At 43.3% G+C, this 111731-nt stretch overlaps 3 protein-coding genes across 3 annotated transcripts in view; all 3 read left to right on the top strand.

Moving 5' to 3' along the window:
* Positions 1–3924, top strand: part of LOC121850153 (Golgi apparatus protein 1-like) — a 41780-nt gene extending 37856 nt beyond the window's left edge. Inside the window, exons 6-8 of the mRNA XM_042340415.1 lie at positions 247–460; positions 1166–1383; positions 3527–3924. Of these exons, the coding sequence (XP_042196349.1) occupies positions 247–460; positions 1166–1383; positions 3527–3670 (576 nt within the window). The 3' untranslated portion in view covers positions 3671–3924. The remainder of the gene's footprint in view (positions 1–246; positions 461–1165; positions 1384–3526) is intronic.
* Positions 3925–11629: 7705 nt separating this feature from the next.
* Positions 11630–82962, top strand: glg1a (golgi glycoprotein 1a). Its single transcript, XM_042340205.1, has 27 exons — positions 11630–11869; positions 42145–42177; positions 44609–44695; positions 46845–47060; positions 51389–51574; positions 52760–52831; positions 55461–55644; positions 56467–56681; positions 57546–57667; positions 58357–58458; positions 59886–60039; positions 61788–61832; positions 62878–63015; positions 63877–63963; positions 64804–64866; positions 65067–65180; positions 66853–66941; positions 67122–67239; positions 67856–67948; positions 71438–71575; positions 73149–73272; positions 74164–74306; positions 76986–77087; positions 77467–77574; positions 78824–78944; positions 79677–79783; positions 80725–82962. Exons 4-27 carry the CDS (start codon positions 46845–46847, stop codon positions 80890–80892), a joined length of 3009 nt encoding a protein of 1002 aa, XP_042196139.1. The 5' UTR covers positions 11630–11869; positions 42145–42177; positions 44609–44695; the 3' UTR covers positions 80893–82962.
* A 3280-nt stretch (positions 82963–86242) lies between these two features.
* pdpr (pyruvate dehydrogenase phosphatase regulatory subunit) lies at positions 86243–106117 on the top strand. The gene is given in 19 exon segments (XM_007904678.2): positions 86243–86307; positions 88823–89131; positions 90300–90433; positions 90697–90778; positions 91841–92004; positions 92428–92549; positions 93166–93283; positions 94724–94873; positions 95615–95807; positions 96584–96708; positions 97771–97926; positions 98316–98449; positions 99264–99412; positions 100001–100113; positions 101446–101540; positions 102714–102803; positions 103083–103265; positions 104107–104125; positions 104128–106117. Coding segments are annotated over 18 exon segments (2676 nt in total). The 5' UTR covers positions 86243–86307; positions 88823–88865; the 3' UTR covers positions 104511–106117.
* Positions 106118–111731: the final 5614 nt, after the last annotated feature.

Genomic DNA, 111731 nt, shown 5'->3' with positions numbered 1-111731 from the left:
TCACAGAGTTCAATCGTCTCAAAGCGCTGTGTATTCCTTCCCCTCACCCTGACCATCTCCCCCCTGCTCGGGTCCTGACCCAACTGTACAGCGCCTTGGGACGTCCTCCCGACGTGAAAGGCGCTCAATAAATGGAATCTTGTTGTTGTTGTTGTATGTTTGAGTGAAAAGCGGCAGCCAATTGGGACTCAGCAGTGTCCCACAAACAGTCGTGATTGAATGTCTGTTCCTACCTCTGTTCTTCAGGTGTCCTGTGACGTCGCTGTCCTACCTCCCGCGCATGGCCTCTGCAGCGTTTCCGTGTGGCGGGCTGTTGGCTGGGACCCTGGAGGGCGGCTGCTTCTGGGAGCAGAAATCCTCAGACACGTACAGGCCCACCTGTTGCCCCTGGAGGCCGGGAGCTGCACAGATATCCAGGTCGAACCCACATTACGGCATTGTCTCGTCACATACAGGCCAGGTACACAGAGCAGGGACACGGTGGGCAGGCTGGGAGGGATCTGGATATGCCACTATAATGATACGAACTGTAAAATTGGAGGACAATCTAAAATTTGAGTTCGTTGACAAATAAGACAACGAAATGACTCCTCTCTGCCTCTGCTTTCTCCCTCCCGTCGCCACAAAAATACTCTTTAGCTCCTCCCCCCGTCTCGTCCTTCTAACTTGGAAACCGCTATATAAACCTGGGTCCTTGCAAGCCAGAGGACCCAGGTTCAATTCATGGGGGCAAGGCAAATTCTACTCCACATGCCTCTGCAGTAAGTAGGAATCCGATTGTTAGTCATTTAACGGATGACTTTCTGTGGGTACTAATTCCTATAAAAAAAACTGGTCACTCAATCCACGACTGTTTGTGGCATACTGCCGTACACAATTGGTTGCTGCATTTCATCCACAAATACAGAATCCATCCATTTTACAATATGTTCTGTAAAGCGTTTTGAGATGTCCCAACAACGTGATGAGGAGCTATATCACATGCAAGGATTATTATTACCTGATCATCCTTTGAAATTATTATTCTTAATAAATGTAATTTGTGTTGTCGCAGAACACTGTTTACAAAAACCAAATGATAAAATTCTGGAAGGGATAAAAGATGCCTCAGCAGCTGTGTGTGTGTGTGTGCGTGTGCGCGCAGTAATCACACTGTTTTTATCAGGAAAGACCCACACCTCTTTACGGTGTGTGTTGATGGAGTTATCGAGCAGTCCCTTACCGAACTCCCTCGAGGATCTGATCTGCACGTGTTACCCCATCCAGACATTCAGCGCTGGCTCCACCTGCAAACTGCTGACCAAAAATGCCATCTTCAACAACCCCGAGCAGGACGGCAGCATCCTGGTGTGTGCTGGGGATGAGGCCACAAACAGGGCCATGGTGAGTCACTGCTTCTTCAAAGTCTGTGCTTTGCTAATATGGTTGTGACAGACTTAACTGTTTTGCTCACCAAAATGTATAGTCCATTCACTTTACAGTATATTCTGTGAAGCGCTTTGAAATGTCTCGAAGACGTGATATGGCGCTATATCAAATGCAAGGATTATTATTATTATTGATACATACTGAGATTTTTACAAATTCCGCATTAAAGGCATTGACTCTGGTACTCGGTGACTGTCTGTTATGTGAATGGGTATAAATGAAGAGGAGCGTTGCTATGTTCTTCACAAAACCTTGTCACACTGGTACTCAGTTAATATGCAAAGAAAAGCGAGATTATACGAGAATGTCAGAAGATTGTGGGGTTTGAGCTCCATGCGGGACAGTGCTGGGGTGTGCTGCATTGTTAGAGGTGCCAATATCAGACTGGGTCCTGACTGCCTGTTCAAGTGAATGTTAAAGATAATAATAATCCTTCACTTTGATATAGTACCTTTCGTGCCAGGAGGACGTCTCAAAATGCAGTGAGTGTGTTTCATGATTCCGTGGCACTATTTGATAAAACAAGAGCGTTTCTCCTGGTGTCCTGGCCAACGATCCCCCAAATAAAATTGGTCATTCATTTCCAGGTCTTTTTTTTTAGGAAATTGCTGTGTGCAAATTGGCTGCCATGTTTGCCTACAAATTCCAGTCACTATATTTTACAGTAAATTCTGTGAAGCACTTTGTGAACCATAACGTGAATCCTTCAAAAGGCTGTACTTGTGTAAAATGACATCTTGGAAACTTAAATTCCTTCACTATGCCCATATTTTGCATAGTTACTGTGGGGTGAGGCACGAGTTGGGTCAGAACCATCCGCTTTCACTGAAGTTGCTTTGTGTTTGTCAGGCGTAATGTCAAACCTGTATCAATTCCACTCTTCAGTCTTCATAAGTTTTCTTTTGGTGCAGATGATTGCAATAGCGCAGTCAGTCACTGGGTGGCAGCAGCCTCCATAAAATAATAATAATATTTGCATTTAATATAGTGCCTTAGCATGTCGTTGAGACGTCTCAAAGCGCTTCGCAGAACATATGGTAAAGTGATTTGACAGTATCGTTTGACTGTGTATTTTGTGGGTGAAACACGGCAGCCAATTGAGCGCAGCAGTATCCCACAAACAGTCATGGATTGAAGTGACCAAATTTTCTTTCCCTCCTGAGGAAATGGGCATTTCTCAGAGTTGGGCATTCATCTTGTGACTGGCTGGATTAATCTGGAAACTATTGATCATTATGAGAACTGGAATCTAGTAGACGGTGTATCCTTATTCCATATTCCCTTCCTTGGCACCTCAGCGAGTCTTTGGGCCAATGGCTCAGATTTACTGTGTGAATTTGTTATAATTAGACTTCTGATCTCTTGTGATTCTTCCAAGACAGGAAAATTAGGTCCCTTGTTGTGGAGTGAAGGTTTCATTGAGAGTAAATCCTCCTCTAATAATACAGTTGCATTGTCATACTCGTCCACAAACCCCTTCATGCCCTGGCACCTCCCTACCTCTCCGACCTGTCTACTCCCCACTCTACCATGCGCTCCCTCTGCTCGGCTGGCTCCAGCCTCCTGCTTGTCCCTCATCCTCTCCATCATTGGTGGCCATCCTTTCAGCCTCCACACCTCGAAACTTTGGAACTCTCCTCAATACCTCTGCCTTCCCCGTTTTTTAGAACACGCATAAAGTTTTTCCTCTTCAACCGTGCTTACAATCACGTCCTTCCCCCGGCTTGGCGTTGGGCTGTGCCACAGTTAAGCGCTCCAAGACGCTACCCCATGTGAAGGGCGCTGTATAAATGCAAGATGTTGTTGTTCTTGTCATTCAGCCACAAAATCCACCCTGCTTACAGTATATCTTGAGAAGCACTTTGAGGCATGAAAGGTGCTGAACCAAATATAAGGATTATAAATAGGCAAATCTTTGTTCCCCCTCATTGCAGCATCCAGTAAAGATTTGGAGCTTGTGTGCAAGTCAGTGGGTGAAACTGCTGAGCATAAAGTGTTTGGTCAGTGAGTGTCTGGCAGCATCGACCCCGGGAACAGTACGCTCTGGTGTCTCGGGTTCAGTCCGCTTGTTAACCTGGTTGTTGTCTTGCTGTGGCAGGTATGGGATGCTGGAAGTGGCTGCCTGCTTCAGAAGCTGCAGGCTGACCAGCCTGTTTTGGACATCTGTCCCTTTGAAGCCAATCAGACCAGTTTCCTCGGAACCCTGACAGAAAAAATGGTCAAGATCTACAAATGGGCCTAGATGGGCTGCCTCCATCCGCCTGTGCTGGCATTGTTCAACATGACAGGCCTGGCAACCAAGGGCCAAGCTGTACGAGTATTCCTGAGCTGCACTCGAGGGGATTGAAATCAAATCTGCGGACCTCTTAAACAGGATCATCTGCTTATCGCGTGCACTCTGTTTGCTGCTGATTTTCCCGACTGTAACCTCGGAATCATCCTTCATTCTTTTTATTTTAAAAATATCATTTCTTGTTTCAAAGCAGCTGCTGCTCACTGGACACTGCTCTGCGAGTCCTGCTCGTTGCTTTCTTGAGGTTTTGCGTTTCCTTCGAAACAGAGGAATTTCACTGTGTTCCCGTCTTACTTCTTTTTCTTTTTTTTCTGTTTTTTCCTCCCTCTTTACAGTCAGCAGGTAATCTGCATCCAAACCACTGCTGGTTCTAGTCAGACGTGAGTGGCCTGTGCCTCACTGCACTTCACTCTTCCTCATCCCCCATCATCTTATGTTTGGGGATGCCCCAAACCCTCACACATACTGTGACAGGAAACAGTGCTGAAAATTGCAGTATTAGGAATAACTCTTATCACTTTGTGTTACTGTGCAATGGGCGAGCACCACTCCAATATGGCAGTGTGTTGACTGCTTTGGACTGGCCTAGCTCCATGTCGGTGTCTCTATAATGCTGAGGGCTGGCTTCACAGCGCATTCATTTTCCAATGGGTTGACATTGTTCCGTAGCAATGTTACCAGCGCCTTGGGATGTCTTCCCGACGTGAAAGGCGCTTTACAAATTTAATTTTGTTGTTAATTCTGCAATCACCTGGCATTGCTCCATTATCACTGTGGGTTAATAATGCAATGGTTGACCGTTGTGTCAATGTGTTCATTCTGCAATAGGCTGGCCCACTGCACTACAACTGAAGAGCCTATTTCAAAACGCTTCCTATAGACTGCGGTCTAATTGTGGGCGCGCAATCTGTCTAGAGAACTATAGCAAGGCTGCAGAGGCAATGTTGAAGTGATTCATCTTAACCTCCTCTTACTTGGTGAGTTTTATAAGGAACAATCAGACAACCTGCTCTTTCTCTCCATTTATATGAAGAACTTTTTTTACACGGCTGAGGTACTTTGCCTTGTACAGGGCAAGGACATCATGTTCACTAACTCTGGGGGAGCGAGCCGCTGCCTACCAGAAGGATTGAAAGAATAAGAGGTTGCAACCTCCTGGTCTCATTGAATGAGAGTGCGTTTCCTGTGTGTGCGTGAAACCGAAGGGTTGATGTGTGCCTGAACGAGCGGTTGTGTGTCTAAATCTACATAGTTTCCTTTTATTACTGTTGTATTGAAATAAAGATTAACTGAATGGTGCAAACTCTCAGGAGTTTTCTTCCTTCTGCTGTAACTCCCCAAGCCTGGTTTTCTTCAATAAGCATTGCCGACACATTGCGGGCAAGTCATTTGATTTACCTTTTATGTGAAAGAAGCATCCGGGGGGGAGGGGCAGCTGGGTGTCTGGTAGGTATGAAAACCCAACACCGTGCTTAAGAGTACCTAAACCAAGCTGAGATTTCCATGCATCCCACCTTCACATGGAAATCCCAGAGATAGATTGTTGGAATGGAATGCGCACTCTCTCCCTGGAGGGAGACATCCTGCTTACCTAATTCCGGAAAGTATCAGGCGCAGGTTGGCAAGATCCAAGGCTTGGAGACCCCAGAGTGAGCGTTGGGGTAACTGCTGGAGTGTAACCAGCTAAAAACATCTAACTTGCTATTGATATCGCTGTCTGGCTAGCTTTCCTGCTGCTTGTCCAGATAGGACCACCCTACCTGTTAGGGCTTTGGATTACAGGGTTAACAGGAGCTGAGTGAGATGACTATGAAATCTGGATAGCAATAAGGAGCGCCCAATTCATTGCAGTCCTCTCAACCCAGACATTAAGTCTTAATCGCTTCATCGATTACATCAGCTGAGATCAGAGGCACAGACTGGGAATCAAAGCTGCATTTTTCTCTGTACAGCTTATTACTGCATCGTCCATTGGGTCATTGGACGCACACCTGAATAACAGGCACTTGGGCGAGATAATGGAGACATGCACACATCTGGGAATCTAATACTCCAAGAGAGCAGGAGGGAGGAATATTGAAAGGGAATAAAGAAAAATTGAAAGTGAGATGTTTTTTATAACTGGAGAGATCCAAAGATTTGTATTGCAAGCTGTGCATGAAATAGTCAAGAGAATTAAAGACCAGATAAGTCCTGTAATGGACAAGTTGCATAGAAATAACACACGCAATCACGAAATTCCATGTGCCAAAATAAGTATTGGGCCAATTCCAGATGTATTCAATCGGGCTGTTTTGGCAATCGCTAAAAATATATAGAGGTCAGCAACGCATGTGTTATGCAGAAACCTAAATGCCAGATGTATCCAACTCTAAACCTCCTCCGAAAAACGAGTGAGGAGCTTAAGTGTTTCTGAGAGCATCATAAATCCAGAGTGTTTGAAGGCTCAATGTGATCTCAGAGAAGTTTCACTATTAATTCCTGCTGGAAGTTTCACGTTTGATGTTTTAACATGCAGTATTTCTTAACGAAATTCCTTAATAAGGAAACTGAGACGGGCCAATGGGACTCCTCCCGGTCACCTGAAATGGAACGTGCTGACCTATGGGAGAGTCCAACTGGCACATCCCCTTCTGCAGTGGCGTTCCTATGTGGTGACGGGAATTCTTAACAGGATTCCTTATTAAGTCCTGGAGTCCTGTAGCTGAGTGGTTAAGAGCACTTAACCTCGCAAGTGAGAGGAACTGGGTTCGATCCCTGGGCAGGGCAAAATCTTAGGCAAGTTTCCTTACCCCACACACCTCTGTTTACCTAGCAGTAAATAGAACCCGGTCGTTATTCAATTGTGGATCGCTTTTCAGCCATATTTATTGATCTGACTAATGAACAGCTTTTTAGAACAATGGAATTGGCTCTTGAGAGTTAGTTGTTGTTATATTGTTGCTCCTTCTCTTCCTCTGACCCCACCAAATCTATTGCAAATATAATTCCCACAGTTGTAGGATGAGGTCACCAATGTCTAATCCTGTCTGCTCAGCATCTGCCTTTGCATACGTTAATATGGAGAACTTCCATTAAATGCTACCCTGTGTGTATTGCCTGACAATCTGAAGTCAACATGTGTGCTTCACCGCTGCAGATGTACATACATATATAAATAATAATCCTCACATTTAGTTTGGTGCCTTTCACATCAGGAGAATGTCCCAAAGCGCTTCACAGAATATACAATAAAGTTGAATGACTGTGTATTTTGTGAACAAATGCGGCAGCCAACTCGCCACAGCATCATCCCACAGACAGCTGTGACCAATTTTTGGTGACAATTTTTTTATTTGGGAAGATGTCAGCCAGAACCAGGAGAAACTTCCTTCCCTATTCAAATAGGGCCGTGTGATCTTTCATAATAATCCTCACATTTGATATAGTGCCTTATGTCTTCGAGCCGTCTCAAAGCGCTCACAGAATATACTGTAAAGTGAACTGACTGTACATTTTGTGGGCGAGACGACAAGATGAGATCAGAAGGGCTTTCTTCATCCAGACCAGTCTTGTGATCTCGTGACTGTGAGTGCTTTGGGATCTGTAGCCAGCTTCAATTCTCTGAGCTCTGGAGGGGATACGTTAGAACAAGAGACATGGTAATAATCTACACTATAGCACCACAGTGGTTGTCATGGACAAAGTACTTCAAGATTTAGCCGAGCACCAACAAAAACATCTGTGCACAATAATCTCTCTCGCTGACCTTTCCTAAGTATGCATTCTGTAATTGCTTTTGGAGTCTGCACAACAACTTGCATTTACATAGCACCCTCCATGCAGGGGAGCATCTCAGAGCGCTTAACAGTGGCAGAGCCTGATGCCGAGCCGAAATGGCCGTAAGCACGGGGAGAGAGAGGGCATTGCGGAGGGATTGAGGGAGTGTGTTCTAGAGTTTCGGGGTGTGGTCGCTGAAAGCACAAAAGAGAACTCTTCCCCTAACAGAGCATAGCAAACCAGACGGGAGCCATGATGACCAAGGAATGAAGAATAGCACAGCGGCTGGTAACTGACACATTCGAGTAAGGTCTGGGGTGCTCAGACACCAATGGCCAGGAGTTCTCCATTATACTGTGTTGTGCCAGACCACGATCTTGCACCTTCCACTGTTGTCAGGTTAGAGCCCCAGAGACATGATCTGAAACAACCTTTAGGCATCGAGACAAACTGAGTTCGGCTGAATGGCCTCCATGCAGAAAAATGAGATCTCAGCAGCCAGAGAAGCCTCTTCAGCAAAGAGGGAGCAGACTTGCACTCATTTCCACAGGAGTTTTACCCTGTAGCTTGACTCAGTTGTTAGGGCGCTCAGCTGTGGGTCAGAAGATTGTGTGTTCAAGCCCCAAGGTGGGGTTTGAGCTCACGGTCCAGGCTGACATTCCTATGCAGTCCTGCGATAATTGCTGAATTGCCGGAGGTGCTATCCTTCAGATGAGGTATTAAATAAATAATCCTTTGCATTTGACATAGCACCTTATCATATTTGAAGGACGTCTCAAAGCGCTTCACAGGATTTACTGAAATGGAGTGACTGAGTATTTGTAGGCAAATACAGCAGCACATTTGCACACAGCAATGTCCATCAAGCAGCCATGAAACGAGTATGGGGGATTGTTGGTCAGGATACCCGGAAAAAAAAGTCTTCTGTTTTTTGAATAGTGCCCTGGGATCTTTAACATCCACCTGAGTAAGGAAACTTGCCTAAGGTTTTGCCCCACCCAGGAATCGAACCCAGGTCCTCTTGTTTGTGAGGCGAGTGACCATGCTACAGGACTCCACAATACTCTCTGGAATTAGCTAAATGTGGTGCGTTCCTCCTGGATGAGAGAGTGCATTCCATTCCAGAAAGGGAAAATTCCATGTGCAGGTGACATAAATATATACTCTCAAGCTGGTTTTGTTACTCTTAACCTTGGGTTTCCGCATGCGTCAGATACTCGGCTGATCAAAAAAAAATCCAGCTCAGGCACAGGAGATATTGTGACAGTGTAGACTGAGGGAACTTTATACCTTGATTCTAATTGTGCTGCATGGGTCTGAAATGGTAAAGGACTCAACTTCCCAGCTCCAGCTCCTTGATGAAATAATAATAATAATCCTTGTATTTGATATAGCGCCTTATCACGTCTTTTGAGACATCTCGAAGCGCTTTGCAGAGTATACTGTAAAGTAAATTGACTGTGGATTGTGTGGCCGAACGTGCACAAGAAACGAGGATTTAAGAATTGTTTTGTTGCACGTGAAAATAAGTAGGTGACGTCATCCGTCTGTTAGATATGTGAAGGGAAGAGGTGGTGTTGCTTTGTGGTGAGGTAAAAATGGAACCAACCACAGGAGACTGAATCGAGCATGTGAGCAACACAACTAGACATTAATCTGGGGACAAAGGAGCCTGTCACACAGGGTCTCCAGCCTGTTTACAGCCATAAGCATACTCTGCAGTCTGAGTCACACTGCTCCCAGCTCTCGAAGTTTTTAACCCAGAGGCTGGAGAAAATGTGAAACTCACTGCTGGAAACTGGCTGAAGCAAAACGACAGCTTGCATTAATATAGCACCCTTCACACCGGGCAGGGTCTCAGAGCACTCAAACAGCATTAACGTATTTGACAGGAAACACAATGTGTACATGAGGCAGAATAGAATTGAATAGAAGGTATTAGGATGAGTAGGGGTTAATTTGAAGTATAAATTTTTAAATTTACATTTGGAGTATAAATGTTGTTTCCTTACTACACATGCCTCAGTTTACCTAGCAGTAAGTAGGAACCCGGTTGTTAGTTGATTGGTGGATTGCTTTAAATAATAATAATAATTTGGTCACTGAATTCACGACTGTTTGTGGGACCCTCTTGTGCACAATTGGCTGACACATTTTGCCCACAAAATATACAGTCAATTCACTTTACAATATATTCTGTGAAGTGCTTTGAGACGTCTCGAAGACATGATAAGGCGCTATATCAAATGCAAAGATTATTATTATTACTATCTCAGAATACCCACTCTACAGTTCCCGCCTCCATCACTGCATCAAGCTGCTTTTCAAATGAGTCCAGCTGTGTTGAGTGGCCTGTTTCCGTGCCATAACGTGATTCTTACCCACAGAAACCCTGTGAGGTTTTCCAGTCGAGTGGGACTGAATGCAGGACACCATTAATCTTGGGTGTTATTCAGAATTCTGTGATGTAAAGAGATGTCAGGGCCAACAAGAAGATCTCAAGAATGCAATGGTAGAGTGCTCAGACCACAGGAAGAACAGAAGCAGAGAAAACATCACAGTAGAAACTCATGACAGATAATACTCCAGCTTCCTGTTGAAAGGCTTCGAAACATCGTATTCCTTTCACTGACCACAAACTGTTGCTCCAGTTATTTCTCTTTTTCGCCTCAGTACTGAACTCATGGTAAACCTTCGAAAACTGAGGCCATTGCAAAGTAAGTGATTTAAAGTCGGCAAATAAATTACAGCTAGTGCAAAGTTCACCTTGGCATCAAATTTAGTAAAAAAACACAAAACCTGTGGAACAAAAATTATTAATTTAAATGTCAATCTCAAATAGCAGAAATGAACCCAGGCTCCAGTCACAAATTCTATAGTCGCTGATAACTCATAGTAGTAATAATTTCAGGCAGGAATAACAATCAATTCATCTAGCCTACCCGTCCATTTCCTGTACAAATCTTTTGATATTTCTAAATTGTATAAGCCCGAATTATTTTGGTTGATAAGAATTTGAACAGTTCCTTAATGAAATCTTTTATAGCAATTTGTGACACATATCTACCTATCTTCCTTTTACCACTAGAACAATTTGCACATCCTTTTGTTCTGATTGTGAAGATAAGATGCTTTTTTGTCTACGTAAATAGTCGAGACTTTGAGCTCATAGTGCAGTCAATCCAGTGCACTGCTTTGTCCGAGGTGCTATTCCTTCTGACGAGACATTAAACCGAGGTCCTGTCTGTCTGTTCAGGTGGACTTTAAAGATTCGGTGACACGGGATCTTTAAAAAGAGAAGGGAGCCTCTCCTGGCTTCCTGGCCAGCAGTCTCCGAGATAAAATCCGTCATTCGCTCCGTGGCTGTCTGTGGGACGATACTGTGTGCAAATTGGCTTCTACCTTTTACAAAATACAGAGCCACTACACGTTGCAATAAATCCCACGAAGCGCTTCGAGATCTCCTCCTGACCTGAAAGCCGGGGTACGTTTGTCGAATACAACAATACTAATCCTTGCGTTTGATACAGCGCTTTTCACGTCTTCTCGACGTCTCAAAGCGCTTCGCAGAATAGACCGTAAAGTGGACCGACTGCATCTTTGCGGGACACCAGCGCTCACGGAGGAGTGACCGCGTGGCGTTGGCTAAGAGAATGAGTAAAAAAAAAATGATGCGGCCGCGAAGGGTCCGCGCAGTGGGCAAATGGACAGGTGGTGGACGGTGGGTGGGACCTCAGGCTCAGGCCGCCCAGGACCTGGTGTGAGTGAGTGAGGGTGTGAGTGAGTGAGTGGCCACATGGGCAGAGGGTGGCAGCAGGGCCAGGGACGTAATGACGTCACGAGGGTTGGGGGCGTGCGGTGCGTGCGCGCTGACGTGTCAGTCACGCCGGGTATAAAAAGAGGCCGAGCGGCTGCAGTGGCCGCTACAAGATGGCGGCGTGTGGACGTGGGTGTCTGGCGTCGTCTTCGGCGGCGGCAGCGGCCTGCACTTGGCATCGATTTCAGGCCTCGGCTTCGCATTGTCTGCTGCTGGCGGCCGCCCTGACTCTGCTCTCCTCGCTCGACAACACGGTGGCGTCCCAGGCCAACGGCTTAGCCGTCGGCGGCGGCGTCGGCGGCGGCATCAACAACAACAACAACGAGCCGCCGCCGCCGCCGCAGCAGCAGCAGCTGTTGGCTCAACAGCCCAACGTCCAGGTTGCGCCGTTCCAGGTCCAGGAGCAGGCCGGGCCCCACGCCCAGGCCCCGATCCACGCGCAGCCCCCGCGCAAGAACGTCTGGAGGATCTCGGAGGACGCTCTGTGCCGCGAGGACGTGGCCCGCCTGTGCCCCAAGCACACCTGGCAGAACAACTTCGTGGTGCTCGAGTGTCTGCAGGACGTGCGGGAGGTGAGCGGCGTGGATGGATGGTCCCGCGGCCTTGTGCGTGTGCGTGTGTGTGTGGTTGAGGGGGTTAAGGGGTGTGTGGGTGTGTGGTTGAGGGGGTAAGGGATGTGTATGTGTGGTTGAGGGGTAAGGGGTGTGGTGTGTGGTTGAGGGGTAAGGGATGTGTGTGTGGTTGAGGGGGTAAGGGATGTGTGTGTGTGGTTGAGGGGGTAAGGGATGTGTGTGTGTGGTTGAGGGGTAAGGGTGTGTGTGTGTGGTTGAGGGGGTAAGGGGTGTGGGTGTGTGTGTGGTTGAAGGGGTAAGGGGTGTGGGTGTGTGTGGTTGAGGGGGTAAGGGGTGTGGGTTTGTGTGGTTGAGGAGGTAAGGGGTGTGTGTGTGTGGTTGAGGGGGTAAGGGGAGTGTGTGTGTGTGGTTGAGGGGGTAAGGGGTGTGTATGTGTGGTTGAGGGGGTAAGGGGTGTGGGTTTGTGTGTGTGGTTGAGGGGGTAAGGGGTGTGTGTGTGGTTGAGGGGGTAAGGGATGTGTGTGTGTGGTTGAGGGGGTAAGGGATGTGTGTGTGGTTGAGGGGGTAAGGGATGTGTGTGTGGTTGAGGGGGTAAGGGATGTGTGTGTGTAGTTGAGGGGGTAAGGGGTGTGGGTTTGTGTGTGTGGTTGAGGGGGTAAGGGTGGTGTGTGGTTGAGGGGGTAAGGGGTGTGGGTGTGTGTGGTTGAGGGGGTAAGGGGTGTGGGTGTGTGTGGTTGAGGGGTAAGGGTGTGGGTGTGTGTGGTTGAGGGGGTAAGGGGTGTGGGTGTGTGGTTGAGGGGGTAAGGGGTGTGGGTGTGTGTGGTTGAGGGGGTAAGGGGTGTGTGTGTGTGTGTGGTTGAGGGGGTAAGGGATGTGTGTGTGTGGTTGAGGGGGTAAGGGATGTGTGTGTGTGGTTGAGGGGGTAAGGGATGTGTGTGTGTGGTTGAGGGGGTAAGGGGTGTGTGTGTGTGTGGTTGAGGGGGTAAGGGGTGTGTGTGTGTGGTTGAGGGGGTAAGGGGTGTGTGTGTGTGGTTGAGGGGGTAAGGGGTGTGTGTGTGTGGTTGAGGGGGTAAGGGTGTGTGTGTGTGGTTGAGGGGGTAAGGGGTGTGGGTTTGTGTGTGTGGTTGAGGGGGTAAGAGGTGTGGGTTTGTGTGTGGTTGAGGGGGTAAGGGGTGTGGGTGTGTGTGTTGAGGGGGGGGTGTAAAGATGTGTGTGTAAAAGCTGCGCCTGCAGGAAACCGTCACCACACTTTTTGGCAGTTTTTTCTTGTTGCCCAACTCGCTTGCGGATGTTTGAACAGCACAAGGCGTTGTGAAAAATGCAAGTGCTTTACTTTACCCAGGATTAACGGCACTGAGGAGGGAGGTCAGTGTCTGTGTGAGACTCCTCAGTCTGGAGTCGAGTAATAATAATAATCCTTGCATTTGATATAGCGCTTTTCATGTCCGGGAGGACGTCCCAAAGCGCTTCACAGAACACACTGTAAAGTGAAGTGATTGTATATTTGTGGGCGAACGCGGCAGCCAATTGCGCACAGCAATGTCCCACAAACAGTCGTGGATTGAAAATGACCAATTTTTTTTTTGGGGGGGGGTTTTGGTGGAGCGATGCGAGGCTGAGCTGCAGCTCTCCTTGGTCGGAGTGGTGTTGCTCTGCTGAAGCTGAGCCGGGTTCGGGTTCACTGGCTGCTGAGCAGGGTCACTGCTTGCTTGAATGGTGGTGCTGTGCACTGGATACCGGTTGAGCGTTGACCAGTCTGTGCCAACGCGGCATATTATATCCTGGTTTCGTGGTGCTGTTCCCTGAAGCGCTTCGAGTCGTTTCCACACAATATAAAAAGGGGGTTATACAAGTGTCAACTGCTGCTGCGGTTGGTCTGACTGTAAGGGCTTCGTTACTGGGTGGGTGCTGCTGCTTTGCGTGTTGGGTGCAAGGGTTGAGTGAGTTTGTCAGCCGGAATTTGCTTTGAGCGCATAGAATTTGTGTACATGGGATTAACACGAAATGTATTGGTTGTTAAAAGAAATAAGCCACGTAATAGCTGGAGCTTGTCGTATTTTCTGATCAGATAACTACTGAAATATTCAATCTGCTCAATTACAGTATTTTCTATTGAACACTTCTAGTATTTGTTGACTTGGGCTTCCGGTGTGTTTTTGGCAAACTCAGAAATCCTGTTTTCTAAAAATTGTTTCATATAAAAGTATTGTTTTACTTTCAAAGTAATTCAGGCATTTCAATTTGAACTGACCAATATGGCATCCAGTGTTAGTTATTTTCATATCTGTAGGACCACTGTGTTCAGGGATAAGCCTGTCCTGATTGTGAATTAAGTATCCCAATGTCTGGCTGACTGCCTAAAGCTTGGCTGCTGAATAAGAAAAAAAATACATATTTTCCAGAAATACTGGAATTCAAACGTCAGGCGGCTGAATTATTTTGGGAAACTTTTTAAATAAGTGGCACTAATGGGCAGTACTGTTGCAAGATTATTGTACCTTGTTAACATGTTGTTTTCAAGGCATAAAATTCTGTTTTGTCAAGCCAGTGCTGTTATTGAACATGCAGCGGTTCTCATTAGTGTCTTCTATTCTACTCTGCAGGACTTTTTTGGGGCCTTTAAGAATAATTAGATTATCTCTAGGTTAATTTTGATATTGTGTTTGCAGATGTAAAGGGTAAATAATGGTACTAGTTTGTGAGTAAGTAAATGTACTTTTAGCTACTGATTACTGAGAACTCCCCAGTACTAAGTTCTGTTCTTGGAATATTAAAGCAGATGTATCCTCTGAGAATTGTTATCAGGTCATTCAACAGCTTGCCTTTATATAGTGCTCTTCCCATAGAGTAAGATTTTGGAATGCTTCACAGGGACGAGGGTGAACACTGAATTGGGAGGTGGAGGGGAGATGGCCAGAGATGCATTCAGAGAGGTAGGATTTGAGATGGGGCAGAAAGAAATGGGGTGAAACAGAGTGGTAGAGGGAGGAAGTTCCAGAGATTATGAGCATAGGAATTGAGACCTCGGCCACCGATGGTGTGGGGACATGCAGCAAGCCTGAGGAGGGGTGAATGTTGGCTTGAGGATGATGGGCATGTGGAGTTCGGTGCAGGTGAGGATGAGGGCGATGGAGTTCTGGATCAGTTGCAACTGGATCAGGCAGGGCGAAACCTTGGGCAAGTTTCCTTACTCCACACAGAGCCTAATAATAATCCCTCCAAAAAAAAACAGTAATAAATTGGTCATTTTCAATCCATGACTGTTTGTGGGACACTGCTGTGCGCAATTGGTTGCCGCATTTGCCCACAAATATACAGTCAATTCACTTTACAGTATATTCTGTGAAGCGCTTTGGGACGTCTAGAAGACGTGAAAAGCGCTATATTAAATGCAAGGATTATTATTATAACTTGTGAATGGTGGAGATAGGGAGGGGCGAGGAGTGCGAACTAAATCAAAGGTAATTGGGCGAGTTTACCTGCGCCAAAAGTAAGACAGGATTTTTCATCAAGATTGATAAGTTGTAATATTTGTCATTATTGAAAGAATAGTCCGCCATGTTCCTTGGAGAAGCTTGCCCATATGATTAAAGCGTGTTATTAGCTGGCCTTGCGTAATGAGGGTGAAGATGTGGGCGTGTCATTTTTCTGTTATCTGCAAACAAATATTCCATACCTCTGTGGGGATGAGGATTTGGAGCCATAAAACACTACTGAATTGCCCCCAAATAATTCTAATGTATGATAAAAAGCTTAGTCTGCTGTAGTGTTTGGCAGTTCTCATAGGGCTGGATCATCGTGCAAAATCATGGTTTGTCTTTGACAAGCAGTCCCCTCCCTCTGAGGCTTTCATTCCCCACACTTCCCCCCACACTCACAGAAAGGTGCCTTTGCTCATGTTTGTGAAAGCCGTGAAGGACATTCTGTGTTGAAAGGGTTGTATGTATATGTAACTCCCAAGAGTTTGTCTGTGAACGAAATGCTACAAGGCATGGAATGTTTCAGCCTTAGTTTTTATTTCACATTCTCTGGTTGCATTTTGAGGATTAAGATTTGCCTTAATGTTTGAATTTTTAGGTAAAGTGTTAGAGCTATGATTCTCCTACCAGCAAACAATGAAAAGTCAGCAAAGATAATTACAATGAGATGGGCTGAGTCGGGAGGAACTGACTCTTGGACCTGGAAGGAGCCTGTTAACCAAAGTCTGGGTTGACCTGAACAATGGACTTGGTGATTCTTAAATCAAACTGATTCTGGAGCTGGACACTGCAATTGAATTTAAACAAAGCTATAATCTTTCAGATCTCGATTTAGATAATTGCCACAGCAAACAGTGAGAAGTCAGCATTTTCTCTCGGTGCTCTTTGTAGTCTCTTTATTTTATTAATGCTGAGCTTCAACGAGACACGCTTTTTTTTTTACAGAGTAGAATTGTAGCCAAGGAGATTTAGACTGTCGAAAGGCGTTGTCGAACTGGGGCCTTGTAAATATTGTCTTGGTGAATTATGGGGAGAATTTGACGGTTTTAATTCTTGTCCATTGGTCAGTAGACTTTCTGTGGAGTTGTGGAGAGGAATTGAGCATTTGCAGTGAACGTTCAGTAAAGCTTGAATTGGCAGATCCCCAGGAACTGCATTTGTGCAGGTGCAAGATCACAATGCAAAGGAATGTAAATGTTAAATAGAAAAATATGTCCCTGTTCAACAGATTTTCTTTTCAGATTAATTAAAACTTTAAGGTAGATGTCCACACAGAATCTTGGTGAATGGTTTGCAGAAATAACTGAGCAAAAGAGTTATTATAGGAACAGAGGACAACAAGTTGCACCCTTCTCGCAGGATAGTGTCTGAGCGCTGCACACTGGTGCCGAACACGCTGGACGTCACTGATGGATAAATTACTGTAATAATGTTTGAATTTAGTATAGGCCTCTCACATCGGGAGGACAGTTCAAAATGCTTCATACGGTTTACTATGAAGTGCAGTGACTGAATTTGTAGATGAACATTTGCATACAGGAGTGTCCGAAACAGCCATGAAACAAAAAACATTTTATTTGGGGGGTTGTTGGCCAGGAGACACTGGGAGAAATTCCCTTCAACACTGCTTTGGAGTGTCAGCCCAGACTGAGTTCATGTCCTGAGGTGGGACTTCAACTGGTAACTTTCTGACTCCGAGGCAAGTGTGCTACCACCTGAGCCAGACTCCTAATGTGGAAAGGCAAGCAGATACAGGAAGTGATTGAACTCCGAAGAGAACTTTTGATTACTAACCTAATTTGCCTTTTGTGTGTGTGTGTGTGTGTATCACTGGTTATTAGTGGCGATGAGGTTTCTTGCTATTTTCAACAACTTGTGAAACTTGTTGCAGTTTTGATTCGTTTTAATACATTCCCTTTTGCTTATTCCCTTTTCAGAACTGTATGAAAAATTTCATCATAGCCCTTTCTGCTATTACCTTGGTTGACTTTTGTTTTGCTGTTTTCTATTCCTTTCTTAGTTTTATTTTTCTGTCTTTTGTGTGTGTGGGGTTGGTGAAACCCTCCTTTTTCTGAGCCTCTTAATGAAATTCTGAGTGCTAGTCTCCTCACACTATCCTTTCCTTTGGCTGTTGTCTGGCTTTTTTTGTTGACTGACCCAAAATTGGCTGCTTTTCTTCTCTGCCCCTCCTCTCCCCATAACATATTCTGACTCCTTTGTCAAAGCTCTTGGAAATGCTGATGCTTTAGCAATTGCCTGTTCTGCTAGGATCTTTAATACCTTCAGTTCAGTTGTATTTGCAGGAGGAGTGAGAGAAAGGGAGAAACAAGGTTGCTTTTTGAACACTTCTCTTACCTGGATTTTAACACTTTCCTTGTCTTATCTTGATTAGTTAGGTTTGTGATGCAAAGACAGTAGCACTGCTAAAAAAAAAAAAATTAAAGCATCTCTTCCTCTCTTGAAAGTGCTGAGATAAGATTCCGCACTTGGTGGTGCAGCTGAACATTCTCCATTTGGGAGCAAAGATGGTGGTTGTGGGCTATTGAGCAGAAACATTACAATATAGTTCGTTCCTGGCTTCCAGACGTCTCCACACATCCACCATCGGGGTAACACTCAGGAGATGGTTACTTTGGCTGTTTCCCACTCCCTCTCTGGATGAGATTAGTTAACAGTCCAGGCAGAAGCCCTTGAATAATATAACAGTAAGGCTCAGTACTATCCAGTGCATTTACCCAATGCTGTACAATTCACTGAACCATTGCTTCTTCACTGTTCTATTTGAGTGGCATGACTTTTTTTCTCTTAGCTGTATTGTAAGTAATCACTGCAGTGAAAGTGAAAAGTGCTGAATTATAACTACACGAAGGGTGCTATATAAATACAAGTTGTTCATGTAAACCACTACTTCTAGTCTGCTACGCTGAAGGTACAAAATAATTTGATTTTTTAAAAAAAAAAAACCTTTATGTGGGGTAGCAGCTGTCTGTGGCTGATGTGCTATAACTAGCAATTGTGGACCATTCCATTTCTCACAGAGATGGGAAGGATGCTCCAGGGAATCAATTTAATGCAACCTCCAAACTATCTGGGGTGGTTCTGGATGTTAAGTGGTAATTTGCGGCATGGTAATGTTGAATTTGTGAAGCTCCTCATTAAACAAGTGTAGAATTTAAACAGCTGGAGTGTTAATAGGAGGGTAAATTTTAGAAATGGAGATTTAGTTAGTTTGCAATGGAGAAAAATAATTATTTATAAGATAATCCTCGACCCTTTGTGAAAGTCGCTGGAGCTTTCTCTCTGTGGTTTGGGGATAGAACTTCATTTTCCTGATCTGTCCTTACAAACGAGCAAAATCATACCTGCTAAAGGATCACTCTTTGCTGTGATTCCTTCTCTCCTCTCCCCACCCAGATTCTTACTACACCTACAGTTAAACAAGTCCCAGTAGCATGGTTGTTGGGTAGGTACCAAATGACTAGAACTACGCCCTGTATGAGTTACTGAGCATGTCAGCAAAAATAATCATCACTGACATCATTAGATCTCAAACTGAGTATTCCTCTGTGTACAGTGTGTGTTACACATTGACAGCAGCATAGCAATGTTAATCCTGCTCGTCTCCAGCTGCACAGTTACATGCACTGAACATTTATTTGAAGGATGAGGCTAAATGAAGCACCTTCTGAGGCTGCCGATCAGAAATAAAATTCTGGGATATGGTGTAAATGTTGGAGAAGCAGCTGCCTGTCTTGGCTGTTTGGACTTATGCAGCATGGATGAATGTTGTTCGCATGGCTGTTCATACAGTTGATGTAAAATAATGTCGAGGGTTTGGATGGTGAGCACAAGGAAGGAGGAGATGTGGAGAAAGCAGTTTTTTATTAAAATGAGGACGCTATCAGAACAAGGAACCGTGGCTGACTTTTTTGCTTTCACTTACTGAGACCATAGTGCCTCTAATGCAACCAGACTCACATCAGTTAACTCAACACTGTCACCCACTGATACGTCTTGTTTTATATGGCTCGGCTTCTTGTTGAAAATCTCGCTGAGGCATTGGAGGAGCCTTTGCAGCTGAATCCTTTTCAATGTGCTTTCTGCCTGACTTAAGGTTTCATTAAACGTCTGAAGTAAAAACATAAAATGGTGAATCTTTGTTCCTCAGCCCATTTTCAACATTGGACAATTTCAGTCTAAACATATGCCTCGCAAGGACATTCCCATGAATATCTCCCGCAGTTACTAAGTGCTGGGGTGAGAGTGCACATCTGATTCCTATAGGGGATGGGATTGTGCCTTTGTGGGACACTTGGGCTGTTGCTTTCCCCCTTCCCTCCCTCTCTCCTCACAGCACAGATGAAATTTGCTTGCTCCACATACAATTGCCGCTCTTGTGACAGTGAATTTGTGAATAGCCTGTAATGTAGCTTAAATGTTTGTACAGGGCTTTGTTCTGGGTTTGAATACTCCGGGTGATGCGATTCTTTGTAGTCGCTGGATACAAATTCAGTTTTTAGCCCAGTCGACCTTTGTTGTATTGATTAAGACTCAGACCGTTGGTGAAATGAGTAAATTTTCAACCTCCGCTTTCTCCCCAGTTTTTATATGACCTTGGGTTACTGGTTGGTAGCATGAATCTTGACTGATATTTTCTTGCCTTTGTCCAGGGCACTGAATCCAATTATAAAGACCCTCCTGCTTCCGTGTTTGAAATCACAAATTTGGCACGGCCAAGTTCTGAAGATGGGAACTTTGCTGTTTTTGACCCAGGTTCACACCGAGTCATTGGGGGTAACTGATAGTAAGTGGGGAACAATTTCACAGATTCATGGCCTCCAGCAATTTTCAATGTGGACTATGCCAGCAATGTACATGTATGTATGAGAGGGGCATTGCAGCCTGGACTCGCAACACGTCGCCCATAAAATATACAGTCAATTCACTTTACAGTATATTCTGTGAAGCGCTTTGAGACATCTCAAAGACATGATTGTGTGCTATGTCAAACACAAGGATAATGTCCAACTGCAGCACTACCCCCTAATTCCCTGGCTGGAATCACACTCAGCCCAGGCTGGTGATTGAATTTAGGGCCATTTTGTAGTGTACACCTCAACTAGTTACCAAATCATGCCTTAGACAGTGGGGAGCCCCTAAATCATTTAAAATGTATAATTAGCTTTTCAGACAACATTCTGCTTGAGTCAGGGTTTCTTGAACTTTACGTCAAGCACAATTGGTGAACCTTGTACCACAGCCTTTTTTAATCATTGCAGCATTTTAGCCTAAACACACACTACGCAAGGGGTTCTCTTGTGATTTTGATATTTGATAATTGTGCTGTATTCTCCTGATGCTATCAAGGCTGTAAAGAACCCAATTTAGATGGATTTACTGTCTTATAACTATTTTGTGGAGTTTCGAGTAGGGGGGGGACACGCTTGCGGAGTTGGCATTTTACAGCTGACCCTGTTCGGGCCAGTCAGAAAATATAATAATAATCTTTGCATTTAACCTGGTGCCTCATTACATCATTATCAGCATTTCATGGAGTTTTGCAGGATTTACTGCAAAGTGTAGTGACTGTATTTGTAGTATTTCAGATATTCCTCTGCTGATATTAGACCCTTCGTGTCCCACAGTTTCGTCTGTGATATTTGCTTCTGTGGAATGTATTTAATGAGGTTCACTGGACAGACTAGCTGACAATAATAAATAATAATCCTTGCGTTTGATGCAGCGCTTTTCACATTCTAGACATCTCAAAGCCCCTCACAGAATATACTGTAAAGTGAATTGATTGTTTGTGGGCGAAACCTACCCACAACCTAGTTTTGAATCCAAGAGTTAGCTGGGCTCGGCTTTGGGCACTGTAAGTGGCTTCAGCCTCCCTAGTTAGGTTGCCAACTAACCAGAGACATGCTGGTTCAGGCATCTCTGGTGGCATTTGTTTATACGTAATCATTTTAATGAGGACATTGTGTGCTTGGTTGTGATTTTTCTCGCAGTGCAGAAGCTTGCCACAGTTTACATGTAAATGACCTCTTCAGTCAGGTACTGAAGGGCTCCCAGAGCCTGGGAACTATTCTAGTGAAAGAAAAAGGGTGCAGAGGAGATTTACGAGGATGGTACCAGGAATGATGGATCTTGATTATGAGGAAAGGCGAGAGAGGCCGGGATTATTCTCATTGGAGCAGAGAAGGTTATGAGGAGACCTAATAGAGGTCTTCAAAATCATGAGGGGATTTGATAGGTTAGAAAGGGAAAAACTGTTTCCACTGGTGGGTGTGTCGGTGACTCGAGATCACAGGTTCAAAAAAAAGTGTCTAAAAGAAGCCGAGGCGAGTTGTTCAAATCTGGAACGCATTGCCTGAAAGGGCGGTGGAGGCCGATTCGATAACAAATTTTAAAAACGCGGTGGACGGGTATTTGGGGAAGACGGGTTTGCAGGGTTATGAGGAAAGGGCTGGGGAGTGGGATTGACATTAATTGCTCTATTCAAAGAGTCGGCACAAACTTGATGGGCCGAATGGCCTCTTTTTGTGCTGTACGATTCTATGAAAAAAGCTGCATATTTTCAATGGGGAGAAAACTGGCAGCAGCAAAAGGCATTGTAAAAATGTATTTCAAGTACGTATTATCTTCACTACAGATCATTGTTGGAATATAACAATAATCCTTGCATTTGATACAGCTCCTTTCATATTGGGTGGACATTTAGTGTAGGTGAGTAGAGCAAAGGTTTGCTTCTATCAGAGGACTGGCTGCTGGACAGACCTGAACAAAGTTACTTGAGTCAATATTTTGTGGCTAGGAAAATGCCGTCATAATCAATTTACTGTAAATCCTCTGATGGCTCAGTGGATAAAAACACTCACTGTCACATACTGAGCATACTAGTCTTGGCTGAGTTGGGTAACTAGTTCACCTTACTACTCCTGAGTTAGGAAGGGGTGAGATCAGCCAACTTTTCCATGTTTTTGTAGTTCAGAGATCCTTGCTGGAAAGTATGTGAGTGAGAAGGGAATCTGATTGAGCTGTGATGTCCAACATTGTTGATTAAGGTGTTAATCACCTTAATGGTCACTTTTTGAGGTATCGAGGCCACCACTGATGTTTAACGTGGAGAAATTGGCAGGAAACATGGTCAGAGATATATCTTGAGACTGACCTTGAACAAATTGAGGAAGCAAGTGAGTCTGGGGGTCTCCAGGATGGAGTTCCAGAAAGTGGAGCAGAGTGGCTGAAAGCTTGCCTGCTGATGGTGGGCCAAATAGCTTGTGGGGTGGGAGGTCATGAAGCAAGCTGGTGTTCGTGGAGCAAAGTCATGGGTTAGTTGAATTGAAATAGGTTGCAGGTCGGCTGGGCCAACAACAGAGGGATTTAACGGTGAGAATGATTATCTTTAATTTGATCAGCTGGGGGAGGGGAGGAAACGTTGCTGAGCAAAGATGGGAGGACCCAGGATGGAGAGTATGCAGCCTGTGTAGGGAAGACCCGGACAGTCTGGCGAGCAGGCCATTAGCAGTAAAACATGGGTGAGGCTCTCAGCCGGCTGGGTGGAGGCGGAGGTGGACAATAAGGGAAAGCTGAACAGGTCCGAGCGCAGGTATGGTGTTTAAAGGACAAGGAATTCAACAAGACACTAAAGTTCTACACCGGCTCTACAAGCTGGAGTTTGCAGCCATTCAGGTTCAAACATTCAGCACCTATTTGACAAGAGTCCAATAGGAAAGCCTCAGTCTTGTCTACATTTAACTGAAGAACGTTAGAGCTCACCCAAGACTTGGTGTCTGATAGGCATCAGAACAGCAATGGTCTTAGTTTATGAAAATTGCATTGCTTCATTACAGAAGCTAACTGCATAACTAACCCAGGAAGTCTACGTCAGGACTCAGAGGAAAGGATGTCATAGCTGACCCCTGTAGCGGCAGATGTAGAGATCAGACTCCAGCACTGCTCATGCTGGGACCCATTCCGTCTGACCAGTGAACGTGAACCAGAGAAATTGATCACAGCTATTGTGCCACGCTGAGACACGGCAAGTCTGCGCAGAATAATTCAAATCAGACTTGAGGTGATACAGCAGCACTTTGCAGGTCAGGAGTTTTGAGAAGAGGTTAGACGTAATTTGCATGCGGAATTTTTTTGATGATCGTTTCTTTAGTCTCCTTTACAAGTTTTTAATTATGTTTTGCAAACCATGTCCGTGTTGATGTGTTGCCTGGGTGAGCTTGGCATTGTGACTTTGCGAAGTTGCTGAAGGTTATACCAGCTCAAGTTTCACAGTTATAATATAAAGAATTTCTGATCTAATGTGATGAAACAATCCATTTGTGGAAGCCAGTATGATAATCTGTTGGTTTTAGTGACTGTAAACTACTTGAGTAAGCCAGTGTTTTTGGTGTTAATCGGTGAAGCTGGATGTTCTGCTGTGAGGAATCAAGATAATGAAAATATGTACATGAGAAATTCATTAGTTATTCATCAAACAAATGGGATGTTATGCCGTGTAATTAAACATATGTGGATATGTTTAGCCATGGTCTGCTACTGTTAGTAGTAGTAATAATAATAATCTTTGCATTTGATGTAAAGCCTTATCGCATCTTCAAGACATCTCAAGGGCTTCACAGATTGTATTGTAAAGTGAATTGACTGTATATTTTGTGGGTGAAGCGCGGCAGCCAATTTTGCACAGCAGTGTCCCACAAACAGTCATGGATTGAATGACTAATTTATCATTATTATATTTTTTTAAGAAATTATTACCCCCAGAAAAGCGATTCACCAATCGACTAACAACTGGGTTCCTATTCAAAAGATATCTACCAAAAGATATCTACCAAAAGAAGCAGAGGGGAGATTAGAAGAAATTTTTTCACTCAGCGAGCTGTTCGAATTTAGAATGATCTGCCTGAAAGGGCAGTGAAGTCCGATTCGACAACTACGTTTAAGAGAGAACTCTTAATAGGTAGGTATCTGGGGAAGACGGGTTTGCAGGGTTATGGGGAGAAAGCTGGTGATTGGGGTTAGTGAAAGTGACTTGCTCTGTCAAAGAGCCACACACTCGATGGGCCGAATGGCCTCCTTCTGTGCCGTAACATTCTATGAATCTATCCACTGCCAGGTGAACGGAGGTGTGTGGAGTAAGGAAGCTTGCCCAACATTTTGCCCTGCTGGGAATAGAACCCAGGTCTCTCGCTTGCGAGGCGAGTCCTCTAACCACTGAACTACAGGACTCCAGTAGGTGACTAACTGTGGCTATTTTACTCTGCAGCTGGAATCCAGCCATGGAATCTTGTTTGGTACATGCCGGAGTGACTGACAGTGTTGGTCTTGCTTGTTGGATGCTTGCTTAGTCATTTCTTTAAGGTTCCCTTGGTTCCTTCTGTTACCTTAAATCATGTTGTCTTACCTGTAATTACCTGTTGGGTAGGGACCAGTGAAGGAATGCAGAACAATTGGAAAGTATTGTCCAGCTGAATATATCTGTGTGCCATTTGGGCATGTTGTCAGCTTATACAGGTTCAAAATGCAAACTGGTTGGCTTCACCTGGTTAATTTGGATTTGGAACAGTTTTGATTGATGCGGTAGATTTTGTTTCCAGCTAATGGCGCTTGGTCAAGGGCTTGGTGATACCAGTGTAAATGAAGCAGTGTTCATATTGTCAGGGTTGGTAATATAGTAATGAATTAAATCCTCTTATCTGATCCAGTGCCTTTATCACAATGTTGAAACGTTTCAAAGCACTTCAGGGGAATTAGTGTAAAGTGGAGTGACTGCGTTTGTAGGTGATGTGGCATCTAATCTGCACACAGCAATGTCCCACAAACAGCGATGAAATGAATGAGCATTTATTTGTGGGGTTGTTGGACAGGGCACTGGGAGAAACTCCCTTCTCTTTTCGAAAGATGCCACAGGATCTTTTATGTCCACCTGAACAGGCTCAGACAGGTTTTTGTTTAAAGATCCAGTCTGAAGGACAGCACCTCTGACAATCATTGCATTGGAGTATCAGCCTCGACTACTGAGCTCAAAGTCCTGACGTGCAGCTTGAACCCACAAGCTTCTGACAGAGTAAGAGTGCTGCTGACTGAGTAAGGCTGAATATAAGCGATTGAACAGCAATGTAAATAGAAAATGGCTTGCTTGCGATATGGCAGCAACAGCATTTTTGTTCAGCAGTGTAAAGTGGTTTGTTTATACAGTTCTCTAACACAGTGGGAAAGAATTTGTAAAGATCAGGCTGAAGCGATGAATACTTTTCAAGCCAGTCTGTCTGCTTCGTTGCAGGCTTAGGATCTAAAGCCTAGTTAATAAATAAATGGTTACCCTTCATTTCCTGTTGCAGAAGAACAAATACAAAATTGATATGGACTGGAAATGTCTTAGAATAAGTTTTAAATCTTTGACCTGAAGTTTCGCATCAATATCCAAAAATATATTCATATAAAAATATTTATTAAAAAAATCAATATATAAAAAGCCTTCCTGGTGTGCCTGAGAAGAACATTTTGTTGGATGACATCCAAATAGAATTTTTGTAAATATTGGTTTAGAAAGCTAGTATCCTCTTAGTATTGAAAACAAAGTCAGTGATGTATCTTTAATATAATAATCCTTGCATTATTGATAGTATACATCTTTTCTCTTCCCTCACCACACACACACACACACACACACACCACTTCTTATTGGGTGCCAGCTGCGGAATAGGCCAACTGAAAGCTCACACTTTTTTTTGTTAATCACTCGAATGAATAGCTGAATCTTCTTACAAATTTATATTCTCTAAAGGGTGATTTTCTTTAGAAGTCTGAGCCTGAGGATCATTGATTTATTTATTTGCATGTGGTATATTGCAACAACCATGACTGTGTGGGGAATTCCTGTACGCAAACTGGCTACTGCATTCACGTACAGAATACACAGTTGCTATACGTTACAGTAAATCCAGTGAAGCCCTTTGAGATGTCCTCCTGATGTGAAAAATGCTATATCAAATACAAGGATTATTTTTTAAGGCAGCAATGCTATGGGGATGACAGGTTAACCAGCATGTTGCGCCCACAAAATGCAGTCAATCCACTTTACAGTGTATCCGGTGAAGCATTTTGGCACGTCTCAATGACATGACAAGGCACTATATCAAATGCAAGGATTATTATTATTACTGCTTGCTGTATGCCTACAGCTTTCTTTAATAATAATAATAATCCTTGCATTTGGTATAGCGCTTTTCACGTCGGGAGGACGTCCCAAAGCGCTTCACAGAACACATTATATTTGTGGGCGAACGCGGCAGCCAATTGCGCACAGCAATGTCCCACAAACAGTCATAGATTGAAAATGACCAATTTTTATTATTATTTTTGGTTTTGGAGGGATTATTATTAGGCGTATGGATTAAGGAAACTTGCCCAAGGTTTCGTCCTGTCTGGAATTGAACTCAGGTCTCTCACTTGCAAAGCGAGTGCTCTAACCACTGAGCTACAGGACTCCACAAATGACAGATAGTGGTGGAGGCAGGGAATGCTTTGGAGGTGGGGGAAAGCGGAATGGGTCACAGCACAAACGTGGGGATTAAAGGACAGTTAGGAATTCCGCACTGGCTCCACGCCATTGAACATTGAACTCTGTTATTGTATATAGTTGAGTGAACCAAGTGGCTCTCTGCGTTTGACTAGTCTTATTTCTGTTCTGCCTGGCTCCGCTGGCTCCCCATCCCTCAGAGGATAGGGTTCAAAATCCTTGTCCTCGCCTTCAAAGCCCTCCACAGCCTTGCCCCTTCCTACCTCAGTGATCTGCTAACCCCTTGTCAACCAGTCCACGTTCTCCGCACAGCAGGTTCCGGACTGCTCCACATAACCCGCCTAGCCCGCCCTGCCCCACCATCGACAGTCGGGCCTTCAGCCTCTCCGTCCACATCCTTTGGAACTCCATCCCACATTCCCTTCGCCTCGCTCCCTTCCTTGGCTCCTTCAAGGCATGTCTCAAGACTCTGCTCTTCGGCTACCCTCTTTCGACGTGAAAAGCGCTACACACATGTAATTTTGCATTGTGTTGTTCATTACATTAATGGCATTCTGAGTCTGGTCAGCTCTCCTCACTTCTTACCTCTGGTACACACTTGAGAGCCCTGGATTCTACCTTTGTGGAATCACTCAAGGCTTTTGCTTTTCTTTCTTCTCCCAACAGCATATGATTAAAAGGAAAGGTAGAATCTGTTTGCTCCATATAGTTAGACATTGACATTCTGATTGTGATTTGTTCACAAATGCAATACTTCTTACCAAAGCGTTTTTCCTTCTCCTTGAATAGCCAATTAGTACAGATTCAGGCATAGTCCCATTCACCATTTAACTAACGCTACATTGGGAGTTTGGAGACATTCCCTTCCCCGATATTCTGCTCTCATTCTGGGGATGCCTGCAGCATCCCTCTATTGCCCAGCATTAGATTAGCAAACTCAGCAGACACCAAGTATTTAATCTGAATGTTATCAGGTCTGTATGACCTTGTTTCACATTATAACAGGGGATCATCGGGAAAGTGATTTGCTGCTTCTTGGGTTATAATTGCATGTTGCTAATCTAAACCACCACAACTTCATCTAATTGATTCACAAGCTCCAGGTATTGTAATTATCTCAAAAGAACTATTTAAGTTAGATCCTGTCTCAACACATTGTAGGCCAACATTGTGATTGAACAGTGTTCAACTTTACAGACAATTAATTGGAGAGATCTTGTTCTGAAAGATCATGCATCCCAAACAGTGTCTGGTGTGAAAGATGGAATGTAAATTGTAATTGTTTGATTTTTAAATACAAACATAATCCCCTTGTTTGGACGGGGAACTTGCTGTAAGTGTGCTGCCTCCGTGGTTATCTTTGTTTGATCTCCCCAAAATTTTGAGTGAAGCTGGTTTTAAGGCTGACGTGTTGCATATCTAAGACATTGTGGTTTCTTTCCTGTGTCGACTTGAACACAAAGCAAATGCTATTGCTCACAATAAAAATGCGTCATTTGTTGGTTCACAATATGAAGCTTTTTTCCTGAAAGCTTTTTTTGTGGTCGTAGGGGAGGAGAGACTTCTATTGCTAATTTTAGTGCTGAGTTTTCTGAAGTTGTTTTTTTTACTGGAGAAAGAAGTACAAACAAATGAGGTTGCTCTTTTAATAATAATATCCTGCATTTAAAAACATCTCAAAGCATTTCACAGAATATACTGTAAAGTGAATTGACCGTACATTTTGTGGGCAAAACACGGCAGCCAGTTGTGGATAGCAGTGGCCCACAGACAGTCGGGATTAACGTGACAAATTTATTATTTTTTTAAAGGAGGTATTATCCCTGGAATAGCAATCCTCCAATCGACAAACAACCGAGTTCCTATTTACTACTAGGTAAACAGAGGCATGTGGAATAAGGAAACTTGCCTAACCTTTTGCTCTGCCTGAGAATCAAACCCAGGTCTTCTGTACCAATACGCTACAGGACTCCACGTTTTTAGTCACGATTAAATGGAATTTTACTTTCTGCCGAATACATGTTGAGTTGCAGAGATGAATGCACTTTGTGAATGTTAACAGAACTTTTGTAACAGCCCAGTGCTGCACAATCTGCATTGTGAGAGTATAGCCGTTGATGAAGTCTCTCGAATTATCAGTTTATCTGAATCTTGAGCTCTTACTTTGCACCAAATGAGGTCCTTCAATGTGTTCCTGTATGTTAAAGGAAAAGCTGTTTGGGGTCTCATAATAATAATAATCCTGGCATTTGATATAGTGCTTTTCATGTCCGGAGGTCTCAAAAGGCTTCATAGAAATTACTGTAATGTACTGTAAATGCAGTGTATTTTGTAGGCAAACAATTTTGATCACCGGAGGTAACATCTTAAACTAGTCTGAGAATGGAAACATTACTTTTTCTTGAGGCATTGAGTAGTGAACCATTAAACACGAGCCATTCTGTATTGCTGACTGCCAGCTGAGCGATCTTTTTCCCAGTATATACCTTTGTAACTTACAAATCATTCATGGTGGAGTAAGTGCTCTGGGCCTGACCACGGTAAGGCACTAGTTTTCTGAAGACTCTCGGAATGGATCTTAATAACAACAACTTGCATTTGTATTGCGCCCTTCACGTGGGGTAGTGTCTCAGAGCACTTGTCTATTATTAGGATTCCACTTTTTCAATGTATTTGAAATAATTGTAATTAATACAGTAATTGTAATAATTGTAAGTAATGCCATGTTTTGCCACAAATATGCAGTCAATTCACTTTACAGTATTTTTTGTGAAGCGCTTTGAGACTTCTCAAAGACATGATAAGGTGCTATATCAAATGCAAGAATTATTAGTATTATTAAGATCCTTTTCTGCTTCACGTTGTTTTAGAGAAACTGAAAAATGTAGACTAAAAGCTTAGATGGAAGCAGATATGACTGACCCAGTGGTAGTAGCTATGATTGGCAGTTCTTGCAGCATTGGGTCGAGATGGTGTACAGTTGAATTTGTAATGGCATCCAAGATATCCAGACTTCAGTGTCCAGTTGTTGAACTGTCAACTTTGAAAATGTGATCTTAAGCAGAGTGACTGATGGCATAAACTCATTTATCACATAGAGCCGTGTTTTAAATGTGATGGGGCACAAATTTAATAAATGTATTCATTGCAATTCCTGAGTGGTGCTTTGGCTACGAAACGTAGTGCACACACTGTCTGAACAAACCAACCAATCAAGACTACTGTATCTGTAGAGCTTTGTGAAATTCTTTCTATCTTTCATAATTTTTATTTTTGGGGAGTTTAGTGCTGTTTCATTTCATCCATTAAAGATGTTTTGTTTCATTACATTGGTATTAATAAAATTCCTCAAATGACTTAAGATACCTGTGTGTCTTGTGTGTAAGTTTGGCTCAGTGGTATCACTCTTGTCAGAAGATTGTGGGTTCAAATCTCACATCGCGACTTGAACTTGCATAGCCTCAGCTGACTGGGGGAGTTTTGCCTTGTCGGAGGTGGCGTCCTTTAGATGAGACTTTAAAGCAAGGTCGTGTCTGCCTGTAAAGGTGGACGTTAAAGATCCCAGGGCGCTAATCGAAAAGAGAAGTGGTTTCTTCCGGGGTTCTGGCCAACAATCCCCTAAATAAAATTGGTCACTTGTTTCATGGCTGTTTGTGGGACAGTTCATGGCCACCACCACTTCCTCTCGGTGTCAATAATTCTCATTTCACAACTCCCAGTACCAACCATTGCCGCAACTCATGCTGTCCACGTGCGCCCTCCGGAAAGGCGAATTGGACCTTGGCCTGAACAAACAATGCTAATACCATTAGCTCACTCAACACCAGTCCGCATGCCAAGGACGGCCTCTTGTTGGTCACAGCACCAGGTCCCCGTTTCCTCCCACAGGCCGGTGACCCCCTCCGCTGCGTCGATTCATCCAAGCCCCCACCCCCATCCCGTGTCCTCGCTCCCTCTCATTCCTCTTCTGTCTATTGTGTTTAACTTTCTTCCTGTGTTTAGTTTATCATTTTTTTCATTTTATTTGGTTTCATATGCTTTTCATTTTATTTGGTTTCATATGCTTTTCATTTTATTTGGTTTCATATGTTTTTCATTTTATTTCATATTATTTTATATTTGTGAAAAATATGGGCTCTAACTACTTATTTTGGTGATGGCTTCCACAGACTTCTGGAATATTAATTCTTGGTTGAGCTAGTGTGACTTAAGAACATTAAAAATGTTAGGCAAAAAAAAGACCAAGGTCCATCTAGTTTGCCTTCCTGGACGTCGCATGCACAATTCCCGAACTACCTATGTAATATATCCTATAGACTAGTCATGACAAAAGACGAGGCCACTGCTAGTTGGCTCCTAGATAGTCAACGCCTTCTAGATGAAAAGGGTCAAAACCAGAAAAGTTCTCGTCTTGACATAGAAATGGGTTCCATCACGACCTGAGGCTACAGCAATTAGCAACTTAAACCAGACAGCATGACCTTTAGTGCCATGTACGTTAATAACCTGAAATTGACAAGTTTTTAAATTATATAGAGCAAGGGGCGTGCTGGTGTAAAGTGTGAAATCCGTTCAATAGGATAAAGGGAGATCTGCATTTTGATTCATTTTTGGTGGAGAGATGTCCAGTTTTTCAGCAATTAGAATTGTTCTGCGTGTTAAATGTCACCCGTTTAAAAGGAACCAAATCTCTGGGAAAAGAAGAGTTAGCTTTCCCTGAAGCAGTCTCTCTACGCAGACAACAAAACTAGTTGCCTGTCATAGTATTCTTGTTCTTCTGCTGGACGTGGATAATAGAAGTGAGTCCAAAGCACAACCACATTAATTTTGGTTTTGCGGGTGCCTAGATCTGCCTAGTTATCCAGCCCAGCTTTATTAATACATGATTTTGTCTTTCATTCAGAGAAACTTTACTGTCAAAACGGAGTGCACAGATGTTAGTGACCTGTCACCCATAGATTTTTCACAATAAATTTTCGATGCTGCCCAATGTGACTTTAAGCCCTTTGGAAGCCTGTTTCTTCAAAGCTGCTTTTCTAATGCCTAGTGTTTAAATGCTAATTGCATAGAGCTCCACTGATTCCACAAGTATTTTCTTCTGACTAGCGCACAGATGGGAGGTTTCATTAAGTTAATGATGGCAAGTCGACATTGCAAAGTGATTCCAGTCTGTCGGTCTCTAATCCCCACCTGCAGAGCCACACAGTGCCATCTCTGGAGCTTGGGTTCACACACGTGGCTGTAACCATTAGTGATCTGCACTATTGAGCATTGCTTAGTAAAACCACTAAAAAAATGGTGCTCTGACTCATGAGTCTCATTGAAAGACATTGCTTATGAAGAGCTGTGAAAATGTTTTCTCGTTGTGGGTGAGGAATGAAAATAAAAAAATATTTCCTGATGTAGTTTATTCAGTGCCTCCTGCTTCAAATGTCATGGGTGAAGGATCAGCTCAGGTAAATCTGAGAGATCCCCTTATACTTTGGTGCCTGGACTAGTGCATAAAGAATAGTTGTTTTGAGGAAGACAGTGTGTGGAACAATTGTGTACAGCTCACGTGAATTTGTTGAAATGAGAGATGGGGAAATTGAAGAAAATGAAAATTCCCAGTGTGTGCTTGAGGAGATGAGTCAAGCAAGTGCCACAGAACGATGCTGATTCGTAGATGTGGTTGTTATGTTGAGGCTATTGCACCTTGAAGATACTATTTTATTCAAGAAAGTTTCATCCATCAGCAGAGCTTTACTGAGAATTATAATGAACTGGATTTTCTGCCTTTGTTTTTTCTTTCTTTAAACCTACCTTGGATGGATTATTAAATCTGTCACTGAAAGAACTGAATTAACAGTTGATGTACAAAACTTCCTCGATTTGGCTGCCTCTACTGAATCAGCTCATTCCTCGTCAGCCTCAGAAACTCCTAAAAAGCCATTCACACCCATGTTAGCAACACCTTTCTTCCAGTTTTGAACCAAAAGTTTTCTTTTAAAAATACTTCAAATCCAGAAGAAATATTAATCTTACCTTGAAGTCTGCAGGGAGCCCTGTAGCTCAGTGGTTAGAGCGCTCGCTTTGCAAGTGTGAGAGCTGAGTTCAATTCCAGGCAGAGGGCGAAACCTTGGGCAAGTTTCCTTACTCCACACAGAGCCTAATAATAATCCCTCCAAAACCAAAAACAATAATAAATTGGTCATTTTCAATCTACGACTGTTTGTGGGACATTGCTGTGCGCAATTGGCTGCCGCGTTCGCCCACAAATATACAGTCAATTCACTTTACAGTGTGCTCTGTGAAGCGCTTTGGGACGTCCTCCCGACGTGAAAAGCGCTATATCAAATGCAAGGATTATTATTATTATTATTAAACTCTAGCATCAATCACACATGACCAGTGCATAAGTAGTCCTGAGATGTCCCACCAATCTAACTGGAGCCTCCATCTTTCCAAGTGTATCAAAAACTACCATCAAAACATTGCTTAGGAAGTGAAACATTTCTTTGGAAATGCTGCTGTTAAACTTCTATGTATTTGTATCTCCGTCAAGGATGCTCCACTGTTGTCATTGGCCTAAGTTGTGAGTGAGAGGTTTTGCGACTCCAAAGTGGTTGGTGTTTTGCCTGCGATCGGCACTTTGACCCTATCCAGTGTGCAAGCCCAATACCTGATATCTGAATGTACTGTAATCCTATGTAACCTATACCTTGTACTGCTCTAATGTACCTTGGGTTGCTGTTATTAATCAGTCAGGGGGGTTAGGTCTGCTGATGCATAATTGCTGCAGAATGAGGATTGATAAATTGGTGTGTTTAATTCCCAGTTGTGTTGATTATTATCTCCCTTTCTAGCCACTCCAAATTCTGCCACTATCCACAATTGACAGCAAGAGCCCAGGAGTTTAGGTCTGTGGTATATTCCAACCCTTCGTCAACAATGACGGATTTTGAACTGTATCCCCTTGCTGTATTTGATCATAATAATAATCCTTACATTATCAGCGAATAATGCTGTTAAGCTTATTCAACATCTAATGCAAAGTCAGGCTCTGCCTAGCTCAATAGGTAACACTCACAGTGGGTTCAAAACCCATATTGGGATGTTATTGGGTTCACAACACACATTGGGATATTATTGGAGTCAAACCCCACATTGGGATGTTATTATTATAACAATAATAATAAATCCTTGCATTTGATAGAGTGCTTTTCACGTCTTCTAGTTCTCTCAAAGCGCTTCACAGAATATACTGTAAAGTGAATTGACTGTATATTTGTGGCAAAATGCAGCAGCCAAGCAGTGTCCCACAAAGAGTCGTGGATTTCTTGAAGGATTATTATCAGGCTTGTGGAGTAAGGAAACTTGCCCAAGGCTTTTGCCCTGTTGGGAATCAAACCTAGATCTCTTGCTTGCTAGGCGAGTGCTCTAACCACTGAGCTAAAAATCAACAACAAAATTACATTTGTAGAGTGCCTTTCATGTTGGGAGCATGTCCCAAGACGCTGGAAGATCAGTGTTTCAGACCTGAGCTGGTGGATCGGGAATGGGGAGTGAACGAAGGCACAGTCGAAGAGGAGGGTCTTGAAGGAGACAAGGGAGGGGTGAGGTGGAGGGACTGCAGTATGGAGTTCCAGAGGGTGGGGCAGAGTGGCAGAAGGCCAATAGTGGGGTGGACGAGGCGGGGGACATGAAGCAGGCAAGAGCCGCTGAGCGGAGGGAACGGGCAGGTTGTTGGGAGGTTAGAAGGTCACAGAGGTAGGGGGAGCAAGGCCATGGAGCATTTGAAGGTGAGGACCAGGATTTTGAACTGTATCCTCTGTGATGGGAAACCAGTGGAGTCGGGCAAGGATGGGGTTGATAAGTTTGTGGAGTCTGGTGCGGGAGAGGACGTGGGCTGTAGAGTTCTGGATGATCTGCAGCCTGCGGAGGGAGGAGTTGGGGAGGCCGACAAGCACGGAGTTTGCGTAGTTGAGCCTGGATGTTATGAATGCATGTGCGAGGATTTTGGCCTGAGGTGTGAGATAGTGGCGGAGCCAGGTGATGTTGCAGAGGTGGGGGAAGGTAGAGCGGGACATGGCACGGATGTGGGGTAGAAAGGATAGTTGAGGCCAAGGTTCCAGACTGGCTCAGTGAGGTGGAGAGCGCATCCATGGATGGTGATGCTGTCAGTGCCCGAGGTGTGGAGGGGCTGACGGGAGCCAATCAGGAGGGCCTCGGTCTTGTTGACATTCAACTGTAGAAGTTAGCTCTCATCCAGGACTTGATGTCTGGCAGATATTCTGTCAGGAGAGTAGTGGTTCTGGAGTCGAGGGTGGAGGCAGAGAGATAGAGGTGGGTGTCATCTGCATACATGTGGAAGTTGACCCCATGTCTGCGGATCATGTCACCAAGAGGGAGCATAATAGAAATTGAAAAGAAAGGACCTGAGGAACTCTGCACAAGATGGTGCGGGGCTAGAGGAGAAGCCGTTTGCGGAGACTGTGTTAGAGGTAGGAATCTGGTGGGAAGACTGAAAAAAGTTCTTCTGAATTGTAGAAGGAGACAGCGTTATTCTACAAAAAGAAGCCAGTAAGTAGATTGCGGTCATTTTCTACATTTTAAATAGAAAGTAAATGTTTTATCTTTGTCCTTCACGAAGGAAATGGCTATTTTGAGTAAGTTGCAAGTGATTTCGTGTTCCCTCCCCGATACACTGAGAATGGCTGGTCAGCTCATTTCCATTCTGTACAGTATGTTGTTGGGAAAGTAATGTATATCCCCATAGATGTCATTATGTAGAGTCCTGTAGCTCAGTGGTTAGAGCACTCGCTTTGCGAGCGAGAGACCTGAGTTCAATCCCAGGCAGAGGGCGAAACCTCGGGCAAGTTTCCTTACTCCACACAGAGCCTAATAATAATCCTTTCAAACCCAAAAACAATAATAAATTGGTCATTTTCAATCTACGACTGTTTGTGGGACATTGCTGTGCGCAATTGGCTGCCGCGTTCGCCCACAAATATACAGTCAATTCACTTTACAGTGTGTTCTGTGAAGCGCTTTGGGACGTCCTCCTGACGTGAAAAGCGCTATATCAAGTGCAATGATTATTATTATTATTATTATATTGTCCATCTACAATTATTTCTTGTTCTAACTGCACATTTCTAATGTCCAGTTGAAACAATAATTGAAAGCATGGGTGGAACTTGACCATGAGTCAGTAAAATTAGATATCCAATTCAAGTAGAAAATTATATTTCTAATTGAGCAGGCGCTGCCCCTGGCTAGCTCTGTATAGCCAGGGGCAGCACCTAATAATAATACTCTGATAAGACACCGAATCACATTGTTGAGACGTCAAAGCACTTCGCAGGATATACTATAAAGTGCATTGACTGTATTTTATGGGAAAAATTTGATATAGTGATGATATGTGATATACACCTGGTATATCTGTGTCTTGTTTACCTACAAAATAGAGTCACTACACTTCACAGTAAAATATTGTGAAGTGCTTTGAGACGTCTCAACATGACATGGTGCTATATCAAAAATAAGTTCTATTATTCCAGGAGTGCTGCTGCAGTCACATTACTCTTGGCAGCTGTACTATAAGCTTAAAGAGAGCGTGAAAGCCTACAGACTGGAGAATGGCAGCTGGGGCTGTATCCTTGATATAGAGATATTAGCTGGACTCTGCATACCTCAGTTTGCTAATTAGATAGACCATTCAGTTAAATTCATTATTGTTTGGCGATAACCAACATGAGCTTAATGTTGACTGCAACCGCTGGCTAGGTTTGTATTGATTAAGCTCTTTATTGGAGTTTGAAAATATATTGCTGCCTCCTTGTCAAATGCAATATGGCTAATTATACAGAGAAGTGCATGAAACCCTCCAGTGTACAATGCAGCATCAGTTGTTTCTGGTCTCAGATGTATTGAAAGCCAAGAATTGGCAGTACATTTTTGCTTTCTGTGTAAATTGGAGCTGATTGCAACTGGCTTGCAGCCCTCGTGTGGAAGTGTCCCATTTGGAAGGACACTCAGCGAGCAGTAATGAAGATAAATACTGAGGTCTCCTGCTGGGATTGGAAAGTGGTGTAAACAAACTGGATGTGTGACCCAGTTTAGGTTCAGTGTGACTTGGTTGGAATAAGCAGGCCAGTTTTTGGAGGGATATCAGAACACTTTACAACTGATTTTGATGTTTGAGGGGGTGGGAGTGCTGTTACTCGTGGCAAAAAATAAGCTGTTGTCTTACCAAATATTTGACTCGAGTTGCTCGATGTATTGTTTCCATTGACTCCTATAAAATGTTATGACATTTTTAGCTCAAAATGATTTCCCTCCTGAACTGAATTTACCTTTTTACTGGGCTCAGTGTGTCCCGGCGAAATTGAGTTTTATGTTGAAATGTCTTTTTATTGTGAAAGTTGTAAATGGCAGCAATATTTCTCGTGTGCTAAATTGAGGCTTTGTATGAGGAATATTGTTACAGGAATGTGCATCCTAGAGGTTTCAGCACTGAATGAGCTCAGTGAAGCAGATCGTGTTGTATGCAAGTGTGTGGCATAAGGATAATGTCCTACTTTCCAATACAGACTGCTGAGAACTTCCCTGGAGTTTTGGTTGTCTGGCCCTTGCAGAAATACTGCACTGCAACAGGACGTGCATTTATTGGCATTCAAAAGATCTGATTTGAACTGATTCAGATGATGGTTCAATAATATAAAATCAGATTCCTAGGAAAGATCAGTAAACTGCTTTATTCTGTCACTGCCAGATTAATCATCACATTGTGTCAGTAATAGTCAGTGGACTTGGCAGCAGTGTCTTGGCTTGTATCTTATGGAGGCTGAAGACACTTCTTTTCTGATGGTAACCCTCTCTGGATGCAATTGTGCTGCCTCAATTTATCTTGAAGCATTTCCACCTAATGGAAGGCTGCTGTTAGCACCCACCACCTAAGCTAAAACGGGTTGGCTTGAAGCAATGGTGTGGTAGTTTCTGCCGCTTGTCTAGGTAGGTTTTTGGGCATTGAGCGCAGCAAAGGCAGTGTTTTACTGGCTGCGATTGGCTGTGACTTGGGAACAAATTGGCATTGCTGGCCAAGCGAGACATTCCCTGGAGATTGGAGGAAACTTTGGGGAGAAAGAAGTTGCAGATTGTGTGATATATGAAGTGTACGTACGCAAATTTGCTGCCTTGGGGTCTGCATTGCATGGTACAACCTGGGATGATGCCAGGCGCCAGCAGCATCTGGCTGCTTGAGAACAAATTCAGTTTGATGTGGTTGTCAGGTAGTTTGCAAGCTAAATGCGGCATGAAATGTTCTTTCACAGTGAATTTGAACACTTCATTCTATTTTACAAACTAGTAATGAAAGTTGAGCCCATAACGTTTCAAAATTGGCACCTTCCATTCTCTTGTGTTGCTCGTAGTTAAATCCATTAATATATTCAAACAATTGCCCTTTACAGCCAAACCAAGATTCATCTCTTCTATACAATTGATATAATTTATTTGAGCATTTAAAAGTTGTGTTTTTTTTTAAAAAGTGTCCTGTTTCCTTTAGGAGGATGTTGGATGTGTAATAATAAATTGTTAGCTCAATCCACGACTGCTTGTGGGACATTGCTGTGATAAAGTAACCAAAGTAAGAGAGCTATTCCTAATTAACTGGAGTGACTCGTTGCCACATTGTACTTGCGCAGTCCAGTGTGAGAAGCTACGAAAAGTGGAGTCCTGTTGCGTAATGGCGTTGTTGCTGGCTGCTTGACTGGAGGGTCTGTAGTTCTGTGGCAGTTGGATGCCAACAAGTTCAGCTGTCTCTGTGCTCTTCATTCGCTTCTTTGTGCTCCAATGCACAGTTGGCTTTGCTCCAGTCTAAGTGCGAGGTAACGGCTATACAACTGGTGTGGTAAAGTCAAACTTTGCAGGACGAGCTGTGACTGAACTAAGCTGATATCTCAAGTCAGTTGACACCTCGCGGTTGCTAACGCTCCACCCTCTCGGGCCAACTGATGTTCTGTCAGATTGCTGGTTAGACAGCACTGCTTGAAAGGGTCTTAATGTCTTGACATCTTACATGAACAAGATGGAAGGCATTCACCTTCCTTGATTCCCTCAACCTCCCTGGCCTCTCTCAATCTCAGCGAATCCTGTACACACCTTAGCATATAGTTTGATCTTCAAGTCCCTTTGCTTCCTCACATTTGGTCTCTGATCAAAACTGTTTCTTCACCTTTGTCATGCCTCCGCCTGTATCTTGCATGAAACCAAAGAAGTGACGTCCTGACACTGAGCAGCTAGTACCACCCACAGATAATCAAGATGGGCCATCTTCTTAACCACATTATTCAGGCATTAACAAAGCTTTGGCAACATTTTGTGAGTAGTTTAGCAGAATCTAAGGGAGTTGATATTTGGTCTCTCCTTTGGATTGAGGAGACTGCATCCTCTGAGATAATCTTCACCTTGTCCATGTGGTAAATGAACTTAAGGAACCAATGTACTAATATTGGCACCTTGGCCCAGTTTTATACACAAAAGTCATGAGGCTAGTAGAATCTTCAAGCATGACGTGTGTTTACTTGATTTAAACATTTTAGTGTGCTTGTTTTGTTAGTATCCTGAACTGCTCAAGGCTATGTTCTTCAAGTGTTACATTAGCAAGCGTTGTTAAGGATTAACTAGCACTTCATTGCATTCATATTTCAATTGATGACAGTATTTCTAAAGGACTTTTTTTCTATTAACGACATTTTGTCGATTGTATTAATTTCAATTCAGCAACAGCTTGTCAGTTGGTGGTTAACACTGTTGGCCAAAATGTCTAATCTTTTTCCTTCCTTAACTGGTGAAAATAGTTACAGTCTACAAAAAACAGGCACTACAGTACTGTGTAACCCTTGCATAAGATGTATTGAATGGTGTTTGTAGTGGGGAAAAGTAATTGAAGTGATAGAATTGAGTATTGTCACAGAAAGCATTTAGTGACTTAATTATATTTTTCCTTAAAATTCATGAATATAAACATGCTAAATAACCTCATGACAATAGGTTTCACTGTCCACATCTTATCTTAAACATTGACCTATATATTTGGATGTTTTGGACATCGTACCTTGAGGAATTGTTGAGCCATTGCTTAGGCAACTGAAAGGGACTGATTTTGGAACCTAAAATCTTTGAACTGGAGATCTGAACTGGAGAAAATATTGAGAGCAGAGCTAAGCAGGTTTTTAGAAAGTTGAGATCAGTGGATGGTGTAGATGCAGATAATTTAATTTGACCTAGAAGTGAAGCATGGAGGTATAAAATTAATGAGCCTTGAGCTAGATTTGAGATTACAGTGAACATTGGGTACGTGGCATATTCTTCTAGCAAAAGCAGTTGTGGATAGTTACCTCAAAATGGTTGATAAATATCTAACTCCAAATGGGATTGAGGGTTATAAAGGATAAATACAAATTGATTGAATGATGTGGATAAGGTAATGGATTCTGAGCTGCTGAAATCATGGACATGTTGTGGAAGGTAACCATTCAAGGGTAAATAATGAATGATCTAAGGCGAGCTATTCTGGAGATGTTGCTTCACGTACAGATATGGGGGAGAAGAGAACTTTGAAACATTTCCTCCAATTTTAAATGAGCTGGTCAAGCCTATGGTTAAGTAGATCGTAGTCTGAAAGGAACTGGCTTGATCAAGCTAATAAGTATTTCTTCCAGGTTTCTGTTCAGTGTTTGTCATGGCAGCTGAAAGATGGACTCATAATTTGTAATGTCTGTGGTTCTAAGAAGCAGTAAAACGAGTGCCAATCTGTCAGTGGTCCCTTTGTGGAGCTTGGGTTCATCGTTTGGATGGTACCTGGATAATTATAAAGGCTTCTCTCGACATACGCATATCAACATTGTTAAAATGAACTGATGTCTAACCAATCTTACGACCTCAACTGGGAACTGCAAACAGCTGGTGGCAAATCTTTAATATTAACCCATCAGGAGATCTGATCCTACAGGACAAGCAGATGCTCAATTAGAGTGTAGTTAGTGCTTGACCTTTTTGTACACGTTACTGAAATGCTACACCGTACCTCCTAAGACCTTTTTGCTCTCCAGTGGTTCAAATCAAGCATGTTTGTTCGTCTGTGTTCAGTCTGAATCAAATGCTGTGCTCTGCATTTTAGCATGCATAACCAGGGAGAGTAGTTAGAGATCCATTTATGTTGGACAGTAGGTTTCTTTCTCTCTTTTCCCCCCACCCCCCACTGATGTCCATGTTGTTGGTTCATGTGAGACGATTTTTTAAAAAATTAAATAGATTTAAGGGAAGCTCAATAAGACTTGTCACTTTCCATTTGCTTTGATTGAAGATATGTGGGATTGTCACAGCAGGAATATATCCATATGCATTTTTACTAGTGGCTGAACATCTGAATTATGAGTTCAAATGGGTTCAGCCTTTGTGAAATCACTCACAGCTGATCATTTATTTTTTTCTATGAGACAAACAGCTGCTTCCTGTAGCTGGCCTTCAGATCAGCTTCTTCAGAGCATTCTTTGTGGTGTGGTATATTTAACACTATAATACTTAGTTCATGAATCTCTTAATGAAGGTCTCCACAACGTAATAAAGTGCTGCATCAAATGCAAGGATTATTATTTACAAAGGGGATACATTTAATAAACTTTGATTTCGGATGAGGTTTTAAGCATTGGATCAAAATATATTATTTTTCCATATTATGAATCAGAAGGTTGTAGGTTCAAGTACCACAATGGGACTTTGAACTTGGCTGGCACTGTGGTGGAGTGCGAAGGGAGCACCACATTGTGGGAGATGCTGTTCTTTGAATGAGATGTTAAACTGAGGTCTTATCTGCCTGTTCAAGTTCATATTAAAGATCCACAGCATTAGTCAAAAAGAAGGGAGTTTCTCCTCTTCTGATCAATGATCCCTGTGTTGGCTGCTGATTTTGACTACAAATGCAGTCACTACATTTCATAAAGTATTGTGAAGCTCTTTGAGACATGTTGACAAATTGTTCATTCAGTTCGTGGCTGTTTTTGTGACAAATTGACTGTTGCTCTCACTTACAAAATACATGGTCACTACACTTCAAGTAAATCCTTTGATGCGCTTTGAGAAATCCTCCTGACGTGAAAGGCGCTATATTAAATGTACTGATTGTTATTATAACAGCCTGACTGTTTAAAATCTGACTGGTTCAGGCACTTGACAACTTAAGTAAAATTTTATTTCCACTCTTTTTACAGGTGGATGATGAAATCTCTTCTGGCTGCAACCATGTAAGTAATTAAGTCTTTTCACTATGACACTGCTGGTACTTGTGCATATGTGTGAACTAAGTGCTTGTTGTTATTGTTGTGTTTGTGCTTCGTTGGAAAGTTCTTAGATGTTGGTGTCCAAACCTGATGCTGCTCTGACTGAGTGGAATTGCAAGCTGTAGAAATATTAAGTTTTTTTAGAGAGGAATATAATGCAGAATACCTACAGAGCACATGTATTCCAAAATAAATCCCATTAAATCAACATGCTAACTGCCCTGATTACACAGCACATGTTGGTAAGACAGCCTAGTCGGTTGGCAGGAAGGCAATCCTCAGGAAAAATTTCATGCAAAAATTGTCGTGAATTTTTGGTCGGAAGCAAAAGGAGAGCAAGTCTGTGCTAACCAGTAACATTTTAAAAGCGTAAGAGTAGAGAGACTTGGGGATTAAAGTACATTCATCTTTAAAGATGAGATGTTCTTGGAGAGCAGTTAAGAGTATTGTATTCAGTTTTCCTCACCCCACTTTAGGAAGCTTGGAGATTTACTCGGTTGAATCCAGGGATGAATGATTTGACCTATGAACTGGGACTATTTACACTGGAGTGCGAAAGGTTGAGTGCAGGCCCAATAGAGGTCTTTTAAATTGAGGGATTTGAGTCAATGGGGGAAAATTATTTCCACTGGTTGGCGAGTCAGTAACTAAAAGGCATCACTTTAAGATAGTTAACCACTCAAAAGGGGAGATTCAGTAGAATTGTTTTTAATGTGAGTTGGTAGCATGTGGAATGCCCTGCCACTTGCGGTGGTCAGACCAGAGTCCATATTATTTTTTAGTAGGGAACTAGATCAATATCTAGAAAGGAGCAATTTGCAGGAGTACATGGAAAGAGTCGGGAAAAATGGAACAGCATGGCTTGCTTTTTCAAAGAGCTAACATTTGCCCCCCCCCATTCTCTGCCATAAATATCTGGTGCTGAGAGGAGAAAGGTATTATCATGATTTTTCTTTTAAGAAACTGTAGGCTAAAGGCAGTGTTGGGTACAGCACTAAACCACCATGGTTTTATGGAGTTGGGGAAAGGAACAATTGAGTTAGACATAGCCGTGCTTGCTTGAGTTTAAAATTCTGTTGATTCTTGAAGGAAGGGAACACAAAGGTGGTAAGGAGTACATGTTTGAGGTCCTGGGTAAGATCAAGTTTGAATACAGATAGGCCACTCAGTCTTGATTTTAACTGTCAGCATACAGTGTGTAAAGGGGCAACTTGGTAGTTCAGAGAAATGTTGAGTGTAGTTGTATTAAGATGAAGAAAAACTAGAGAGGTTGGAGGTGACGAAGGGTTTTTTAATCAAACGATGTACGTTATATATTTTGCTCAGAAAACAATTACACAGTGGGGCCAAAAATGCATAGGAATGAGGGTTCCCTTGTTGTGAAACTGATCCATATATTCCTTTACTGTGGGAAACGAATAGTATGTCCCAGGGCCTTTGGACGTCCTCCTGACATAAAAAGCGCTATACAAATGTAATTTGTTGTTGAAACAAGATCCATAATCTCTCAAATACCATTTTGCTCTTTCTGAGAACAATGTACTATTCTTTGTCTCTCTGTCTATTCTCCACTCAACTAGCCCAACATATTGCTTGTGCTGTGATATGAGGTACACCTTGCTCTGATCCCTACCATATTTCTCTTGCCCAAGCTTTGATACACTAACTGGTATTAGTTTGCGCTTCCTAGGATTACATGTTCCTTCCCTCGTTTGAGAGCTGAGGTGAGTTACTCCAAGTAGCACCAGTTGGTTTCAGCACCACGGATTAGAGAAGAAAAATTGTCAGCCAGGTTTTCCACTCTAACTTTCTGATGAATATACTTGTGGTCGTCATTGGGAGAAGACAGGATTGGGCTTGGCTGTGATTTTTTTTTTTTTTTCGCTTGTGCTCCCCATTCCTGGTCGCTGTCGAGGTCAAATCACTTGACAAAACTATACGCCTTCTATATGAATAATTGCCAATTCAGCAAGGCATCATGGAGTGTCTGTTCTGGATTACACGAGGAGCGAAAGTGAGCCAAATGCCTTCAGGGGAAAGAGAAGATAATTGATACAAAAAATGGAATGACTCGATGTATATTTTGGGGTTAGCGGTGAGATGTCTGAGTGAATTACGTTCTGCTTACTGAGATGTCGATCTTTCTGCTGACGGTCAATGATTTTGGTGTGGGGGGAGAATGGTCGTAATCACAGTAAAAGAGGAGGGTCTGGAGACAAATCTTAAAGGAGGGAAGAGGGAAGTTGATGGGATTCCAGGATGGAGTTCCAGAGAATGGGGCAGGTGTGCTGAAATCCCGACTGCCGATGGTGGGGCAGGGAAGGTGAATACAATATTTATTCTATTTTAATAAATTACTTAACACAGACTCTGCATGTATTCAATCTCTTTCCAGCTCCTGTGGAACTACAAGCTGAACCTGACTACAGACCCTAAATTTGAGGCTGCCGCTGGAGAGGTTTGCAAAAGCACGCTTAGCGAGGTGAGTGAATTCTCCGTGAATTTACAGAATGCAAACATCTACTTCACCAAGTACAATAGAGCCGGAGCTGTAATGTTATTCCTGTGGATGAGATGCATTTTCTATACTACCAGGTTTCTCTGAAAAAACTAACCTGACAATAAACCTGTGCTATTGATTCACTGACACTCCCAACCCCTAACCTTTTGTCCATTCATTTCTGATATGTGTTATAGGTTTTTCAGGATTTCATAAGGCAAAAGGAGTACTCTCGGAGTGCTATAAATGTCAGAACAGCGATATTCTGGCTGCATTTTCATCCTTCCAGAATTTACTCCTGACCTCATTTTGCTACATAAGGTTAATGGGGCAATGTTATCAGTTTAATTTTTAGAAATGTCCACACTCACATTCTGTTCAGCAAAGTAAGATGGTCAGGACTTCAGTAAGAGTTCATATTACTGCTATCAGGATAGACAGGATAGGTTAGGCCTTTTTTCACTAGAAGAGAGACATTTAAAAGAGGGCCTAATAGAGGTGTTCAATAATAATGAAAGGATTTGATAAGGTTATCATAAATAGGCTGTTCCCACTTGTTCAAGGATTAGTAGGGGACACAAGACAATGACTTCTAAAAGATAATTCAGCAGAAATTTCTTTACGTAGAGGGTCATGAATGAAGCATGGTTGAAACAGATAGTTTAGATGCACTTAAGAGCAAGCCAAATGTACACATGAGGGATTAGAAGGGTTTAGGAGGGAGTATGTGTACTTATGTAAAATATAAACACTTGCATAAAAAGATTGGCCTGATTACCCTATTCCTGTGAGATTTACATGGATAGAGTTTCCTCAACACTATAGATGGAGGGATTTTAGAAGAGGGATACGGGTGCATGTTTAGTGCAAAATGCCTTAGGTCCCGGAAGGGTTAAATAGACTCTACCTGTTTGAAGTAAAGTAGTCACCAAGATTTGTTGCTGCACTTACATCAGTTTAATGGTAATGATCTGTGCAAATACCTACCACACCACAGTTATCGATGAGGCTCATTTTTTGGTGTTTATGCACAGATATAGTTTCAAGAAAAGCATGAAAGCTGGTCAAAAGATGTTACTTAGAAACTTTTTTAGAAATAACCTTGAAATTGGGTGTGTTTTACTTTTGAAAATGATCCCTTTCAAGGAAAGATCATATTCAGTCTCCGACTTTTTATTTAAGCGCTGTCCTGCTATGACTCTTTCATCATTTAAACAGAGCCTGCCATATTTCACAGATTCTTAATGTCTGTAAAAACACAGCTCTAGTTATAAATATCCATACTCTTAATCTTCAAAAAGTGAGTGGCCATCCATTGTACAGCAGTGCACTCAGCTTCTTGACCTTGCTTAATCTGGTTTAAAATCAAATTCTGTTGTGTGTACTTTCCACAAAGCCCTTGATGTAATTTAGTGGTTCCTTGGCCTGATGCAATGAGAGTGCCAATGTGTTTCCCCACCCATCTGGGTCTCTGAAATTCTGGTATTGGTTATACCTAGCGCAGTACTTCTTGCACATCAGCGTTCACACAGGACACAGTCAGTCTCAGGGACAGGTTCTTGCCTGTTGGCAGGGTAAAAATATTCTCTGATTGGCAGAGGGTGCTGTTGATTGGTGTGGGAGGGTGGGTTCTTGTTTCTGGTGCGCGGCAGGGGTTGGGTTCTTTTTCATCTCTCTGTTGACGGGTACATTATGCAGCAGTTCCTTCTTCTTCAGCACATTGCCCATTTGTGGAACCTCCGTGTGACTGATTCTAATGAATTTGGCAAAGAGATGAAGTTTATACAGTGAGTCCTCACGGTTTCTCCATCTTGCTTTATATGTTGCGCGCGAACACCACATTAGATGGAGAAATTTTAGAACAGGGATGCAGGTCCATGTTTAGTGCAAAATGTCTTTGGTGTCAAAGGGGTTAAAACAGAATTGATCTATTTCAATTAAAGTTGTTGTCAAACCTCTGGATGATATTATATGGCTCGAAGGAAATGGAATTGCAAAAGTTATGAATAGTGTCACATTTTAAGTGCTTTAGAACATCCTCTTGATGTGTAAAGCGCTGTATAAATGTTAATTTGTATTCTAACATTTGCGCATGCATAAAACCTATTAATTCCTCCTTTCCCTTGTCCAGATGAAAGAGTGTGCCGAGCAGGAGCGAGGGAAAGGCTACATAATTTCTTGTTTGGTCGATCACCGCGCAAACATTTCCGAATACCAGTGCCGGCAGTTTGTTACCAAAATGACGGCCATCATATTCAGCGACTACAAACTTATCTGTGGCTTCATGGACGCCTGCCGGAACGACATCAACACCTTCAAGTGCGGCAGCATTCGGCCTGGTGACAAGGTACAGCTCTACCTGCTTGGTTAGAAATGCCCCTCATTTGTATTTTCCCTGGATTGGTGCTGATTTCCTGCAGGTAGTTAACACTGCAGGCTTCTGACAATCATAAATTGGAACAGGAATTTGAAAAGGAAACATTTGCAGTGGCATGGGACAAGAATAGGGGAGTGGGACTGATTGGGTAGCTCTTCCAAAGAGACAGCACAGGTACAATGGGCCGAATGACCTCCTTCTGTGCTGTAATATTCTATGATATATTGTGGTTAAAACATTAGATAATTTTAAAACATTAGATAATAAGTGCGGGTTGTCAGACAGCTGTTGACTAGGTTGCTTCCTTTCCAAAGTATATGGGAAGTGAAGGTGGTGACCCACAAATTGGACATTAGCGTCAGGAAGTGGCTGGTACCTGCATTGAGTCACCTTATCACGGGTTTTATCCCTGTAATAGTATGAGAATAGCTAAAACTGCAATTGGTTTTAATTGCTTGGTGTAATGTCTAATCTAATTCCTACTGTACTCCAGCAAGGAAAGAGTGGCAGACTTTCCAATAATACTTTGCCCTTTGACTTTAATTATCAGGTTGGCACAAAGTAAATTATCCCTTATAGGCATAACTCCGATTTAAATGGTTTGACAGCTCAGTGAAGTCTGAAAACAAATGGATCACTATCAGCTTCTCGGTTCATTTCAAAATCTTGTTCTGAGCTATATTTTAATATGCTCCACTTTTTGTCTTCTCTCGCTTTTCTTCCCCTCCCCCTTTCCCAACACAAAAGTAAACTTCCGTGACCCAATCCGAGTCTGAGCACCCAGCAGCTCGCGTCTCTGTAAACAATAGTGATTGGTATGGTAGAAATCGCTGACTGGGGTGCCTTGTCTTTCCGCAACCCTCCTCCCAGGCACTATATCAAATGCAAGGATTCTTATTATAATAATATAAATGATAATAATAATCCTTGCATTTGATATAGCGCTCTTCATGTTTTCCAGATATCTCAAAGCGCTTCACAGAATATACTGTAAAAAGTGAATTGACTGTATACTTGTGGGCTAAATGCGGCAGCCAATTGCACACAGTAGTGTCCCACAAACAGTCGTGGATTCAAGTGATCAATTTATTATTGATTTTCTTGAGTGATTATTATCAGGTGTGTGGAGTAAGGAAACTTGCCCAAGGTTGCGCCCAGCCAGGATTCTCTCGAAATGGAAGTGTTTTGGGCATTTATTACTTGTGTGTTAATCGTGAGCATGATTGCTGTGCGGCAGTAACCCTGAAAAGACTTGAACTTGTTTATGTAAAAATTTAGTGGAGCAGAGCCACCTTTTTGCTGCCTTTCATAATATTTGTTTCTCATTTGTTTGGCCAGATTGAAGTTACTGGAACTGTTCTTGGATGCACTGGTAGTTGAGATCCTCATTGCTTGTGTGCCGTTGAAAAACAAAATGGAAATAATAGAATATTCCAGCACAGAAGGAGTGTCTGCTGGATGATGCTAGCATGCATACTTTTAAAACGAGGTGACCTTCAAATGTGCATCTTTGAGTGGTAGGAATTAGTTGTCCACACTGATCAATTGAGAAGCTTGTGCCATTCTTCCCATAGGTGACCTTTCACTTGTTAGATATGTTAGAATTTTGTTCCGGCTACAGGTTCAGCTCCTTTTTTTCCATAGGGTTTTGGGTTGTTTCATCTTACGGGAAACCCAATCTTTTTACCATTTCCCAATCTTTCTTTCACATTTCTCAGTAATTTAGCGGTAGGCTATTATCTGGGTTGAATGATTTGAGATGTTTTGATGCTATTTGCTTTGGCAAGTTCAGTTTTATCCATTGGTGCTTCAATTAATTTTCTGGTTAATTAATCTCTGCATCAGAAATGATGTGGCTTCAAGAATTTGCAATAAGTGTCCTCCAGCTTTCCCAGTGACAGATGAACAGTGCACATTTGTTTCTTGCTACTCAGTATTTTCAAGAGGTGAAAATTCTCAGAAGCATGACTAACCTTCCAAACAAATAAGATTTTTTTATTCAGTTAGTCAATACTGCATTCCTGTCACATAAGGACCTGACCTTGATGCTGACACGTGTGAAAGCTATTGGAAGATGTGAGTTTATTGGACTGGCTGGTTTTCACAGAACCGTTCATTTTGAATTTCCAAGTGTTTAGCCCATTTTTACCAAAGAAAGCTATTCGCTTGCCAGGAGCCTCAGCAACTGGCTTGTAATATCCATATCTTTGACTGTTTCTTTTCCACTCAAAACTTGCGTCACTGCCAAGCTGAGTGTTCAAGTTCCAGAGTCCAAGGACTGTTTTGACAAAAACAGAAAGTGACTTGACCTGGTTTTCCTGACTTTCAGTTGCTACTTCCTGGTCACCCATTAGGATTATTTGAGAGAATAGAATCTGGTTCTGTTGTTGAATCATAGAAATCTGCTACACATTTCAAAGCCATTCCCGACAGGATGAAACGTTGGCAAGTTTCCTTACTCCACTCACCTCTGTTTACCTTGCAGTAAGTAGGAACCTGGTTGTTAGTCGATTGTCGGATCGCTTTTCCGGGGGTAATAATTCCTAAAAAAAAATGATAAATTGGTCACTCAATCCACGACTGTTTCTATGACACTGCTGTGCGCAATTGGCTGTGGCGTTTCACCCACACAATGCGCAGTCAATTCACTTCACAGTATATTCTATGAAGCACTTTGGGATGTCTCGAAGATATGTTAAAGTGCTATATCAAAAGCAAGTATTATTATTCAGCCCACCGAGTTTGCCCCAGCTCTCAGAGCAAGCTCTACTTTCAATCTTCCTGCCCATCCCCATCAAGCCTCTTAATTTTCATATAATACCTGGCTGCTTACCTTATGTAGTCATTCTGTGATAACTGGGGAAACCTATTGCCATTCCAAAATTTTCAGCTGCAGTGTTCCAGCCATCAATGTAAGCTTAGCCTTTTGCCCCTTTTATTAAATTGATTGCTATTTTTGGGACAAGATTTGCCCACAGAATATACAGTGTATAGTGTAAATTCAGTTTACAATATATTCTGTGAAGTGTTTTGAGACACCTCAACAACATGATAAGGTGCTATGTCAAATGCAAAGATTATTATTAAGATACTATGCCAACTATTCCCTTCAAGAAATCCCTTTGGAATTGTGTACATTCCATTCGAGGATTTACTGAGTGACCTAAGGGGTCTAGATAGGATGGACAGTAGATTATGCAAAAATAACCTCTATCTGCCTTACAGCAATGATACTACTGGAATCTGTGATAGTTATCCAGTCAGTGGCATGGGGTCTATTTGTGGTATTCGCAAGCAAGAGTTTTTAGCCAGTCAAGTGAAAGAGGGAAGAGAAATTGCAGAAGGCCAAACCCCACACACAGAATCTCGTCTCTTCCTCTCCCCACCAAAAACAATCTGAGGATAATTAGCTTTGGGATTTGAAGCTTATCCTGAGCAATGATTTATATTCAAGTTAGTTTTATATGGTTCATGGGTTGAAAATTGGCACTTGCTGTTTTTATTTCAACTGGATCCTGTTGGAAGAAACATCACTTATCAATGCAGATTAGATGTTTGTCGGTGTTTTGTTGCCAAGAAGAACTGAGCTTTGCCACTTGAACTGTGGCATCTTGCAGTTCATTTGTGGAGGATTTTTGAAGTAATCCTGTTTCTGCACTTCCATTGACAGTTTGAGGATTAAGGCTTCCTAAACCAGGGCAGTTACTGCCCTACTTTGATGTGTTCTATTACTGTATTTGGAAGTTGACAATTGAAAGATCATCTCATCTCTAAATAGGTTGTTGTTCACTAAATTCGGTACCAAATTACAGATGTGTGTTCAGTTGACCATTTATTCTCTTCAGTCCTGGCGGTATTGAGCTTCAATACACATGTTGTTTGTTGCTTGTTCAATCAGTTTTTCTGACTTCAATTCACTTCTGAGGGTCTGATCCACAACTCATTACAAAATTACATTTGTATAGCGCCTTTCATGTTGGGAGGACCTCTGAGTGAGAAGTGACAGTATGAGCCCAAATGAGATGGGTCAATTCTCAGGGAGCTTTATTGTTCCCTCCCTATCTCTCGCCAGGTGATTCATTTAATCTAAAATCCCTGTATGTAGGTGAAGTTCAACTGCAACAATGGAATGAGACCATAGTTTAGTAGGTGGTTTTAATGCAACCGGTTGTGTTTGTTTGTGGGGATATGAACTGCAACAGTGTGCAGAGAGGCAGAGGACATTTGCCATTGTCAGTTACATGAGGGTGCAGGGGGAGATACTGACAATTCTGACTGGTCTGTTTCCATCCCCACAGGATCCCCATTCACAAGGGGAAGTGGTGTCTTGTTTGGAAAGGGCTTTGGTGAATGACGAAGAAACGGTTGCTGAACCCTGCAAAAAGGCAATCCTGCGCGTGGCTGAACTCTCCTCAGATGATTTCCACCTGGACCGACATCTATACTTTGCCTGCAGAGATGATCGGGAACGCTTCTGTGAAGATGTAAGACATTGTTTCAAACATTTATTGCTGAATACGTTCAGGGCGAGAATAGAATCGTCTGGTATGGGGATGATATTTTAACGCATTCCTTCCTATTATGATTTAACTTTGACCTGATGAAATGGTGGGGGTCAATTGTCCGAAGTCTATAAACTGCTCTGCTTGAGGTTGCAGTGCAGTGCAAAGATCAGTTTGTTGATTGAAGCCTGTTTCTAGGAAGCATTCCTGGGTTTCCCGGCACTTGAGGCTGTTTTAATAGAATATGTAAGTGAAAGGATTGTGTTTAGCTGACAGCTCAGACTGTGTTCCTGAAGGCAAAGATGTAACTTATTGCCTCATTTTTCAGGAAGCAAACCTAACCCACTGTAAGATGGCTCGGGGGAGAGAAGCACTTGCAATAATAGCAACTTATTGCTGCAATGCTGAGTGGGGTGGGGGCTTGTGAAGATGGTCAGAAAGGGTTCATGTCAGAAGTTTGCAGATTTAAGTGATTTGGACATTTGATCTGAAGTTCTCTTGAGCTGATAACATTTAATTCTATAATAAAAAATATAATAATAATCCTTGCATTTGATGTAGCGCTTTTCACGTCTTCAAGACGTCTCAAAGCACTATACCCAATATATTGTAAAGTGAATTGACTGTATATTTTATGGGCGAAATGCGGCAGCCAATTGCGCACAGCAGCGTCCCACAAACAGTCGTGGATTGAAGTGACCAATTTTATTATTGTTTTTTTCTGGAGGGATTATTATCAGACATGTGCAGTAAGGAAACGTGCCCATGTTTTCGCTCTGCCCACCCGGAAATCAAACCCAGGTCTTTCACTTGCGAGGCAAATGCTCTCACCACTCAGCTACAGGACTCCACAAAGTTTAATTCTCTGCTGCAATTTGGAAGGCTTCTGTTAACGTCACAGATAAAGTGATTTGGTTCAAAGCTTGAAAATGTCTCCCATTGTAACACCATATATGAGGAAGCTTAACGGCTTTTGATTCTTTAGCTATATAGCTTAAATGTAAATGGTTGGGCATTGTTGCTCGAGTGGACAGAGAGAAGCCACAGAAGATTCTGAATGACCCTTTTGGAGCAGGTGACAAGTTCAGTTTGTACTTTACTAATAAATTGTCTCCTTCAATTAAAGGATACTCCCCATTAATGATCTCTCTTGTATTGGTTCTGCAGATCCAAGGAGGCGAGGGACGAGTGTACAAATGTCTTTTCAACCACAAGTTTGAGGATGCCATGAGTGAGAAAGTGAGTGAGTATTAGGGTCTTGAATGTCCTTTAGTTTGCCTCAATGCTGTTGAACATCTTGATCTCTCTCGTTTAAGGAAGTGAATTTGTTTCTCTTTTTTAGTTGATGTGCATCTTGAATTGCAGGGTCAGCATGTTCCTTGACCTGGCTCCCATTTGGCACACTTCACAATATGATCGCAATCACTTTCGACTCAATTATTTATACAAAGTTAAACATTTACATTTAATACTTAGCTGAATTATAGTATTGAGAGAATCCATTTTAGTGTTCCAAACTAACCTGGTGTAACTGCTGCACAATTCCTCCTCCAAGAACCTACTTGGCTGTGTGTGCAAGGCTATGTATTTTCGCTCTTAGTTCGTAAAGTAACGTCTTTCACGTTTGCTGATTAATGTGTGACTTTTTGAGAAATAGCTGTTATGGCTGGTTTCCAACTGAATCTTACGGCGTAAAGGCCCTTTCAAATGCAAATTGCTGCATATAAAACGCTTTGGGGAAAAATAGGTTGCTCCAGGCATTCTTCAACAAATTGTCTTTCAGTACAATACCTCCAATGCCAATCGAAAGGTATTGCCTTCATTCTGGCCTTTGCCAGGACGCTCCGGACAACTGTGCCAATCTGGTTGCTTATCATGTTTCTGACATTTTCTGTGCAGGTTTCATGGTTTCTGATTGAAGGGTTTTTCAAAGCTTTTCCTGAAATCCGCTTCTGTGAAACTTCCTGGCATTGAAGCATTACTCGTTCATTGATTGATAAGTGATTTTAGTTGTTGGATTTAAGAGAGAGATGTATAGAGATCCTGGGAGTAACATATTAAAGCTAATGGCAGAGAAGTGGGATTAGGGGATACTGCCGAATGTAGGCCATGGAACAGTTTATGTCAGAGTAGGCTCAATGGGCTTCTGTTCCTATAATTTTAAACTGAAAGGGTTAAAAAAGCTAATGCCATTACAGTGAACCTCAGTAAAGTCTGAAGGAATTCAGGGGAATTATTGTTGAGCTTCAGCTTCTCGTGGTGCAGCATATGATAATTCCACTTAGAATTATTATAAATTTAATGAATGATTTCCATTACTAAATTTCAAAAGTTGAAGCATCTACAGGCAGCAGACGGTGTGGGAATGAAGCTTCTGCAGCAAAGTTATGGTTAACAGCTGGTTGTGCACTGGACAGCAGCTTGGCCCGGTTGTAGGAGTTTGGACCATCAATGAAATGAAAAGCAGCTGGATTTAGTTTGCGATGGGTCTTTAAATGATGTGACTACTTCATGCAACTTTACGTGTGCCACGTTTCAGGTGCTGGAAATCATTAACTTTCCTCCACAGTGAATGTTCCTTCAGCACAGCCCCTCCAGAACTGTAATTTGAGTGCATGATTCAAACCAGCACAAGAGCTTCATCGACAAAATAGCAACAATTTAATCTGTAGGGTCCTTTATAAGTGAGGTTGATACAAATCTAAATGCTTTCATGTCAAAGCTAAATTTCTTAAATATTTCAATGTAGTTTCTTGATCTGAAATTCAATACAATTTTTTAAAAAATGTCTGGTAATCTTCATTTTTCAGTAGGATCCTATGAGTGACTCCACTGAGAGATGGCAGTAAAATGCAGATTGTAGCCAAGCAAAAAAAAACAAACATATAATTCTGTCACATTTTCCGACTTGATCGTAAATGACTATCGGCAGGTTTTTCTGTTGGTAAGAGCAGATTAACAGAGAGGATTTACAGCTGTGTGAAATTGAGTGCATGGAGTGCTGCACATCTCAGGGATGTGAATGACATTTGAATGTCCAACAATTACAGTTTTCTTGGAGTTTTAAGTTTTTAAAATGGAAGTGCATAATCTTTCCAGTGACGACTGATTGCATGGTTAAAATCTACAGGGAAAGAAAGAAAATGGTGTATTAAATTACAATAGTGTTTTGCTGGGTGAAACTTTTTTTAGCATAAGAAAAATAACACATCGAAGAGAATCGTAAGCTAGAAAGCGTTTCATAAGGATCTTTAGACTCGTCTATTTCCCCACCAATTAGCTGAAATCCACCATCCTCAGAAAGGATTAAAAATCAGTGTTTCACTTTAATGAACACTAATTATGTAAATATGGTTTGATGTCGTTAAATGATTCTTCTGTTAAGTTGCAAGCTCTCTTTACAGATGGTTAAAGTGATTCGCTACTACAGTCGATTTCCCTTTCAAAGCTAATCACTCTGGAATGATGTGGATTCATCGATTTTTTTTTTTTACCCAGAAATACCATACAAAAAATCTAACCCTACCTATTACTAGCACATCACTGGCAGGCAGTCTCCTGGAGATTCATCACATTGACTCAGACTGATTGATTTGGTGCTGGTACTAGGGGTTTCCAGTAATAATAAGCCAAAAAAGTCTCTTTCTGGATCCTTGTTTTTTCTATATCAATGAAATGAGCTGTGCTGGGATCTGTAGCCTTGTGTTTATTTGAAGGTATTACCACAGCACCAGCCTGAGGTGGCACCATTGGTGCTGTTGCTAGCAATGCTTGGTAAAGGTCAGTGTGTAACCCACAAACCTTGTCACAGATTGGTGCTGGATTAGAGACTTATTGCACTGCAGTGACTTTGTATTCTCTCCCCTAGTGTCGTGACGCACTCACAACGCGACAGAAGTTGATCGCCCAGGATTACAAAGTGAGTTACTCCCTGGCCAAAGCCTGCAAGAGTGACCTACGCAAGTATCGGTGCAACATGGAAAACCTGCCCCGTTCCCGGGAGGCTCGACTGTCCTACCTGCTGCTCTGTCTGGAGTCTTCTGTGCACAGAGGTGAGTGAGCAGTGCTCTAGGACGCTATCCTGTGTGGGGGGCGCTATGTAAATGTGTCTTTTGTTGCTGCTGAACAAACACTAGGCTGGTCCTCTCCTAGTAGTTTGTAATTTAAGCCTCAAGCGGTGACTGTTTCAGCTGGTATACAACTCTAGAGGCATTGTGGCAATGTTTCTGTCATCAAATTCCAATTTAGCAAGTGTTATTCTGTACACTATTTTGAGTGCGTGCTTCAAGATGTTGAAATACTATGCTCGTCGGGCATCGAGAGAATAGCATCATGGCTTATATAATAGCAGCTGGCTGAAGGGTTAAGATGTGTTGACAGGCAAAGAGTGGATCAATGAAGTAATGTGTTTCAAATATAACCCAGGTATCCTGCACGGTTGTAACATTCAGTACAGCCATGCTTGGGGAAATCGCTTTACATTTCCATGTTTCCCAGCCACAAAGCTATTCACACTTCCAGTGTGCCTTGGGCTCATCCTGCTGACTCTGAGCTTCCACTGGGACTGACTGCAGCAGTTATTGGCAACTAACTTAAATGCTGGTAATAGAGACCTGAGCACTGGTCTGCTTGACTTATCTGCTTGACTTGGCATTTCAAGGACGGCTTGAAAGCAACAAGAAAAAGGGACAAAACTGGACTCTGTTAAGCTTAAAAAGTGCCAGCAGTGATCTTTTCACTGGTGCTGAATTTCCCACAGCGAGGAGCTAACCTTACGTTTCCGAAGGCTGGCGGAGGAGGCTGGGACGGTTATGTAATTTGGTGCAGTGTTGCTCACTCACGTTTTGATCAATTCCATCTGTTGTATGGGACAGGCCGGCAGGTGAGTGGCGAGTGCCAGGGAGAGATGCTGGATTACCGCAGGATGCTGATGGAGGATTTCTCGCTGAATCCAGAGATTGTCCTGGACTGCCGCAGCGAGATCGAGGTGCAGTGTTCAGGCCTGCACCGGAAGGGCCGAACGTTGCACTGCCTGATGAGGTTGGCACGAGGAGATGAAGGCACCATTGGGCAGAAGTGCCAGCAGGCAGTGAGTACTTATAGATGGAAAACCAGACGGGCTATGAGTGGGACGGTGGGAACAGTGGGACGCTGTTCAATCTGTCGCCTCGTGTTTCTTTTGAGGTATTGTTACAACATGAGCCTGAAGTGGCCTGTTCTTAAAGGTCAGTGTGTAACGCACAAACCCTTTGTTACAGGTTGGTGCTGGAAGAGAGACTTTTGCACTGCAGTGACTTGGTTCATTCATACTTGCCATTGCCATCCTGGCTCATTTGGTAGCACTCTTGCCTCAGGGTCAGACTGTTCGGAGTTCAAGCCCCACATCAAGAGCTCATTGTCTCTAGGTTGGCACTCACTCAGTGCATTTCATAAACATCGTCAGAAGAGGTTATTCAATAAGATGTTAAACCAAGGTCCCATAGATGTAGTACACGTCCCATTCGTGCCTTGGCTTCTGCTCCTTAAGTAAATGGACAGGTTCCAGGCTCCAAGGCTCCAGTGCACATTTCCTTGAGAACTAATTTCTATCTAAACTGCTAGTTCTCAAGTTAACTTCAAACTAACTGCAGCATTACTGTACAGATGAAAATCAGCGGTAGGAATGGATTTTCACCCACAAAATATAAAGTCAACCCACTTTACAGTATATCCTGTGAAGCGCTTTGAGACGGCTTGATGGCGTGAAAAGGCGCTATATCAAATGCAAGGATTATTATTATTCTGGAGGAATAGCTATCAGACTGAGGATAAAACTAGTACTAAAAGCTGGTATGTAGTGACACAGAAAGTAAAATTGTTTGCAGTTTATTATCCTGGTACTAGTCCTAATCAAGTTTCTGATCAATTCATGCACAAACTAACTGTTTCCCCCCCCCCCCCTCCTCTTTTCCAGCTCCAGACCTTAATTCAAGAAACCGATCCTGGGGCTGATTACCGTATCGATAGAGCACTCAATGAAGCCTGTGAATCAGTCATCCAAACAGCTTGTAAACAGATTCGCAATGGTGATCCTATGTAAGTATTTATGTGCCTCGGGGCTCAGATGCTACCCTGCGTGAAGAGCACTATCTAAATGGAGGTAATTGTTGTTACTGTGGGGGGCGGGGAGAATTGATTTCAGCTCCTGTTTGTATAATAAGGATCGCTGCCTCCCTGGAAATTTGACTGTTGAGGCTCTTGGCTTGATTGCATCTGCAGTGTACAACATCTGACTCTGAATGATGATGTGAACGTTTTATAGTTTAACATGAGGTTTTTCAAAAAAAAAAGCTAGTAATGAGCTGCGTTTGGTGGATGAAACCAGACCTGTCTATTAGTTGAAGTGTTTAAGAAATTCAATCCACTTGTGTATTTTTGTGACCAATAGTGTTAAATACCAAGCTGTCACAGTGGGACATGAGCTCACAGCTCAGTACTGCGGATAAACTGCATTTGAGATACGCCATCCTTCAGATGAGACTTCTTAAGTAAAATCGTGTCTGTTTTTCAGCTGACTATTAAAGGTTCTGATGCTTGGAAAACAGCAGTTTGTCCCGGTTTGCTGGCCAGTTGATCCTCCAAATAAATGTATTAATCTCTTTAAAAGATCAGTGCCTTCACTGGTCAGCAATGACTCTTAAACGCTCTTTGACATGTTTTGATCTGATAAGGCTCTCTAAATGGAGCAAGTTCTTAAATTCGTTGTGTTTTTTCTCTCTGCTCAGGATTCTGTCGTGTCTAATGGAGCACCTGTACACTGAGAAGATGGTGGAGGAGTGTGAGCATCGCTTGCTGGAGCTGCAGTACTTCATCTCTCGCGACTGGAAGTAAGCACTCTTCTCCGCAGCCAAATCAGGAAACTGCCCACGTGTTTACCCTTCAACCAATCTGCAAATCATAATAATCCTTGCGTTTAGTAAAATGCCTTTCACGTCAGATGGACATCTCACAGGTTAACTAAAGTGTAGTGTCTATAATTTCTGGGCGAACCCGGCAGCAAATTTATACACACTAATGTCCCACAAACAGCAATGAAATGAATGACCAAAAGGTACACCTCTGCAAGATGCACATACTTGGGAGCGGTTACATTTTCCTTACTGAATAAATAGCTCTGTATGGGTGCACATCACTTTGAATTTGTGACCACGTTACAATTTCACACCACGGGTTAAAATGAGACGTGCTTTTTTTTTCTTTGGTCACTCATTCCACGGCAGTTTGTGGGACACTGATGTGTGCAATTGGCTGTCCACAAAATATACAGTCAATCCACTTTACAATGTGTTCTGTGAAGCACTTGAGCTGTTTCAACGACATGATGATGCACTATATCAAATGTAATTATTATATTGTTCTTTATATTGAGCTTTGAAGAATTAAAAAAAGCTCTGATCCGGTTTAGCTGGGTCCAGTGGTAAATTTCTTTGGAATCAGAAGGTTACAATTTCAAACCTTACACCAAGCTCAAAATTTCACACAATCCGAACTGACTGAGTCTATTACTGACAACACTGTAGTTGTCTTACTGAAGGTCAGTCTCTTTAAAAACATTAAAACTGAGTCCCATCTGCCTGTTCAGGTGGCAGTTGAAGATCCATAATATCATTTGAAAGGAGAGCATCTTAGCAACTAATCCTCCAGCTAAAATATTCATCTGATGACTGTGGGACCTTGCCGTGGCTGCCAAGTTTGCCTACACTTGTCAAATGTTTTGATGCGATAAGTATCAAATTCAGTTTTTCTAAAGAAGTTATATCTATTCATTCAACTGAGGGTTAGCTTGGATCTGTTGCGCATTTTGTTCCATTACGGGTCATAGCTTTAAGTTGAAGTCAATTGAAGATAGCTGCAGTGTGTGGGGAAGGGTGTTCGTAGCTGGATCCAGTCCCAAACAATGAGTTAGCAGAATATTCAGTCACCATTCTGAAGAAATGTGTAAACCTTGGATTTATTGCTGTGAAAGATGAGCTGTGGTTTACTCCCAATGGGCAATGGGTTCTCACCCAAATCTATTTAGGGCTTTGATTAAATTGTTTGGGACTAAATTCTGTTAAGTAGACTCTCTGTTTTTATCATTGAGTTCCCTTGCAGTTCAGGTGAAATGGTCATGCATCCATTGCAGAAAATTAGTCTTTTTTTTTCCAATTAAGAGTTGATGTTTGGATCCTCCTGTTGTTGGGATGTGAGATCTCCTGAGGACTTGCTTTATAAAATGTTCTGGATGTTCCCTAATGTTTTCATTGCTTTCCAGACTGGATCCCATTCTTTATCGAAAATGCCAGGGTGATGCCGCCAGGCTGTGCCATACCCACGGTTGGAATGAGACCAATGAGATGCTGCCCCCCGGAGCAGTGTTTTCTTGCCTGTATCGTCATGCCTACCGAACAGAGGCACAGGGCCGCAGGGTAAGCCGGGTAATGGTCCATTTGTAGATTTGGATAGATTTGCATTGACTGTACAGCTGGGAAACCCCCCCATTCGGCCCAAATAGCCCGTGCCAATGTTTATACTCCACACCAGTCTTCACCCACTCCTTACTCCCTTCCATTCCCTTCTCTTTCCTGTGAAGGTCTGGCTTCCTCTTGAATGGATCTATATTATCTTCTTCAACCACCGCTTTGGGCAGCGAGTCCCATATTCTCACTACGTTCTGGTGAAGTTATTTCTAAATTCTCTTTTAAATAATCGCTACCTTTTACTTGTTTCCCCAGGTTACAGACTCCCCAACAATTGGGAACAACCTATCTTATCGAACCTTTTATAATTTTAAATATCTCCAGTCAATCCAGTGACCTGCCTGTCCTGGTATCATCCTAGTAAACCTATGTTCTATTCAATCCATCGCTGCTATATCCAGTGCAATGTAAAGCAGCGTGATTTGGATTTCCACTAATTTAAATTTGTGCTTGATAGTTCATTCTTGTGTATGGCTTGTGACTGGGTCATTGGCCAAGTCCTTAGCTCGGTCAGTATAGGTCCTATACTATACTGTAGGATACTATATATGATTTGTGGATCGCAGTCAAAATCGAAGCGACCACACTGGTGATCATGGGTGAGTTGCCATGACAGATTGAACCTCAATAATAATATTTTAATGTACTGCTAGGAGTGTGGAGGAGATATTTCCACTCGATTTGCAAGCATTTTAATTGGAACCATTGAAATCTACAACACAGTAGGAGGGCATTCGATCCAATCGTGTCTGCACTTGTTCCTCCAATGAAGCCATCTATCCTAATCCCAATTCCTTGCATTTTCCTGTATTCTCCAATACACTTTCGCCACATGTGTCTGATTATAAGGTTTCTACAGGGGAGGGGGAAAGTCCAAATGTTTTGACTTAAGAAGAGGGGAGGAGAGGCTTTCTTAGTTCAGTTTGTACTGAGGCTTAATTTAGGCGCAGTGAGGTAGCAACAAGGACAAATGCTCCATGTCTGAGGAAGCTGTTAAAAATGTTTTGAATCTAAAAACCTTGATAGATACCGCCTTAAAAAAACAAGTAAGTAACAAAGAAAATGTATCTGGCTTTCTCCTGTTGATGCATATCTGATCTGCTGTCTCTGTCTTACCCTATAATTGTATCATATTTTACTGTGAGTTTGTGCTGCTGAATGGTTGATGTGGAGTGGATCTCTGAGATAAGTGCTATAATTGCACATCAGTGTGATGTTGTGATATTGCACAGCCTTAAAATTTGCATTACCTTACCAGGTCTGTGCTGGCTTGAGCAATTACCACTAAGTCACACAAGCAAACCTGTACCAAGTTTTGTGACAGTGTAAATCAAATCTTATTTTGTGGTGTTAATGCTCTGAAATTGTCTAGTTTGCAGTACAAATAACTTTCAGCAAAACCTTTGGGAAAAGGGCATTCTGAACACATAAGCATCGAATCTTCATTACTTCAAATGCTGTGACATTCCCCACTTACATTTGCTGCTTCGAGTAGCAGTAACTGTGTGGACCATTAAGTTTACTCCCACCTACAATTACAGAACATACCAATTAAAAGCAGGAGAGGGAAAGAATAAGGTGCCTTATTCTTATGTTACTGACTTAACCCTTTCACTTGGTATTCTAGACTAGCTCCCAATAATTCTTCCTGCACCTTGTCATTTCTCTAATTTCCTTGGATTTTCAATGTGTTATAGATCACAATATTGAATAATGGTGGGGGAGAGAGAGGTGTTTACACAGTGAGTTTTATATTCATTTAAACGACAACACAATTACATTTGTATAGCGTCTTTCACGTCGGGAGGACGTCCCAAGGCACTTAAAGTAAAGTAGTTGACTAACGGGTAGAAAATGCGTAGGATTGATATTTAATTGAGATCTTTTGTTTTCGTGAGAGATTGATCTACATTCCCTACTGTTAGGAATGTGTGGCGGAGATATTTCCACTCGATTCGCAGTCATTTTAATTGCAAGCATTTTAATTTAGTGTTGAGAGCTCTGCGTTTATTTTGTATATGTGTGTGTGGTGTTCTTGGCTGTAGTGTGTGGTAATCTGCAGTGACCTCTTGTGGCCTTGCCATATTAAAAACAATCTATACCGTGTAAAACTGTGCTTGGCTCAGTGCCTACTTAAACTATAGCTCCCATCAGAAAAATGTTGTAGTCCATACTTCATTGCGTATGGTACTTTTTAAATTAATATGTATTGCTTTAATGTTTGCAATGTGTTCTATGAGAATGGATAATTGAGTATTTTCCCTTAAGTATTCCTTTTGAATAGTTTTGGGACACTGACTCAGTATGTATTAAACAAGTGTTGCAATTGGATGCTGTGCCTAGTGTGTGATGGTGTAAGGAGCTAAATTAACGTGCATCAACCATTGATGGTAATTACTACCTTGATTGCTCTAAACTCGAATACTTGGTGATAAGCAGAATCGAGGGGTTAATTGATATCTCTTTTCTGCACAACACTGCTGGTTTGGCTACCAGGTAACTCAATGCAGATTAAAGGTCACACTTGGGACCTTTGTGTTCTTATACCACACTGCCTTCCACGTCATTGGGAGTAGAATGTTAGTTATAATAATCTTAACTGTTTGATTTTAAGAAGGCTGCTGCTGAGAATGTCCTTATCAGTGGCTGACTTTGTAAAGTTTCATTGACTTTTCTGATTGCTGTCGGTATAAAATGTTACCGATTACACCCAAGACACCGATGTATTAATTCAGAATACCAATGAGTGAAGGCAAATGAAACCAACTGGAATTCTTTCCTCTCCAGTTATCCCGGGACTGCAAAACCGAGATTCAACGTGTTCTTCATCAGCGAGCATTGGATGTGAAGCTGGAGCCGATGTTACAGGAACGCTGCATCATAGACCTGGGGAAATGGTGCAGTGAGAAGACCGAGGCAGGACAGGTAGAGGCCTCACATTCAGTTTAATGTTTTTCTTTGGGGGTGTTGGATGATGAGAAAAGGCCAAGAAATGTGCTCAGAGGAGGGAGAGGTACTTAACTTGCACAATAAAAAGGCACGATTGATATAGACTAAGCTCGCAGGTCCATTAGAAATCAGCTTTGCTCACTCACCGCAGTCAGAAGATTGTGGGTTCAAGGCCATGTCAGAACTTGTACATTTTAGGCCGACACTAGATTGAAGACCATCCTCTTCGACCGGGCTTAAGGTCACTTCCTCCCCCTGACTCGGCGTCAGGCTCCGCCACTGTTAAGTGTTCTGAGGCACTGCCTATAGGAGCTATAGAAATGCTGGGATGCACTGCTTTGTCGAAGGTACCGGTATCTTCGGATGAGACATTAAGCTGTGCCACTTCAGATGGGTGTTCAAGATCTTGTGGCAATATTCAGAAAGAGGGGAATTCTTCCCAGTGTCTTGGTCAGCAATATCCTAAATTGGTCATTCGCTCACTTCGTGGCTGTTTGTGGGACATTGCTGAGCGCAAATTTGCTGCCACATTCGCCCACAAACTAAACAGTCATTCATGCAACTCTACAGGATATCCTATAAAGTGCTTTGAGGTGATATGAGGTGCTATATCAAATGCAAGGATAATTATAAATCTATCCAAGTATAAGGAGAGTTGCTTTCCTCCCCTATGACTGATGGAAATCCTCTTTCCAGTTTTGCTGTGGAAGTGGCTTCTGAATGTGGGCTGGAGGCACAAGGCAGGCATTGTGCATCCAATAGAAAGTGATTGTTAGTGATCTGCAGGACTGGTTGCTGTATGTTTACACTGTTGTGTGGATTTCCTGGTGTCTGCAGGAGCTGGAATGTCTCCAGGACCATCTGGATGAGTTGGGGGTGGATTGCAGAGATACAGTGGGGAACCTGACGGAGCTGGAGTCAGAGGTAAGCATACCCAGATCAAGTAACCGCGTATAATGAAATCCAACAGATTGTTCCAATATTAGTAACCAGAGCTTATAGTATCTTCACACAAACCAGATAATATAAATGATGTTTAAAAACAAAGGAATTAGTGTAATGTGATTGTAGCTCCCCCACGTGGGTTCCTCACTCTCCATGCCTGTAGCGCTGTGAATTGTTTCCAATTTGTCTAGTATTGGATCTGTTCCTTCAGTCTCTTGGAAACCCACTGGCAATGTTGATTCAATTATCTGAGAAGAAGCTTTTCATCTATTCCGCTCGTTCATTTGAGAAGCTCTATGCTGGGAGTGTTACCTACAGACCTTTAGTGATGTTATTCAATAATCCTTCATGGCTAAATCTCTCTGGTATCTTGTGCAGTACCACTCTGTATCTCCCTCTTTCTCCACCCTCCTCCCCCTTAAGAGCAGAATCATCACTTACCCAGCACTGTGAATTCCAGGGTGTGTCTAGCATAAGAGCTGCATTTTTATGTAAATCCTATTCAGTTGTATTCCACAAGTAACTAAGTAACAGAAATCTGTATAGGAGTTGATTTGCATCTTAGCTAACTAAATCTCTTCCATAGATGTGCCCCCCTATGATGGAGTTAGCAAAGGGGGGGTTTCTAATCTGGCTGAGCTGATGCTTGATTTTTCTATTGGTCTCCTACAGTTCATTGACCTTCTTCAGTTAAAGCTACTTATGTCTAGATTTAAGATATTCATGATTTTAAGAATCGGATCATGCCCCCCTTTTGGATTGTTTCCAATTTGTTGATGTGAGTGAGAAATGACATTGTGGTTCTTTTTCCTTTTTCAGGATATTCAGATTGAGGCTTTACTAATGAGAGCTTGTGATCCTGTCATTCAAGGCTACTGCCATGTGAGTAGCCAAGTTCATCCCATCAGTTAGTTATCTGATCTCCCACTTCCTTGCACTGCCAAGAAGCCAAAGACTTAATGTTTGCAGATAAGTATCTGCGGTTTGTTTAGCTTTGTACTTGTAAGTCTTGCGATGAGAGAAGCAATTCAGTCCAGTTTTATCAACCGCTGTGGCCTCATGATGTTGCTTTTGGTTTGCAGGAGGTAGCGGATAATCAGATCGACACCGGAGACCTGATGGATTGCTTGGTTCAAAATAAACACCAGAAGGAGATGAACGAGAAGTGTGCTGTTGGAGTTACACATTTCCAATTGGTAAGAAAAGTCCTGTAGCTCAGTGGTTATAGCACTCGCCTTGCAAGCGAGAGGCCTGGGTTCGATTTCTGGACAGGGCGAAACATTAGGCAAGATTCCTTACCTTGAAGTAAGGAATTCCTTAAGGCTCAGTGTACCTAGCAATAAGTAGGAACCCAGTTGTTCGTCGATTGGCGGATCGCATTTCCGGGGGTAATAATTCCTTTAAAAAATAATTTGGTCACTAAGTCCACGATTGTTTGTGGGATTATTAAGCGCTATAACAAATGCAAGGATTATTATTTTATTATTATCCTCACTGCAGGTTTTACCGACTTCTTCAGGCATCAAATGTAAAAAAAGAAACACTGTTCAAATGGTTTGTTCCGAAGAGGATTAGTGTAGTAGAAAGTCATTCAGTGGCCCTATGAGTGGCAGCGTGAGCTACCATGCGTTCAGGAGATTGAGAGGTTGTCTGCCTGAAGTGTTTTTTTAAATAAAGTAAATGACATTGACATAATGAAGAAAAGGCTCTTCGTTCTATGAGATAGATAACACAGGAGAGGGTTTCTCTTGGTATCCTTGGCCAACAGACAAAATTGCTCATTCATTCATGGCTGTATGTGGGACATTGCTGGCCTTGGTGACGTCTCGGCCTTTATTGCTCTTCCCTGTCTTTATCTGGGAGATAGATTGATGGATAAAGTCCTTGATAAGCAAGGATATAAAGGGAATTAAAGGAGAGGAAATTGAATTTGATTTACCCTACATATTTTGATGAAGCAGGCTTGACTAGCCTATCGGTTCCTGTGAGGTGAATATAATAATAATCCTTGCATTTGATATAGCGCCTTATCACGTCTTCGAGATGTTTCAAAGCACTTCACAGGATATACTGTAAAGTGAATTGACTATTTTGTGGGCGAAACGTGGTAGCCATTGCGCACAGCAGTGTCCCACAAACGGTCGTGGACTGAGTGACCAAATTCTTATTTTTTATTTTGATACCATAGAGTGTAAAAACCATTAGTTTTATTAGAATTATTGACCTTCTTACCCTCTGAACTTTGACTGGTTTTGAAAAATGTCCTTGCATTGTATTGGGAAACCAGCTACTTCAATCATATCTATGATGGACTCTTTGAAAGACTATCACAGTAATGTAAAAGCCAAAATGATTTTGCTCAATTAAATGGATACAAGTGGGGGATGTGTTGCCTGTCTGATCCCTAGCAGTATGTTGAAATGTATGTGTGAGTTTCAGAGGAATTACTCATTTGCTCAGACATCCAATGGTTGCTGAGAGATCAGCATAGGGCACCTCAGTTGAGATATGTCCTCCGCCTCGCTTGCCCCACTATTGGCAGGTGGGCCTTCTGCCACTCTGCCCCCACCCTCTGGAACTCCATCCCGCTCACTTACCTCCTTCAAGACCCATCTCAAGCCCTTCCTCTTTGACTGTGCTTTTGATCACCCTGCTTCCCCCACCTGCCCTCCACCCTCCCCGACCCCTAGCTCGGGTCCGAAACTCTGACTATCCAGTGCCTTGGGATGTCCTCCCGACGTGAAAGGCATTGTACAAATGTGATGTTGTCGTTATGTAAGCGGGTTGATAATGTAGCAATACACCCCAATCCAGAGAGAGCTGGCTTTGGTCTGCGGCTGAACTTGATCTTCCTGTTAACCGTTACAGATTCAGATGAAAGATTTCCGCTTCTCGTACAAGTTTAAGATGGCGTGTAAGGAGGACGTGCTGAAACTGTGTCCGAACATCAAGAAAAAGTAAATTTTCTCATCTTTTCTCTTTTCTCAGTACATGCCAGGGCACTGACAGTTTTGTTCTGCGCGTGGCTATTCAGCGCTCCGCTTCTAGGTTTAAAAATACTCGCTTTTGTGACCCATTTTAGTGATTTAAGGCTCTTCCCTAAAAGCCTTTTTGACACAACTCCTATTGCTTCACAGGGTGGATGTGGTAATTTGTCTGAGTACCACTGTTCGGAATGACACACTTCAGGATAATAAAGAGCAGCGGGTCTCTGTGAAGTGTCGGAAACAGTTGCGTGTGGAGGAGCTGGAGATGGTGGGAATGGCTATGTTTTATTTGCAGTTACCTGGCATTGTTTTGTCACCGAAGTATAAATAGACTGTTAAATGAGCGATTGTAAAACCATGGCATCTCCCAATAGGATGTTTGCAAACTGGATTCATCGTGTTAATTGCTGCTTCTTGTGAAGTCCTGTAGCTCAGTGTTTAGAGCACTCGCTTTGCAAGCGAGAGGCCTGGGTTCGATTCCCGGCAGGGTGAAACCTTGGGCAAGTTTCCTTACTCCACACGCCTGATAATAATCCCTCAAGAAAAAAAAACAATAATAAAAGTCACTTCAATCCACGACTGTTTGTGGGATGCTACAGTACGCAATTGGCTACCACATTTTTCCCACAAATATACAGTCAACTCACTTTACAGTCTATTCTGTGAAGCGCTTTGAGACGTCGAGAAGACATGAAAAGCGCTATATCAAATGCAAAGATCATTATTATTCTTGGTTGCGAGATCTACAAATCTCCAGTTGGCAAAGTCCAAGCAAGCGACGACTGTTTCCTGGTAGCTTCGTTTCCACTTAGAAAGATTGAGATTTATCATTTGCTTAGCATGTGCAGCATAGCTTCTCTTGAACTTATCTTCTCTGTCCACAGACTGAAGACATTAGGCTGGAGCCTGATCTGTACGTATCTTGCAAAAGCGATATTGACAAGTACTGCCAGAATGTACCATTTGGAAATGCACAGGTGAGGTACTGGAGCATATCCAGTGGCTTAATCAGCAATAAGGGCCGAGTTTGAACGTCCTATATTCAAATTGAGTCAGGAGCACCATTTTGCCTCAAGGTGGCTGCTGAAGTGAAATCAATATCAAAATCAATTCCTCAGCATGTAGGGAGCATCAGGAATTTTATTGAAAAGTCTTTAACTACAACTAAAATGATTTGCCGTTTGGAAAATGTTGTACATTTACATCAGTGACAGGTGTAAATGTTTTACTTGCATCTTGTGATTTCAAAAGTTCAGTTTCACATTAAATTTAATGAAATCCGTATGAGCTCTGTTCCAATCAGTCCCAGGCCATTAATTCTCGCTTATATATGGGGGTGTTGAATCTGGAAACTTTTGCTGATGAGAGCTGTAATGGAATACATTTCCTAAAACAGATTTTTTGTTGTTTACCCATTATGTGATGAGTAGGGCTGTTTGTTTGAGGAGCAGACAATTTCTACCTGCTGTGAGAAAATTGGAAATTTCAAAAGTAGGATAAAGAGAAATTAATAAAAAAAATTGTCGTTGAACATGATGCTTCATTTCTATCCTTGCTGGGTTCAGACTATGGCTGCTTGTCCAAATTGCTTTTCTTCATTTATGATTGTGGAATCTATACCATTGGCTTTTTGGTTCTGGGAAGCATTTATAACGTCCAATCCTTTCCATATTAAAGTTTCCATTTATCTATGAACATTTATAAATACTCTCCAACAGCACTCACTGAAGATTTACCATCCTCTGTTGAGAGCTGTCTTAGCACAGACTAGCCTGCAATTTTTTCCTGCATGGGTTGCACCAGACAGTGTGTTTACTGTCAGCTTGGCTTAGTTGGTAGCACTCTCAATTCTTCACATCAGGATTTTAAGATCACAATCTTGGCTGACACTCTGGTGCTGGGAGAGATACCATCTTTCAGGTGAGACTTCAAATCGAGGTTCTGTCTTTACGTCCAGAGGCACTATATGAAAAGAGGGGAGTTTCTGACCGTGTCCTGGCCAAAAATTACATTTGAGTTGTAATTCATAGATCACTTAAAATCTATCTTCGCCTAATGGTGGTTTTTGGGACTTTGTAAGCAAAATAATTGGCATGTTTGCCTGCAAACAATTGCGTCACTTGATACTTATTACAATAAATGGATTTGAGTTGTTGCAATTTGATAAAGGGCTCTTAAAATGCTAGTTCTTTCTAAAGACACCTTGGAGTCGTGATTAGATGATTTCCAAGACTAAGCATTTAGGCATCTTATTTGACAAGCTTTCCATCATAGCACATTTTTCTCAGACAATGATGATAATGAGAAGGGAATGATTGGGGAGGGCAGGGATGGTGGATTGGGAGGGAGGTTAGCGGCTCATATGGCTCCAGCAGGTTTTTGTAAAATTGTCTTTTTTTTAAAAAAATCTTGAGCTTTCCAAGATAATATTAAGCCTGTCTCCATTTATTTATAAACACTGGCACGGACTAGACCCGTTTTTAGCGTTGTGGGTCGCATGTAATCGCATAATCCAATGCTGTGATTGAGCCTGAAGACTTTTCAGATTATTTCCAATTTTGTTATAATTCCATCTCACCAAACCTCTTGCCAACCATAAAATACATTGTATTAAAGTTGAATTCAATGAAGCTATGAGCAGGGATTCTTGAGTTTCCTGGTTTCCCTGTATGCCTCTCACTGCAGTGGCACAGAGGGAATATGAAAAGCTTCTGTTACTAAACAGCTAGTTTGCAGGTCTGTTTTGTGGCCTCCAGAGATTCGGTTAACCTGTTACACTGACGGCTGAGCCTTGGGCAGAATTGAAAGAGGCTCCAGTAGATTTTTGTAAAATAGAGTGTGAAGTCTGATTATTTTTTTTTGTCTGAGCATTTCAAGCTAATTTTAGTTCCGTCTCCATTTTGCTTCCTCAGAGGATGGAATCCAGTTAACGTTCAACTGGATTTTTGAACTCGTTGTTGATTTCAGCACAGAAATCCTGTTAAACGGTTGAGACATTTATATAGATTTCATGTAGCTTTATTCCCCAAATACGACTATGAAAACCCTGTTGACCTTTAGAAATGTTTAGTTGGTGCTTGTTTGACATTTATATAACAATAGGTTGAACTGGTTTCAAGGTATAATTTGTACAAATTAGTTATCCTTGATTTCTGCTCTCCCATGACTGAGAATTTCAGGTAAAGGTTACTAGAATGGAATAAGTGCCCATGAAATGGCCATTGAAGCAGTGTGTTAATAATCCCTGCAAAAACAGAAGTCACTGGGACATTCAGCAGGTCAGGCAACATTTATGGGGAAAGGAAAGTGAGTCAACATTTCGGGTCCGTGACCCTTCGTCAGAACTGGGGCATGTTGGGAGGAAGAGGCTTTTAAGGACTAACCGGGGGTGGGGAGGCAGGGCAAGGAAGACAAAGGAGAAAATGGGGTAGAGGTCAGGGGATGATGGGTTAATAATGCAAAACAAAGGGGATAGGGGGTGGAATTGCAACAAAACAGGCAGACCAGAGAGAAAAAAGGTGCGATTGGGCCCCAGATTGTGGTAATAGTCACAGAAGAGGGGGAGGGGAAATGTGAGCAGTCATGGTCTGAAATTATTGAAATCAATATTGAGGCCAGAGGGCTGTAAGGTCGCTAGCAGATAAATGAGGTGCTTGCGCTGTGGCTCATTGGAACAGCGTAGGAGACCATGGATGGAGAGGTCAGAATGCGAGTGGGAGGGAGAGCTGAATTGGCAAGAAACCGGAAGCTCAGGGTCGTGTTTGTGGACAGAATGGAGGTGTTCGGCAAATCAGTCGCCTAATCTGCGTTCAGTCTCCCCAATGTAGAGGATACCACATTGTGAGCAGCGAATGCAGTAAACTACATTGGTGGCAGTACATGTAAATTGCTGTTTTACTGGAAAATCCTTCCATTTGATACAGCGCCTTATCATGAGAAGTCTCAAAGTACTTCACAGAATATACTATAGTGAATTGACTATGTTGAAATGGACTCAAAAGGCTACAGAGGATCTGTGAAGGAATGAGACTAATTGGGAGAAGTGTTCTAAGGAAAAAAAATTGGTTGAGATCCATCAAAAAGGGAGTTTGTTAGATCTTAGTCTTAACTCCCAGTGGGATTTTTGGTTTAACAACTCAATTTGTTCAAGATCATCTGGAGTTCTCAATAGAGTTGTTGAGTGCAGCGATTCAAATAATATTTAGAATTATTTAGAAAGAGAGGGAATAATTCTAAGAGGTAATAATCCCTCTTAAAAAAAAATTATTGGTCACTCAATCCACGACTGTTTGTGGGATACCGCTGTGCGCAATTGGCTGCTGCGTTTCGCCCATGGTCACTCCACTTTAAGGTATATTCTGTGAAGCGCTTTGAGACGTCTCGAAAACGTGATAAGGGTGTATATCAATGCAAGGATTATTATTATTCTTAAAGCTCCTGTCTAACTGTGCCTTTCCTCTGAGCAGGTGATCGAATGTCTGAAAGATGTGAAGAAATTACTGGTTAATCGTTGTCATGACAAAGTCTTCAAATTGCAAGAGAATGAGATGAGTGACCTCGAGTTGGATTATACCTTCATGAGGGTCTGTAAGCAGATGATTAAGGTAAGGCACCAAACTCGAGTTAAAAGCAAGTTGTGGGCTAACTGCAGTTGCACAAGAAGCAACTGTTGTAGCGACAACATCCAGTTTCTGTGTACTATATCCTTAATACTCCCACCACTCCATAATTCCTGGGGTTGCCTCAGTGAAAGGGAAGGAGACAAAAAACAGCACAGGATTCTTTTATTATGTATTTGAGGAATCCGGCGTTCATCTGGACTTCTGTAGCTCAGTGGTTAGAGCACTCGCTTTGCAAGCGAGAGACCCGAGTTCAATTCCAGGCCGAGGGCGAAACCTTGGGCAAGTTTCCTTACTCCACACAGAGCCTAATAGTAATTCCTCCAAAACAAAACAATAATAAATTGGTCATTTTCAATCTACGACTGTTTGTGGCACATTGCTGTGTGCAATTGGCTGCCGAGTTCGCCCACAAATATACAGTCAATTCACTTTACAGTGTGTTCTGTGAAGCGCTTTGGGACGTCCTCCCAACGTAAAAAGCGCTATATCAAATGCAAGGATTATTATTATTATATTTTCTGAAAATGTCTCCCTGCAATCCAATTTGTTGCTTATTTTCCTGAATTGACCAAAGCAAATCGCACTGGAATGCATAGACCAGTGGTAGCCAACCTCCTTGGTTGACCAACAAAATAAATGTTTCTTGGTTTTTGGCATAAATCTGTGCTCTTTTGTTGTGTGTATGATCATTTTGTTGGCCATCACTTCTGCAGACGTTTAGCTCTATTAGGAGGTTGTGGCGTCCACTTAGAACAGACTAACCACTACATTCTTTCCTTCACTGCTGTACTCGTGTAACCTCTGTTTACGGTTTGAAAGAAGGTCACTACCAGGAAGAATAAACCTCGTTAGGAGGAAAAGTCTGCACAGCGATACGTTCCAGATTGAAAAATTAAAATTGTAGCTTGCCCTGCTGTTCTGAAGAATTCCTGCAGTCCCTATTGCCCACTCTTGGCCCTCCCTTTCTGGCCATTATACCCTTGCTAAAGCTTATTTCCTTTTTATGTTAACCACATAAAATGACTGAGCAAAGTACCCTGATTTCAGTCCTGAGGCTGTGCTCACTGTTGTAGCAAGTACAGGTTTTGTTCAAAGTACTCTCCTGTGGTTCCAGAAATCGAAAGAGATTGATGCAGATTCGCCATGACTGATGTATCAGTTTGTACAATACAATTGGAATATGTTGCCAAGATTTTTTTTTGTCAGAATACATTTAACAAACTTCCAAAGAATTGGAATTTCAACGCAAAGCTTTGTGATGGTAAAGGTTGAATTGATCTGCTGAGCATGGTTGGTAAACTGTGCTGATTTGTGCTTCATGTGCGGATATTTGATAAGTTTACCTGATCAGGTGTCGCTTGCATATCAGGGGGTCTTTCTGTCACTCATTTGTTTGGTGGTTTCAAACTACGGCCAAGCAATCTGTGTGTCGATTAATTAGATTTCTAAAAGACTTCCTACAGAACACTCCCTGCTTCCAGCCTGAATGTTTGCACCGAAGGATGTTTCTGTGGACTGCATCGACCGTAAAATGCTGTGCGTCTTGTGTTAACAGCGTTTCTGTTCTGAAGCTGACTCGAAAAACATGCTGCAGTGTCTGAAACAGAATAAGAACAATGAGGCGATGGACCCCAAGTGCAAGCAGATGATCACCAAGCGACAGATCACGCAGAACACGGGTAAGTGTTGCTGACGACACCTAAATTCGCCCAGGAGGGGCACAGAGAAATCCTGGTGTGGAGATTATGGCCCTGTTTCTGGGGAATGGAGGAACGATATGCTTTGCACAGTGGCAGCTGCTGCCTTCCACAAAGGCACAGGAGCTTTGTGCAGCACCCATGGAGAGACGATGAGCATTCAGACAGGAATTCCTTCGAAGGGGAATAGTGGTGTCCAGCTGCTGTGTGCTTTCACAACAATTTCTTTATACGTTTACAGGAATTTCTTTATAAGTTTCTTTATAAATGATCTTGTTCTGGTTTGGTAGCTCTTGACACCATATTTGAGTATTCGCACCACTTTATTAAGTGAGTTGGGATGTTTTAAACCAGTTTCACCCACAGAAACTGAGTTGGTGGAAAGTGACAATTCTGAGTGGAAAGAAACTCCTTGAATGGGGCCTTTCATTGAGCTGCAGTTTCCCAATTTTAGAAGCAGCAGCAACAGCTTATGTCTGTGTAGTGTCAGATCTGCTCCTTGGCCTTGACACTGCTCAAAAAACTGGCAAATTGATGTGCATAGATGTTGACATAGGGAAACTGTGCTGAAGATCAGTCACATGTAATATAGTACATATTCTGTGAAGTGCTTTGAGATGTCGTAACGATTTGATGATGCGATTCTGATTTTCACCTACAAAATATACAATCAATTCACTTTACAGTATATTCAGTGAAGCGCTTTGAGACATCGCGAAGATGTGATAAGGCGCTTGTTCAAATGCAAGGATTATTACTTATTAAAATGCACTATTCAAGTATTACTATTATTGTTATTGTGATCGAATGCACATTATTCAGAGTTTGTTGCTTTTCCATTCAGTCACTTGACCTGATCTCACTGTATTCCAGACTACCGTTTGAACCCAGTCCTGAGGAAAGCCTGCAAGGCTGACATCCCCAAGTTCTGCCAAAGTGTTTTGAATAATGTTAAAGATGGCAAAGAGTTGGAGGGTCAAGTTGTCTCCTGTCTAAAGCTCAAATATGCTGACCAGGTAAAGAAGGAGCAGATCTGATATGAAAGAAACCTCTTCCTCTGATTGTATATGAGCCACTTTCATTCCACTTCTTTTTCTATCACCATTGTGTGGTACGATTTACAATCAATTTTTCTCAACTTTTAACAGCTAACGTTTTTTGATTTTCCTTCAGACCACATTAAACCTCACATAAGTCGTATCAGTTAGGAACCATTCATTTAATATGACTTATGCAAAGTATGCGTTGTGACAAACATGGATGGAACATAAACTTTTGAACGGGACCTGGTCAGATTTATGACTTGGGCGATTATACAATTTATACAGTTCAAACTTCTGCTTATAACGTATTATTATAATAATAACAATTCCTTTAAAGCAGGAAATTGTTGTTTAATGGACTTTGTAAGTAGGTTACCTCCATTTTTATTCCCAATGTATCTGCTGGGAGGACAGGTATACGATTAAATACCAGTGTCACCAGAGCAATCTGAAGCTACGAGAGACACTTAGCAGGTCTACTCCATCCCTTCCCCTGCTGGGCAATGCCAACGATATTCTTTGAAAGCAAGTCTTTCATCTGAGACAGTGCATCTACATGATGTCAGTGTGATGTTGAACTCAGCCTGTGCTGTATAATGCACTTGTGTATAACGTTATATAGCTGTATAACGTACTTGCTGGTCACCCAGCTCCCCCTCCTCTGCCCACTACTGGCTGACATCATCAACCAGTCTCTCTCCTCCTGATCAGTCCCTGCCCCCCTCAAAACTGTTGTTATCACCCTCCTCAAAAAACCTTCATTAGATCCCTCAAACCCCAGCAACTTCCGCCCTATTTCTAACCTGCCCTTCCTCGCAAAAGTCCTGGAACGCGTTGTTGCCAATCAACTCCCCGCACACCTCTCCTCCCTCTTCTAACCCTTCCAGTCCGGTTTCCGCCCTGCCCACAGTACAGAGACTGGCTTGTGAAAGTCATAAACGATATTCTCTATCTGTGGCCAGGGCTCCCTCTGCCTCCTTGTCCTCCTGGACTTCTCCGTGGCGTTCGACACAGTCGATCACGCCATCCTCCTCCACCGCCTTTCCTCCGTCATTACCTCAGTGGGACCGCACTCGCCTGGTTTGAGTCCTACCTCACAAATCGCCAGCAGTAAATCTGCACCAACGGCTTCTCCTCCCATTCTCATCCAGTTACCTGCGGGGTAAGGATCCATCCTTGGCCCCCTCCTCTTTCTGATCTACATACTCCCTCTTGTGGATGTCATCCGCAGACATGAGGTACACTTCCACATGTATGCGGATGATACCTAACTCTATTTTTCCACCTCTCTTTGCGACCCCCAGTCCCCTGATGTTGTCAGCTGCCTGTCAGACCTCAGGGGCTGGATGAGCGCAAATTTCCTTCAGTTGAACGTTGACAAGACGGAAGCCATACTCTTTGGCTCTCGTCAACGTCTAAAATCTCATGGCTCTCACCTCCTCCACCTACCCAACCTTCCCTTAAAACTCTACGCAACCTAGGCATCAGGTTCGACCCCAATTATCCTTCCTCCCCCACATCCAGTGCCTCACCAGCACCGCTTTCTTCCACCTCCGACGCATCGCCCGTCTCCGCCAATACCTCTCTCCGAAAGCCGCTGAAACACTGGTCCATGCCTGTGTCACCTCTCGGCTGGACTATTCTAACGCCCTCCTGGTTTCCCCTCCACTTCCATCCACAAAATCCAGATTATTCAAAACTCTGCAGCCCGCATTCTCACCCGCACCAAACTTCGCTCCCCGATTACCCCAGTCCTTGCCAGACTGCACTGGCTGCCTGTCCCAGAGAGGATCGACTTCAAGATCCTCACCTTTGTCTTCAAATCCCTGCACTCCTCTGCACCTCCCTACCTCTCTGACCTCCTCTCCTCAAAACTGCCCGTTGCCTTCGTGACTCTGGGTCTTGCCTCCTCCTTGTCCCCCTGAGTCCTCCGCTCCACCCTTGGTAGCCGTGCCTTCAGCCACTATGCCCCAAGGCTGTGGAACTCCTTTCCTTACTCCCTTCACCTCGCCTCCTCTCTTCCTATTTTCAGGTCTCTGCTGAAGTCCTTTCTTTTCGACCACACCTTCGGTCACCTTCCTTCCCCTGGCTTGGCCCTGGGATCCGTTACTATTACTGTCCGTTACTATCCGGCTGGAGGGCGCTATATACATCCAAGTTGTTGGTGTGGGAAGGTTAAATTGTGCTTAGAGAATAAGGAAAACTAAAATATTATATAAACCTAGTTTTTTAGCAATGATTAAGCGGTGTATTTTACAAGTATGATTCACTCGTGAGAGAAATGATCATAAATACTGGGGAGCTCCCAGATTTGTGAGGACATGTAGCCAGCAGTTTATCAGCTTGTGATCTGGTGTCAGAAGGCTGCTCACAAAGGCTACAGTGATCAGTTGTTACTCTTAGTACATAGAAGACATCTACAATAAAAACAACTTTGTGGTGGATAAAATGAGTTCTGTGTATTCAATTGTTGGGAGCCAAACAAATTAGTGATACAGCCTGATCCTTTTCCAGCTTATTATACTGATGACCTTCAGAGTTACAAAGCCCAGTTATATTCCCACTGGAGCCCACTTTGTATTTTCTTTGTTGATGGAAATACTGTATCCTGACCTCTTCAGAATATCTACTGACTCTATGATTCCTTGGCAGCGCTTATCACCTGACTGTGAGGATCAGATCCGTGTGATTATCCAGGAATCTGCCCTGGACTACAGGCTCGACCCACAGCTGCAGCTTCACTGTTCCAAAGAGGTGAATAGGACTTGGATAGCTTGAGGTTTGGGGCAGGAGGAATGTGATGCAGAGTACGATGTGGGTAGAGTGTATCAATGTGGTTTTTGGCAGGAGGAATGCACCATACGGTAGGACTTGTGTAAAGTATAACAATATGGTTTGAGGTTGGGAATGCAATATCGGGTTGGATGTGGGTAAACTATTATCAGTGTGGATTTGGCCAGGGGAAATAACCTGTAGGATAGAACTCGTGTAGAATATATCACTGATTTGGGGCAGGGTGTTTGTAGTGTGGATGATAGCTTGAGTAGAATATCGATATGGTTTAAATCAGGGTGAAGGAGCAGAGTCAGCAATGTAAGTGAGTTGGATTGAAGTTGTTTTTCCCGTTTCCTAGATTAACAATTTGTGTGCTGAGGAGGCGGCAGCACAGGAGCAGACAGGGCAGGTGGAGGAGTGTCTGAAAATCAACTTGCTGAAGATCACAGGGGAGGGCTGCAAAAAGGTGAGATTGGGTTTTTATTATCGAGGATTATAACAACCTTTCACTTGCCCTTACCTAATGATGATGTTTTGCCCACAAAATATACAGTCAATTCACTTTACAGTGAATCCTGCGAAGTTCTTTTGAGACGTCTCAAGAATGTGATAAGGCACTATATCAAATGCAAGGATTATTATTATTAACTCTGGGAGGGCGATAGATTAGATCTCCAAGGTTGGCCATAGCGTTTGTTCTCTATTCCTCTTGCACTCGTAACGGTTTACGAGCCAGAGTTGTCTGGTTTCCAAACCACTTTGCATTGGTTACTATTGTGGTCCAACCTATAATTATTAATATTGGTCGTATCTAATCAATTTAAAAGTCCGATCCTCTGGTGAAGCTTACACAGATGTAAAGTTTTACTGATATTTTGCTTCATCACTGGTGTTGGCTGGATCTCTGAAAGGCCATGTAATAACCAAATGGAATAAAGGAGTTTTTATTCCCCAATATCCTGCCCAACAATCCTCCAGATGCATTTTTTTTTCACTTGGCTGTTTTTGTGAAGTTTGCTGTGTGCAAATGTACGTCTGAAGTGAATCGATTTGCTACAGCTGCATTTGTTGGCAGTTCTCTGTGAAGCACTTTGAGGCCTTTCGGTGTGGTATCAGGTGCAAAAATGATCAAGTTAGGAGCAGTATTGAGTGTGTTTCAGTGGTGCTCTTCCTGTTTAAAGAACAAACTAGCTGATTATGATCCCCCTCTTTTCGGGGGATCCTGCTGTTGTGTTGGCTGAAAGTATCCCTAACACTACCTCATCCCAAGTGGTCATCCTTGGTGAGTGAGTCTCAGCAGCCAGTGTTGGTGCAACTTAATAACCAGCAATTCTGCTGGAAAGGGGGCACGACAAAATGGACCTGGCACTCTATCTTTTTCAGCCAGGAGATATTATATTAATAATAATAATCCTTGTATTTCATATAACGCCTTATCACATCATTGAGATGTCTCAAAGCACTTAACAGCATATACTGGGTTGAGTGTATATTTTGTGGGTGATTACTGGGTTGAGTGTATATTTTGTGGGTGATTTGAAACTGAGGTCAGCTAAATTCATACAAACTAGGGAATCAAACCTATGACCTTCTGATTGTTTAATTTACCCACTGAGCCAACAGAAAGGCGCTCTAAACATGTTAAAGAGTTTGCTGCTGGGGGTCAGAAGGCTTCAGCTACATTCAGTCTAATCGCTGATTTATTTCTTCTGTAGGAGGTGTTGAACATGCTTCAGGAGAGTAAAGCTGATATCTTTGTGGACCCGGTACTTCACACAGCCTGTGCTCTCGATCTCAAACACCAGTGTGCCTCCATCCTACCTGGAAAGGGACGCCGTAAGTGTATATACTGTCGCTGGTTCCAGAGGATGGAGGCTTTGTTCTTGTTTTTTATTCCAACAATTAACCTGAGCAGCTTCCTCACACATCGCATCAATACACTGAACCCTCACATAATAATCCTTACATTTTTATCCTTGCGTTTTTTTTACATAACCTTCTACTCCAATGCGGCGCTGTTCTTTGGATGAGATGTTATACCGAGGCTCTGTGTCTGCCTATTCAGGTGAATACTAAAAATCCCACGCAACTATTCAAAAAGAGAAGGGAGTTTCTCCTGGTGTCCTGGCCAACAACTCCCTCAGATAAATTGGTCTTGGCTGTGGGATATTGCTGTGTGCAAATTGACTGCCCACAAAATAGTCTCTGTACTTTACAGTAAACCCTGTGAAGCACTTGGAGACATCCTCGCAACATGAAAGGAGCTCTTAACTAATGCAAGGATTATTACATTCTACACTGCCCAAATATCTAGAAGCCTGAGTCATTTTTAAATTTTAAACAAAACCGCATTCCCTGGAGAAGTTTTATTTGAACATCTGAAGACAGAGACAAAAAAATTATTTGTATACATCGAAAGGGCTTCCTCGCTCGTTCGCTCCCAGGCACCGAATGGCACGTCCGACAAACAAACATCTGACGAACAAGAGACCATCCATCGCTCCTGGTTGAGGAGACGGTAGTTTTACCAAATTTACAGAGCTTGACAAGCGTTTTTTTCTTTCACAGAAATGTCCTGCTTGCTGGAGGCGTTAGATGACAAGACAGTGAGGTTGCAGCCAGAGTGTAAGAGGAGATTACAAGATCGCCTGGAAATGTGGAGTTATGCTGCAAAGGTACAAATGGGGTAACGGGAGGCGGCAGATACAGGGAGGGGGTAGTGGTACAATGACACTCTCGCTCTCCGATTTCTGCCACCAGTTGTATTTGGTAAAGGATTTATTTGGTGGTCCAACCTTTGGGCTGCTGAGAGCTGGATGGCCCATATTGCTTAGGCAGGCTGGTAAACAATATGGACCACAGTGTTATAAAAGCTCACAGCTCATCTAAGCAGATCAAGTCTCCGATGATCTTGGACTGTGCCCTTTCTCCATGACACGATTCTCATCAGTAAAGCCTTTACCCAGCGTAACACCATGAGCTTTAAAATTCATACGGTATCTCTTTTGGGAAGCAGCAAGAATTGTCGAGAGTTTCTTCCAGTGTCCTGGCCTATTATCCCTAGCTAAAATTTGGTCATTCTCGTCATGACATTTGTTGGACTTTGCAGCAGCAAATTGGTTGCTAAGTTTGCCTACGCAATGGTCGCTACACATTATAGTAAATCCTGTGAAGTACTTTTGAGACATCATTCTGATGAGAAAGGACCTAATTCAAGTGCAAGGAAGACGGAGGATAAAAAGATTCTACAATATAGACTTCAGTCCCAATTGATAATAATAATTATCCTGGCATTTCATATAACGCCTTATCACGTTGTTGAGACACCTCAAAGCGCTTCACAAAATAAACTGAAGTGAATTGACTATGTTTTTTGGGAGAAATACAGCAGTCTATTGGCACAGCAGTATCCCACAAACAACAACAAAAATACATTTAACAGTTGTGGGTTGAGTGACTCATTTTTATTTAAGGGATTACCAAAGGAAATGCCAGACCTCATCTGTTTGTGAGCTGTTAGTTGTGTCTAATCTAAAGTAAAATGGTGTAAAGCAATGCTGGAATCTTTATCTGAAGCTTTCAGTTGACACAAACTCCTGTTTCTTTTTCCCTGCAGGTCGCCCCAGCTGAAGGATTTGCAGATTTAGCCTATCAAGTGATGACATCTCCATCCAAAAACTATCTAATGGCCTTGTTGGCGCTGGGAGTGTGTGTGTTATTTCTGCTGGGGCTGACTTGTGGTAGGATCACCAAACGAGTTACACGGGAGCTGAAGGATAGGTAGAGCAAGGCAGGGTCATGCCTTTGTACAGCCTCTGTGTATAGTCTCCTTAAGTAAGAGCAGCAGACCCAATCCGATCCTTAAACTCTCTCACGATTTGTTCTTCACAGATTTCAACTACAAAAACAAATGTGTGAGCAAACAGCTGCTGCATCTGCTTCAGCAGGACTCCTCTCTTTAGTTTCCTGTAGACTTGGTTCCCATTGTGTATCTGAATCATGTTCACCCTGATCAAACGTCTTACTGGTAGCAGTCTCATCCAACAGAGATTCTCACCAATGGAAAAGGTAACTCTGCCATAAACAGACCTCCAAAGATTTGTACCCGTTCAAACAAGATTGTAGGATGTCTGCTTCAGCTTTGTTTGCGTTCTGTTTTGTTATAAAGCTAACTGTACAAAACCCTACTTTCTTTCGCCGGTTAGATTAATCTCTTTGAGTTTTCTTTTGTGTGGGAGAGGGGTGATGGGTGGTGAGCATTGTCCTGCATTATAAGTCATTGTCCGTCATGTTTCCAGATGTTATGCGATGTTGAGCCGTAATGGTTAGAAGAATGTTTCTGTGTGGCAGTCCCTGAGCTTGCAGGCATTAAGGTTAAAATTAACATACTTACTAAAAAAATTTTTAGCATAAGGTCAATTCCTAATCTCTGTCGTCTTCATCTTGTGCTTTGACAGTTCAGTCACATAGTTGGCACCAGTTCACTTGTGCTACCTGGCAACAGGTTTCACATTTCGTCTTTCTCAATTGAATGAAAAGGGATCTTAAGGGACCATCCGCTAGACTGGGCTCTGACTGTACAAACGGGTTTATTTTTTTCCTCCTGTGAGCAAATGAAGGTCATGATACGTTTCTTCCTCTGACAAGATAGTGTATCCCTTGTGAACCTATAATTTCTGTGTAATCTGTATTGGTGTGCGATTTCTCACTTGCATTCTGGCCACCATGGTGTTGTGGGATGAAAGCCCAACTGGCAGAAAGCTAGGCATGAAATTGTCAAGTTTAAGGTTAGTAGAACGAGTGAATATAAAAGTTACACACACACAGTGATCCATAACGAGGTCACGGACAAATTCAGCGTTAAAACTTCCATTCTGTACACTGAATGCTAATATCTGAGAAGAAGCAACACTGATTAAAATAAAAACACACACACACAGGAACAAATCCCGTGGCTGCGTTTTTTCATTTTTGAAAGAATTATTTTTTTTGAACAATTTCCAAACTTGCTCGTTGCCAGGAGCCCTTTTTCCGTAAACAAATCTACACGATCAGAAATACATAGTTAATTTACACAAAAAGGAACTGGTGCTTGTCCCTTTCAGTTGGTCATTGAGGGAATCTCTTTTGGATGCTAAAGCAGTGACCAGCACCATTCCACTCTGTTGTAAATCTACCCATCGTCCTCAACACACGCTTCTGAACAGCATTCACAATATGTACATTTTTAATACCGATCTACTGCTAACAGAAGTCTCATGCACATTTTTTAAAAATTAAATCATAGCCTTATTTATTGTTTACTAATAATCTCTAGCAGGGTCATGGCCTGTAATCATGGACTCTTTCTGTTGCCTTCGATTTAGTTCTGGTGTGGATTTCCCTGGTCACGGCTTGGTGACTGTCATTGTGCGGAGGGGCTGGCCTGCATGTTGCAGACTTGGGATTATGCGTCTTTTTTTGTTTTCTTTTCATTTCCTTTGTGTTAGGGGTGTTTAAATTTTTTTAATACAGAATATCTGTAGTGAAATTGTGTACAGTGAGACTCCAAGCCATTGGCGCCCTGTGTGTTGTACAGACAAACACAAAAAAAATCGTGCGTTGTACTGCTATAGGTGTCAATGTCACTTTGAAGTAAAAAATTTACAAACTTGACAATTTTCGAACTGTCCAGTTTTGTAAAAAGAAAAAAAAATTCTGTGTATAAAATCTGCTTCACGATCGTACAAGATACTTATTTCAGATCATGCTGTGTAATTTGAGATGTTAATGAAATCCTAACATACAAGCTTTTTTTGTTCTGTACAGATGAAATGGGAGAATTTATTAATAAAAGGTCTGCAGGTTTTTAAAATTTGTTCTTTCCGTTTGAGTCCTTTTAATTTTTTTAACAAAAATCTTGGATTAAATGGTGAAGTGTTTCGAAAGGTCATCTGGGTGAGTATTCCAGGGATTTGAAGAATATATATGTCTTACAATGGGCATTATTCACAAAGAGGTGAATGAGGCACCTATTTGATCTTCTACTTTCAGAACGTTTACCCTGGAAGGCAAATCAGCCCTCGTCTATCTAATCATTCCTCAGAGCAGCACTGAGCTCCCTTAAAAAAATAGCCTTAGTTTACCTAGAGTTGTTCGTAGATTGGCGGATCGCTTTTCTGGGGATAATCATTGGAGAATGATAAATGCAGAAGTCGTTTGGAATCAGCTTGTATTTGAAATATTTAATTTTAAAAAACTATTTGAGGGGTTTTCTTTTTTGTGAATGAACCAAATTTATAGAAATTTGAAATTCTATTTCAACTCAAAACCCGGTTCAGGCTGTTTCCAGTAAAGTCTGCTGGGGATTAGGATATCAAACCTCTGTCAGATTCTTGATTGCTCGCCTCTTTGGATGCCACAACATAATTTCAAAGGCAGTGTGATTGGATGCATGTTTGCATTCCTGTACGGCGAGCCGCTATTGTTCCTTTATGCTGTGTAAAATAAAATACACTGATTGTTCATTGGGACATTGCCCCTCTCAGGAGTTGGGTAAGTATGTTGTGATCTTACAATCCCCGTCTGTAACGATTTTACTACTGGGTGTCGGAAGAGCCTTTCTGAAAATTGTCAACCAACACCAACTGGGTAATGACACTTGGTATTTTGGAACTGAGCTCTGTTCACCAGATCTTTGTAGTGGTACAAAACCTTAACTGATGAAATGTGACGACTTATTAACTAAAAATTTTTTTCTTAAGTGCTAAGACCAAAAATATCGGGGGAGAATTATGAGAAATTCACATAACCCAATCACATCAAATCTATCATTAATCTCTTGCACGATTGAAGATTAAAGCTGTTGGTTAATTAAGTACATGAGAAGGAGAGCTGTTCTGACAAAAAGGTGCTTGAAGTTTCATGAATAATTCAGGACATTTTTTGATTCATTACAAGCTAAAAGGCTTCATCGTGCTGTGTTAAATGTCCTCTTCTAAACTTCTCCCTGCGCCCACCCCCTATTTGCATCTGAGGGATAGAACTACAGCAGAGAGAGATGTGGATTTTCTAATTTAATACAGTTTACTATTATATAGCACAGTTGGGAGGATGTCTCAAAGCACTGGTTACTTTGCATTACAAGGATTTAAGTGATTGAAGAGCAGGAACAACTGATCCAAAATATGTCACTTCAGATGCGAGCTTGGCATGGCCTGGGCCGATAGAGAAGTGAGAGCATTTTGCAAAAAAAAATTGCGGAGGTCTTTGCTAAATTTTGCAGGGGTTGTTGGCTGCTATTGAGGTAGATTTTACTGCTATTTTTTCACTATTGGTTAAAAACTAAACAAGGAAATAACAGATTGTTGCAAAAAAAATTAATTGCTTTAACAAAAACTGGGTGGCCTTTTTTTTGGGGGGGGGTGGGAGGAGGGAGAGTGATACAAACTCAGACACGGAGACACACATACGCTCATAGATATAGACAAACACGCAGGTAGACACACACGCAGTGTCACTCTCAGAGTGAAACTCAGTGTGTCACTCACAGTGATACTCACAGTATGTCACTCACACACACAGACAATCACAACAGCAGGGCTTCTGCGTGTAGCCCATTTGCTGCCTGCGCCGCACTGCACATACGTGTCCGCCCCACAATGACGTCATGTAAACAGCGTGAGCCTCCCGCGGGCCAGAAACTACACTTATGTGGGGTTTGTAGCTGGGGGAATGCGGAAAAGGTGCAGTCGCACTTTTCTATCATAAAACAGTCACACCACTTCACAATCTATTCTGTGAAGTCCTTTGAGATGTCCTCCCGACCTGAAAGGCGCTATACCAAATATTTCCACCTGGGGGAGGGAAGGAGAGGCAAGGGGGGGGAAATAAATTGAGAGCTTTTATTTTCACGCCATTATATGAAATTTTATATTTGCAGTGCTGCATATGTTATTAAATTGGTCTATAATAATTTGCAACATTTCAAGGGCGCAATACTGTTCAAATAATGCAAATATCTCGGTGCAGTTGTTAGTGTAATCTATTAATGCAATGTGGGTGCAAATCTCTTATACTACTTAAGAATGAAGAAAACCCTTTTTTGTGCTTATGCAGTTGAAATATCTCACAGGGAATCACTGTAAGTGTGGGATATGTATTTAGGTAAAATGCAGAAGCTGTAAAATGACCACTTTCTCTGGAGGATTGTTGGCTCAGACATTGGGGCATCTTTAATCTCCACCTGAACCTTGATATAACATCTCATCTGGAGGATGCCACCTCTGACAAGGCAACGCTCCCAGTACTGCACTGTCCGGCTGCTTGTCAGACTCCGCCCGCCACTGTGAATCACTCCGGGACGCTACCCCGCATGAAGGGTGCTATATAAGCACAAGTCGTTGTATTCTATAAATGCAAGTTGTAGTTTCATTCATAATAATAATTCAAAGCTCTGCCGCCCGCATACTGGACTCAGCGGTGAGAGCGCTCGCTTTGCAAGTGAGAGACCTGAGTTCAATTCCAGGCAGAGGGCAAAACCTTGGACAAGTTTCCTTACTCCACACAGAGCCTAATAATAATCCCTCCAAAACCAAAAACAATAATAAATTGGTCATTTTCAATCTACGACTGTTTGTGGGACATTGCTGTGCGCAATTGGCTGCCGCGTTCGCCCACAAATATACAGTCACTTCACTTTACAGTGTGTTCTGTGAAGCGCTTTGGGACGTCCTCCCGACGTGAAAAGCGCTATATCAAATGCGAGGATTATTATTATTATTATTGCTGACCCGGACCTCACCGGTGCTGACCCGGGAGCCCCGTCACTGACCCCACACCCGGACAACACAACAGCAAATCACTGTCAACCACTGGGACAGTGAGCCCAGCAGTGACGTCACTGCCCGTCTCGGGAACGGCGACAGTGTTGTGGGTGAACAGGTGAACCGGCACTGTGCGCATGCGTACACGCAGACCCCGCCCCCACGCGGCCCCCGTTGACGCCGTGGAACGCGCTGACGCTGAGGGACGTGATGACGCAGAGCGGAGCGCGAGGCGGTGACGGAGCCGACGCCGGTGCTGAGGGCGGCGCCGGGACACTGCGCGGGGCGGCGGCCCCCGTCACCCACACACACACAGCCACAAACCCGGGGAGGGAGGGGCAGCGCCAGGACCCGGGGCAGAGGGGGAGGGCGAGGCCTGTGAGGAGCGGCAGCAGGTAAATGGGCCGCACTCCCCTCCCCCCACCGTAGGCCTCAGCCCGGGGCCGGCGGTGACCCGGTGGCCGGGGCGGGGCTGCACTGCTCTGGGCAGAGCTGGAGGTCAGAGAGGGTCAGGGCTCGGCCCCCACCGGCCCCAAGACACCCAGTGCTGCTGCTGCTGCTGCTCAGGATTCTCTGTTTAAACTACTCTCCTCAACACCACAACACGTCCTCCTGAGGCGCTGTGTGTAACAACATAATTAATAATAATAATAATAATATCATAATAATAACCCTAACAATCTGCCGATGATAATCGCGGCGCCGCTCATCGCGTCTTCTCGACGCGTTCCCAAGCGCTTCGCGGAATAGACTGTAAAGCGAATTGACTGTGTATTTTTGTGGGCGAAACGCGGCAGCCGATTGCGCACAGCGGCGTCCGCCCCACACGCAGTCGCGGAATGAGCGACTCCGTTTTTTTTTGTGTGTAAATGCAATTATTTGTTGTTGTGCTTAACTCTTCCCTCTCTCCCCCCATCTCCCTCTCCCTTCCTCAGTCCCCAATAATGTTCACCTACAGTACTCTATAAAAGTTCCGCTTGTTGTTCTGCAGTCCGGCATATGGAGAGCGCTACATAAATCCAAGTTGTTGTTGTCCGCCACTGTACCGACAATTTTCAAGAGCAGCTGCAAAATGTTGCGTACGTCCCTCCTTTCAAGGTTATCAGAAGGGGAGGGTGGGGGCTGAGCACTTAATGAATCGAGGCACTGCATGTTTTGACTGCTCGCAGTCGTAGGTCGAAAGGTTATGTGATTGAGTCAGATAGTACACCTCGTGTGTCTGATACTCCTAAGTGAGGGTGCGCCTCAATGCTGGAAGTGACACCCTTTGGACGAGACAAACTAAAGTTCTATTTTATAATTCTTGCATTTGGTACAGCACATTTCATGTCAGGGGGATGTCTCAAAGCACTTTGCAGAATATATTGAAAAAAATGCAGTCACTATTTTCTGGGTGGATGCAGTAGCCTATTTGCATATGGCAGTGTTCTACAAACAACCACAGTACAACAACAACAAGATTACATTTGTATAGCGCCTTACACGTCGGGAGCATGTCCCACGGCGCTGGACAGTGACCAGCATTTCAGACCGAGCTGGGGTCAGGGAGCCAGAGGGGAGGGGAAGGGGGGTGACCGATGATATAATAATAATCCTTGCATTTGATAAAGCGCTTTTCACGTCTTCGCGACGTCTCAAAGCGCTTCACAGAATAGACTGTAAAGTGAATTGACTGTATATTTGTGGGTGAAATGCGGCAGTCAATTGCGCACAGCAGTGTCCCACAAACAGTCGTGGATTGAAATGACCAATTTATGGTCGACGAGGAGGGTTTTGAGGCGGCACTTGAAGGAGGCTAAGGAGGGGGCGAGGCAGAGTGACTGGGGGATGGAATTCCAGTGATTGGGGGCTAAGTGGCTGAAGGCTCTCCTGCCAATGGTGGGGTGGGTTGGTCGGGGGTGTGGAGCCGGCTGAGCGGAGGGAGCGGGCCGGTTGGTAGGGGGTTAGGAGATCACAGAGATAGGGTGGGGCGAGGCCATGAAGGGCTTTGTAAGTGAGGACCAGGATCTTGAACTGGATCCTCTGAAGGATAGGGAGCCAATGGAGTCGGGCGAGAAGAGGGGAGATGGGGTCAAGGAGTTTGGTGCGGGAGAGGACACGGGCTGCAGAGTTCTGGATTATCTGCAGCCTGTGGAGGGAGGAGTTGGGAAGGCCGACAAGCAGGGGGTTTGCATAGTCGAGCCCGGAAGTGAAGAAGGCATGAACAAGAGTTTCAGCGGCCTGAGGGGTGAGGTAGTGGCGGAATTGGGCGATTTTACGATGTAAAGTGAGTGAGCAATTTTATTTGGGAGATTGTTGACCAGGTCACCGGGAGAAGCTCCCTTCACTTTCCAAATAGTCCCTGGGGTATTTAACATCCTCTTGAACGGGCAGTTGTGCCCTCAGTTTAACATCTCATCCGGAGTGTGGTGTCCTGTCGTGTATTGGTTAGAGCGCTCGCCTCGCAAGTTGGGTTTGATTCCCGGCAAACTGTCCACACGCCTCTGTTTGCCTATCAGTAAGTAGGAACCCAGTTGTTATTCGATTGGTGGATCGCTTTCTGGGGATTATATACAAATACAAACAAACAAAAAATAATAATTTGGTCTCTCAATCCACGGCCCACAATCTTCTCAAACTCCATCCCAGCGTTCCTCCGATTCGATCCAGGCTCTTGTTCAAGTAGTGCCTTATTTAACTATTTTTGGTCATCTTTTTCCTCCCAAGTCCCTTTGGCTCCCACGCCCAGCTCAGGTGCCCAGTCAGCAGTGTCGAGCGCGTGGGACATCCATTATATAAATGTAAACTATTGGATATTGGAAGTTGAAGGAAATGTCAATAGATTAACTAGATAACAAACATCATAATCGCCATCAAGATTCTCTTTAATTGTACCTGACGCCCATGTATCTAACCTGTACATCTTTGCAGTTTCAGGAAGCCTTGTTGGGCTGCCCCGGTTCTAGTGTGAGCAATGAGGAGCTGCTGTGTGCTGGGATGGAGTTGTTTGCAGCCTGATATGTTTCCCCGGCTCTTGTCCAAGGGCAGCTGCCTCAGGCAGCACCATCTATCTATATGCTGCTGGAGAAGAAGCAGCTCCACAGTATCGGAGTCGAATATCAGGCCCCTGCCTGGACAGGCCAGGGTTGTGATCTGTGGAGGGGGGATGATTGGCACCTCAGTGGCTTACCACCTGGCCAAACTGGGCTGGAGCGACATTGTTTTGCTGGAACAGGGACGGTAAGAAATTGAAGCGAGGGACCTGTCAAAATGTTGAGAAAAATGATTTGTTGCAGTCAAATCAAACCCACCTCAGTGAAGGGCTGGTAAGCACTACACAGGATGTTCATAAAGTCCTGTTTAATCCCCTTCACCCCCCCCCCTCACCCAACCACCAACAGCTGAAAGACATGGAAGAATGATGATAATTATATCTGGAAGTACTTAATTGTATTCAGTACAAGTGTTTAACTGTATTTAGACGTCTAGAGGATTGGTGTGTGTGAGTGAGCTCCATCATTTTCATGGCAGATAATGATCTGTCGCCATGTTCGGTGCAACATCTTCCATAACATGGATGGAGTGAGTGAGGAGGAAGTTACTGGTGTCAGACATTATTACACTCGACTCATCTGCAACAGAAAATAAATAATCATTGTAAGGAAAAATCAGGGGGTAACGGGACTTTGTGAACACCCTGTAGATAGTGCTGTACTATTTTGAGGAAGGTAAAGGGATTTGGCTAATTTGTCATCTCCATAAGACAGCAGCTGAGGACAGTATGGCCCCCCTACCGGCTGCTGGTTGAGATCAGTGCAGGCTGGGAATGTGGCTTTGCACTACATCAAGTGATTGTTTACTTGCCCATTGGAGGAGCCCCTTGTATATTTTTGTGACTTTTTTAAAAAAAAAATTATATTTATATTTTTGTGGAGTAGCACTCAGCTCGGAAGTGAGAGGATCCTAATTTGATTCCTGGACGGGGCAAAATCTTAGTCAAGTTTTCTTTACTTCACACGCCTCTGTTTACCTTGCAATAAATAGTAACCTGGTTGTCAGTCGATTGCTGGATCACTTTCCGAGGGGTAAAAATCTCTTAAAATAAACAATTGATCACTCAATCCACAACTGATTGTGGGACAGTGCTGTGCGCAATTGGCTGCTGTGTTTCGCCCACAAAATACCAAGTCAATTCACTTTATTAACAACAACTTACACTTATATAACGCCCTCCACACACTGTTACATGATATAATGTATATATAATGCAACCCAACAACGTGATAAGGCGCTATATCAAATGCAAAGATGACTATTATCCACTATGTGAGCGAGAGATTGTGTGTGAGTGAAAGGAAAGGCCCTCCCGCTTGTCCCTGTGTTGAATTGGTTGTGTTGGTTTGGACAGGTTAGCAGCTGGAACCACACGGCTCTGTGCCGGCATTCTGAGCACCGTCAAGCACATCTCAATAGAAACCAAGATGGCCGACTACTCAAACAAACTTTACCAGCAACTGGAGAAAGAGACTGGCGTCAAGATAGGTATTGGCCTTTGGTGTTTTTATAGCCAGTACTGTGTTTCCCAAGGGGTTAAGAATTGAGTTAAGAATTGACGATAAATGATTTCTATGTTATTGTGAAGTTGGTGGATTGACAGCATGCTGGAGCTTGGTGTATTGAGCAGATATAGGATTATTGTGCATTTGGGGTCGATTTTAATTAAGGTGTCTGTACACCTACTTGGGTTTGGGGGGATGTCCACAGTGTAACTATTAACAGAACTGGTCAGCTATTCCTTTTGCCAGGTTACAGCAGGACTGGTTCGATCTCACTGGCTCAGACTCACGACAGACTTATCTCCCTGCGTCGTCTGGTCTCACGATTACAGTAAGTAGGAAAACGGGTAGTCTTTCAGTGGTAAAGCGGCCAAATGATTCTGCAAGTGTGCAGGTTGACCGGGGGGGGTGGGTGGCAGAGGGCTTGTTGTATGGAAGCATCTGAATGCCTTATGTTTTTGAGTTGGAGGGTTGGGTGAAGCCTCCTGCTGCTTCTAAACAGAACGAGCTTCGGATTCTGATTTCTGTGCCAAGGACACTGACATTTGTGTAGCATTCAGAACACTCAGAGTAGTTTGTGTCTGAACAGTGCATCCCAATCCCTAGTAATGAATGTCAGTAACCTACCCAATGACAGGATAGAGAAGCACATTTCCATCTCCACACATTCCATCTCGCTACGCACACTTTCTGTATCTTTACTGCAGGCGTACATTAATAGGGCCTGAAATCTGGTATTGGTGATAGAAAGCCAGAAATGGCATCCTCAATCGGTAATCATTTCTGCACTCTGATGCTGTTGTCTGGTTAGTGTAAGCTGAGTGGAGTTTCCTCAGGTTGGCGCAGCAAGCATCTAGCAGTGATTGGCTGCGACATTTCACCCATAAAATACAGTCACTTCACTTTACAATACATTCTGTGAAGCGCTTTGAGACATCTCGACGATGTGATAAGGTGCTATTTTACATGCAAGGATTATTATTATTTACCACATTTTGTGTTTTCCCCTAAAGTCAGTAGTGCACCCCCCAAACTTTCTTTTCAGACGTAAATTCCCTACTTATCCTATGAAACTGGTTCTGCCAGGTTACAAAAACAATTAGTTTTTTTCCACTGCACATGTGCTGGAAGCTTCACCCGACGATCCAGCTCCCTGAGCCTCCTGGTCTCTCTGGAGAGGATGGTTGAGGCCAGGACACTGGACTCATTTAAGAAGCAACTTATCAAAAAATAGGATAGGCATTATTGGGAGGATGAGATCAAATGGCTTGAAGGTCTTCTTATTTCTCCAGACTGATGGAATAAGCGCACAGTCATAATGGTTTGTGTTTTTTGCTCTCCGGTCAGTGTGCAGTGAATGACTGAAAATGTTTTGTACGTCATGTATTGCCAGGGTGATGGGGGTACCCTGTGACATCATCAGCCCCAAAGAGGTAGCGAAGTTGCACCCCCTGGTGAACATCCACGACCTGGTGGGAGCCATGCACGTTCCCGGGGATGCTGTGGTCTCGACCCCCGACGTGGCCCAGGCTCTAGCCACTGCCGCTGTGCTGAACGGTGAGTCCTCAGTCCGTCTCCACCACATCATTCTGCAGTTATACACGTCAGCTGTGAGGTTATGGACAGCTCATCTTTATTCCATGTCACACATCACGATTGGAGCAAAGGAACGTAAGAAAGTGTCTGGAATGGGGAAAAGGCCATTCACCCCATCAAGCTGCTGCTCCTACAGCCTCAACCACTGTATATCAGGGACCTCAGCTCACCATCCTATCTCCTGGGGAATATATTACTCAGACACTCCCTGACCCTTATTTATCCACTACTCAAACTGCAGCAGAGGAATCATTGCCTTCCCCATCCTGGCAGTCGCTTGCACATGTCATGTCCCAAACTGTATACTGTATCCTGAGATACTGTTACAAAGCTGTAAAGGTCTGACTGTAAGATGCCAATGAAACATGTTGTCATCCACGGTAGGTGTGCAGATACACGAGAGGACCAGTGTCAGTCATGTGACGGTGCAGCAAGGTCAAGTAACCGGAGTTGAAACTGACCGAGGGCAGATGGAGTGTGAATACTTTGTGAACTGTGCAGGGCAGGTAAGCAGCCGTGGGCAGCACTGTATATATGTTGAATAAATGGGAGTGAGGGTGGAGGAGAATAGTGTATGAATGCTCCTTTTCTGTTAGGAATGAACTGCAATAGAAAATGTTCCACCATGGTAACCACTAGGCAATGTTCGCTATAAATGTTAGCCCTTGTCTGGTCTCCTCTGCGTATGTATCTGTAGCCTTTTTACCATTCAAAAGTAAACGCCATTACTTTTTACCATTCCCTTCACGCTGTGCAGTGGAACAGTGCACTGTATTGTTTGAGATATTGTCCTTCAGATGAGATGTTAAACCAAGGTTCTGTCTGCTTGTTCAAGCAGGCATTACAGATGTCATGGCACTATTTGAAAAGAGAAGGTTTTACCCGATGTCCTGGCCAACAAACCCCCAATGAAATTAGTCACTCATTTCACTGCTGTTTGTGGCACATTGTTATGCGCAAAATTGGCTGCTGCATTTGCCCACAAGAACCCAGTGAATATCCTGTGAAGCTCTTTGGGACGTCCTCCTGGAAAGGCACTGTACAAAGCAAGCCTTATTATGATTATTTGGATCCGAGCAACTCCGGATTTGCTGACACTTGTCCTCTCCTCTCTCTGGTCAGTGGGCCTATGAACTGGGGCTGGTGAGCGAAGCGCCTGTAACTGTCCCATTACACCCGTGTGAACATTTTTACCTGGTGACGCGACCCCTGAAGGAAGCACTCAGCCCTGAGACGCCAGGTAAGAACGACGGCCTGAGACCGTGCTGTGTGCTGCCGGCTTTTCCTAAGGATCGTTTTGTATTTAGAAATTCCCTACATCATTTTCAGGAGTGCAATAGCCCTTTGCGAAAGGGCGAGTTTGCTATTCTGATTGCAGAGGAAAGTTTCATTAAGCAAAACATTGAGATCTGAAGGGTTTAAAGCATGTCTGGTCAATGAACTGGAAAAAAAAAACTTGTGGAGAAAGGGATTGAAGTTTTGAGGCTTCCCTTTCTGTCTGCACTTGTCTGTACTTTGGCATTTTTCCCAGTCTGGGATGAGAGATTTATTGAATGTTCTGCCAAACTAGTTCACTTACAACTCCTGGAATCATTAGAATTATACAGCACAGAAGTAGGCCATTTGGCCATTGTGTTTGTGTCGACTCTTTGAAAAGAGCTATCCAAATCAATCCCACTCCCCCGCTCTCTCTCCATAGCCCTGCAATTTTGTCCTCCCCAAATAATTATCTATTTCTCTCTTAAAAGTTGCTATTGAATTGGCTTCCTACCCTTTCAGGCAATGCATTCCAGATCCGAACAACTCAATGTGTGGAAAAAAAAATTCTCCTCACCTCCCCTTTTTTGTTAACAATTATTTTAAATCGGTGTCCTCAGGTTATCGACCAGTGGAAATAGTTTCTCCTTGTTCACCCTATTGAATCCCCTCATAATTTTGAAAACTTCTAATAAGTCTCCTCTTAACCTTCTCTGCTCCAAGGAGAATAATCCCAGCTTCTCTAGTTGCTTCTGATAACTGAAGTCCCTCAATCCTGGTACCATCCTGGTAAATCTCCTTTGCACCCTCTCCAATGCCTTGACATCCTTTCTAAAGTGTGGGGCCCAGAACTGAACACAGTAATCTAGCTGAGGCCTAACCAGTGTTTTATAAAGGTTCGTCATAACTTCCTGACTTTTGTATTCTATGCGCCTGTTTATAAAGCCTCGTATCCTATATGCTTTTTTAGCTTTATCTACCTGTTCTGCCACTTTCATAGATTTACTTATATGAACCTCCAGGTCTCTCTGTTCCTTCATTCCCTTTAAGATTCTACCATCAGCTTATATTGCCTCTCCATTCTTCTTCTCAAAATGCATCACTTCGCATTTCTCCACATTAAACTTTATCTGCCACGTGTCTGCCCATTTTACCAGTCTGTCTATGTCCTCTTACAGTCTGCTACTATCCTCCTCACTCTTTACTACTTTTCCTAGAGGCCTAAAAACTGTGTGTCAATAGCCCAACCATCTTATATGGACATTTAACGTAGTGTATAAAGTCCTATTGCTCTTTGAAATTATCTCTTTCTCTCACCCCTTATTCTGAACTGGCTTGAATGCCAATCATCCTTCAGTTCCCACACACAATCTCTCCTTACCCTGAACGTGCTGTGTGTAGCTGTGCTGTGCTTCTTTCTCAGTCATAGTAGATCTGGATGGGAGAATCTACATCCGCAGCTGGCAGGGCGGCGTGCTGTCTGGAGGCTTTGAGAAGAATCCCAAACCCATCTTCACAGAGGGCAGGAATCAACTGGAATTCCAGAGCCTCCAGGAGGACTGGGATCACTATGGTATATGGAGGAGGGGAACCGGAGGCAGGGAGGGAGAGTGATTAAAGCAAAGAGTTTTGTGTGTGTGTGTGAGATTCAGTCAGGGTTTCTGCTCTTATTTGCTATGAGTCACTCCATGTTGAAACACCACGATAGTGTAGTGGTTACAGCATTCGCCTTGCAAGCAAGAGGATCTGGGTTTGATTCCCGGGCAATGCGAAACCTTAGACACGTTTCCTTACTCCACACGGCTGTTTACCTAGGTTACATCGGAACCCGGTTGTTAGTTGATTGGCGGATCACTTTCCAGGGGTAATAATCCCTCTAAAAAAATTGGCCATTCAATGCACAACTGTTTGTGCACAATTGGCTGCTAGCCACAAAATACACAGTCAATCCACTTTGCAACATATTCTGTGAAGTGCTTTGAGACGTCTCAATGACATAATAAGGTGCTGTATCAAAAAAGCAAGGATTATGACCAATTATGAGAGTGCAGGATTGGGCTCCCACATTCCACGCTGACGATCAAGCGTGAGCAATGGCCACTTGGCTGAGGTACCAAAGGCGAGGTTACTCGCTGAAGCTGTCCCCGGCACGAGATAGTGCCCACTGCGGGTAGAGGAGACAGGCAGATAAGGAAGGAAGGATGATTTCAGCGAAAACACCTGTGGTGTGAAGCCTGTGCAGGGGGTGTGAGGGAGGGAGGGAGGGAGGTGAGGAACGCTGTGTCTGGTTCCTCACACTGTTTCCCTGTGGCAGAGCCCCTGCTCAGTGCGTTGCTGCGGCGAATGCCAGGGCTGGTGACCACTGAGATCCTACAGCTGGTCAACTGCCCAGAATCTTTCACTGCCGACATGAGGTGCATCATGGGAGAATCCCCGGCCGTCCGCAACTACTATGTCTTGGCAGGAATGAACTCGTCCGGTTTGTCCTTCGCAGGAGGAGCTGGGAGGTGAGCGGCTGCTGTGTCAGGACATCGCACCAGTCCTTGTCGGGCTCCACTGGCTCCCTATTGCTGAACAGATCACTCTCCTCTTCAAATCTCTTCGTGCCCTGGCACCTCCCGACCTGCCAACCCGCTACCCACTGCCTCCGCTCGACTGGCTCCGACTTCCTGCTTGTCCCTCGTGCCCTCTTTTCCACCATCGGCGGCTGCACGTTCAGCCATTACGCCCCAAAACTCTGGAACACCCTTCCTCTATTCCTCCACCTTGCCAACTCCTTCCTGATCTTCAGTTGCGTCTGAAGACCTTCCTCTTCGACTGTGCCTACGGTCACCTCACCTCACCCCTCCTCCTGGCTCAGTGTCATGCTCTGCCACTGTCAAGCGCTCTGGGACGCTACCCTGTGTGAGGGGTGCTATATAAAAGCAAGTTGTTATTGTTGGGGCAGGAGAAACATGGAAATGTTTTCACACGCAGAGTTGTGTCCCGACCTCTCAATGTGATAGCCACTATACCAAATAGAAGGATTATTATAATTAAAATAGAGAACGGCTTAATTTATCAGTCTGGCTCAGCTGCCAATGGATGGCCTTAAACCAAGACTTGAGCTCATAGTCCCGGTTAACACTTCAGTGCAGTCCTCAGCAAGTGCCTGTGAGTCCTGCAGATGTTGATGCACGCACTTCTAGTGTATCCAACATCCAGCTTTTCACCATTCGAGACTTTCTGCCTTGGACTACACTGAACTCTCAACCTGGACACTGCTTTCTCTTTCCTGCTGCAGGTACTTGGCTGAGTGGATGGTCCACGGCTACTCCTCAGAGAATGTTTGGCCGCTGGACATCAAACGCTTTGGTGCCCTGCAGAGCAGCCGCACGTTTCTCCGCCACCGTGTCATGGAGGTGATGCGTAAGTTACAACAAATTGTGTTTATATAACGCCGTTCACGTGGGGCAGCGTCTTGCAGTGCTTAACAGTGGCGGGGCCTGACACCGAGCCAGGGGGAGAGAGGTGACCGTAAGTACAGTCAAAGACGAAGGTCTTCAGTCATGATCTAAAAGAGGGGAAGGAGGGGGCAAGGCAGAGGGATTGGGGAGAGAATTCCAAAGCTTTGGGGGGTTGTGACTGAAAGCACACCCGCCAATGGTGGAGCGGAAGGAACGAGGGACAAGCAGGAGGCTAAAGCCAGCCGAACGGAGACAGCGGGTGGTGGAGTGGGGACAAAGCAGATTAGGGAGGTGCCAGGTTACAGGGAAACTGACACGTGAACGCGATTCCTCGAAGCAGATTCAGGGCCAGACTCGATGTTGGATGTTCTCTTGTGAGGTGCATTGTGAGCAGCAAATGTGAAGCTGTGAGGGAGGTAAGGAAGCAAAAGAGGTTGCTGTTGCTGCTCAATTTACGCTGTGTTCTAAGGGCACGTGTTTAAGCAAACTGTTGCTTTTGGCGTCATCTGTGATTTTGGCTACGTTTGGGATGCTACAATTAGCCTCAGATCCCCTGAAAATCAGCCAGTGTTCGTGCTCCTGATCACTGTCCAGGAGCCGCTGCTGGCAGCTTGTTGTGTGTGTGTCTGTGTGGTGGGGAAGGACGGGATCAGCCTCACCTTGCAGTTAACCAGCCTGCAAACACTGCATCGAGGCTCATATCTGAATAGCGGCTATTTTGCTGAAGAACTGGAGGTAGCCAGTGGAAGAAAAAATAAGTTGTACACGTTTAGCAGAGGCCACGAGGAAGGGAGTGAGATTGACAGAAATATATTACCAATGATAATCTTAGTGAGGAGCTGTGGTTATTGGGCTCAAACCCTTGGGTAGAGCCTCATTTTGGCTTGTTTCAATGTCCAGCGGCTGATTTGGGCCTGTGCATGGGTTGACTTCCAGAGATAGGTAGGTGACGAATGTTTGAAGAGAAAGTGGGCCGACCGACTGATTGTTAATGCTGCTCCTCTCTGTCCTGCTCCCACCACAGCTCTGATCTATGAGCTGAAGGTTCCTCGTTGGGATTTTCAAACGGGCCGACAGCTGAGGACCTCCCCGCTGTATGACCGACTGGACGCGCAGGGCGCTCGCTGGATGGAAAAACACGGATTCGAGAGAGTCAAGCACTTCGTCCCACCGGGGAAAGGCAAGTGGGGGTCACGGACCCCAAAAGTAAATGGGACCTCTGTTTAGATTTAGACCTGTTCGGGTAGCAAACGGTTAGCTCGGAACCTTACCGTTGATGGAGAGGTTCCTGGCTGGACGAGGTGTGACCTTGCCCAGCAATGGTGGGTCCTCGCCCAATGTGACCAGCTATCAGTCTGCAATTGTTTCCATTCCTTGCTGTGCAACTGGCTGTTGCCATATTAGAAAATAGAACAAAAGTGTACATTGTTTCTTTAAAAATAACTACAGCACATGGGAATTTGTTGGTCTGTGCCAACGTGTCTAACGGTGAGGTCTGATGCTGGGCGCTCACAAGCGTTACAACTCAATCTGTCAGTCGCTGAGGTCGCTTCTTATGTCTCGTCTCAGATCTACTGGAGTTGGAACAGAGTAAAACCTTCCACAAACCCGACTGGTTTGACATCGTAGGGTCGGAGGTCAAGTGCTGCAAGGAGGCCGTTTGTGTCATTGACATGTCGTCTTTCACCAAGTATGAGCTGAGCGTAAGTGTCTGTCTGAGCGTAAGTGTCTGTCTGAGCGGCCAAAAGATAATGTGTTTTGAAAAACATGGTGATGTGCGACTGAGGGATGTGAAATACCCAATATAAATGCCTTATTAAGCTAATTCTCTTGTTTGGAATTACAAAGTGCTGTTCAGCTCTGTGATAATAACAATAATCCTGGCATTTTATATAGCACCTTGTTACGTCGTTGAGATGTCTCAAAGAGCTTCATAGAATATAATGTAGAGTGGATTGACTGTATTTTGTGGGCGAAACAGGACAGCCAATTGCGCACAGCAATGTCCCACAAACCATCGTGAAGGGTTGAGTGACCAAATTTATTTCATTTTTCATAATTTTTAATTAACAACTGGGTTCCATGCCCCAAACCTGGGGACCACTCCTTTCCCTACCCCCCCACCTGCGAGTCTCTGAAAAAGTCTTGAATGTTTCAAATTCTGAGATTCAGAGAAATTGTGCAGATTGATATACCTAATAATAATAATAATCCTTACATTTGATATAGCGCTTTTCACGTCTTCTAGACGTCCCAAAGCGCTTCACAGAATATACTGTAAAGTGAATTGACTGTATACTTGTGGGCGAACACGGCAGCCAATTGCGCACAGCAGTCCCACAAACAGTCGTGGATTGAAAATATCTGCCAGTTTTCAAGAGAAATGCTTGTTTTAATGTGATGGCAATGGTATTAAAATTGGTGAATTTGAGGGTAGGAATGCAACCTTAATGGAGGTTGTGAGCGAGGGAGGGAGGGTTGGAGCTGGGAATGATTGACGCTGTCTGTCCGCTCCAGTCCTCCGCTGACCAGGCTCTGGAGATGCTGCAGCATCTGTGCTCCAATGACCTGGATGTTCCTGTGGGACACATCGTGCACACAGGGATGCTGAACGAACACGGTGGCTATCAGAACGACTGCAGTGTTGTGAGAATCAACAAACGCAGGTACTTGTGTACATGTCTGGCAGTCCATGGGGTGAGCAGAGCAACAGACACCAGGAGAGGGATAGACTTAAAACCTAGTGTTGGAGCTATATCTTCACCGCTTCCTCTAACTACAGTACAAGGATTGTCACTGCAGTTTGTTCTTAAATGTTCAGCAGGAGACAAGAGAGTTTGTTGACTTGTGTGGGTAATTTACCTTACCATGTGCTGTGTGCATTAACAATGCAGTCATTTACTGTGAATCAACATCTTGTCTGAACCAAACAAGGGAGGCCCAGAGTGTTAAAGGAAAGACTAACTGCTTACACAGTGTTGGTGGAAAGTCAATTGAAATGATTAAGACCTGCAATAAAGCGGCTGTGAAGCCCAAAGCGGAGCAGATACGTAAAGACCTGGTTAATGTCTTTGAGGAAATGAAGCTAGAATCTGCCCACTGTTCGCTCTGCGGTCAGATGGAGTGAGCACTGTGATGTGCTATGCTATAATGTGGAGCGCTGTGTAGTGCGTTTCTGATGCCTCGACCGAATCGTGCAGGGCATCTGGACACAACATCACTCTGTAAATGTGACGCTTTGTTTTTCTTGTCAGTTTCTTTATCGTCTCCCCCACAGACCAGCAGGTGCACTGTTGGTCCTGGCTCAACCAGCACATGCCCAAAGACAGCCAGCTACAGCTGGAGGACGTGACCTGGAAATACACAGGTACTGCACAGTTAAAGCGAGTGTGTGTGTCTGTGTGTGGGGAGGGGATTATATATATACTGCACACTTATGGGTGGGGATATACATGTACGGCATGCTTACAGTGGGGGCAATAATAATCTTTGCATTTGATACAGTGCCTTATCATGTCTTCGAGACGTCTCAAAGCGCTTCACAGAATATACTGTAAAGTGAATTGACTATATTTGTGGGCGAACGCGGCAGCCAATTGCGCACAACAGTGTCCCACAAACAGTCATGGATTGAAAATGACCAATTTATTATTGTTTTGGGTTTTGGAGGGATTATTATTAGGCTCTGTGTGGAGTAAGGAAACTTGCCCAAGGTTTCGCCCTCTGCCTGGAATTGAACTCAGGTCTCTCGCTTGCAAAGCGAGTGCTCTAACCTCTGAGCTACAGGAGCTACATTGTTGGGATAGCTTCAATTTATTGTCAATCAGAGCCCCCTGGTCCTTTTCCATACATATAATTTTCCTTTCAAACAATAGTCCCTCCAGGATTTTTTGTCCCCATGTGAAGTACTTTACATTTATCCACATTGAATTTCATCTGCCACTGATCTGCCCAGTTCCCAAGTATGTTCAAATCCTCCTGTAACCTATCTTGTTCAGCCTTGCAATCTACCACCTTCATTAGTTTGGTGTCATCTGCAAACTTAGCCACTGTGCTTACGACTCCTAGTTCCAGATCATTTATAAAAATATAAAACAAGAGGTCTCAAAACAGACCCTTGTGGAACTCCACTGGTAACATTTTCCCAGTCTGATGACATTCCCTATACCACGACCCTCTGGGTTTTTCTGGTCAACAAGTTCAGGTTTTCTGGTCAACAAGTGGAGTCCTGCAGCTCAGTGGTTAGAGCACTCGCTTTGCAAGTGAGAGACCTGAGTTCAATTCCAGGCAGAGGGCGAAACCTTGGGCAAGTTTCCTTACTCCACACAGAGCCTAATAATAATCCCTCCAAAACCACAAACAATAATAAATTGGTCATTTTCAAATCCATGACTGTCTGGGACATTGCTGTGCGCAATTGGCTGCCGCGTTCGCCCACAAATATACAGTCAATTCACTTTACAGTATATTCCGTGAAGCGCTTTGGGACGTCCTCCCGACGTGAAAAGCGCTATATCAAATGCAAGGATTATTATTATTATATATCCATTGTAATATATGCACGTACAAGGAGTGACACAGTGAGGCTCTCGCTCAGTGTTGGTGTTACTGTGAGGCTCTCACTCAGTGCTGCTGTTATTGTGAGGCTTCACTGGGTGCTATGATGTGTAACCAGGTATTTTCTGTTTGTATTTTCTAGCACTGAACCTGATCGGTCCCCGTGCAATGGATGTTCTCTCTGAGCTGTCCTATGTACCCATGACTCCAGACCACTTTCCCTCGCTCTTTTGTAAGGTGCGTAAATAGAAATTCTCAATAAGTTTGGAGGAGGTGGAACAGACAGACCTGAGGCTGAGTAGCTCTGAGCTCCGTAGTTCTTCTCCCATTGTGACAATTGCAGATTACTGTTAATGAAAAGGGTTTGTGTCACTGTCCTGTATCTTGCTCTAGGCTTCTATTTTGCACATTCAGTCCAGTCCAGTGGAGTCCTGTAGCTCAGTGGTTAGAGCACTCGCTTTGCAAGTGAGAGACCTGAGTTCAATTCCAGGCAGAGGGCGAAACCTTGGGCAAGTTTCCTTACTCCACACAGAGCCTAATAATAATCCCTTCAAAAACCAAAAAAACAATAATTAATTGGTCATTTTCAATCTACGACTGTTTGTGGGACATTGCTGTGCGCAATTGGCTGCCGCGTTCGCCCACAAATATACAGTCAATTCACTTTGCAGTATGTTCTGTGAAGCGCTTTGGGACGTCCTCCCGACGTGAAAAGCGCTATATCAAATGCAAGGATTATTATTATTATTATTATTACCTTCCTGTTTTCCTGTACACAATTACCATGTAAGAAAGAAGCATTTTAATTGTCATTTATGAAGTTCTTGCCTCCATGCTACTGGAACAGCCTGACTTAGCCCTTGGCTCAGTCCCTGCTGATTACTATGGAGCATTGCTTTTTTGGTGGCATTGTATTGTTCTCATCACATGGTCAGACCTTTGCTGTCAGGTTTCTATCAGCCTCATCACTCCACGTGCAGTTCTATCACACGCATTCCTGTAGGTGGGACAGCTCATGTCCCCACCCTGTAATAATGTACAACGGTTGAAGGAGCCAATACAATAGTGGGTGGCCACAGGCGGGAATAGTATGGGGGGAGCCTTCTCCCAACTGTCTGCGTTCCGTCACTCGTACTATATAAGTGCTTCTGTTTAGAGCTTCAGAACTGTGTCCTCCTCTTCGGCAATCTCCAGCAAGGAAAGCAAGCCAGTGTATAGCCCACTTAGCAATGCACTGAACCTCATCCACACATTAATTAATAATTGATCTCCAGGGTGAGGTGTGTGTTGTGTGTAAGACTACTAAGGGTGACGTGTGAATCTACAATCACATGGCAGAGGTGATTGGGAAGTTTATTTGTGTATAGTGTGTTTAATGTGTCCATTTCCTCTGCCTCACTGTTTTAACAGGAGATGAGTGTGGGATATGCTAACGGGATCCGGGTGATGAGTATGACACACACTGGAGAGCCTGGCTTCATGCTTTACATCCCCATTGAGGTGAGCACTGCTGCAAGTCTGGAGTCTGACTGCGCAAGGGGTTTTGTTGTGACATTTTATTCTAATAACTGCTTCAGTGTGGATTACTTTCTATGGCCTAAGCGCCTGGAGATGCTGCCCCATGAAGGCGCTATATAAATGCATGTTGTTGTCGGCCTAATGTTTGTGCAAATCCAATTTACAAAATGTGTGCGATAATCAGTTGAATGTTAACCTCTTGGGTAAGGGTTTATAGAACAGGTGTAGTGGTTGACAGTTGTCTGTGTTTGTGTGTTTCAGTATGCTCTGCACGTGTACAATGAACTGATGAGTGTTGGGCAGAAGTACGGGATCCGGAATGCTGGGTATTATGCCCTCCGCAGCCTGCGGATCGAGAAGTTTTTTGCCTTTTGGGGTCAGGACCTCGACACATTTTCAACTCCGTTGGAGTGTGGCCGTGAATTCAGAGTCAAGTTTGACAAGGTACGTTTCTTTTCCTATAGGTTAACTGAGCAGAAGCTACAAAATTTCACAATAATTTAAGTCAATACCGCCCTTTCTCCAATCTACACCGCCCTCCCCTCAGCTAACTCAGGCTTGCTGTGTGTTCCCTGCCTGTCATACTTGCCAATTCTACTAATCTCTGGAACTCCCTCCGTGTCGCCCCTTCTGTATCAGTCTTAAGACCCATCTTAAAACGTGCCTCTTTGACTGCACAGATGGTCACTTCTCCCTCCCCGGCTTCTATCTCTCCACTGTAAGACTCTCCCAAGACATTATTCTACATGAATGGTGCTATATAAATGCAAGGGGTTGTTTTGCTCTGATGGCGAGTATGTGAAATTTACATACCACAGTACACAGAAAAAACTATGAAATGACACACAGCTGTGCAGTAGGTTTAGAAAGAACTTATATTTTTATGGCATTTCCCAGGTAATTATTGCTAAGTATTATGACTGTATTTGTAAACTTACTTTTTCAGACAGATCTGGAGAGAATGTTTTGAGATGTTCAGCACCAGGCTCATGTGCTGGTAGTTTCTGGTTTGCCACGAGAGTGCTGTATATGAAGGTGGTTAGAGGTGATCTTTCACTACTAAAATCTAGAGCCAAGTGGCTGAACAGTGAGAAACCAAGCCTGACTGACTTCATTTTGGCATCTCAGATAGAATAGAGTTGATGTAAGAGTTTCTGAGTAATGGAGAGCCCCCTTTGATGTCTTTTAGCTTTGGATACTCTCTGCCCAGAGTCGATAGTCACTAACCATGCTGCTTTGGTTTTCACCGTTCTGTCTTTGTGGGGTCAACGTGCTTTTGTTTCAGGGGACAGATTTTATTGGCCGTCAGCGCTGTTGAAGCAGAGACAGGAGGGGGTTTGCCGTCGATTCACAATGTTTATCCTGGAAGATCATGATGTTGACCTGGACCTTTGGCCGTGGTGGGGTGAACCTATCTACAGGAACGGCAAGTACGTGGGCATGACGACCAGCAGTGCCTACAGCTACACACTGGCCCGTCACGTCTGCCTGGGCTTCGTGCACAACTACGGCGAGGGCACCGGGGACAAACTCGTGGTCACAGCCGAGTTCATCAATCGCGGTGATTACGAAATTGATATTGCCGGCCAGCGCTTCCGGGCCAAGGCCAAACTCTACCCATTCAGCTCCCTCTTTGCACAGAAACTGAGGAAGGACGAGATGGAACTGAGCAGCTTTCAGGGTAAATAAGAGACGAGACACCTTGGCCAGGTTCTAGGGGATGGTGGTCTGCACTGTCAGTGCACGGTAGGTGTAGTTGCTGTGCATTGTATTGGTACATTGCTACCTCTCACATTTATACCTTCATTGTACAGAGAGAAGCATCAGGTGTGCCGAGTCGTGCTCGAGGGCAGGTTTTGTTGGTGAAAACAGGTGAAATGTATCATCATTGGCATGGACACTGCACTCTACCTGGAGGCTTGCCATGTTTAATGTTATGAATAGAATTTGAATCATCACTGTTTGATGGTACATCCTGTGTTTTAAATGCACCCAGATGAGCACAGGCCTGTCCTTGTACTGAAAGCATTTTACCTTCATTCTACCCACTCCCCTGTTGCAGCAAATCAGTCACTTCTGGTGCTTGTTAACCACCTCTTCCAATTTACATTGTTTCATTGCTTAACCTTTGAAATAAGGCAATGAATTCAGGATTGACAACCTATGTATTTGCTGATGATTCTGCTGTTAAAAAAGGTACAAAACTAGAGCCAGGTGTAATGTGGAGAATACATTGCAGGACCTCCTGTGTGGGAAGAATGTAAACTTTTAAGGGAGCCATGCCCATGATTTCTGCCTTTTGGACATTGTTCAATTTATCCATGTGTAGCCATCAAACACACTTGTTGTAGATGGTCTGACTTTAATTGTGTATAATTGTTACCTGATCCTGACTGCAACATGACTTTGATTTGGTTGCTGGTTATCACAATGCTGCTTTGTATCCTAAGCAGGACATCAGATTTGACTACCTAATGGAAGAGGAGATATGAAAGGGAATCCCACCAAATAACTGGGTTCTTACAATTTATAACTGAGCTAGATTAAGATCTTGGGTTTATGATAGATGCATGTGATGCCTGAGCACACAGCCCAGCACTGGGCATGTTGTAGTAGCTCACAGTATATGCATTGGGAAGATTAATTAGCAGGGACAGAATTGTTTAAAATCACTGTGTGTTTAATATAAAATTTGGAAATATTACAAGCATTTTTTGCTGCTTGTGTGCTACTTCTCATTGAATAGCCCAAATTATGTTACACCTCTACCCATCACTTGTTCACCCTCCTGTGATGTGGACATTAGCTTTGAAAGTCAGTCTCAATGGTCCTCCTGAGTCTTATTCAGAAGTGGACATAGGACAAAACAATTATTTTCTGCAATCCTCGTGACAGGGCTGATATCAATTAATTTTAACAACACCCCAATGCCCCACTGCGCTCCCCATTACTGGGGCTCTCCTTATGCCACATAAAGAACTGTCTGTCCTGTGACACAGGGCTACAGGTACTTGTGAGCCTGCCCACTGAAAGTGGTTGAATCGTGAATGGGGTTCAGCTGAAGCACAGCAATTGGAAACCAGGGAAAACATAAGGTACGTCTTACAGAAGCATTTTGAGGTCAGCAGAGGAGGGGGGCAAACAGCCACACAAAATGTTTTTCAGCCAGAATACTGCAATTACTAAGTATTCAGAGCTGTTATTTTATTGTATCTAACTAGTGAATGTACTGTACATAAACTATTTAATGTTTCTGTTGCTTTTAATCTGTAAAATAGAGGATTATTTCCAAAGTACTGTTTGTTTCTTTTAGTTTTTTTTCCTATATTTGATCTCAGCCTGGTTCAGTTGGTAGCTCTCACCTCGTGAGTCTAAGGTTGTGTGAAGAACTCAGATTAGGCATTAGTATGCAATAGGTATGTGCATTGTTGGAGGTGCAGTCTTTCAGATGAAACGATACACCAAGGTCCTGTCTACCTGTTCAGGTAGATCTTAAAAGATCCCATGGCACTATTTGAAAAGAGAAGGAGTTTCTCCCGGTGTCCTGGCCAACAATTCCCAAATAAAATTAATTATTCACTTTGTGGCTTTGTGGGACATTAATAAACCCAGTTTGGCTGCCTACCAATTCATAGTCACTCCACTTTACAGTAAAACCTGTGAAGTGTTTTGACGAGGTGCTATATCAAATGCAAAGATTATTATAATGGATATGGGAGGGAAAGGGTGAAGACAGAGTTAAGTGGAAGGAGGGAGAGAACGAATGGAAGCATCAAGGGAGCAGAGCATGAGGGGCTGAATCAAAATTATGCATTTAATAAAGGTTTAGGTAATTCCAGGATCAAAAATACTGCTAGTACAGAACCTGCCCCCTGTGGAGGTCAGTGAAATGGGAGAAAAGATCAGCTTTGTAATATATGCATCCAGATATCCCATATCCAGATATAGGAAGAAAGGCTCACACATTCTCACAATCTCCTGCTGTGGCCCTGTTTACTCCAAAATAGCCAGATAGGCTGAATAAATTAATATTTGACCAGGAAATCTAAAGCCAACAATTGAAATTCTTAGCCAGTGCGATAAACACTTAACTGTACAACTTAGCGTATCCTCAGTAGAGGTATGTTTAATGCCTTGACTGCCTTCCATTTTCTTGAGAAAGTCGAAAAGGTTTAACATGTACAGAGAAGGAACGTAGCACAAACTCTTGTCCTCCTGCTTCTCATTTCCTCCTCAAACTGCAGGTGCTCTGCAAGTGAAAAATACATCCAGTGTCACTGATGAGCCAGTCAGGCTGTTAACATTGTCTCCTCAGAGTCAGATCAACTCCAGGGGAGTCATTAACTCTTCAACTCCCTCCCAGATCTTTTTTTAGATTCATTAACCTTGGAAAGAAGAGGGGATCCACTGGGATTTCAATCGATTCAATCCGGGTCCAAAACCAAACTGTACATTTAGTAAATGAATGTTCTGCTGTGCTAAATGTGTGTGTGTTCTCAGGTAGTCAGACTGCAGATCAGGGATACATGGGTTTCCTGATAACTGACCCAGTTTATTTTAGCAGAGGATCCTATGATCCAGCCAGTTTGAAACGTATCAGCTCACCCTCTCTCCCTGCGCCTGGTCTGGTTTCTGTGAAGGAATGGGAAACACAATGTGAAGAATGAGGCTTGTCCAGTCTCTGGCTGTTCATCTCTCCGAGCCGATTCCAGTTCTTTTTGCCTGAGATAGAAATGAACATGTTTGAGATACTGTCTTTATGAAGCTCTCTCCTGGATTGGATTTAAACTTGAACAGAGAAGATTGAGAAGAGATGTGATAATGTTCACAATATTGAGGAGTTTTGATAAATTAAGTATTTCTACTGGCTGGTGAACAGGTAACTAGAGGGCATAAATCAAGATTACCAAAAATATAAAGAAAGAGAGAGATAAGTGGAGTGTTTTAAACTGAGTGTGATTAGGACCATTGAATACCCTACCCAAACAGTGGTTGACGTAGAATCCATAATATGCTTTGAAAAGGGAATTAAACAAACATGGAATCCTGTAGCTCAGTGGTTAGAGCACTCGCTTTGCAAGTGAGAGACCTGAGTTCAATTCCAGGCAGGAGCGAAACCTTGGGCAAGTTTCCTTACTCCACACAGAGCCTAATAATAATCCCTCCAAAACCAAAAACAATAATAAATTGGTCATTTTCAATCCACGACTGTTTGTGGGACATTGCTGTGCGCAATTGTCTGCCGCGTTCGCCCACAAATATACAGTCAATTCACTTTACAGTCTATTCTGTGAAGCGCTTTGGGACGTCCTCCCGACGTGAAAAGCGCTATATCAAATGCAGCGATTATTATTATTATTATGGGGGAAAAAGCAGAGGAATTAGACTAAACAAATAGTTTTCTAGAGAGTACAGCATTAGCTTAGTGAATCAGAAGCACATGCATCTCTGCATACTGTGGAAATCTTTACTAACCTCCTACGACTGAGATTCTTTTTTATGTTGATGTGTTTGATGATTTGGAAGAGTGGGTCTGAAAAATGTACAGGTCATTCAACAGGACTTGAAATCGGAGGGGTCATAAATACATCAATGGGACTTTGGGAAACAATTAAGTGTATAAAGGTCTGGATACCAACTATACTGCCTACACAGCCTACAGGTCTGTGCTCTGTTGCCTACAAGTGTGCCTACAATAACAGATACTTTTATATCACATACAGTACTTACTGTCTCATTTCCAAGCTGTTCCTCAGTGCTTCCTCGAAGTGAGTAATTTCATCTTTTAAGCTCTATGGAAAAGAATCATTGGTTTGTAACAGAGCTGTGGGGCAAGGAAGGGTGCAGTAGATCTGAAGTTGTATAAGGCAAAAATAAGCTGATGTACATCAGCAACAACCTGCTGTTTACTTGGACGAGGTAATGTCTGTGGATGAGACTCCAGCTCATCTGGTTTAACATAATTCTTCAGTGAGGAATCCTCTGCCTATTCACAGCTACTTCTTGAACCTAGACTTTTGCATTAACCATGAGCTGATTGCAAACAAGATTGACCCATCTGTGTCCCTCCCCAAGCAACCAACCATTGCACAATGTCAAATAACTGCCTCAAGCTATTTCAGCCATTACACTCACATGCACATCAGCCTTGTCATTCCTTGACACTACTTTACACTCAAGCCCTAGGGAAACCAGCATTGCACTGTGTACAGAGGCTCACTGGTGTAGGAAGGTGATGTGAGCTTTTCTGCCTTATTCCTGTGTCTCACTATGTCCGCGTGCTTTCCTTCCACTCGGCTTACTTCAGTCAATCATCGTGGGACACTTATGTATAATACAGTCTTGCGCTCTTGATCAGTTTGTACAGATTTAGATTTTGTCATTGGAAAAATGCAATTTCCACAACCATGGAGTTACAGTTCCCTGTTCCCCTGCTGCTCTGAAGGTGCTGACTGCTTGCTGGGGGCAGTGCCTGTTGCCCTCTAACTGTAGAGAAGAGGCAGTGAGTGTTGACAGGCTGTGCTGTTATGGGGACATCAGAGCTGAAAGAACCATGTGGAGATGTGGAGATGGCTTTGCAGTTCTCTAGCTCCCTCTCTCTCTCTGGTTAACGGTGAGTTACAGTATTGACTTACAATGTTCGTCTGCAGCATCAGCTCCAGACTGTTCACAAACTGATCAATGTACAGATTTTTCTGAAACAAATGAGAAATATCAATGTTGGCTGCACTTTGAGAGCTGGAGGAAGTGACTGGAAACAGCTAATGGTTTTACAATGTATTTGTGAAATATGAGGCAGGAGTTTATTACTGGTGCAAGGTTCCTGCTCAAAGGTTTCATGGGTCCCTGAAAGGTGGATAGATTTTCTCTTGGGAAGGGTATCGAGAGATTTGGGGCAAAGACAGGTAATTGGAGTTGAGGTACAGATCAGCCACGATCTAATAGAATGGCAGAACAGGCTTGAGGGACTGAATGCCCTACTCCTGTTCCTATGTCCCATCGCAATCTAATGGTGTTGGTCCTGTTTACCAGGGGCTTGGGTTTGACTTTTTTTTGTAACTATATATGGATTGAAAGTTTCCTCTCTCTGCATCTTTGGAGCAGTTTCAACCCAGTTCCACACATGTTGAAACTCAACTGGTACTCTTCCTGGGTGTAATGGAGAATGGGAATGTTCTGGTGGAGGGTGCTTTTCTGAAGCTATCGAATAGCTGGAGTTTTACTCCAGCTTTAATTATTTATCAGATTGATCTGGGTGGGGATGCTTCATGTGGCAGAATAGTGAGAGCTATATACCCATTTAATCAACTATTCCTATACCTGACCTGGCAGTGTGGTAGGACCTATCTCGTCTCACCCAACCTATTTTGTGCTTTAGCTGGAAGCGCTCGACAGTGTTTGAGAGCTTGCCATGAACCAAGCTCTATGAATGAAATGTACCATGTGCTTTCTTCATCTGATACTCTTTCTCCCCCAAATCAATCTCAGCTTCACTACCAGTGAGGCTCACCCACCCTCCTATAATCACAAGAGATTCTAAAACAGCCATTTTACTGCAATACTTGTACATCAGTGGGGAAAATCACATTTACCACAGTTATAATGTGATCTCGGGTTTCCGATACCATTCTGGCCTCATCCAGCATCTCCTGTACAGAAAGTGATTAGTGTGTCAGACGCCAAAGACATTTCTGAAAATAAATTTCCAGGATGGCTGAACTATTTCTGGTAAGAGTAAAGCAAGACTTGCATGAAGGTTCTTTGCTTTGATGATCATGTTCTGGACTGTATACTCTTGGTAGCGTCTTTCATTCTCCAATTTCTCAATCTGGAGAGAGAAAAATGTCACTGGCTCCGCTTGGACTGCTATCTCCTGAGGCAATCGTTACTGTGAGAAGTAGCTCTTTAGATAATCTCACCACTGTTCCCTTAAGGGAGCTAAATAGAAGCTACATTATCCGTGATATGTGCCAAATACGGTGTTATATAGAATGCTAGATATAGATCAAACGCTCTGGGACCCTACTCTGTGTGAGAGGTGCTATATAAATTCAAGTTGTTGTTATAGTGCTACACTGTAAACGGTATGAGAGGCTCTGAAACGATAAAAAAGTGATTTGTAGTGCTGGTTTATCACCGAGGCTTGCTGACCTGATGTCTTTGTGGTGGATGTTGGTGGCACAATTAGTTTCGTTTGCCACTATAACACAATTTGTAAGTTAACCTTGTTCTGTAAAACGCTTTAAGATGTTTCTTTTACACAAAAGGCTGTATGAAAATGCAGTGAAACAGGCTAGCAGTATTCTGCATGAAGGCAGAAATGGTAGTTTTGCAAATGTCAATGGACACAAAACCTCAAAGCATTATCCAGCTGTTTGTATTCATCCCCCCTGCTTTGGTGAAGTGCTCCTTCGCCTCACTCCCTCACTTGCCTCCTTCAAGGCAAGTCTCAAGACCCTCCTCTTTGACTGCGCCTTTGGCCACTCTCCACCCCTCCTGATTCCAACCCCCGACTGTCCAGCGCCTTGGGACGATCTCCCGACGTGAAGGGCGTTATTCAAATGTAATATGTTGTTGAAGTGTGGTGAACAATCTGGGGGAGGATAAGATAATGTGGCCAGAAACACAGACTTACCTCCCCCTCATAGGAATTCATCTGGCTGTGTAAATTCTCTCTCTGCTGCTCCTACGATAACATTCAAAATAGAGCAAATTCTCAGCTATTCTATCATACACACAGACTGAAGACTGGCGCTGACTGAAGTCTTGGTATTCTTGATAACAGTTTAAGCTATTTAGTAACTCTCACAGTACTTTACACACAGATTAAACACCATGAATAATTTCCCCCTGTTTTCTGTGCAAACTGAACACCATCTTATTGCTCTGCACATATGAAGCACAATCGGT

Source organism: Callorhinchus milii, unplaced genomic scaffold (assembly GCF_018977255.1).
Source record: "Callorhinchus milii isolate IMCB2004 unplaced genomic scaffold, IMCB_Cmil_1.0 Scaffold14, whole genome shotgun sequence".
Classification (NCBI taxonomy): domain Eukaryota; kingdom Metazoa; phylum Chordata; class Chondrichthyes; order Chimaeriformes; family Callorhinchidae; genus Callorhinchus; species Callorhinchus milii.
The sequence above is the reverse complement of the archived record's forward strand: the minus strand, read 5'-3'. Positions and strand labels throughout refer to the sequence as shown.

Bases quoted from the DNA above. Each gene is read 5' to 3' on its own strand.
- glg1a (XM_042340205.1), top strand. From the start codon at position 46,845: ATGAAAGAGTGTGCCGAGCAGGAGCGAGGGAAAGGCTACATAATTTCT. The intron at 56,682-57,545 runs GTGAGTACTTAT...CCTCTTTTCCAG, and splicing joins GGCAGAAGTGCCAGCAGGCA to CTCCAGACCTTAATTCAAGA. The intron at 60,040-61,787 runs GTAAGCCGGGTA...AATGTGTTATAG, and splicing joins CAGAGGCACAGGGCCGCAGG to ATCACAATATTGAATAATGG.